The sequence below is a fragment of the Rosa chinensis genome, chromosome 5 (assembly GCF_002994745.2).
Source record: "Rosa chinensis cultivar Old Blush chromosome 5, RchiOBHm-V2, whole genome shotgun sequence".
NCBI classification, from domain to species: Eukaryota; Viridiplantae; Streptophyta; class Magnoliopsida; order Rosales; family Rosaceae; genus Rosa; species Rosa chinensis.
Genome location: NC_037092.1, coordinates 64551739 through 64695542, shown reverse-complemented (window position 1 = coordinate 64695542; position 143804 = coordinate 64551739). Strand labels below are relative to the sequence as shown.

The 143804-nt window shown below is 38.1% G+C and overlaps 9 protein-coding genes and 1 long non-coding RNA gene across 13 annotated transcripts; 7 read left to right on the top strand and 3 right to left on the bottom strand.

Annotated features, from left to right (window-relative positions):
* The first annotated feature begins 44104 nt into the window (after positions 1-44104).
* LOC112165044 (serine/threonine-protein kinase GRIK2) lies at positions 44105-50878 on the top strand. The gene is made up of 14 exons (XM_024301429.1): positions 44105-44583; positions 44875-44939; positions 45195-45402; positions 45616-46007; positions 46461-46535; positions 46646-46690; positions 47020-47094; positions 47541-47628; positions 48335-48459; positions 49109-49204; positions 49500-49566; positions 49965-50080; positions 50192-50270; positions 50371-50878. Exons 4-14 carry the CDS (start codon positions 45681-45683, stop codon positions 50541-50543), a joined length of 1266 nt encoding a protein of 421 aa, XP_024157197.1. The 5' UTR covers positions 44105-44583; positions 44875-44939; positions 45195-45402; positions 45616-45680; the 3' UTR covers positions 50544-50878.
* An 8337-nt stretch (positions 50879-59215) lies between these two features.
* LOC112164568 (F-box/kelch-repeat protein At5g60570) lies at positions 59216-61688 on the top strand. The gene is made up of 2 exons (XM_024300798.2): positions 59216-59404; positions 59683-61688. The coding sequence occupies exon 2, from the start codon at positions 60103-60105 to the stop codon at positions 61261-61263; it is 1161 nt and encodes a 386-aa protein (XP_024156566.1). The 5' UTR covers positions 59216-59404; positions 59683-60102; the 3' UTR covers positions 61264-61688.
* Positions 61689-75148: 13460 nt separating this feature from the next.
* On the top strand, positions 75149-77290 carry LOC121049043. Its single transcript, XM_040505470.1, has 2 exons — positions 75149-75322; positions 76230-77290. Exon 2 carries the CDS (start codon positions 76469-76471, stop codon positions 77051-77053), a length of 585 nt encoding a protein of 194 aa, XP_040361404.1. The 5' UTR covers positions 75149-75322; positions 76230-76468; the 3' UTR covers positions 77054-77290.
* A 7300-nt stretch (positions 77291-84590) lies between these two features.
* On the bottom strand, positions 84591-86753 carry LOC112201444. Of its 2 annotated transcripts, XR_002936753.2 has the most exons (4): positions 86294-86753; positions 86073-86179; positions 85009-85080; positions 84591-84899 (listed from the first exon to the last, which is right to left on the bottom strand). It is a non-coding gene; the product is annotated as an uncharacterized LOC112201444 (long non-coding RNA). The 2 variants fall into 2 exon arrangements; XR_002936752.2 differs by lacking the exon at positions 86294-86753 and having other exon boundaries at positions 86073-86192.
* Positions 86754-90191: 3438 nt separating this feature from the next.
* Positions 90192-92960, top strand: LOC112165914 (probable E3 ubiquitin-protein ligase LUL2). The gene is made up of 4 exons (XM_024302618.2): positions 90192-90373; positions 90457-91010; positions 91496-91991; positions 92501-92960. The coding sequence occupies exons 2-4, from the start codon at positions 90514-90516 to the stop codon at positions 92624-92626; spliced, it is 1119 nt and encodes a 372-aa protein (XP_024158386.1). The 5' UTR covers positions 90192-90373; positions 90457-90513; the 3' UTR covers positions 92627-92960.
* Positions 92961-95248: 2288 nt separating this feature from the next.
* Positions 95249-96523, bottom strand: LOC112163839. Its single transcript, XM_024300091.1, has 2 exons — positions 95941-96523; positions 95249-95832 (listed from the first exon to the last, which is right to left on the bottom strand). The coding sequence occupies exons 1-2, from the start codon at positions 96521-96523 to the stop codon at positions 95249-95251; spliced, it is 1167 nt and encodes a 388-aa protein (XP_024155859.1).
* A 329-nt stretch (positions 96524-96852) lies between these two features.
* LOC112166594 (zinc finger CCCH domain-containing protein 24) lies at positions 96853-102021 on the top strand. The gene is made up of 14 exons (XM_024303472.2): positions 96853-97443; positions 97541-97633; positions 98276-98542; positions 98661-98733; positions 98859-98991; positions 99063-99216; positions 99322-99402; positions 99562-99684; positions 99880-100053; positions 100141-100275; positions 100362-100457; positions 100708-101043; positions 101480-101523; positions 101610-102021. The coding sequence occupies exons 1-14, from the start codon at positions 96907-96909 to the stop codon at positions 101851-101853; spliced, it is 2490 nt and encodes an 829-aa protein (XP_024159240.1). The 5' UTR covers positions 96853-96906; the 3' UTR covers positions 101854-102021.
* A 431-nt stretch (positions 102022-102452) lies between these two features.
* Positions 102453-106679, top strand: LOC112164697 (G-type lectin S-receptor-like serine/threonine-protein kinase SD1-1). Of its 3 annotated transcripts, none has more exons than XM_024300989.2 (7): positions 102460-104163; positions 104528-104653; positions 104803-104924; positions 104993-105203; positions 105311-105548; positions 105658-105808; positions 106184-106679. In XM_024300989.2, exons 1-7 carry the CDS (start codon positions 102876-102878, stop codon positions 106490-106492), a joined length of 2445 nt encoding a protein of 814 aa, XP_024156757.1. In that variant the 5' UTR covers positions 102460-102875; the 3' UTR covers positions 106493-106679. The 3 variants fall into 3 exon arrangements, with proteins under 3 accessions (XP_024156759.1, XP_024156757.1, XP_024156760.1); XM_024300992.2 differs by having other exon boundaries at positions 104146-104163; positions 104538-104653; XM_024300991.2 differs by lacking the exon at positions 104528-104653 and having other exon boundaries at positions 102453-104163.
* Positions 106680-109853: 3174 nt separating this feature from the next.
* On the top strand, positions 109854-114512 carry LOC112164698. The gene is made up of 8 exons (XM_024300993.2): positions 109854-110450; positions 111833-112330; positions 112640-112805; positions 112990-113284; positions 113412-113484; positions 113570-113660; positions 113927-114006; positions 114113-114512. The coding sequence occupies exons 1-8, from the start codon at positions 110364-110366 to the stop codon at positions 114257-114259; spliced, it is 1437 nt and encodes a 478-aa protein (XP_024156761.1). The 5' UTR covers positions 109854-110363; the 3' UTR covers positions 114260-114512.
* Positions 114513-141614: 27102 nt separating this feature from the next.
* Positions 141615-142583, bottom strand: LOC112163838. Its single transcript, XM_024300090.1, has 3 exons — positions 142323-142583; positions 141883-142223; positions 141615-141798 (listed from the first exon to the last, which is right to left on the bottom strand). Exons 1-3 carry the CDS (start codon positions 142581-142583, stop codon positions 141615-141617), a joined length of 786 nt encoding a protein of 261 aa, XP_024155858.1.
* Between the last annotated feature and the right edge of the window lie 1221 nt (positions 142584-143804).

Genomic DNA, 143804 nt, shown 5'->3' with positions numbered 1-143804 from the left:
TCTCGGAAGCCAGAATACCTGTGTTTAAAAAAGTTTTCACCTCTAAACACACATCATGCTGAACAATAGCCCAGTGTTTCTGGAAAAAAGCAGGAGACATACCATCAAGCCCGGGTGATTTTGATGGATGCATCTGAAACAAAGCCTTCTTAATTTCCGCATCTGAATATGCAGCTAATAAAGAAGAGTTCATATCATTATCAACACATGGTTGAATCTGTTCAAGAACTACCTCCAAAGCTGCAGGATCAGAACCCTCTGAGCTAAAGGTATTTTCATAATAATCAACAAACACTGAGGCTACCTGAGCAGGATCAGTTTGCCATTGCCCTAACGAATCAGTGATACTAACCACCTTATTACGACTACGTCTGTTAGAAGCTTTCCTGTGGAAAAAAGCCGAATTACGGTCCCCCTCTTTCAACCATAATACTCTAGACCGTTGGCGCCAATAAGCTTCTTCCAACGATAGAAGTTCATTGTATCTAAATTGAAGAGCTTTTTGTTGTTCAAAGTCAGAAGGATCAAAAGGAAGTTTCATCAACATATCCATCTTAGATTGCAAGAGAAGCATCTAGGATTTTCTCTGCCGAAAAGTTCCCGCATCCCATTCCATCAGAAGTTTACCTGTTAAGCCAATTTTCAATCCAACCTACTTCAAAGGCTCACCAACAGAGGGAATGGACCACCCTTTCTGAATAACAGCGGCACATTCTTCATGTTGCATCCACATATTCTCGAACCTAAACCGCCTAGACCTAGGCACTCTAACCATCGGTGCAGCAGCTACCTCTACGACAATAGGATTATGATTTGACCTGTTAGGAGGCAACGTGACAACCCTAGAATACGGATAGAGTGCACGCCACTTCTGAGTGCAACAACCCTAGTCCAAACGTTCCTTCATATAACGATTCGCCCAGGTAAAGCGAGAACCCACGAAATCCATATCCTCTAGATTACAGTCAGCCAAAGCTTCCTGGAACATGGTCATCAGAACTGTTCTCCGCCGTGGACCTCCCGATTTGTCAGCTGCATATAAAATCTCATTGAAGTCGCCGACAATCAACCACAGCAAATTCACTTATGAAGCTAGAGTTCGTAACAAGTCCCATGTTAGAACCCTATTACCCTGAGCAACAAAGCCATACATGTCGGTGAACCTCCACCCTCCGACGAGGCCCGAAAACGCAACCACCGTATTAATATGGTGCGCTGAGTAAGTATGCAGACTAACTTTCAAATCAGACGACCAGAAGAGGGCTAAACCTCGTGAACCATTCTTTTTGGGATAACAGATGCATCCAGCAAAACCCATTTCGACTCTCAGATCCTCGAGGAGCCCTTGTCCAGCCGGAGTTTCCGAGATGAAGACTAGACTAGGGTTGACTTTACGAAGCATATAAACCAAAGCTCTCTGTGTTTCCTTGTTAACCAGGCAGCAACAATTCCAATTAAGTATCTTGAACTTCTGCATCGAAACAGATGCTGAAGCCGCTGGAAAAAAAACTGGATAGAAACGACAATGGAGGTGCAGTGCAGGCGCACTACGTTCTAGATGCAGTCAGTTGGGGAAAAAGACAGAAAGCAGAGGACGGTGCAGAAGCAGAAAGCGTCTAGAGAATCTGACAACAGGAAGTTGCCGGAATAGCGTTGTGACCATCAGAAGCAGAGCCGCAAATAAAGATGGGCAGAGGCCCGACCTAGGGTTTTCTGTTAGGATAGCTTTTGGAGCATCTAATATCGTGATATGAGAGTTGTTAGATTAACATTTTAGTAATATACTAAATATTTTACATTAAAAATTAACTTTAGTAGAGAACTTAAAATAAATTAAAATTTGTTTTAGGAAAACTGAAATTGGGAGAGAATTGAGTTGTGCTTTCATTGATAAAATGGGCCTCTTTATATAGAGACTATAAGTCTTACAAAGAAATTGAATCATACAGTGATTAGGATATCTCCTAAGATATCTGTAAGACTAACCCTATTACAACTTGGACAAGTCACTTAGAGTTTAGGCCAGACACATAAATTAGATCTCCTTAAACACTCCCCCTTGTGTCACCCAAATGTGGTGCTCCTCTCATTGCCTCGTCAAAAACATTGCCGAGTAACAAAAACTAAATTGGATAAAAATAACCTCAATCGAAGGAGAAAAAGAGTATAACACACCCTTCACGTTTCGAGACCATACATTTAGACATCTTACCCTAATGTCTGCACCTCCCCCTGATGACTACGATCATGGGAGTTCAGATAACTTCGGCAAACGATGCTACGTACCAACATGTTTCTCGAAAGTGGATTTAGGCAATGACTTAGTGAACAAGTCTGCCACATTGTCCTCAAATCGTACCTAATTCACTCTGATCTTGAGGAGAGTCTGTTGTTGCTGATTATACTTAGTGTTGTCGCCTTTGATGTAGTCTTGCTTCATTTATTCAATGCAAGCGGCATTATTCTCATAAATACTCGTAGGCTCATCTATGGTAGACTTCAAACTACAATTGCTTCGAACATGTGTAATTATGGATCCAATCCATATACATTCACGAACTACTTCATCAAGAGCAATAATCTCTGCATGGTTCGAATGTATAGCAACTAGGGTTTGTTTTGTAGACCTTTAAGATATCGCGGTCTTACCCATGGTGAACACATAACCAGTTTAGGAATGACCTTTGTGTGGGTCAGAGAGCTACCCAGCATCAGTAAAACCTTCCAAAACACCAATGACATTTTGGGATGGGGATAGAGGACGTAGGTTAGTGTTGGGTCTGAATCCATCATCTCTCTGTAGGGATAGAACAAGCCTATATCATTAGTCCAATGGTGTCGCGTTGGCGCAGAGTTATATCTAGCTAACAAATTCACTGCAAATGAGATGTATGGTCATGTGCATTAAGCTAAGTATAATAATGCGCCTATTGTACTTAAGTAGGCCATTTTTACCTCAAGCACATCTTCGTCATCATCTTTCGGATGAAGAGGACCCTTTTAGGATCAAGACTACAGACGATCATGAGCGTGCTTGAATGCTTGACATCATCAAAACACCTAAGCATCCATCAACACGGTGCCCAAGTTCCAAACTGAAACAAAATCATGTTCTCCCAAGATCCTTCATCTCAAACTCAGATTTCAAGTATTTAGCAGTTTCCCTTCACTCCTTAAGGGCTTCTAATGAAGATCATGTCACCAACATGAACCCCGATAGGATCCGAAACTTGTCATAGAAACGCACGGGCATAGTTTATCATTGACATATCCCTTCCCAATCAAGTAGTCACTTAGTCAGCTTTTCAACCTCATTGCAAACACGCTCCGTGGTCTAGAGCCACTTGACTTGGAAAAATGAAGTTCACTAAGAACCTTCATGTATATTCTGTATCTAGATCCCCATAAAGATATGTAGTGACCACATTCATAAACTGCATGTTCAGTTATTCGGAAACTACCAAACTGATAGAGTAGTAGAGTGCAATGACATCCATTACAAGAGAATATGTCTCCTCATAATCAATTCCAAGGCGATTGTGAGAAGCCTTGCGCCATAAGGCGTGACTACCATATCTTTTTCTCATCATGCTTTCTAATGAAGACCTATTAGGCAACATGTTTTATGTTAGGAGGTCTCGACATCACTGTCTCGAAAAATCTTCCTCTTCGTTAGAGAATCCAACTTAACCTGGATCACATCTTTCTGTTTAGACCAAATTTCTCTACGTTGGCATTCATCATTCATCAACAGAGCATGGTTCGATATCATCGGACTCAATAAACTCATGCACAATTAAATACTCGAATACATCATCAATCATGATGGAGTTTTTATCCCACATCTCATGTACACTAGTGTAATTTTCAGAGAGCTCTATATTCTCAAGAGTAGGTTCTGACGTTGAGACGTCCCCCAATGATAACCTTAATCCAGAACATTCTCATGAGATGAATTTTGAGTATCAATGATCAAAGGATTGAGTTGTGCCAAAGTATCATTCGAATCCACGAGCCTCCCACGTATCCTAGCTAGGGCCATAGCCTGTAACGCTAGAGTGCCACTCTCTATGGTGTTGGTGTCATGCCTACCTCTATGTAGGATGGCACTACGTCCTTTCATAGGGACGTCCATCCTTGCAGACATGTTTGCAACAGATATGTGTGATCTCTCCACTTTAGCGGGGAGATGAGACATAGTGGGGACATACTACGACAATTCATGTCGTTCCTATTAAACATCCGTGTTCTTATCTCCCCCTAACGACGAGAAGACTATCTCATTAAAATGACAATCCTCAAATATAGTGATAAAGAGATCGCTTAGCAAGGGTATTAAGTGGCGAACGATTGTTGGAGTCTCAAATCCAGCGTATTTGCCCATTCATCTGTGAGGACCCATCTTAGTGCATTGTGGAGATGCAATAGGCACATAAATGGCACACTCAAATATGCATAAGTACGAGATACTGGTACCCAGTTACTAGCTGCAATGTAGAGATAGATTGAGTGGCGGTGGGTCGTATACGAATTTGTATAGATGCATGCGGTATTGCATCACCCCAAGCGGATCTAGGGAGATTGGTGCGCATTATCAATGTCCGGGCTACCATCGCAGTCATTTTCGCGAGACCATTTGGGGGTGTACAGGGGAATTTGATGTCCAACATCAGTCCCAATGATATGCAATAGGCATCAAAAGTCTTCGATGTAAACTCTAGCATGGTCAAGTCAAATTGACTGAATGGGATGATTCGGGGAGTAAGCCCGTTGCCATACGATTTGTGCTAAGAGTGTAGTATAAGCAGCATTACAAGTGGACAATGGCACAACACGTGACCTGCAGCGTGTTTGCTTGTCAACCAACATCATGAAATATTTAAACGTTCGCAAGTTGGTTGAATCGGTCTATAAAATCCCCTTGGATTCTATGTAAGAACGGAATGAGTATTTTCATATCTTTTGCATAGGACTGTCTAAGTCCTAATTTCTATAAGGAACAGGCTTTGCAGGATAAGCGATGGGCCTTAGATGCAACCAACGAGGATTTTGGTTAGGTATGAGCATCTGAAATGTTATTGGAAGCAAAGTTGGTGATTGCAACATCACCTGGGGTGCCATCATCATGAGGGACTCCATCCATGGTATCATGGATATGGACTGCGCCAGCCCTAGGCTGGCGGTGGACGGTGACAATGCTAGAGGCAACGACGGCGGTCACACTTAGTCTAGGAATCAACCTTTGATTCCTGCTTCATTTCGCTCAAAAGAATGAATGTCCATGTGAAGTCTTTAGTATACAGATCATCATTTCTTGACTAAGATGACCTATCCTATCGTGGCAAAGCCAATATGAGTCTGAATCTGAGATATCTTCTCTCATAACTTTATTGGATTTAATAGCTAGAATAGTAGTGATATAAAATCCACTAGAGAGACACATAAGTTTCTCTAAGATGTGCCTTTGTTCGCAATCATTAGAGGTAGTGCAAAGGAACTCTTTTTCGTTCTCTATATGGGTTTTCACATGAAATCCATTGGCTCATAGGAGTGTAGAGAGTTTCTGCACAGTAATCAAGGTGCCATTTGGCAAGAGGAATTTGAGTCATTCCATGTCCTTGAACTAAGCCTGATGGCCCAACCATCTAGTCAAAGAGGAATATGCTTAGAATTAAAATAGAGTCATAATGAAAAGAACTCGAAATTTTATTCATAAGCCAACGGTGTACATCATTATTTCTTTGACCAAAAGAAAATCTAATCCAAAACTAGCTAATGCAAAACGATGGTAGTCGTTTGACTTATTTAAGTAACTCTAAAATAAATATGACCAGGTGAGTGCAGAGATGTTTGTGGAGCAAAGCTTGCTTAAGTACCACTTATCTCAAAACCTTCCTAGACATCATACTCACTTTAGATGAGTCTAATTGAAGAAAAACTAAACCAATAGCATTTAGTACAAAAGATATGGCAATTGCCTACTACATCTCTTAGAAAAATAAAAAGTTTATTCAAAATTGCCAGTCTCTTAATCTTGGCTTGATTTGAAGTCTTCAACCCTTAGTTCGAGATCATCTTCTTAATTTTCTTGTTCCACATAGCGAGCTTCTCTTGTTTCTCAATATGCTTTGTAGGCGGTGACAATATTTTCACGAGTTCTACAAATGTGTACCCAATGACCGGATGCTCCACATCGAGAACATACATTGGCGTGCTCAGACTCCCTTGATTAAGGCACTTTAAAAGCATTATTAGAATGGTTCTTAGTGTTGATGGTGCCACCAACATGGCCAGAGGCGTTACCTCCCTCTCTCTTTCCACGTTGACCTCTTCGGTTCCATGTTCGCCTATTTTGGCGGTTACCTTCCCAAGTAGAGCGATTATATGGACCAGAACGTCTAGAAGTATCCCTAGAATTAGGGTTTCGCTCTTGGCACCCTCCCATTGGGGCACGACTATAATTGAACTCCGAAACAGTCTATGTTCCCATGGGTCTCGAATTATAGTTCTTCATAAAGATGTTATCATGCTTTTCAGCAATATTCATGACTCCAATGAGCTCATGAAACCTTGTGATCCGTCTTGTAGTAACATTCAATAGCTCTTAACAACCATCAAAGCAGAGATAGGGAAGCTAGAGAGAGTCCTCTTACTCAACATCGCATCTGTGATATATTTTTCACAGAATTCCATCAAGGATTTAATATGAAGTTCTTCCGAGTTGTAGTCGAGAACCGACTTGAAATCACATAAACCGAGATTATGCCATCTCACTTCTAAGTCAGGAAGCAAGGAGTCACGGACATTGCCAAAGCATTCTTCGAGTGAGACCCACAGCCTCCTGGGGTCTTCTTCATTCATATACTCATACTGGAGCGAATCATCCATTTGACGAGTCATTAGGATGACGGCCTTCTCCTTATTTGCCTCCAAGGCTGCTCTATTTGCTTCCAAACCTTGACCTTGCTCAACAGTTAGCACATCATGACTAGGCTCAAGAATCATTTCCAGGATCCCTTGTCCTTAAGATGTTGGCGGACATCACGAACCCACTTGTGATATCCAAAGCCAGTTGTCTCCAATAGAGCAAAGTCCAGTTTGTTCAGTTTAATCATCCTAAAAATGAACAAGAAAGAGGGGTTAGTTTCGGAGCAAAAAGGCTACCACGAAAACAAAAGAAATTTCTGAGCTTAATCGCTCCCAAGAAATTAGGAATTTCTAAGTCTAGTCGCTCCCAAGAAATTCGATTCTAAGAGGTATTGGATTAGATCGAAACAATGATGTGTATGTGGTCGATCATATCTTCTCAACAAACTCTAAGTTTGGAGGTCTCAACAAACTCCAAACTTGGAGAAAACATGAACCCCCACAGTTCAGCTTAGGTCTCCCCACAAAAGAAGAAGGGAGGTTGAAAGTCCCCGAGAAAAGAAAATAATTGGAAGTACTGAAAACAGGAACTTTAATAAAAATTTACCTCTTTTTGCGATCGCCAGAAAATTGGCCTGAAAAGAGGTCGCCAGAGGTGGCCAGAAAAATAGTCGATGGTCGGAGGAGTCACCGGTGGTGTCTGATGCATGCTGGTAGCGATGCTTACCAAGGGGTCGGCGAGGCTGCTGTGCGAGGGCGCTAGTGCTGGCCTAGCTAACCTGTAGGCAGATGGCCCTGGGATGTGTGAGGGCGTGCGGGGCCTGTCGCTAGTGAGGCTAACTGAAGGGTTAGCGAGGGGTCTACAGTTAAGAATGTGTGCTAGCGAGGCTAACTGAGGGGTCGGCGATAGGTCTGCAGGCAAGGACACGTGCTAGCTACACTAACAAAGGGGTCTGCAGGCGAGGGCACACACTGGCGAGGCTAACTGAGGGGTCAGCGAGGGGCGCAGGGGAACGCGGGGAGGCAGGCACAGAGGGGTGTACTGGCGCAACTATCTAAATGAGGCTAACATGGCCGGTTCATGTTTTTCGATGACCGATTCTGGGCTTTTCTGGCCGGTTCTGGTGGTTCCTCCACCGGTTCTAGACTCTTGGGATACAGGGCTTTAAAGTATGTGGCGGAGGAAGCTAGGGTTTAAAGGTTATGATTTTAGGGTTTAGGTTTAAGACTTTGTGCTGATAACGTATTTTAGGAAAACTGAAATTTGGAGAGAATTGAGTTGTGCTTGCATTGTTGATAGGGCCCTCTTTACATAAAGGATTACAAGCAGAGAATATAAGTCTTACAAGAAAACTGAATTGTACAATGATTAGGACATCTTCTAAGATATATGTAAGACTAACCCTATTACAACTTTGACAAGTCACTTAGAGTTTGGGCCAGACATATAAATCAGATGTCCTTAAACAAAATTTAAGTTATTACTAAAGGGGGTAATTTAGAGCATCTCCCATAGTTTTAAGTAAATTTTGATCTTGTTTAATTTTGAATATGTATCTGGCCCAAACTCTAGTAACTTGTTTTAGTTGTAATATGGCAGATATCTACATGATTTCATTCAATATATGATTATGTTTCCTTGTGGAATTCATATTCTGTATCTTATAATCCTCTATATAAATTGGCCCCTATTATTAATGGAATACATATTCATTCTCTCCAATTTAGATTATCTTAAACATGTTATCAGCACAAATCACTAACTGTGAAACCAATAGCCAAACCCTGAAACCAAAACCAAAACCTTGAAACCCTAACAGCCTCCGTCGACCATACAACAGCCACTGACCCAGCAACCGCGAGCCAGTTGCCACAGCCTCAGAACCGGCCACCACAACAGTAAACTGGTCTCTACAAGCTGCGAACTACTCCCTGAAATCCACAGACCGGTTCAGATCTTTCCAGACCGCCCTCTGCAGCCACCATTAGCCATAACGCAACCACCAGCCCCAAGAGCAGCGATTGGCCTCAGAAGCCCAAGAACCGACCTCTGAACCAGTGAACTGGCCTTTGCAGCCAACGAACTGGCTGCAACATCACTGAACCGGCCAACCTCAAATAGCGCGACAACAGCCATTTTCTCGACCAAATTCCTGCAATTTTTTCCAGCACCCTATTTCAAGGTCATTTTTCATTAAAGTTCCTGCTCTCGTTTACTTTTCTGTACTTTGTTTTTATCCAAAGACTTGCAATCTCCATTCCCCTACCTCCTACTTCTTAAGCCAAACTATGGGGGTTCGTGTTATCGTTAAATCTCTAAACTTCAGTTTGTTAAGACTTTTACGATCGACCACTTACATCATTGTTTTGATCTTATCTAAGATATCTTGGAATTGAATTTCTTGGGAGCGATTACACTCAGAAATTCATATTGTTTTCGTGGTAGTTTTCGCTTCGAAACTAACCCTTTTTCTTGTTCTTTTTTAGGATGATAACCTGAATAAATTGGACTTCGCTCCATTGGAGACAACTGGCTCAGGATATCACAAGTATGGTGGGTTTGTGATGTCCGCCACCATCTCAAGACCCAAGGGATCCTAGCAATGATCTAAGAGCCTAGCACATATGTGCTCACCGTAGTTGCCACTGAAGCTTTGGATGCAAATAGGACCAAAGCTGTCATCTTCATGACTCTCATATGGATGAATCTCTTCAACTTGAGTATTTGAATGAACAAGACCTTAGAAGGCTATGGGTTTCACTCGAATAGCCCTTTGGGAAAGTCTGTGACTCCATACTTCCGGATCTGAAAGTAAGATAACATAACTTCCGCTTCTGTGATTTCAAGTCAGTTCTATACTATAATTTGAAAGCCCTTCTCATTAAATCCTTGATGGATTTCTGTGGTAAAAACAACATAGATGCGATATTGATTGAGAGGACTCTCTCTACCTTCATGTCTCTTCTTTGATGGTTGCTAAGAACTATCAGATTGAAGTGAATGCAAGACGGATTACAAGGTTTCATGAGCTCATTGGAACCATGTCTATTGCTCAAAAGAATGACAACATCCTTGTGAATAACTATAATTAGGGACTTATGGGAACACAAGCTATTCTGAAGTCCAATTATAATACCGCTCCTAATGGAGGGCGCTGCAAGCGAAACCTTAAATCTAGAGATACTTCTGAACATTCTGATCTATATAATAGCTCTGCACCGGAAGGTAAGCGCCTAAGTAGGCAAACATGAAACCGAGGAGGTCAACGTGGGAAGAGAGAGGGTGGCAATGCCACCACCCATGTTGGTGGCGCCACCAAAAATATCGGACGTCCTAATCACGCCTTAATCAAGGGGGCTTGAGCACAAAGATACTTGTCTTCGATGTGGAGTGTCCGAACATTAGGCAAAGGTGTATATCGCGTCCCAGAATGTTGCAAATTCATACAAGATGTAGGTGAAGCAAGGGAAGCACATTACATGGAGCAAGAAGATCAAGATGATGATTTTGAGTTAAGAGTTAAAGACTTCAAATCTGGCTAGGATGAATAGATCGCCGATTTTGTTTAAGTCTTTCATGTTTTCCAAGATTGATGTAATAAGGCAATTGCCAAATGTTTTAGTAGATGCCTTTGGTTTTAACTTTTGTTTGAATAGGCTCACCCAAAGTAGGCGTGATGTCTAGGAAAGTAGTTGAGATTAGTGGTACTTAAGAGAGATTTGCTCCACCGATATCTCTTCCCCTTTTCCTTATTATGTCTAATTTGAAGTTACAGAAAGAAGTTAAGTAACGACCATTGTCTTGTATTAGCTAGTTGTTTGGATTAGATTTTGATGATTCAGAAACTTTGATGTACTCGTTGGCTATATTAATAAAATGTTTAGTTTATTCATATCAACTTCATCTGAGCTTTTATTTGCGCCAATAGATTTCATGAGGAAACGTATTATGAGAACGGAACTGAGTTTCTTTGCATCACCTCTAATGATTGTGGGCAAATGCGCATCTTAAAGCAACTTAATGTGTCTCTCTAGTGGACTTTATGTCACCACTGTTTGAGCAATTGAATCCAATAAAGTCATAAGAGAAGATCTCTTGGATTCAGACACATATTGGTTTTGACAAGACAGGTTAGTTCATCCTGGTCATGATATGATGATCCGTCTATGTTCACACGGAGACCTTTTCTGTATAGCGAAACGAAGCAAGAATCAAAAAATGATTCATAGACCACATAGGACCTCCGTCACTGTACATGGATCTGCCTACAAGAGCCTAGTGTCGTCCCTAATAATGTCGCCAATGGTGGCGCCATTGTCTCCTATTTTGCTTCCAGCGCCACTTCTGGCTCCCCGACCCAACCAAAATCCTCATTGATTGCCTATAAGGCCCTCGCTCGTTCTGCAAAGCCTGTTCCTTAGGGAAATTAGGACTAAGACCGTCTTATGCAAACTATACCAAAGTTCTTATTCTGTTCTTACATAAAATCGAAGAGGATATCTGGGTACCAATTCAACCCTAACTAAATATACTACTCCTGAACTTTTCCCTATTATTTATAACTTCATATACTATTCCTCAATTTTTCCCTATTATTTATAAAGAGAGATATCTTCAATCTATTCCCACCGATAAAATTGTAATGATCTGAATTTTAGTATTAATTTCTTGTAATTTTCTGAAGATTAATAATGTCCTAGTTAGTACAAATTATTGTTTTAGTGCATTGTTCTTATGTTAATTGTGAAATAGAAATTATTTCGAACGAATAAATTGCTCGGAACTCTTCGTTCCAAGGATTGATTTTTTATACGTTACGATTTTGTGAAAACTTCCTTCACGAAAATCGTAGAGCGTGTCAATACGAATTCGTGAACATACAGCACGCGAAAATCGGAGTTTGTATAAAAAGTTATGATTAGCGGAAGTTATTTCTTTTTTTTTAAAGTTAGTATAAATAGAAAAAAAAATTATATATATATATATAAAAGATGCTAGATTGCCAAATCCGGAAACCCTGATTCTTTTCTCTCTCTCTTAGCCGCCGACTAGATCCAATTTCGTTTTCCAGCCACCAATCTGACTGTCACTAATCTCATTTGAACCGCCTCTTCCTAGATCTATAGTGGTGGTGCAAGGCGAATCGCCACCTGGATGACGCAACAAGGCAGAAAGAGTGGTGGCGGCGCTGTTTTGGATTTGTCGTGAGTTCTCCACTTTCCTGCCACCTCTGGCCGCACCACTGGTCAAGTTTTAGATCTCTTGAAAAGTACATCAATCCCTCCAAGTAGCTTGAACCGATTTACAGCGAGGCAGAAGAATCAAACAAAATCAGATTTTAGGTTTTTCCAAATTCTTGAACTTTCAAGTTAAATTCTGGCAAATCCTTTTGTTTCTGGACTTCATTGTAGTTATGAAAGTTGTTGGGCTTGTTGTTGTAAAGATTTTGGTATAGGTTTCATGATCAAATTTGGGGGTTGTCGACGGCGCGTCTGGCCACTTTTTATGCTTATGTTTTCTTTATTGTGTCCTACTCGTTGATACGAGCATGTTGATATATTATGGGGTCATGTTGTGATCATTTGAAGCATACGAGGTTTCCATCATTTCTGCGATCCGTGAGGATCCGACAGTTGGATCATCGTATAATTGTGAAAAATTGATCCTAGAAGTGATCCGGAGATGAGGTCTCGGAGGAAGTTTTGTCTCGATTGACAAAATGTTCAATTTTTAGTTCAAGTGCTCGGTTTGAACCGTAACCGCTTTCATTTTTAGTCCTGTACTAAGTTGAGACTTTATTTTGTTTAGGTACTTGACAGATAGTGTTCTGTACTTTATCTCGGTTGTGAGAGAAAACGTAGCAGGATTTAGAGATGAGTAAATCTCACGAGGTTCATATATGAACAGAGTTCCCTTTATTGTTTCGGTTTAATCGCTAAATTGTGAAATTGTTTTCTAGAAATAAAGATTTGTTTTAAGTTATATGAACTTGATCGTTTACAGTTCATATGTAAGTTGAAATGAGGTTTTATTATAAAAATGATTTTCTTGAGTTTTGCATAGGGCTGGGCCCGAAAATTAGTGAGATCGAGACCGAACCCGAAACTTTTGGTTCGGGCCGGTTCGGGCTTTTTCTAAAATGAAAACCGACAGAAACCGAACCCATTCGGGCTAGTTTGGTATTTTGGCTTTTCGGGCCCAAAAAGTCCAGTTCATCAGCTATTCAGCTTTGCCTATTTTGTGAGTTTTCCAAAGACAGTTCTGGACTTCTAGCAGATTTGCCACTCATTTTGGTACCTGGAAGACTGGAATGCATATCAAATTATAATGCTGTGAAATAAACTCATTAACATAACTGTAATCAATTTGCAATAATCAAGTTTAGCCACAGTTTATAGTTTACAACACAAACTCAAGAGTAAAGAATGCATTGTCCAACAGAAAACAATCCAACTTTTTCAATCATTTCAACTAAATGCTCAATGAACTGAAATTCAAATTACGAATGGTAGAACTACAATAGAAACATAAAGCTTTATTTGCAGTTTTGCACAAATAGTCAAACTGTCCAACTAAGAAATAACTTAAGCTGCACTGCAAAAATGAGATATCAGTATAGGACTTGCCTGCAAAAATGAGAACACAACTAAGAAATTCAGTAAGAGAAATTCAGATTCAGTTATAATCTAGCATCAAGTTAACACAAGAGATCGCAGAACCAACCAAACTTCAATGGAAAAAATAAATCTAGCACCAGTCGCCGACTCCAAAGTCCAAACCCGTCGTGAACGACGACTCGACGAGGTCCACCACTCCACCGCGTCTTGAAGAGCTTCGACTCCAACGGCGACCGCAAGATCTCAAGGCCTTCGGCTCCAACGTCCACGAGGACGAGCTCCAGCGCGTGATGGTTGACCTCGGGGGTCGACCTCGGAAATCTCTGAGATCGTCGGCGACAGCGAACTTCTGGAGGGAGATTTGAGGGAGAGTGGCGGATTTCACAGAAGGAGAATGGCGGAGTCGCGGAGGAGCGAAGGATTTGAGAGTTTGAGGCTTGAGGCTTTGGTTTCGAGAGAGAGGGACTGATGGAGGCTAAGAGACTGAGAGGCTGAGATCAGGTTCACTTTAGGCCATAGTGCCTTACTGCCTTATGGTTAGTCTCGTGTTTTAGGGTATTTTCATTTTTTAAAATATTTAATATATTAATATAACACCAAATCATAGATAGACAAGTGGCAACTCAGGGTATATACGGGTCTAGTTCGGGCTTTCGGTCTGTGCATATTTGAAGACCGAGACAGAACCGAGATAATATATTTGGGTCGGGCCCTAGACTGAACCGATATTTTCAAAATCAAAATCGAACCGATTCGGGCTTTTTGGCTCGGTTCGGGTTGGGTCTTCGGTTTTTCGGGTCCGGACGCCCACCCCTAGTTTTACGATTGTAGACTATAGTTTGTATTAGAAGCATTCCTGAGCGGATAACTACATAAATATATATATATATATATATATATATATATATACAGTCCGTCTCAGGTGCGGACAGTATGGATTTCCTGTTTCCGACCACTTTCCGGCCACATTTTTACATCTTAACAGTTCAGTTTTTAGGGCTTAGTGTATAGATCACCTCTGCAAAATTTCAGCCAATTTGGTGATCGTTAAGGTATCCAAAACTGCAATTTACCATTATAAATACGAACGGTTCCGGTTCGATAGATTAGGTCCGTTCGTGTGAAATGCAGTTTTGGATGCCTTAACGATCACCAAATTGGCTGAAATTTTTTAGAGGTGATCTATACACTAAAACCTGAAAACTGAACGGTTAAGATGTAAAAATGTGGCCGGAAAGTGGTCGAAAACAGGAAATCCGTACCCAATTTTCGGTACGGATGTCCGTACCTGAGAAAAATTATATATATATATATATATATATCTTAATGGTGTGGCATTGTGACAAGTATAATAATTGTGATTTTATTCATGTTATTATTTTAAAAAGGGTTAATGCTCATACACCCCAAATTTGGGAAAATACTTCTCATACACCCCAGTGTATTATTTTTGTTCCCTTTTACACAACTTTTTCTCACTTTCTTTCCTACCTACCAGTCTTTTCAAAATCCCTACCATTAGTACCCCTTTGTTGTTTTGGTCTGTTAGAGTCTGCATCTGCATATGTCTCTTTCATAAATTTATATATGTCGTTTTAGAAACGTGGTGGGCCCATCAGAGTTTGTTTCATTTGAATATATGTATGAAGCTGACAGTCATCCTCTAATTCGAAAGGTAAACGGTACAATTTACTATTCATAATTTCTATTGTAGACAGACTTGAGCTTGTTGCTATATGCAAACATACTACTAAAGAACTGCAGAAAGAGAGAGAAAAACTGAGAAAATTAAAAACCTATCGGGACAGCCTTGATAGAGAATCTCCCAATTACTGGGATATTATTTATAGACTTCAGACTAGAATCTATAAGATAGAAGAAGAGATAGAAAATCTCCTATATGTTCTGGAAGAGGAACAAAAACCTCTGAATTATTTGAGCATTGGTTAGATCCGCACCTCACTGGTATCAGAGCTTGTAAAAGGCTCAAAGGAGAACCCCTCCTTAATGGGGACAATGTCAGAATTGTTATTAGAGAAAATAAATTCTCTACTAAAAGCTTCTGATGAGAAATATCAGAAGATGTTACTAGAAATATCTAGATGTCAGTCGACACTAGAAACAATACCTGCTATAATCCACCAATTAGAAAGATTGGAAAACAAACTGGATTATATCAAAGATCTTCCAAAAACGGAAGAAGAAAGACTGACAAGTGTCAGTAGAAAAATCAAAGAACAGCAAAAAACGCTGGAATCTATACTGAAGGACAAGAAATTGCCTACAGTAAAAAGAAAACTAATGGGTTCAAACCATTAGAGAAACCAGACTCAAATCGTGTTCCTAACATGATTTTTCTGGAACCATCTACTAGTCGTTCTAGTATCCGGTATGAAAACCCGGAAAATACAGAAAAAAGAGAAATGAAGATGTTAAGCATCTTTGGAAAAAAGAAAGGAGTTCAACTCCTAAATTCTGAAGAATTTGAATACAATGAAATCGAGCATGAGGTAAAAAACTCCTCAATTCCAAAGCTAGATTTCAAACAGATCTACCGACGGGGAACATTTGACCTGATGGACAGCCATCATTTCAAAATACTTGAATTCACAACCCCCTCAACAACAGGAGAAACAGATCTCTTGATGATCACCCCTGCTGAAGTTGCCAGAGCACAAGCAAAGCAGTACCAATTTATGCACATTGGAGCAGTCCAAGTCGGCATAAAACTATTGGCAAGAGAAGGCATCAACTGTTCAGTCCTATGTGTCCTGCAAGACAACAGACTGACAGACTTCCAAGCTAGTCTGTTTGGGACTCTAGAAGCATCACTATGCAACCAGGTAGCATATTTCAACTGCTTCCCCAACTTTTCAACCAGCTTGAAAGATGCAGCCCACTGCCTCAGACTGAGAGTCAAGACAGACGGGATCTCAATGAAAGAAGAAATGCAAGAATTGGCAATAGTATACAGAGTATACTACAAACTGATGAGCACCACAGTGGAACCAAAGACAAGGATCTCCAACATCCCTGGTCTCACTACTGGATTCCTCACCAACCAAAAGAACCATTCACAGCAGATTCACAAGGTTGCTTGGAATGAAGTAACTTTTCCTCTTGAATGGAAACTGTCCGGTCCAAAAAAGCTGCCGGAAAGAGCAAAAGCAAAGATCTACGAGAGTAGACGCACTGGAGAAATCAGCCTCAACTTTGAAGATCACAGGAAAAGTGATGTCTGTCCTGAAAACATCAGGATAAACAGCAATCTTCTGAGAAGAAGCTACAGCACCAGAGAAGCCGGTGTCAGTGGTACAAAACCCACTATTGAAGAACCAATATCAGAAGAAGATCTGGAAGCTGATCTATGCAGACCAGTCCATATGCTCGGAGCTGAGAAGCTCTATGATCTTTACAAAGAAGCTGAGAATTGTGAAAGTCCTGAACGATTAGAAAAACTAATCGAGGAAATGAAAGAATTCAAATGCAGAAAGACAAGAAAAGTCTTTCCTTACCAAAATGTTGAAATGGAAGAAGGAGGAAGCTCCAGAACTTTCATGAAAAAAGAAACAAGGGAAATAAAACTCCCAGTTCAGAAAGCCCCCACGGGTAAAAAAGGAGAAAGAAATTCTCAAAGATTCGTCCCCGAGGACAATCTGCCAAGAGTTCCGATCACGAACTATGGCATCTGGCTGAATCTAGACAAGAGTCTAGACAAAAGAAAAACCATTGACCAATGGGTAGATAGCCTGATGATGGCTTCTGCACTGACCCTTGGAAAATTTGAAGCACCAGATTTGCAGGTGTACTATGAAACCACTCTCACCGGAGTAGCAAAAAAGTACTACCTATCATTCAAGGAAACTACCAGAGGAAGAGACTGGCTTGAAGAGATAAAAAATTCAAAGTCTCCGTATGATTTTGCAGTACCCCTGTACGATCAATTCTGTGGAGATCTCTCAAATCTGAGTGAGAAAGCCAAAGAAACGGCAAAGTCAAATATCTATGCTCTCAAGATCTGTGACATGAGATATTTCGAAGAATACCTGAATGAATTTCAGGAATATTACTGTACAATTGGTGAACTAGAGAATACTGATCTAGTTAATCTGTTGCACAGAAAGCTCCCTGAACCATGGAGAACAGCTGTGAGAGAAAGTATAGCTGAAAACCCAATTGAAAGATTTTCAGTTGGAGGAATTGCCGACAGAATCCGGCAACTACTGAAGGAGCAATGCAAAGCCAATCTTAGAGCTAAGATGGCTAAGAAGCAACTCAAAGGAGTTGAAAATTTCTGTTACGGAATACTGGATATGCCCACAAACTGGGGATGTCATGAATCCAAATTCCACAGAAAGAAGAAAAAAGAAAAATATTACTCGAAAAAATTCAAAAAGAGTAATCAGAGAAAGAATTGGAGATTCAAGAAAAGCTCCAATTACAAGAAGCAACAGGATGAAGATCCAAAAAAGAAATTCTTCAAGAAAAAGAAGAATACTCAGCAGCATAAACAACCTAGCAAGAAAGCTTGCAGATGTTGGTTGTGTAAAGCTGAAGGGCACTATGCCAATGAATGCCCGGAAAAGGGTAACAGATCTACTAAAGCTCTCTTTGAAGAATATGAGCAAATAGTAGAGGTAGCAAACATGAAAGGCTACGAAATAGCCTATTCTGATGATGAAGATGACGACAGGTCAGTCTATTCTGCCTGGTCTGAAGAAGAAGAAAGTTCATCAGAAGAGTCTGAGATAGATTCTGAAGTAGAGTACTTCGAATCCAGACAAATGAACGTTTTGAAAGTCAAAAACTGGGAAGAAAGCAAGACAGAATCCTTCATGTCTTCTTATCAGGTGAACCCTGGTTCATTCGTCTGTGACTACTGCTTATGTCACGAGAAGAATGGTCTCCCTATGTTCTGTGAAGAATCTAAAAAGACGTATCACAAAGAATGCTTCATAGCTGAAGCAAGAAGAAAAACCAAGAATGGTCTTGTCAGCCAATGGGTTGAGCAAGAATATGAAGAGTATTTCGCTGAGAAAAAAGCGAAAGAAGTGGAAACTCTGTTCCAGGAAACCATGGAACAAACAAAGAATGTTGCAACAACTGTAGTCCAAGAAACGACTATGGAACAACCATCTTCCTCAGAAATAAAGGAAGAAATCATCGGTGAAGAAACAATCGATGAAGATATTGAACTGGTTGAAATACCAGAAAATGTCCATCTCTTAGAAAGACAAGAGATAGCTGCGGATACTGGTACATGGGATCTACTTGGCCAACCTTCCGGCAAGTTTGATTACAAAGTCAGATATGATCCTCCCCCCTGGTTCAGTAATCCAGACAGCAAGAAGATAACTCCTACAGATTGGGATGATGATGACAAATCACCCACTCAGGAAAATGTTCCAGAAGAATGTAAACCGTTCATTCCAACGGAACAAGCTCAAGAAAATGAGCCTCACCAATCGAAAGCCGTCTCTACAAGTAGATACAGCAACTACATAGAGATCGGACTCAAGTTCCCTGATCACAGGAAATATCATCTACATGCTTTTGTAGATAATGGATCAGGCTTTACTGTTGCAAAGAGATTTGCAATTCCAGACGAACTCTGGAACGAAGACAAGAAAAAGTCAGCTACTGGTGTTACATTCGATGGAAGCCATCTCACCATGAAGAAAGTAGCAAAAAATGTTCATATCACCATTGGTGGAAGAACATTTATCATCCAGAATGTTTGGCAATCTGAAGGCCAAGGATCTGATTTCTTGTTGGGCAATGATTTTATTCTCCAACAACGATTCATTCAGGATGAAGAAGCGATAGGCTTCAGAAAAGGAGAACGGGTGTTCTGGGCTGACCGCCTCCCACATGCATTCAGTGTGACCGGTCCCGGTTTTACTACTCAGTATCAGAGATCGCAACAGAATAGTGGTGATCTTACCCCCTACAAACCCAAAATTCAACCCATACTCCAAATCAAACAACAAGAAGAACTGCTTGTTGAAGAATCTTCAGAAGAAGAAGAAGAAGCTAGTAAAGATGAAGAAGCTAGTTTCATCCACGAGCACAACCTCAAGCACTTTCAGAACAAGCTTGAGTCTCAACAAACTCCCACTCTTGACAAAATCAAGAAACTACTCGAGCAGAATGTGGACACAAATCCTCAGAAGTTTTGGGAAAAAGACCCAGTGGTCTGTGAATTGAGATTGCATGACATGAATGCTATCTGCCATGTCAAAGCCATTCCTCAGTACAAAGAGGAAGATCAAAAAGAATTCAGAAGTGATATTGAAGATCTCCTGAAGAAGAGATTAATTCAACCTTCCACTAGCCCTCATCATGCTCCAGCATTCTACGTGAGAAATCATGCAGAGAATCTAAGAGGAAAAGCTAGAATGGTTATTGACTATAGAGATGTCAATAAGAAGACTGTCAAAGACGGATATCAGATCGCTCAAGTCAGAGTCCTGATCAACCAGCTCAGAGGAGCTAAAGTCTTTTCGAAATTCGATGCAAAGTCGGGTTTCTGGCAGGTCAAGATGCATCCTGAGAGTGTACCTCTCACTGCATTTGGAACACCACAAGGTCATTACGAGTGGCTAGTAATGCCTTTTGGTCTCAAGCAAGCTCCCTCAATCTTTCAAAGAAAGATGGACAACATCTTCAAGCATGTAGCGGAGTTCTGCGTCGTCTACATAGATGACATCCTGGTCTTCTCCAAAAACAGAGAAGAACACATGAAGCACCTCCACGAGGTAGCAAAGCTGATAGTCCAGCATGGAATTATCCTAGGTGAGAAGAAAATCTTCTTTATCCTCGATGAAGTTGATTTCCTAGGAATAAACATCAAGAATGGAGTCATAAAGCTCCAACCTCACATCCTTGAAAAGATCTGGAAGTTCCCAGACAAAATTCCTGATGCTAAGAGTCTAGAGAGATTCCTTGGTGTCATAAATTATGGGAGAGATTTCATCCCTAGAATCTCAGGGTTAACAGCAATGTTATCTCCCAAGACGAGTTCCAAAAGGAAATGGAACTTCACAGAAGACGATGAAAAGATCGTGAAGCAGATAAAAAACCTCTGCAAGAACCTCCCTCCTCTTCAACAACCAGAAGAGAATGATGAAATTATCCTCCAGACAGATGCGAGTGATAATTACTGGTCCGGTGTTGTTCTGGCGAGAGCGCCTGGAACTAACATTGAAAAGATCTGCAAATTTTGTAGTGGCAAGTTCAGCCCTGCAGAACTGAATTATCCCACAGGGGAAAAAGAGATTTTAGCTGTCAAGAAAACAATTTTAAATTCTCCAGCTTATCTGGGAAAAACCTTTACTGTCCGCACCGATTGTGCTAGAGTAAAGAATTTTAAAAATTTTAAACTTGACAAAGCTGCTGATAGGGGAAGATTAGCCAACTGGCAATTGTTTCTTAACCAATATGATTATACTGTTGAATTAATTGCAGGAAACAAGAACTATCTTCCAGACGCATTGACCAGAGAACTGGCAATGTTCAGCCAAAAAGAAGACGACGAAGGTCGTAATCCCAGAAGCAGAAGGACTGGGAAAGAACAGGAATCTGAAGAAGATCCAAAAGAAACCAAGGAGAAAATCCTTAAAAGGTTTCTGCTAAGCTCAAAAGGCTTGGCCTCAACTGATCAATCCCAGGGTAAAGGATTGGCTAGCCCGTCTCAAACGGCAGACGGTAAAGGCACATCAAGACCGTTGACGGCTGCTGCTTTGCCAAAAAGCAGACCAACTCCTAGTGGAGTTATAAATGTTTTTAATTACGAATTAAGAACTTTTGATACTCCTGTGTTCAGAACTGGCAGGAGACTAGCGTATCACCAGAAGGCAATCCTGGACAATCTCTTATTTGCCTTTCAAGAAAGAAGCAGTGGATTAATGTTCCCAGCTCTGTTTGCATTAGCTGAAGAACTCTACGAGAATGGTAGACCACAAGGTGAAGAGCTTCATACACAGCAGAGTGCTGTAAGGAAAGAAAAACTATCCTTCCTTGAAAGTCCAGAAAGTGCTAGGGTCCCTATCATAGCACTCAATGAATCAGATTGGTATGAATTCCATAATCTGATAGGAAGGCACAATCCTGAAAACCTAGTTCCTCCAACCCTCTTTATTGTCTCAGGACCATATGTTGGAAGATACCTGGTAAATGTTCAGAGTGAACATCCTCAAGAACACAAGCTATGGCTTGTTGAAAATGGTTTTGTCCATAATTTATGGACTAAAACTAATGATGATCTGAGAGGCTTGCCGCCTATTATTGTCAACACGGTCAAGAACATCAGAAAAGACAACTGTATGCTTCGTCTGAAGTTCAGATCCACACCTCCTGAATGGATCCAGAAGACAGATGGTGAAGTTGAATATATTCCTCCATATCATTATGTGAGAATTATTCAAAGAAGATATCTTCAACCAGCCTGTGTAGCATACAACGGCCAACCGAATTCTAGCATTCCCTGGATGAAGGCCATGGCTCTTGACTACATCAAGAAGATCATCTCTGAAGACATCAACAACACGTTCCTGGCAGCAGGAGAAAAGACAATTATCACTGCTTACGATCATCCTGACGTAGTCAGCAGCGATATATTCCTATCTCTAACCAGAAAAGAGATAGACTCGACAATGGCATGCATGCGGTGGGTGGAAAAGCTTGAAAATGACAACCACTACAAGATGTATGTTGATACAGACGTCGAGGATAATGCAACAACAACCCGCATGGCCCAGACAGACAACAACTCCTTTGTCTTTGGCCACCATTCTGAAACGGACGAGAACATGTGAAGCCACAGGTGAAGAATCAGCACCAAAATAGCAACTGTATAACTTTAGACTTTTCTAAAGCTACTTTTGCTGTTTCCTTTTCAAAAAGAAAAGGTTAAGTGAAAAACATTTCACTTTTTCCTTTTGCTTTTCCCTGACCGACCTCCACTAGCAGGAGCACTACGAAAAGCAGAAGTCACGGAGTTGTCCTGTAGATTTTTGTATTTTGAATTCTAGTTTGAGTTCCGCTCCCTATATAAGGAGCTTCAGCTTCTCTTAGAAGGCATTCGAAAATTAGATCAGAAAAACCTCTCAAAAAAAAAAAAAAAAAAAAATATAGAATAGCAGTGTGCTTCCTTTCCTGTTTAGGTGTGAAGTAGTGGGCTTCCAATACAAGTAAGTAACTGTTCTCATTCTTATGGATAGCTAAACAGCTTTTGCTGTTTACCTGAGAATGAGGCTCTGATTGTTTAAAGTTTTATATGTATATTTGAATAAATAAATTCAGATGGATGTTCACCCACTTCTTTAATTTATAAAATGTTTATGTCATTATCTTTACATTTTGTACTCATATTTATCATGCACAGTTTACTATGTCAAAGTTTGAACATTCGAATGCATGCATCCCATGGAAAGCTAAAGTTCTAAAGCTTTACTGTTCAGCCAAAAGAATCAGTTTTAAAACAGAAAAATTAGGACAAGCAGCAGTGATTCCGCCCTGTGAGTAGCCGTTTAGACAGGAAGTCGTTAGGTGAAATGTGGCATGTTGAAGGCTAGTCTTGTTTTTGTTTTAATGTTTTTTATTGTTTCCTTTTGACTGAATAGAACGGTAGAAGAATCTAAGGTCAACATAGGATACAGAGGGCATTTGTTTGTTAAAACTATCCATGTTAGTCTTTGTCTGTTGTCAATAGTGAAATACCAAAGTGTTGGGCAATTGGGAAAAATACCAAGGATTTTTGGGTATGCGGGAATTACCCCTTTTAAAAATTTACTCTTTCCAGAATACAATGTATGATTATTGATTTATAATTGTGATTTTATTCATATATCTTATTGATTTATTTTAAAAACTTACATGATATAATACCTATGATTAAGGCCACCAATTTTTCATTGGTGAGTTTGCACTTTTGCAGGAACTCAAATCAGGAATCATCCCTAAAACGACAGCTACTTTTGTTAAAGAATATTATCGAAACCCATCTAGTCCACTTTTTCTGTTCTGTCAATGAAAGCATAGATGCTTCCGCAGCACTTATTTTCTGCCTATCCCATCAAACTGATACTGCACTTTAGCTATCAAGTGGAGTAAGATAAGATAGGACATGATATGATATTGCATTATTTTAAGACAGGTTGGATAGTTAGAGTATTGGGTGACCCTACTTAATTAACTTTTTGTTAAGTAAATGGGAGGAAAATTGTGACCCGTTCAAAGAACGAGAGGTAATGCCTGCATCATTGCAAAATAGACTTATTGCTCACCCCATCTGAATAGAGAGAGGTAATAATGTATATGCACGCACCATTTGCAAAATAGACTGAACTGCGTCTTCTTCAAACCGTCTAGAGAACCTAGCGTGTTGTATGGGACTTGTAGCTCCAGTGGGGTTGGATGATGAAAAGGCAGATCCGAAGTTGTTGTATTGACGAGAAAAACCTAGTTAAAAATCACCTTTGCCACCTTTCGGATTCTCTCTTGGGGTCTATGCTCTTCATGGCCATATAATCGAAATATCTTTGTTTCGGAGAAGTTATCTATACTATTATTAAAATAAGAGAGTTTGTCCGTCAAAACAGAAAAATTTTACCAAAATATCTCTCAAATATTAAAAAACATTTGAACTGAAATATTTGAGAAAAACAAAATGATCAATTCAGAAATAAAAGAAAAACAAAATAAATTTAACAAAAAAAATTAAAAATATTTTTTGTGCAGTAATTTTCTCCACATTCTGTGGGATAACTTCCCACGTAATTATCCACTCATAGGGTGTGTTTGGAATCTAGTTTAAATTAAAATAACAGAAGGTTACTATCACTCAAATGAGATTAAAAATATCTTTGGGCTTCTATGGTGGGCTGGAGTGTTTGCCTTAAGTCCATCTCTATATTTTTAGTTTTGTCTAATTATAATAAATTTTTTGTATTTAGGAAGCGAAGCACCAATATGCACTTTATATATCTCTAGTGCTTCTGGCGTAGTACTAAGAGAGAGTCTCTGCTACCTCTACATATTTGAATGTATAATGAGTATGTCTATTTCTATGTACTACTTGTGGGTACTACCACTATCTTCTTGTCCGTAGATGTCTTTAAATGACAGCGGAATGATATGTAACGGCCTATTTTGGCTTGTGATGAGATGAATACACTATTTCCTCTGTAGGCTTGATTAAAAAAATAAAATAAAATAAAAATAAAAATAACCTAGTTAAAGCAACTTATCATTACAAATATCTAATTCTAAGTACTATTTGGTTTAACGGTATAGTGTTTACTTTTTATGTACGAAGTGGTGTTAGCTTAGTGGTTAGAGCACCCACTACCGATGTACGAAGTCATGGGTTCGAGTCACCATGGGGGGCAGGAGTGAAACCATTTGATCCTCTTAATAAAAATAAATAAAAAATAAAAATATATGTAAAATGTCATGAGTTCAACTTACGAACTAATTGTTGTACATTCTAAATTATAAGATTATCAGTTGTTAAAGTTTCTACTAATATATACACACCCAAAATTTTCAAACTAGACTAAAATTCTTGTTCACCAAAAAAAAAAAAAAAACTTAAACTCAAAACTTTTTATCGCTTGCATTATGCTTATATATAATTTTAACATATATTTTAATTAATAATAATAATCATAAACCTAATATGAAAGCAGAATACAAAATCGCACTCACTACTAACTAGAAGCGCTGCATTAAGACTTGTGTTTTTAGACACCTCCCCATGCCTCTGGTTTTAACTAAAATACCAAGGTTTAAGTTAGAACAAAAAAAAACGTAAAACACATTAGTGACAAAAATACTATTACTAAAAAATTCATAATCTGCGTTCTACACTTCCTCTTTTTTTATTATAATATATCACTGTTGTTACGTCCCGAACCTAAATTTAACGGTTTACTTGTCATTTAGACGGTAAATGACAATTACTTTCACTTTTTACTCTGTTTCGATACTTTTAGTGGCCCTAAAAGTTGACTTTTTGTTCGGGTCCTATCAACTGTAGTTGAAATAAAAAGAGGAATCCAAATAATCAACATGGCATGAAAACATAACAAAAACACGTTTCCATGAGCTTTGAAAGTACAATCCTAAAATGTTACAACTTAATATTAGAGCACCCAGGTTAAAGATTAGTTTCAAAGAAAATGAAGTTGGTAGGTTATCTTAGAAGAAAATAAAAGGTCGGTATCTATATCTATATTATATTTAAGAGAACCCACTTTGTTAGCCAAAGTAAGTGTGATAATGCACAAATACCCTCACACCATAGATTATATTAAAGGGTTCTTTTTTATACATAGAAAAAATGTCAAAATTTTATTGAAATATGTTAGATTACAACGATATGATGCAAAACTGCATTAATAAAGAAAATAAACAGTACGAAAGGAAAAGATGTAAAATTGAGAATACAAAGAAAATTAAAGGAGCACAAGCAGGAGCGTCTAAACGTAGAGCTGACTTTACACTACAGATTGCAGCCGTGTAGTGAATTGAGTAGTTGGTGGTTTCATTACCCATGCAAATCCAATACACAAAATGAGAAAAGTCAATGCGGTGCAGAACAAAGGGCAATCTTCCACCTAAATCTCAAAGCCGGCCAAGGTTATCAAAATATGACTGTATTGGTAGACCATCTTTCACAAACAAATACCATAGACTTGGGTTTCGAATCCAATAGCAGTATCGCACAGAAGCCCTAAGACATTCTAGCAAATGACATATAGCCCAACAAAGATAGTGGGCTGTAGTCCAAGCCCAAACCCCACCCAGATCCCATCTCCAGATCCATTTGCAAAGCCCACCCGGATCTTAGATCTGGATCATTTTGGACAGTCGGTACTGAAATCGAAACTTCTGGCTCCATACCCAACCGCTGTCCCCATCAGACAAAGTACCAGCACCATTAGACATGACCCTCTCTTACGCTGACAGACCACCAAAATGCCTTCACTAATCGACATATCCTCTGATGACCATGATTGGCAAAGAGAAACACCACTGAAGGACATCGTTGATGTCTAGTCTCGGAATGAGATCTCCATCGTCAACTATCCTTAAAATTACAGACGACTGCCGCCGCCAAATGCACCACTACTGCCACTGTGAAGAGCGATGAGAGTAGCTAGGTATAGGCCGAAACCCATAAGTGACTTTATGAAGATGGAGCATGTACAAGAGCGATGAATTGGAGAGGCTGCCGATTCCCAAACCCTAGCAGAGCTCTCTCTCTCTCTCTCTCTCTCTCTCTCTCTCTCTCTCTCTCTCTCTCTCTCTCTCTCTCTCTCTTGCGTCAGACATGGTCGCGTACACCATCAGAGCCTCTTGCAAGTAGCCTTGCTCTAATGGCCTCGACACTACTGAAGGAGCCAATCACATATTTGTAGCGATTAGTACAACTAGCTCAACCCTGACGTGCAACACAAGCCATTCATGCTGGCCGAGGATGGTACAACCGTCCAAGCCCATGTACTCCACGCCCTGACTGCCAAGTCGAGCTCGACTTCGTTTGAGTTGAACTCAGCCACATTGAAGAGGTTGATTGTTAGCAGTGCCATGTCAGACATGCCTCAGACCTCTCTTTTTTCTTACGGTCACTGGCCTGGGAAATGGAAACTCGTCGGGGACATCTGTGGTGTAGTCGCAACCATCGACAGTCTCAAAATGATAAGATTAGTCGTCATTTTGGTCTATCGTTGACATAATCGAGGGCTGCTGAAAGCTAAATCGACCACTGGGGGAGATTTCTTGCTTCGATGGTATCTCAAGAATTGAAAAGGACTGTCCCATTGGAGATAGGTTGTGGTGGCAAAGGAGTTCGTCTTGAAAAGTGAGAAGGTGAAGGAGAAAGAATAGGATAATGACATGGGTTAATGAAACACCAACCTGTGCATACCCAAACGTTCTTCCTAGGGTTGTCCAAGGCAAATTGAAATTGACTAGGTATGTCCTTTCTCAGTATATGATTTGAGTATTCGCAATGAGAATCAGTATTGGCTTACATGGATATTGAATTGATGATGCAGATACAAAATCACTGATTGTGATTTAATAGATGTGTATTACAAGAACCAACACAACACCAAGACACCACAAGAAGCTGCAGCTAAGGCTATATCGATAGGTGATTGATTATATTCTACAAATTGTTCATAATGCGACTGAGCATTCAGATAATTTTCCCTTCTATCTCATATATCTTAATCATGACTAAACTATTTGCTACTGGTTTAAACTTAGCAAGGTTGGATCTAAACTGTGGATTATTCCTAGGGAAATATGCCGAATGAGCAATAAAATGAGGACTTTTAACTTAAGCAGCATAATTGTTACTAGAGTCATCTTCTTCTTCAGAAGTGGGTATAAAACCCTCAATAAAAAAAAATTATTGAGGGTCAATAAAATTTTATTGAGGATGAAGATGAGAAGAAACCAAATTTGGAGGTGATTTTGGGGCTTAGCTTATTGGTGATGTCGATATTCTTACATTGTTTCTACTTTGAGGTTACTAAATTATTATTTTTTAAAGAAGAATGACTCATTCGTATAAATAAATCAATTGCAACGGTCGAAATAGTACATCCATCACATAGACATAAACATAAGTGTACGCCTAAAATGGTAAACACACTACTTCATGGACAATCACTACTAGAATTTTTTCGTTTAACATCGGCCAGAAACCGATGTTAAAAAAAAAAATGTACCGATGTCTTAGTGAGTGATGTTAAAGATTGGGAAATCCCAGACATCGGTTTTTAGCCGATGTTAAAAATGACTCTAGACATCAGTTTCTTATAAGCTCCCAATGTATAAAATGACTCTAGACATCGTTTGATTTATAAAAAACTGATTTTGTTTCCTACTATGACATCGTGTTACATAAGAAACTGATTTATATGTCAGTATTAGACATATGTTTTATAGATAGAACTGATGTCCTTTGTCATTTATAACATCAGTTTGTTATTTCAAATTGTTATGTTTACGTTCTTTTTGCTTCAATTTCTATTTTAGAAGTGATTACTAAATCAATTTCTTCACTAGACAAGTATCACAATGAGAATACCAGTAGTAAGCAAAAGAAAATTCTAATTAATATTATTGATAAAAACAGTACAAAGAGTAGGGAGAAGGGGGCATATGGCCTAAACTTCTCCATATACAATAGCAAAAGAAAAGAACATGATTGAAGTCTCCTAAATAAACCATATGAAGACAAAACTAGAGGATCTTGTTGCCAAATAAGAGTCGAAAAGAGCAGCAAGCTTGTTGCCAAAGACACCTACAACCTTATTTTGCAGCAGTCCAATGGTGTCAGACACTGACTCCAACAGGTTGGAAGACAAGCTCTTGTAGCTTCTCCAATCCAATGAATCATACCTCTATTTAAGAACCAGAAAGAAAAAAGAAACCAAATCTGGAGCATGGGTTAGAAACAAATATCTATAGTATCACAAGCACTTTCCTTAAGGAAACTTGACCAAAATTTCACATATAGAAACTGCACTTTCAAATCTTCCCCTATTAATCAAATTATCATATACAACAACCAACAATTATCCCATCATATGCTAAACTCCAGCGTGCCCTCTGAGAAATCGATGCTAGAGACCATAAAAAGAAAAGAGTATAAGTTACTTTTTACCATGACATCTTAGGATAGTACGAAGTGAATAACCAGGCTGCAGATTAAGACATAAACAAAACTTTCGTACAACTCATTACATGTAAATTGAAATGATCAGAAAGATTACTTGCAAGAATATAGACCACCAAGAAAAAAATTAAAATGGTTAACCAACAGAGATAAGCTCATACTGGAAAGATTTCCGAAGATAAGGGTAAGAAACAAATAGTATTATGATTACTCAAGATCGAGAAATATAAATATTGATTACTCTAGACATGTTCAATAACAAAGCACAAGCTATGCACAATATGACAATATGATGGAAAAGATCAGAATATTACACTCACATTATCAGGATCCCAGACTGACAGTTTTGTTGAATGAAGATGTTGTAAGACGTGGCATGCTCGGACTGAACCGAACATCAGTCATCAAAGCTAAATGTTCTTCAAGTGTATATTTTGGCTTCAGAGTATCAGTGTACCATAATATAGCCTGCACCATATATCAACAAGCAGTCTTAATAAGCAAAAGCAACACTAGAAAGAAGAAGCAGCAACAAGGTTCAATTAACAATTGCTTTGCCAAAGAACAAATAGCTTTAATCATGTGAGGGCTTCTTAAAACGTGCTGCAAGTCATGGCCCTTCAAAATACATGATTGATTATATGTGCTACAAGATAAGCTTTCAAGCATATATAATTGATTATTAAGTAATAGTTTGCTTGGCATAATTCAAAGCATGAAAGGCATGTTATACTTTTTGACAACAATGATGGCAGGAGTCTTCAAATATATATTGCATGACTCTTCAGTGACCTTTATATATTGCATGACTCTTCAGTGACCAACATATAATCAAATATATGAAGAAAAGATAATAAGTGATACCAGATTGACATCACCTGCATTTACCAACTCATACCAAGATTATAGAACTTGATCTTCTTAACACCCAGCCAAAGGACTGAAGTTACTTGTAGTCCATAGGTTATTGCATCCCTCACAAATACATGTATACATATCCAAAGGAATGAAAATCAACAAACATTTACACACACACACAAAAACAACGATCGAACAATGATAATTTCCTTGTACCTATATAATAGAAGCAACTAACCAAGAATTCTAAATTCATTGCAATACCCAAAACCAACCAAATAGTAGCAAAGTGAAGCAATATCAGAACATTGATAAAGCATCTGCAATTATATGACAAACCAGCAGAGCCCAAATTTCATGCCTATAAGAAAATACCTTCATGGGGACATTCTCTAAAACGTGCAATTGATCTATCTTGTTAAGGTCCTGAAGCAATCCTCCACAAAGACATACACAGCTAATTAATATGTGCATAAATGTTTGCCAGTAAAGACATACATACATTTGTTACCATTATTATTACTATTATTTGTTAAAAGCAAATCATAAGTAAACCATGATAAGGAGAAGTAATCACTGAACAAAACAACTAAAGCAGTTGACTCTAATGCCAAAAGAATAGTAAATAACCAATTACTCCCAAGTAGACAATGCGGTCATATTCATATCCATTTAAACGAATGAGACAACACACATATTAGTCACCTTAATAAGCCTAGATTACATCGCTCAAACCATGAGCTTGACCACTTCACACAGAACCCTTATTGGTGATTTGCTTGTGCATTTCACCAAATGAGTTTATTCTCTCTATATCACTGATCAAGTAAAACCATATCCCTATTCACAAACACCATCTTTCATCAAAAATAAAAAGGCAAACGATACGGAATCACAGATAATTTGCATTAACAAAATTCACTTTGCATTAACAATAAAATGCAAGAAAGCAAATCTCACACAAGCAATGCCTAAAGCTTTTAGTCCACAATGAATTAAATCAGAGATGATTTCTAGCAAATCATAACTGAAAACCTCAACATAAAATTGAATCTAACAGTAAAATGAAGAAGCCCAAAACAAAAACCAAGCAAAAAGAGGTTGGGAACTGACCCAAGACGCAAACTTTCTGAGAACAGAGAAGAGAAAGCATCTGAGTTGAATCGAAATTCAACACGTACAATTCCGCTCGAACATACCAATACTCACTTGAATAACCACGCCAAATCTCCAAATCTATAATTCAAATTTCGATTGATTACCAAAAACCCTAAAATTGAAAACCCCCACCATTTCGATTTACCTTTTGAGAACCGACTGTGAATTAGTGATTTTCGCCAATGCCTGAGATTTCTTTGACAGAACGATGCCGATCGCCTTTGGGATGTTGTCTTGGTTCACAGAAGCAATCGATTTCCCCAATTCGAGAGAGAGATTGAGAGAAGGGTTCTATGCCTTCTTTCAGTCTTCCGAGATCCGAGAGAGAGAGAGAGAGAGAGAGAGAGAGAGAGAGAGAGAGAGAGAGAGAGCTTGCTCATGGAGGTGATGGTGCCGGCAAGGGGGCGGAGGCGGTCAATGAGAGAGATAGATAGTAGCGGGAGTCAGCGGGGGAGAAGGAAGCAGTGGTGGCCGTGTAAAGAGAGTGGGAGAGGAAGGAGGAGAGGGCTAGGGTTCGGGGAATAGCAAGAGAGAAAATGGGTTGCCAGTTTTCAATTGTGAAGCTAGAGATAAAGTGAGTTGGAAAAATAACAAGCCTGCGTTCCTGAAAATTTTTAACTGAATCTTTCCGCGTTTTTGAAAATTTTAGAATGAAAATATAGAGATCGGTCAACAGTAAAAATCGATTTCAGTAATATACATAGAAATCTATATTTGAGGAATCAATGTTAATGAAATTTTTTTACATCGCGTGAATTTCTCACCGATGTAATTGTCGTGATGTCTAAGGTAAAAATTCTAGTAGTGAATAAAGCTCAAAGTCTAAACTAACAAAAGAACCTTCGCCTTCAAAGGAACCTATAATATACTATGTACCTCTCGCAGAGCACGCAATTGTGGTACGAAAAATAAATAGTACATTTAAGAAGACTCAGAAAATCTTCAGCTAGGCTAGACTAGACAACTAAATATTAGGCTAGGCCACCACTAAACCAAGGTAGAGTGTAGGTTGGGTCAAGCCCATATACCCCATCTGTTAGACCCCAGAAATTTGTTATTGATTTTTTGGAATCTCCTGGAATTAATAAAGTGTTCATTGGTACGATTTCGTAGTTCGATGGTGGAGCGGAAATTATTTCAAACAATTATTTGCTCGAAATGCTTCAATTCAAGGGTTGACTTCTTATACGTTTGCATTCTGTAAAAACCTCCTTCATGAAAGTCGTAAAACGCGTCAATACGATTTCATACATATGCGGAACGTGAAAATCGGAGTTCGTATGAATAAGTTATCACATTCAGGAAAAATTTCCATTTTTGTTAAAAGGATGAAAAAAATCAGAAAATTGCAAAGAAGGCCACATTTCCATTTTTGGAAACTGGCCCTCTCTCTCTCCCCGATCGAAAATCTCCTTCTCCCTTTGCCGGTCGATCTCTCCCTCCTTCAGTGACGGTTGGACTCACCACAAGCCCATATTGTCTCACCTCCTCCTCCTACCTTAACTGGTGGTCACCTTTTCCCCTCTCGCGGCGGCTACATAGCAGCGCCAAGGAAACCCTATATCACCCTTTTTGCAAGTTAACGCCGTTTTCTCCCTCCTCCGACCACCATTTCTTGAGTTTTTGGCCACTCTAGAATCACCTAAGGACGCTGATCATGCTGCTAGGAGGATCAGACCTGGATCAAAGTGTAGCCGGAGAAATCAAGCTCGCAGAAAAATTGAAAATTTTCGATTTCGCCAACTTTCGGGGTAGGTTTTCGACCTTTTTTACTTTGAATCAGACCTTGTGCTAGTTATGAAAGTTGTTCACCATGATGAGATGAAGAGATGCATTTAGGTTTCACCACCTAACTCAGTGGTTTACGGCGGCAGCGCCGCCGTCCGTGGCAGTGGTTTTCGGCAATTTTTGTCCACCCGAGGGACAGTTTATGTCCCTCTTTTCAATCTACACATCAATGTACAATACATAATTTTTGGAAATTGTATCAGCAAGTTATAATTTTTAGGGTTTCTGATTAGTTTCAGTTTTCGATCCGTGAGGATCCTGTCGTCCGATCGACTTGTAGTTTTGATATTGATCATATAAGTATTCCAGAGGCCTCGGGTGGTCTCAGATGAAGTTTCACCTCAATTGGCATTACTTTCAAGATTTTAGGGCAAATGGGAGTTCGAAATATAATCGTTTTCGATTCGTGTACTAAGTTAAGATCATATTGTACTTAGGTGTTTGATAAAGCATATTCGATACCTTATCTGCTGTAAGAGAAGACGCAGCGGGAACTAGAGGTGAGTAAATCTCACGTGGTTCATTTACGAACGAAATTACTTATTATTCAGAATTATTTGATAATTGTAAATTGTTTTCGAAAATGAACATTTGTTTTAAATGATATGAACTCGATTGACTACGGTTCATAGGACTGCGATTCACAGGTATGAAAATAAGATTTTAATTATAAAAATGAAATTCTCAATTTTGGTGCATGTAAACTATAGTTGGTATTAGTAGGCATCCCTGAGTGAATGACTATGTGTGTGTATGTGTGTATGTATGTATGTATGTGTGTATATATATATATATATTTATATTTACGTGAAATATATATATCTGGATGGTGTGGCATTATGATATGTAGACTTTTGGTGAATTCATTCATATTTTGAATTGAACTTTTACTTATGCCGGAAATATATTTGATGATTTATATTGTGGAAAGAGTGATTTAGAGTTGTGATGTGACATTTGTGAGTTGTGTGGGATTTCTTTAAATGTCTTGTTCTGAGAGCCAAATGGTCCAAAATTCAAATGTTACAGTGGTAACCTAAGTTTTGTTCTGAGGGCCGAAAAGTCTGGAGTTTGAAGGTTACTGTGGTAACCCAGGTTTTGTTCTAAGGGCCGAAAGGTTTAAAGTCTGAAGGTTATTGTGGTAACTTGAGTGCAAAGATATCGAATACTTGAACCTTGGCCAAGGTGACAGGCAACGATTCAGTTAGAGCTCTAGTATGTTGCAAGCGTACCGTCATGATGGTAACTGTGTTACTGCATCATGAGTAAGTAATCTGTTGTAAGTGTACTGTCATGGTGGTAACTGTGTTACTGCATCATGAGTACGTAGTTTTGGAGAATGTTTCTGGTGTCCTTTCTTTAGTGTATACGTGAGATTTGGATTGCTACTAAAGTTGTGGTGTCTATATGATCATTTTGAGTTATCCTTGAACTCAAGAATTATTATTCATGTGAGTTGTGTCTATTGATTTGAGTTTACTCATACGAGCTTCACAAGCTTATCGGGTTTGTTTTTTGCAAGCTTGGTGCACTATTCATGGTGTAGCGGTTATTCCTGCAAGTCAGGACCACCATGGTTGAGTTCGAGGCGTAGTTGCAACAGTTTTAGGTTCATAACCTATTTTGTTATTATACCGCTATATGTAGTATGCTCCTAGCGAGCGTTTACATTTGTATTTCATTTCTTTCGAGTTTTGTAAATACTTGACGATGTAATATTTGACTCGAGTGTTTGAGTCTTTGTTGACATTATGTTTTTGGTTATGTTGTTGCTCAGATTAAATTGAAAAAGTTTCTATATATTTAAGGCAATTAGTTAAATTATCGTGTTTTGGATTCGAATTTCTTTATTCGAAATTCAGGGCGTGAAAGTTTGGTATTAGAGCGTAAGGTATATATTTGATGATAGTCAGTACTACTCGAGTGATGGCTCGTCTGCAGCAGATCGCCATCATATACTCTTCAGTATTGGTAGAGTCATTGGGTATGTGGGAGTGTTAGGTGTCATCTAGAACTTTAGGTCATCTTAGGAGCTTGTGTGCCCTCCTTGTGTTCGTGTCTTGGTTTACGTGGTCTTGTATTCAGCTTATACTTGTGTTTAAGTTTTATAGAAGTAGTAAACAAGTAATTGCTATGCTTCTCAGGTGATGGATCCTCCAAGAGGCAGAGCTAGAGGTCGAGGTAGGCCCCGAGGAGGGGGCAGAGCTAGGGGTAGAGGTAGGGTCCTTCCTGTCGAGGAGTTTTATGAGGATGACGTGGAGATACCGTACTTGGTGCCTGTTCCACCTGTCATTGATGTAGGCGAGTCCATCCGCTTAGCTAGACTGGCTAAGGAGGTTTCTAGGCTGGGAGCCAGTGGCGGACGCACATAGGGACAAGTGGGGGCAGCTGCCCCCAGTGATTTTTAGTTTTTGTTGAACCGGTCTCTATTTTGCCCCCACAATCAACATCCAAATACTTGATCTCCTCCTTCCTCCGATCTAATTGGCTTTGCATGCTGCCTTTTCTGGCATCCCTTGCTTAAGTGACCCCATGGTCGAGACTTAGTGTTTCTAGTGTCCTACAGGTTCAGGTAATGGGTTATGGTTGGATTGCTTATTTGGGATGGCGTGGTTTCCTTTTCAGCTTGCTTTCTTTCCTTGTGGGTGTCCTTATCATATCCACCTGTTGGTGGACATGATGAAGTTGGCCTATGAGGTTCAAGGGAGTGAGGTGAAAGGGTGCCTGGGGGCTGCGTTAGGTGCATATGTGAGGGGTTGCTGTCAGATTCTGATGAGCCTAGCCCCATTTAATTTCTTACTTCGATCTAATAAGTTTTTAACACGCGCATGCACATTTTGCATTGTGCATTGTGCATTGTGCATCAGGGGGTTAATAACAATTATGAAATGTTTCTCCCCAGAAAATCCTCTTGGTTATCTTTAATTTGGAGCTACAAGTGTCACCCATACGTGTATGGTCAGTGGGCAAGACTAGTCCTAATTACGAAATCTTAGAGAAAGAAAGGAAGATCTTAGCCGCTAAGAGTCGGATGCAAGAGGGAGTAACTAAAGAAGCAAAAGGTGAACATCATTCATAAAAAATAAAAATAATAAAATAAAAGCTTACTGATAGCCTGATACTAAGATCTTTTGGGTTGCTTGAGTTCTTAAATAGACCCAATTGAAAAATCAGAACTTCCATTTGCATCTTCCTTTCTCTGATCTACCCCTCCAGGTACGTTTTGCTATCATTTCAATACCACTTCTACAGTAAGAAAGATGTAAATTTTTCCAATAACTATTGCCCAAGACTCCAAATAATTCTGCCCCCATTGACAAATTTTTCTGCGTCCGCCACTGCTGGGAGCAACTCCATTTCAGGGAGGTATGGATCACATATTGGCCGATGGTTGGATCAAGAACATGGAGACGTACTTCGAGATGGTCATCTGTACTGAGATCGAGAAGCAGAAGATAGCTACGTATCTTCTCCAGGGTAAGGCACGAGTGTGGTGGAGCAATACACAGCGGGCTATAGATGTGTCCGCCTTGACATGGGAGGGTTTTGTGGAGCTCTTCTGGGACTACTATTTTCTGGCTGCAGTGAGGGATATAAATGTAATAATATAATAAGAGAAAAGCAACAACAAAAAATATTGAAAAGGAAGAAATCTTCCTTTGCTGGTAAATCACAAAACAAAAATTAAAATAAAAAAGATAAAAACAAAATTCACTTTCTCTACATAACTACCCACTATCTACATATAACTTTCTATGTTTTTGTTTTTTTCTTAAATTATTTTTATTATTTTTTCTTAATGGAAAATATTTCTTATACATATAGAGCATGTGGTTGCAGGCTATTATAAATACGGGTGTAAATGAGCCATGCCGAAACGAATAACAAGGTAATCAAGCTTGACTCAATTGCTTTTTATCCAGCTTGAGCTGGTCTTAAGCTTGAATAATTTTTTTTTATCAAGCTCAGCTCAACTCAAATATTTTTTTTAAGGTCATGCTCGACTCGATTATTGGTCAAGCTCTTTATGCTAAGTTCAGCTCATTTGACTCCGTGCTCTAGATGCTAAAATGAATATCTGACGAAGTAAAATAATCTCTATCTCTAAATTAATAAATTTAAATAAGAAGATATAAAAATAATAATAATCTAACTTTGATGTGATTGCTTGCTCTATCTTAATTATTGGTTAGAGTTAATTGTCGTACTCATCTAATTTAATTGTTGCCCATGTATTGACCTTTTTTGTTACATGCTATGATCAAGGGTGATTTTAGTTGGACCTTCAAATTTGATATTTTGAGCTCCATCGTTTTTCAAATGTTATTAGACTTTGTCAACTCATATAAACATACAAATAAAGACAAAGAGAGAAAAAAAAAACAAAAAACAAATACTCTTCTGATCTCCCCTATTAATATAAGTTACCTAAAACAATTAAGTAAAATTAATTAATTTCTATACATGGCCCCCTCATTTGATACAAAAATAAATTCAAAACAATTTCATTTGGAATTTCCTTAAACTAAATTCATTGAATATTTTGGTGTAGTTATTACTAATTAAGATCCAAATCTTTTTAATTAGATCTAATCAATATATATTATTTATTTGAGAACCAAAATTCTTTTTTAGAACCATTCATATTACAAAATACACACACACGCTTTTGGATTAACAAAAAAATCTTTATAATTGTCTATTTGTTCAGCCTCTCCCTTACAAAATTCTTCGCAAATGAACTGATAGGGATTAAAAAAAATGAATTATTAATAATTCAGATTTAATTGTTCAATGGTGTTTCGGTAAAATTAAGAAAATATAGGCTCATTGTGAGTATATGCAAGATGGACTCCATTTTGGTTTTTTTAATATAGTTTTGAATTGAAAACAACTAAATGCTCAAATGTAAACTACACTACTCTAAACTAAACTAGTGATCAAATGGATGAAAGTTAGGATTTAGATTTTCTACCACTAACCTTCTTTGCAAGTATTGATGCATTTCAATATGAATGATACTAAATTAATTAACGAATTTCTCTCATTGTATTCTTCTCGGGTATGACAAGAGACATGCTCCTTTTGTGATATCAAGCAAGCTTTCTCAAGAGTAGTACTTAACTACTTAAATTATGCATTTCAATCCGGTTAGGTATCTCTAGTGCATTACCCTAAGTGCATAAAGTTTGGAGATGAAAAAATCATGCAAACCAACCAAACTTATCTTTAAGTGATTATAATTCACTGCCCCTACATGCATACCTAGTGTGCTTTCGTGTTTTAACATTTAAAGGTTACCCAGCTCTAAACATTATACCATGACATGGAAAATACACATACTTAAAGTGGTAAAGTCTAAGTATATAGATTTAACTCTTGAACTAGCATGTAGGCATATTAAAGAAAATTGCATCACATCATATTATAACATTAGTCCATACAAAAATTGGCTAGGGCTTTCAACCTTAACCCCAACAAAGTAACTACTCACTCATAATCATACAAATTAGCATCAAATCTATAATATACCTCAAGGTAAATTAAGAGTTAATGGAAAGAATAGACTAGTTGAAACTTGACAAATTGATGGCTAGCTCCTCCTTGTCCTCCTTGATTACTCCTTGGATCCCTCCTTGATGGTGGAATGAATGGATTATGAACTTGTTGATGGTGATGATGAATGGAATGATGATGAAGATATGATGCTCCTTTGGCTAATTTTGAGTGGTAGTGATGGAGTTTATAGTGGTGGTGATAGAGTTTTTGGTGGTAGAAGACAGTAGTTGTGGTGGTGGTGGTGATGGAGAAGATGGAGTAGTAAGGGGAGTATGAGTTTGGATTTTGGGAGGTGGAAAAATGGAGGTTATGTGGTGGAGATGGAGAGAGAAAAGAGATGTAATGGGATGGTATGGGTGATGGTCTTCTTAAATGAGAGAAGAAAAGCTTAAATAGGGAAGAGAGAGGTGTAAAATGATTATGGAAAGCAAAGGGAGCAGCTACTTGTTGAATGGAGCAAAGAGGTGGAGTGTGAGAGTGGTAATATATCTCAAAACTAAGGGTTAATGGTATATGAGTGATGGTGTAGTTAGAGTAGGTAATGATGATTGAAAAATGGTGATTAAACCTAAAACATGACAAATTTTTAAGTGAGGAATGATGGTGGACTTTTGGGTAATATGAGGAGTTGAGATGGTGTGGAGAGGGAAAATTGATGGAGTTGATTTTGAACCAAAAGGTTTGGGATTTAATTATGATAGAATGATGATGAATGGATATAATAGAATAAGTACAATGTTACTCATCCTCCTTGCTCCTCCATGAGTATGGCCGGAAAATACATGGCACCACTATGAGTGGTGGTGCGCTGCCAAAAGTGTTGGAGCATGAAAATTTCGCCGGAATTTCACCTTTTTTCTCCTCTTATCAACATTTACTACAAAAAATGGAATTGGATAAATAAACACTAAATTGGACTTTAGAACAAGTAATTTTCATATTTTAGGTTTTATATATATATATATAAATTATGATCCAACATAAGCAACAATAAGTTCTGCGTTTAGTGCTATGTTATTAGTTTATGGTGGAAAAATGATTCTAGCTCTTTATTTTATTAGTTCCATAATTGTCTACTTTTTGTTACAAATGTGTATGATTGGTATAAAAATGTGAAAGTGCTTAGATAGTGTTGTTTCTACTCAAATATGAGTGGTTTTGGTAGAGACACTAAATGGCTAGCCGAGCTGAGTGTGCGGTCAATCTGGTGAGATAAACGACGCTCACTGGTCAAGTGTGCGGCCCATCTTCACTCATTCAATGTCTAAGTTAGTTATTGTATTGATGTTGATAGAGTGACATTAAGTAAGTGATGAATGGATACCATTTAAGGTTGATGTCTTATATAGAGATGCATAGGTTGCATAGGTTGTTCCTCTTTCTTGCTATCATATGGCTGCGGAGACCTTCTTGAGAAGGTGTTCATGCGAACACGTGAGGGCAAGTCCGAGGACATTGAGCTTTGGGATTGCTTCTGTCTGAAAGTGTTATTCCCAAAGTAACAAACTCTAGCAGGACTATATACCCTAAGCGGAACTATAACATTATGTTTGTTATTTATATTTGGCAATAAATTGTATGTACAAGTGTAACTTTTTTATGAGTAATTTCACAAACTATGACTAAACTGATGTTTTACGCTAAAAAGAATGGAATGAAATGATCAAATTGAATTTCAAGAGTAGATTAGATATTATGATCTGCGATTACACAAGAATTCTAGTATGCACTGAAGTTCACATGGACTTAACTTAAATTTGACGCGTGTCGCACAAGCGCACAATAAATTTTTACACACGTAGCAATCGCAATCATTGGAGTGTTCAAACAGTCCAATTATGTCTTTATCACGTTTAACAATCAGTTGACGTCCAACTTGGGTAAATTTATTAAACCAGGATGGAAACCCAGTACTTCTATTATTCTCTGTTCTTAGACACATTCGTTCAATTCTTTAGCAAAGGCAAAACCCATTAAAGCCAGATCGAAGAAGCACACATCCCATGCTTTCTTCTTTTGCTTGACAATAGCACCACAGATCATGCTTTTTGAATTCAAATTGAAGGAGACAGTTAATTGGGGAGGATTTGATTATAAGTTGATGAAAGGTAAAATGGAAACCCAGATGTTGTATAGAAAAAGAATGAAACCCATATGTTCATTTGCACGAACCATTTATTGAAATGAATGCATGATCAACCAGATGCAGTTGACAATTAATCGGACATGGTTTCAAATGGGTTCTTGATGATTGTACAAGCTTAGCTTGTGGCACCATCTATAGATCTGCTATCGGAATTGAAATATAAATGTATTGTATGCTATGTCAAGAATGTCTCTGCAAATGAATAGATGGCTGAGAAAGATTTGGATTTTTTTTTTTTCGGATGAATGAAAGAAAGATTATAAAGAAAAATCACTATACAACCTAAAGCATGAAGATCAAAGTTAAAAGCATTAGAAACAGAAAAGGAAGAGTATGTAGTTTACCCAATTTCTAGCTTTTTTTACCCAGACCAACTGGATGTCCCAAATTTGCTAGTGCATTAGCTACAAAAATTGCTTATCTCCAGATGTGTTTGAACTCAATATCTTGGAACTAATTTGCCATACATTTGATATCCTGAACAAGAAGTTTGATGTGCCATGGGGAGAGATATTGATTTTTAGATTTTGTATTTGTCTTTAAAATTTTAATATTAATGTTTGACCAATATTAAGACTAACCAATGGCCAACTAACGTAATTTAGGCACAGTTTAGCATATGCTATGCAGCCTATAATTTTATATACACGCATAAAAATTTACTTTGTGGTTAAACCCTAGCCGTTCCTTGTAGCCGCTCCCAAAACCCTAGCCTTCTTCTCACGGCATCTCAACCTTCCTCACTACAAGCATGTCAACCATCGAGGATGTTACGGCAAGGTTTGCTGCTTCGCTCACTCTTGTGGGTTCTGACGTTGTCGACATCTCTCACCTAAATGATGGAGGCAACAGATCATACACACAAGCCTTTCTTCTAGCCAAGCCTTTGACGAAGAAGAAACATGAAGTTGTGGACCTTCAACGCCACTTCCGGCGAATTTGGGTCCTTGATGGAGGCTTCAAAGTGCAAGTCAGCATGCAGGGCAGGTTTGTTTTCACCTTTGACCTAAAGAGAGATCAAAACAAAGTTATCAGGGGAGGACCATGATACTTTGGCTGATTTCCTGTACTGCTGCAACAATACAATGGGCTTGCGAATCCGATGGAGGTATCCATGAATCATCTCTTCTTCTGGGTAAAGATTTTAGGTATTCCACCTGCCTTAGAGAATAGGAAACTATTATGAAATGGCTTCGATTGCAGGCAAGTATCTGGATTTTGATCAGACGCTATTTGATCACAAATGCCTGATTAGGCTTCATGTAGCACATGCTATATCTCAAACCTTCTTTCTGAAACATACGCTTAAACTGATCCCTGGTGTGGAGAAGGAAATAACATATTTCTTTGAGAATTTGCATGGAAAGTGGAGGGACTGTAATCTGATTATTCATGAATAGGATGAATGCCCTCTTGGGGCTACGCATAAACAGTAGACTAACACTGAAGCACAGGTTGCAATTGGGACCTCTCTAGCATCTCACTTTCCAGGCCTCTCTGATCTTTGCTTTCAAAATGGGACCTTTCGGTTCCATGGAGTTCAGGCCCCCATATTGCCATCTATTACTCAGAATCTGTTTGGTGCTCCCTCTACACACAAACCTTGACGTCCAATTGTCATTAGGAATGAAGATGTAAGGCCTGAAGCATCAAATACTGTGCTAGCTTTACCTCTTACTGAAACAGACCAAGCTGCGGTCAAGAGAGGACGTCCATCCTCATCATTCACATCCCTTAAAAAGCTGAAAATTCTTTTTGGAGAAAGTAGCCAGGCTACAAGCCCATCTATGTTCCAAAAGAAGCTGAAGGTGCCGGAATTCCACACCAAATTCTCTACCAAGTCTCTTGGCCTGATTGAGGCTCTAAGAGGAATCTTGATTCCGAAGGCCTCTAGGGTCGAAAAACAAGAACCCCTCCAAGAGTAAGAAAGTGACTGATGAAGATGTGTTGAGTGTCATACGCCCTAGCAAACCTCCAAGCCCTAGTGTTAGGGGCAAGGAGAAAATTTAGTTTTTTATTTCCATTTGAACACTGCCTATTTACTGGTCATTGACAACATAGTTTATAGGCTTTCTTTGAATAAGTGAGTATGAGTACTGTCAAATGATTAGACTTAATCTATGTATCGCTGTGGTTTTCCCACAAACTCTTTATCTGCCCAAAGATGGTAGAGAGAGGATATGTAATGGTCGTTTCTGGTCCGAGTAATTTTGATATATCGACATGATATTTTTCAAAAAAAAAAAAAAAAAAAAGGCCAACTAACATTGGCTAACTATATATGAGTTTGCGTCGCTCATATAATCATATTCTAAATTTAATTAGTTATACATCGCTGTATAGAATACGCTCTTATGATTACAAGTCATATTTCCAATAAGAGAAATTTTAAATACACACTCCTAATTACTTAATACACATCCCTATTATTTTATATTTTAAATCAAATTTTATAGGTAGGTTAAATGTCCAAAATGGATATCTATATATTAGAAGAAGAAAAAAATTCAATCACACCTATATTCTTTTTTACGTCTCTTCTTCTAAACTCTGGACGTTGTAATACATCTTTCTTCTCCACACTTCATCATATCAATTTCGACCATTGACATGGATTCTTAAGACCTCGCTCAACAATCTTCAATTATGTCGTGTTTGGATGAAATAATTATAAAGTGTTGAGAAATTTTAAAACGATGAAATCTACCACTCCATCAATTAGAATTCCATAAATTGCAATTTTCATTGTTTGGTTGTATTTATTTAGAATTTGAAATGTGTAATAAATTAAGAAGATTTAAAAAAAATTAAACTATTGAAAACGAAAATGACCTTGTTTTGGAAACTAATAAAATAAGAAAAGCAAACTTTTGTAAGGAAATTCGAAATGATACATATTTTGATGGAAATTGAAGTGAAGAATTCGAACAATCAATTCATTCATTTCTTTCCATAGAGAAATTCATAATTTCCAAGTATAGAATGTCAAATGAGATTTAGAAGTTATGAACTGCTTATTTTCATTTTAAATATCATCTCTTTTTCCTTCATCCAAACACACTTTTGAGGTGTGTGTTCTTCATCTTGTTCATTATTCTCATGTTTAAAGATTTGAAGGGAACAGTAATAAATTTTTAAGGATTTCCCAATATTTAACATAAGTAATCAATATGGGCATTTACAAAACGTCAACCTAGTATGAATAGTAGCCTTAATATAGTCAAATAATATAATATTTCATGATTTTTTAGATTAAGGGTATTTTAGGTACTTTGGGTTGTGTATTTAGTAAAATATTAGAATGGTAAATTAAATGAGTGGTGTATTAAGTAATTAGGGGTGTGTATTTAAAATTTCTCTTCCATGCTAGCTATCATGATATATAGACAAATAATTTCAAAATCTCCCTAATGCATGGGTCACGTAGATTGGAAATTTACCAAAACAAGAATGGAGAATGACGTTTGTGGCACCCTCTTGTAACCTCACACCATGTTTAGGCAGTTGGACTCGAGTGTTGCTTTGTTCCCCCAACTTCCTCACCCATCACGCACCTAAAAGGACACAAAACTGTCAACAAGCCCACCCACCATTCTCCACTCTCTCCCTCCTTCCCTCCCTCCCTCCCTCCATTCGTCTCCTTCGATGCACGACAAGCAAAGCAACCATTTTTAGCCATCTTGCCGGACGCGACTTTCGCGTTGAATTCCCCGTTCTGCCCCTCCGGTACACGCACCCTCCTCAAATAACACCCAGCTCTGTTTTGATGCTCTCCTCCCCCAATTTGGCTCCTTCTCGTTTTCCCCAAATCCCTTGTCCTTCCCCACCCCCATTCGCTTAGATTCAATTCTGGCGATTGTGCCATCCTAGGGGTTCCGTCTCTCCTTCTCAGGTAGTTTCAATTCGTTCTCAATGTTGCTTTTTGGTTCTCATTTGGTTATAAATTAGGGTTTTTTTTTTATCTGAAGCACCTGGCTTTTTTTTTTTTTTTTAATTCGTTTTTCCTTGGAGTTTTCTTCTGGGTTTTGAAGCTTGATGCTTTTTTGGTTTCTGTAGTGGGAAAGATTGGGTTTTTGCTTCAGCAAAGCATCTGATTCTCTCTGAATTTTTGGGTGGTTCTGGTTTCTTTTTCTATTGGTTTTCTTCTGGGTTCTGAAGCTTGATGCTTGGTTGATTTGTGTAGTGGGAAAGATTGGATTTTTATTGGGCTTTTCCATCAACAAGGAGTCTGCATCTCTCTGAATACAGGTACATCGCATACAGATTATAATTGTATAAATTAAATGGAACAAAATCTTCATCTTTTGTTTTTTGCGTTTAAATTTCAAACTATATGGTTGGCATAGTTGCTTGATGGCGTCTGAAAGTTCCACAGGACCCTGTTTTTTTTTTATTTTTATGAATTTGATCTCTATTTTTTATACGTAGGGTGCTGGATTTGCTAATTTTAATATATTTGTTGTTAATTATTGAAGAATCTGTGCTTCTGTAAATGTAATCCAGGACAAGGTCAACTTATTGTTGGTTGGGGTGGTGTGGGTTAGAGCCTGCATTAGTGGATATATAAAAACTGGAGTCATCGCTATGCTGTGTTTGAATCGTGATGGTTTCAATATTGCGAGCTTTTTCTTTCATTTGGCTGAGTGGCATCCACTTGAATAGCAGAGCTGACTTGGGCCTGAAGCCCTCTCCCCTCCCTCTGTAAAATCAGGTTTGCATTCGCTGCCAGAATCGTAATTGTGAATGTTTAATCGAACATGAGGGATTTGGATTACATCTAGGGATTTTGCTTAATATAATCATGGAAAAACAATTCAGTGTTCAGACGTTATCTTTTCTCCAGTTTTATATGAATATTGTGCTAGTTAACATGACATTTCGGTCATGAATTTTGGTCTGGAATAATCGGTTTGTTGTTTTGCAGGTTTTGGAAAAAAAATTTGGTTTTGGTTGGGAGCTATAGTAACTACTTCACACATCAAGTTTCTAATGATCCATAAGAGTGTCTGTATTGCTAGAATGATGGGATGCTGCAGTTGCTTTGGTTTCTCCATTGCTAGAAAGCCCAAACCGAAAAGGAAGCCTAGTTATAGCTATAGTAATCACCCTTCACAGGAGCATTTGTTGGATGATGATTTAGAAGATGATGATGATTGTTCATATAATGATGATGCTACAAGTATGGGCAATGCCGAAGAAAGTGCGCAGCAAAGTCGTGCCAAACGTCCTGATGAGATACTAAGTTTCAGAGAACAGAATGGAATGATTTGCAGGCAGTACCCTGTGAAGGAAACCCACAAAGTTGTTCGCACAGAGGTAATTTAGTCTTGTCTTGATTTTTTTGAAGTGTGTAATTGTGTCACAACAAGCTTAAGGGTTTCTAATATTAGTATGGTGCTTAGTACTCTTTCAATAATGAATGATAAGATCAGTCCTTTTGGTAGAAACTATAGTAAATCAGTTGAAAGTGAAACAAAATTTTAACATATTATCTGGTCAGCTTGAAAATTGTAAGATCTGCCTACTTTTTGTATCTTCTGTTAATGATTATGTCTGGAATTTTGGTTTTACTTCTGAATGTTATACTAAAGGGTCAAGTATAGTCCTAAGCTGTTCATGCCATCAATTTGGTGAAAAACTGAAGTTGCTGTATTTTTATATGGGGGTGGGTGATGGGTTGCAAACCAACTAGACAGTTTTGGACTGCTCTGCAGTCCACTTTGAAAGCAATTTCTTAAACTACTTACAAGCTTTTGCATTCGCATTCAGGATGATGATGGGAATAAGATGGTCAATGAGTACGTTCGGGAGTGTAAGATTGGTTCTGGCAGTTATGGGAAAGTGGTAAGTTCTGTACTGATAGTGTTTGTTTGTTTCTGCTGCTTACTGTAAAGGTTTGTTTTGCTGCTTACTGTAAAGGTTTGTTTAGCCCTTTTGTGTTGTATGTGAAACAGGTTTTGTATCGAAGCCTTGTAGATGGAAAGCATTATGCACTAAAGGTACTGTTTGTTTTTCTTAAATTTCTAGCTTGGATGTTTTGTATGAAGGAAAGAACTATTAAGATAATGAGTAAGGAAATTCTGATGCATCAGCTTTGTTTACCTGGGACAAGTTATAGTGCTTCTTTATATGCAATTTTCCCTTCTTTTACTTTTAGTTACGGAAAATCACTTTTGGTTGATGATATAACTGGAGATCAGGTTTGCTATAATTTAAGGTTCCTGTTTTTCTTTTTTTAATATACTGAAAAGCGCTTTTGGTTGATGATAACTTTATCTGTAGATTAAGTTAAGGATCCTTTTTTATTAATGTATGCTGAATTTTGTAGGCGTTTCATAAATCTCATTTATTAAAACTCCGGGTTGCACCTTCGGAGACAGCTATGACAGATGTTCTTCGTGAGGTATGTGTTTTATGTCTTTTCATGTTCTTATTGGAGACCCTTGAACAGTATCTTGTAGTTGGTTCTTGTTTCTTTCTGTTGATTGTAATATCAGAGTATCAAGAAACATCAGGAGAATTGTATATCGTTGTTTTTATGCTGGGTCTGCATTGTATTTTATTTTATATTTTTGTTTTGGCATGCTCATATACCACTTTACTCTGGCTTATGCTTGTTATACTCTCTCTCTCTCTCTCTCTCTCTCTCTATCTATCTATCTATCTATCTATCTATCTATCTATTATCTATCTATCTATCTATATGTATATATCTATATATATATATATATATTTTTTTTTTTCCTTTCATTTTTACTTCCATCTGTGGTTACTTATTTACTTATTCATATCAAATTCTTTCACTTGAAGGGAGGAATGTTGATTATCTTATATTTTTGTACCTGACAGGTTCTTATTATGAAAATGTTGGAACATCCTAACATAGTTAATCTCATTGAGGTGATTGACGACCCAGACACAGACCATTTCTACATGGGTACTTATTGTCTATTTAGCCTCTTTTTTTCCTTTTTAGTGCTAATTACAGCTTAAACTTATTTTCTTGTTCATAAATGTGTTCTTTGCTTTAAACTCTTCCCAGGAAAAGAGGTTTTTACATCTTGTTCCCTAGTCTAGATGCTTATTAGGGAATGAATGTACTGTGTCTACAATTTTATGTTTCAACAAATGGCTCCCGACATCCTGTGGACTTCAAGGGAATGTCAAACTAGTGCCCAATAAAACACCCATACTAGTATAAAACTTAAAGATGATGTTTTTTTATCAAAAGTTTATGGAAACTTCTGCCAGAGCATAATTTCTCTCCTTACTATAATGTGATGGTAGTGTTATGAGGATGATTTTGATAGTTACATTTCTCAGTTTGATTATTTCGGTCTATTCCAATGATATTACTGGAATTTTTTAGAAAGCAATACTAAACCCAAGCAAACTAGGAACTAGGAACACAAATCATTAAATTAGATATTAAATTTGCCGTACTCAGTGAAATTGTAGAAGGATCACACTGAAAGATATATTAAACTCTTATTTTTGTACAGGAGAGAAGAAGAATTGACTAAAGATTGCAGACCAGTTTACTGAAAGTTTTTGATTTTTGCAGTGTTGAATGTTTTCAAGTAGAATCCTGGTCTCATGTCTGACTGCAAGTTTTATTTTATCTGTTCGTGTTGTTTTTTCAGTTCTTGAATATGTGGAAGGCAAATGGGTCTGTGAGGGTTCTGGTCCACCAGGGGGCCTAGGAGAATCTACTGCAAGAAAGTACCTGCGGGACATAGTTCGAGGGCTAATGTATCTCCATGATCATGTATGATTAAAGTCTGGTTTTATGCATATCTCTCTTTCTGGAATGAAATTTTCTTTTAAGTAGCTGTCTTCATTTTGCAAGAGTATTTCTCTTTCTTGTCATCAGCTGATTGCATGAACTTGTTACACATGGATTGAAATGATTTAGTTAAATATTCTATGGATAGCAAGTACCCTTACCATAAAATTAAAAGGCAATGTTCTGCATGTAATAAGACAACATTTGTATATATTGGCTAAAGAGATTGGTTATGCTTAATACTGTAATGTGTCTTTTATCTGCTTCGGTATGTTGCTTATATAACCAATACAAGCAAGCAACTTATTATAAATTGGTAATGCTGTAAAGAATTGAATTTGATGCCAGATTAAGGTGACTCTTTGTATCTGGTTGGAGCAGAGGTAGTTGGGTGCACTGTCCTATTTGATACAAAAGCTGTTTGTTTATTTAGTAAGAGCATGGAGAGTAAAGATTGATGTTTTTAAAATTTGGCCTTTTATGTTCTATGAATGCATGACATATCTCAGAAGAATTGTAGCTGTTTCCCTGTCTCTGTGTGTGTGTGTGCGTGTGCGCGCGCCTGTAATGTACAGTGATTGGTTTGTCATTGTTACTGTGGTGAATTTTCATGTGTTTCTTTTGAAAACAGAACATAGTACATGGTGATATCAAACCTGATAATCTGCTGGTTAGTAGTAATGGTACGGTGAAGATTGGGGATTTTAGCGTCAGCCAAGTTTTTGAGGTAATGGAACTGCTGACACTTGGAACACTCTGACATAGTAGGATATTTTTTCTTTTGTTTGTTTTGCTCCCCCTTTTTTTTTTTCAAATTTGCACTAGGAGTACTTGAGAACTGTTAAAGAGTTGAGCTTACTGTCAGGTAGTTTGACACTTTAACTGTCTATAGAGCATTCAGATCTTATATCTCTTTAGTTCTTTCTGATATTTTTTCAAACAATGTTTTTGGGTATTAATATTTCAAATAAGGCATATCTCTTGTAACAAAACATAAGGCATTGTATTGGTCTCATCTGCAGGATGATAATGACGAGCTGCGCCGATCTCCAGGGACTCCTGTTTTCACTGCACCTGAATGTTGTTTAGGTAGGAATTTCTTCTAAGATACAATAGTGCACCTGAATGTTGTAAATCTTTTATTTTAAGTAATATAACAGAACAGGAAAGTAGGGTCTTTCAGTGGCCTCTGGGCTTAGTTGCACATTCTCCCTTAACAACACAGGTTGACTAGATTCAAATCCATCTATCATGTGTATGAATAATTTACCTAGGAAAACTATACCCGACACAAACAGGCAAAACTGACATTCAAGTAAGTCAGCTATGACTTTTCTTAAGTTTACCTCCTTGAGACATCATTTCCAACCTGAAATGTCAGATTTCTGTACATCATGAAAACAACCCTGATTGAGCTGGATTTGAATTTAGTTCTGGTCATTGCCAACCCTGTTCTTATTCCACATATGTTTTCTGCTGATCAACAGGCCTAACCTATCATGGTAAAGCTGCTGACACATGGGCAGTGGGGGTTACTTTGTACTGTATGGTATTGGGACAATACCCATTCCTTGGAGATACTCTGCAGGATACATATGACAAGGTATGGAAATCTCAGTATTCCTTTAGGACATCACTACAAAATAACTATTGGTGTATGCTTCAAGCCCAGTGTTCTATGGTTTATCTTATTGGTTGTTTGATTGCTCTGCAGATTGTTAATAACCCTTTAGTACTTCCAGAGAATATGACCCCACAGTTGAAGAATTTACTCGAAGGGCTTCTGTGCAAAGGTTGGTAACATGTAATATGTTAAATGTTAAAAATTATGGATTGCTGATAGTGCCACCCTTTTCAAAGTATGTTGATGATTATAACATTTTCATTATGCAGACCCTGCAATGAGGATGACTTTGGAGGAAGTTGCAGATCATAGTTGGGTTGTTGGAAATGATGGGAGAATGCCTCATTATTTATGCTGGTGCAAGCGGCGTCGCAAGAGTCTGAGTATTAGAGAGGAATCTAATGGGACAAAAGATGACTGTAGCATAACCCATACTGACTAGACTTTTTAGGGAGTTGATTTATGTATAGCAAAAAAGTTAGGTTTTGTTGTTTGGTCTTTTCCTTCTCTTTGGACTTGCAATCTTATCTGCAGTGGTTAATCATGGCAAAAACTAGTCTTAGATCCTCTTTAAGTTTGCAGCCTACCTTGGCCGGAGAAGGAGGTTGAGGTTCTGGCTTTCCAATTTTGGTTTTAGAGTTGCCAAAATTGTTTATTTATTTGTTTGCTTTTGGAATTCTCGTTTGATTTGATGAAAAAATGTGTTCAACTTGCTTATCATCCGGCGTCTGACACATGGAATATGGCTTTTTGAATTATTGACAGAACCTTCTATTTTGTGTTTCTTTGGTTGGTGTGACGACACTAGATTTCATGAGCTCGAGCCTCGTATTGTGCAGTATCTTTATTCGTTCTATTCGTAACTGTACCCGAAAAGAATTCGTTCCCATTGGTCTAGTGGAAGAAGGTTAGGCTATAAGTGAAGCGGATGCTATAGGGCTTCTTCTGGTAATATGAGGTCTTTGGTTTGAACCCTAGTTTGTGAAAAACATCCCTTGGGGAGGGGCAATACTCAAGTTGCTCCCGACTCTACAGTGGTAGTTCACTCGGCCACCATTAAAAAAGCGCATTTTGCAATTTGAAACAATTTTAAGAATCTAGCTTTAATAAATTATGTGGATGTACGCAAAGAACAAGTTCTGATGCCATTCATATGAATGACCTCTTGCCTATCATCATCATTAATTTTTTTTTTCAACGAACCAACTTTTTAAATTCTGTTCCTTGTGTAGATTGGAGTTTCATTTTTTTTTTTTTTTTTACTAAACGTCGAGAGTTTAAGCTTGGCTTGCAATTCGCCATCTCTCCCATTAGTAAATGCCAATTTGTTCCCTTCCCCTTCAATCTAGCTATCCAATCTGCCATGATACTGGGAGTATCGATCTTCTTAATTACTGGTATTCACCACCAAGAGTTTGGTAGCTTTTAGTTTAATTTTTTATTGTAGATTCAGTAAAACGGCCGACATAGAAGAAATTGGTAGTCAATGATTTCAGGTATTCGCAATCAATGAAAGAGAACTGCCAGCGAAGTCTTGAGAACTATTGGCGGCGGACATTGTATCCGGCGATTGGAGTGCGAGGATGATCAAATACCTTGGCGATCGCATAAGGTTGAAGACGAATATGAAGGCATGTGGTTTTGGTATCGAAGTCTGATGGGATAAATATTTTCTGGCTGCAAGTTATCCAAGGCTCCAAACATACTGTATTTGAAAAATGAAATAATTATTTCAATTTAGTTCTTATATCAGCCAGACAAACGCACCCAGAAAGTGAGATGCAAGTGGTATCTAAAAAGGTGATTCACCTAACATTACTAAATAATCCAAAATTACCTAAAGTTAGTGTTTGGAAAACTTAAAGTAACTTAACTAAAGAAAATACCTAAAATTACGAAAACCAAATAGTATAATTTGCTTTAAATTTTGTACTGCAAGATCAAAGAAATCTCACAATTTTAAGATATTAGTGAATTTGTGGGTTTTATGCTATGGCAAGGATAAATAAGAGACACAAATGACAAAAAATCATATCATGTATATAACAATGATGGAGAAAAACAATGTTAATCTATCATTCGCCTGACCACGTGACGGATGTGAAAGTATTTATAATATTTTTATAGAGTAATAATGCATATGATTTGATTTTTTAAATAGAGTTTTAATTAGTGAATTGAACATGTTACGTGACAGATTGTCTTACTTGTAGTCATTTAATTGTTCTTAAAATAAAATTCCTACCCAAACTTTCTGCTTTCCGAAACCATTACCCTTTTGATTCTTGGTTTCTGCTTGGAATTTTCCCTCTCAACATAAAGTTGGATGTACTCTTTGACCAATAAGTCCATATTGTTATTAAAAGACTTAAGCAACAAGCTACATCCATAACATATTCTTCACGTCTCTGATTCTTCTCTTTCGGCGTGTGAAGTTGGAATAAAAATTAACCAACACGTGGATTTGGTTACAAAGATGATGAAGACGGTGATGAGGGTTTGAAGATTGGCCAATCTCAAAAACGACAAGAAGATTTGGGGTCTCTACAAATTTGCAAATGCAAGCCTGTCATTGACTCATTCTATTCTATATTTATAGGCTGAGGCTGTTCTCAACCAGCCCCAGAATATTATGAATTCAAAGTCATCATCTACTAGTTTCATTTCATGGCATGCTGATCGATTTAGGAGTAGGACTTTCCTTTCCTTTTTAGAAACTATAAAACAATATCCAACTGACTTTCGAAACCGACATATCATTTTCGTTTTTTTTCTCTCCATATTTGATAGATTCAATTGAATGCTTGGTTTTTCATTTATGGTTGTAGAAACATAAACAAGTATTCATGTTTAATCTGGACTACTTAAGAAGAATGTACATTATTGAGTTAAATTGATATATAGTATAAGGTCGGTATTTGCGTTTGACTATGGTCGTGAGTTCAGCTCCTTGCTAATTGTTGAGTCTCTGACCCATGGTCGATTTTGGCCATCTCGTTCGTTAAGTGGTCAGACAACCTGTATCTTGAAGGCTGCCATTATTTATTGTTATTTCTTGTGTTAGGATTGTTTGGTCGTGGGTGTTAGGATTGTTTGGTCATCGGTGTCGCTATTTTACCTACTCTTGTTAAGCATCTAGGTTTGCTCAAGATTGCGCTTTGTGTTGAAAATATTTACTCGGTGCACATCTTTTTGTTTGTTTGAGAAATAAATTTGTTCACACTTCTACTTATTTTATGTATTATATTGATAAAAATGTCATCTTCTGCCAAAAAAAGAAATCGATAATCTTAGAGTAATACTCTCGCTAGTTATCAATAAGAATGAACATTTGTGTTTAATAGTGCTCTCAACTATTAAAATTTTCGAATTCGAAATTGTTGCATTAGTTCAATCCAACAGTTTTCCACTCTAAAATTTCAATACTCCTCCTCTTGAATATAAATTTTGGAATTACTACTCTAAACTAAACCCAAAATGATAATCATCTTAAATGATAAAAACGAGTCAGCCATCGACCAAGAAAAGAACAAACATGGGTCGCCGGATGGAACTAGAGAGAGAAAAATGAGCTTTTTACAGCCTTTACTGGTCTGTGTGAGAGAGAGAGAAGTCGTTCTGGTAACTCCGATGTGGTGCAAGTATGGCAAAGATTGAGAGTGGGGTCCCACCTGAGAGTGAGTGAGGGATCAGAGTGGCAGATCCGAAGAAGAAGACGACGACGAGGACGACGAGAACGATTGGTTTGGTGTGGTTGGGGTTGCGGCTGTGCATCGGTGAATGCAGCAGCGGCCAACCAATAGTGTCAGTCAGACTCAGAGTGACGAGAAGATCAGAAGCCCATGGAAATTGGAAAACCCACTTGGATTTTCTGACACCCCCTCCTACCCTAACCAACCCTTTAGCGAACTTTAGCCCCCCGTCCATTCCTTTTACATATTAATATTCTCCATTTATGGATAATGTACCCCATTCTCTGCCCCATCCCCAAGGGCGGCGCTCATGTGCTTTTTTTTTTATCTCGGTAAATTTCTCTACTCAACCCATTTATCTTTTTATACTCCACAAAATCGTTTTACAAATTATCTCGCTAACACATGACATAATTGAAATTCTACAACTTCAAACTTATCTTGGTATGATTGTTGTCCTCGCCTTTTTGTCAGGGCACGATAGTCAATTATTTCCATAGTCTTCATTATGTTCTTGTTAGAATGAAACTATAAAAGAAAAGAAATTGAAATTATGTTGATAAAGTTTAATTTACTTTTTCTTTGTTGTGACAAGTTGCGCTTTTAATTCTGAGCTATCTTTTCTTTTCTTTTTTTGCCTAAATTTGGCTCATTATTAGTTTTGTCTTACTATACAACAAGTTGTTATTGAGTCAAAATTAAGATCTATCATTTAGCATGTTGATAAAGCTTACTCTATAATCACGTGAATTTGCTTATCAACAGTGTCACTTTCCACTAATTACAAGTCTCACTTTAATCATGAGATTTAAGTTTTGCTATCTGAAATTTATTTTGTCTTATTATATACTACTAGTTCTTGAGTTATCAATATCAATATCAAAACTAGTTGTTCTTGATTCGAATTTAAGATACCTCACTTCTAAATGTGTAGTGTTCACACTATTTAATTTATTTTCAAGAATTGAGATTAAAACACTTCAAAAACATTGTGTAAATCTCAACCCTTAACATTAAATTCAAGGGTGAGTAACCACAAAATTCTTAATCACCAGTGATCGTGTGTGAGCATTACTGGACAATTTTTAGGTTCACCCCTTGAGTGAATGGTGAATGAGTATATTCACCCTCTCTTGCGATTAACGCATAATAATTTTCTAATTTTCTAATCCAACTATTCATGTTGTATAACGTAATACAAAGATCAGTTATGTAAAAAATCAATTAAATTGAGGACCTTTTAGTTATTCATTTATATGAAATACATAGAAAGTTCATCATAATACTAGCAGTAAGTGTTGTTAGAACCATCAATTTGTTTGATTCAATTAGATAGTTAAACGATTTCTGATTCAATTGATTTTTTACAGAGGTGATCTTTAAAGGCTAATTTAAAATATAGACCGTCAGATTATAAATTTATCAAGTAAAAATATATTAATCGACAATAGAGGTGAATATGCTTAGTCCAATAATAGATTAAATCTTGAAGTGAACATTATGTTCACAGGTTTAATTGTCTATTTGTTGGTGAAAAATCCAAAGAAAACAAGGCGCACTTCTCCAAGAAAGAAAAACTATTGCAGTAACTTTCCCTTCTTAGAATCTGGTAGATGTGTTGAAAGTGTACTACACTCTGTGTTCTTGTACTAATCACGTGGAAACTCGTATAAATACCAGACAGACAAAAGAAATAAAGGCACGTTTACCATTTTCGACCAAAGTAAATGTCTTTTTTAACCTTTTAATGCCTTGTACTTGTATCTACGTGCTTGATTGGCTACTGCTGAGTCATTGTGCTTATTGTACACATTCATCCATCAAAATATTCAACATATCCCACTAAACGCCGCCACACTGACTTGCTGAAATATTTGACATTATATTTTCCCCACGTGATTTGACCATTCTTAATCAAACTTTTACCGTCTGATTGTTTGATTACCACTCTTATTTGACCATACTTTACCGGAATTTGAACATTATCTTGAAGCCGACAAAATCCAAAAGTAGATTTGTCTTGGTGATTGATGAATGGGGAAAGAGATACAGATAGAGGTAAATTTAAAGAAATTTTAAAGTTATATATTTATTAGAATTTATTAGAATTTTAATACAAGAAATTTTACAACGCTCCACAACAAAATTGAAGCTTTTGATATTATGATCATTAGATCTAATATTTTTATGTGTAAAGCACCTCCATGGGACCGGTGATAAACCATAAGTGCGACATATAAGTCCGTTTTGCTAACTTGATTATGTTGTTTTTGTAGACAATTTTTTCACAGAGTAAAAAATTTAATGATTTTGCATCGAAACATATTCAAACATGAATAATTTCAACAGTAATCCTAGCCATTTTTAGCACCATCCCAAATAATATTTGGGTGAGGCTATTGCCACCCTACTATTTTTTTTGTTCACCTTACTTGCTCATTACACCCTACATATTAATTTCAATTATTATATTTACCTATCTAACCCATTTCTCTTTCCAGATATATCCTTATATGACATATCAAATTAAAGAAATTTTTTTTTTACGAAAATCTCTCATTTAATTTATACCAAATAGAATATATTAAAGTTTCCTAATAAAATTATAATATGATTTACTTCCATTTTTAATTTTTTTTTCTTTCATTTTCAATATTCATCTATTTTAATCCATGTTAAAAGATTAGTAAGTTAACAACTATGAGCAATGAAGAAAAGTTTTTTTTTTTTGTGTGTGTGTGTTTTACATATGGTATTGCAAAGATGATGAAGTTCATACTAATAGTTTTTTGAATTGAACCACAAATTACAATGATGAGGCAACAAAAAGATTAAAAAAAATATTAATAAATTCAAATTTGGGTGGAGAAGATGAAAATTAATGTACCATTTATAACCACATGTACCATTTATAACTATACCCAAAAAAAAAAAAACTATTTTTTTTGTTAGTGCCCAATAACATTTAGTCTATTTCTTATAAATAAGATGTCATGAGTTCGACTCGCTGGCTGTATCATATATTCTTAATTGTTATGTGATAAAAATTCAATAAAAAAGAAGCATAGGAAAATAAAGTCAATAAAGGAACTAATTAAAACCTAAAAGTCTCATATTACTATTTAAATGACGTAGGAGGATAAGGTTAATCCGGATTCAATTTTATAATTTCTTTTCATCTTCAATCTCATTTTGGGTATAATTTTGAACGTATTTTTTTAATTAAAAGAGATTAAATTTTTTAACTAATTTATATAAGCTCATAGATTATAAAAAAATTTTCTATTGGAACCTCCAAATTTACTTACTTGACCTCCCATCAAATTTTCAAATACTAAATTTATTCCCTCACTCAAGTTTCCCAACACAAGGTATTGGTTTTCAAAAATTTATTTCTAATCAACAAGAATGGTTCTTTAAGATAGGGTGGTTCTAGTTAGACTTCCAAATTTGTTATTTGGACCTCTCATACTTAGTACACCTCTTATTTACTTTTGAGAATATTTGAAAAGCTAAGTAGACCTCCTTATTTTTACCAAAACACCCTTAAACATGAGATACAACAATCTATTACTCTACTTTTTATATCGATCTTCAACCACGAGAAGAAAAATAAATCAAAATCACATGATATTGCTCTCTTATGAGTAGGTCTCTCCTCCACCAAAATTAATCAAAGTTTAGTTTTCAATCTTGATATCCTTTGAATTTGCTAAAAGAAGGAAGTTGGAAGATCGAGTAATAACTATATCATAATATTCAGTGAATTTAGTTAAGGAAATTTCAAATCAGATTGTTTTGAATTTATTTTTGTATTAAATGATAGGCCATGTATAGACATTATTATTTTTACCTAATTATTTTAGGTAAATTATAAAACTATATAGGTAATATAAGGAAATTCTGGAAAAAAAAAATTTAATTGAATGTTTTATAACTTTTATTTGTGGGAGGTACGAAGAGTATTTTTTTTCTTTTCATTTTTCTCTCATTATCCTTATTTGTCTTTTCATATGACTTGACAAAGTCTATTAATAATTTAAAAAAATTGGAGGTTTAACTAGAACCACTCTTTAAGATATCTTTTGTTCTCCTCATCAATATGCGTTCAATATGTATGATGATAGAAATTTTTATGTCATACGACCTTAATCGTAGTTTTAATTCTTATTAAATATATATATATATATATAAATGCTTTAATGAGTATTTAGTAAAATTGGAAAATGAAAATAGATAAGAAAGATAATAAATAATGCAATATAATATTATTGAATTGGAAAGTGCAGTGAATATATATATATATATAATATTGTGGTACAATTTTTGTCCTTAATAGTCGTTTTATAGGAGATTATATATGTCATTTAATAATTCATAATAAAGTAAAGTCAAACGAGCAAATTTGAAAGTTCCAATAAAAACATTCAATCATAAAAATAAAGTTTTTCTATTGGAACCTCTAAATTTACTCACTTGACCTCTTTGCTTTTTACATCTCCTATCAAATTTTCAAATACTAAATTTACTCATTAAACCTCACTCAAGTTCCTGAAATAACCTCACTCATATAATTTGTAAATAAACTATTAATTACATATTCATTCCTTAATTAGATTACATAAATCTCTTATCCAATAAAAAAGAAACTCAAACACAAGGTATTGGGCTTTAAAAATTAATTTCTAATAAAAAAGAAAAAATTTTAAATTTTTTTTTTCTCTTGTAGATGTGCAAAAAAAAAAAATGAAGAGTAGTTTTTCTTAATGTTTAATTATTTTCTCTATTTTCTGTACGTCATGATTAATTATTTAATAGTTTTTAGATTTTTTTTTACTGCTAGCTCTTCTTTTTTTTGCAAATATAATGGATAAATTGGGATTTAGGTCATAATATGATTTCTTTTGTTATCCTGAACCAATATGCGTTCAACATATATGATGATAGGAATTTTTATGTCACATGATCTTGATTATAGTTTTAATTCTTATTAAATATATATAAAAGATTTAATGAGTATGTAGTGAAATTAGAAAATGAAAATAGATAAGGAAAATAATAAGAATGCGATATAATATTATTGAATTGGAAAGTCTAGAGAAATTAAATATAATTTTTTTTGGGTATAATTATTGTCCTTAATAGTCATTTTATAAGAGGTTATATATGTCATTTAATAATTCATAATAGAATGGAGGTCAATTGAGTAGATTTAGAGATCTCAATAGAAACACTCAACAAATATCGAATCAAAACATATGGAAAAAGTGAAAAGAAACAAAATTATTGCTGTTAAGGACAAGGGCAAGAAGACGAAACAAGAACAGTACCATCACTGCAAAGCTAAAAATATTTTTAATTTAATACTATTATTTAAAGTGAGCAATGAGTCAATAAAAGTTTGTAAGTTACATTCGACCCCAGCCCTTCCTTTCGCTCTTTCCTCACTTATATATCACACACTTGACTCCTCTCTCTCTCTCTTTCCTTCTCATCCTTTTCTCTCTATCCCTCGCCGGAATCCGGTAACATGCTCGGCGCCAAAATTTTCCGGCCTCATTATCCGGCCAACTGAACCATAAGATCCGATGCCGATTCTGCGCACTTTCCGGTAAGCATGCATTGCCGTTATTTCTGTCATCATTTTCTTCCAAGGCTGTTGCTTTTCTCAGATTCCGTTGGCCGGGATCGGAATATATATCTGATTGGGATCGTTGTTGTTTCAAACCGGCATTGGATTTGGATCGGACCTTATCTCTTTTGTATTCTATTTTTGTGTCTGTTGCTTGTTGATGTGGTTGTTGTGGTTCTGCGGGTTTCTCTTACCGTGTTTTTGTTTTTTTGATCTTGAATAATATTTATTTATTTATTTATTTTATGTATATGCAGGTAGTCCTTGTTGGATTGATGGAATTTGGCGGAGAAAATTTTGTCGAAGTTAATCGATCGTCAGGTGATATATAACCAGAATTCTGAACCGTATCAGCCAATTTTCCTTTTTATTGTCAAATTGATTGGGTGATGGCCATGAGATTTGTCTGATCGATATAGAAATTGAGCGTATTTGGTTTTGTCATAGTCGGAATTTTGTTGGAGTAAGAAGTATGCCATTCAATTTATACCATAAATTGTTTAATTGATGAAGACATTAACTGTGGAAATAGATTGGCTGCAATGATTGGAATTTTTATTTCAAGGTATTGGCAGCTGATTAAGTCAGGGATTAAGGCATAATAGGGCTTTTTGACATCTGTTTTTTGTCTGGGTTGTGTTTGGGGTATAATAATTAGTTTTGTTAACAGAAGAAACATGACTTCTCCTTTGGATAATCATACAATGGAAGAGAAGGAAGAGGGAGTAAATACTATTGCAAAGGTGAATTTGAAGGGTAGAATGAATGATGGTCGCCGAAGATACGGATCAAGTGATTCTTTTTTCCCTGGTCTGGTTGATGATGTAGCTCTGCATTGCCTTGCTTGGACTCCTAGATCAACTTATGCTTCACTGTCATGTACTAATAAAAGGTTTAATAAGTTAATTAGAAGTGAGTATTTGTATGGGTTGAGGAAGCAGGTGGGAATTGAGGAGCATTGGGTGTATCTGGTTTGCGATTTGAGAGGGTGGGAAGCGTATGATCCGATGAGAAAGAAGTGGATGACATTGCCTAAGGTGCCTTGTGATGAGTGTTTCAACCATGCAGACAAGGAGTCTTTGGCTGTGGGAACTCAGTTGTTGGTTTTTGGTCGTGAATTGCTGGATTTTGCAATTTGGAAATATAGTGTGATACATCATAGTTGGGTTAAATGTGAGGGAATGAGCAAGCCTCGCTGTTTGTTCGGGTCTGGCAGCCGTGGTTCTACTGCTATTGTTGCGGGCGGGAGTGATATAAATGGAAATGTTTTGAAGTCAGCAGAGTTATATGATTCTACATCTGGTAGGTGGAAAGTCTTACCTGATTTGCACACACCTCGTAGATTGTGCTCTGGTTTCTTCATGGACAACAAGTTCTATGTCATTGGAGGGATGTCAAGTCCCTTTGATTCACTGACTTGTGGCGAGGAGTATGATCTGGATACAGGGAAATGGAGGAAAATTGAGGGTATGTATCCATATGTCAATAGGGCAGCGCAGGCTCCTCCTCTTATCGCAGTAGTGGATAACCAACTATATGCAGTCGAGTATGAAACCAATATGGTTAAGAAGTATGACAAGGAGAAGAACACTTGGGATGTTATAGGAAGACTTCCAGTTAGGGCTGACTTTTCAAATGGCTGGGGCCTGGCTTTCAAGGCTTGTGGAAAGGAACTTCTTGTTGTGGGTGGCCAAAGAGGTCCAGAAGGCGAAAGTATTGTTCTGAACTCTTGGTGTCCAAAGTCAGGGGTTAAGAATGGTACCTTGGATTGGAAGGTGATTGGTCAAAAAGACAATGTGGGTGTGTTTGTGTACAACTGTGCAGTTATGGGTTGTTGAAGGTTCTTTTTAGATTAACAAGAAAGAAGGTTCTGGTTTCTGCAATCTGACCTGGCCCCTTCAGGGTACTTCCTGTGCATCTATCTGATTGACTAGAATTAATTGTTTGCTGGCTCAGAAGTTGGTTCGCTATTCTTAACTGCCCCGCATCTTGGGTGTTCCACACTTCCATGGACCATGATCCTGATTTGCTCTCGAAGAATCAAAATAGGGTCACATGGATAGTATGCTGCTCCCTATCTTATCTTTGAAGTTGTGTTTATCATCTATAGCTCATTTTTTTTCTTAATAAATTGGGAACTTTATTGTTTATTGATTTGTTTTTTAAATTTGTGCTTGATCCAGTGTTATATATGTCACAGATCTATTTCCAGTTATGTGGACCAAGATAAAGAAATGTTATCTTGATCCACCCTTTCGCCGTACTGAATACTTCCTTTATATGTTTGGTTTGAATGAATCCTGCTAGATATATGATATGTTTTGTTTTCAGATTCATTTTGGATTAAATATCAACAATCCGCTTGATGAGTCCAAATTATGTGTCCGGTTGTTTGCCTAGAGAAAATATCCATTTGTTTATAGTGTACTTGTACTTATATATACCTATATGTTTGCTCTAGATACTTCTAGCTTTACATCTTGCCTAAAATTCTGATGTGTACTGTGTCATTACTAGCAATGCGGGTCATATCTATGATTGTTCTGCATAGTTTAGGCCTGAAGATGAATCTAGTTTTAGGTACTGTACACTGTGGTCGAGGTTCATTTCCCTTCAAGGTTCTTATGTGGTTACACAGTTTTCATCTAGTTCTGACGTGTCTCTTTTGCGATCAAGATAAATTTCCCTTGAATTATATTTTCCTGGTCTGACATGTCTTTTTTGTGATTGCCTGCTGCTCTTTTGTTTTCCTTGATTGTAACATGTTTGATGTGTTTTGGAAAGCTAGATAGTTTGGAATGAATTTAGATATAGACGGTAATTGTCAGATGCGAACTATTAGGATTGGATTACTAGGTAGCAGCAAGGCCTGCAATACACTGACAGCAGTGCAGTAGAGTAGTAGTAATTCATTAATTATATTCTGCAGAAAGTTGATCACAAGCAGATGCTATGAAAGTGATGGCATGGGGCACCAAATGCATCTACCTGAATTTAAGCTACCTCTAAATGTTGTTACTCTGCTTAATTTGAAAGGGTTACCATACTGATTTTTCCCTTTTTCTTTAGGGTCTAGTGTTTAAATTGCCCCACCTTTAAGTTTGGTCTGTATGTTAACCGGATTAGCATGGTAGAAGGGACCAGCAAAATTATGGTCTAGCTGGAAAAATTAATTCATTGTCCGCAATTTTGAAAAATAATCTAGCCTCAACTATAGTTTAGTGATCAATAATCGTTTTATTCATGAGACCTTACAATTGTGTTTCTCATACAAAATCAGCTAAATCAGTAGACTGGTTGGCTATTCGATGTGGAGACAATTTTCGATTGTTATTTGTGAATTAGATAGATCAATTCTTCAAGCAGCCCTAGCTATATGCATCCTAGATCCGACTTGAATATCCATTGATACCCATAATTTTCAACAACCTTCAAAGAATAGCTGTGCAATACCACCGAAAAGACCATGCCCGGGGTACCGCCAGCAACTCGCCCCACATTCTCAGTATACAAACTAAGAGAAAGGCCCATGAATTTGAACCAAAACCTTCAAAGAGAGAAGGGTTACCTTAATAATGGGCAAGAGACTATCATCGACATAGACTCTCGTCGACACCAAGGATCGGCCATTACAGATATTGGTTTCTCTCTACACCTCCCTTCCTTCCTCTACTACGATCTGCACCATCAACGTCTTCATCCGAAGAGATTTTTCAAATGAATAGAGATCATTATCAACATCTTCATCCCAAGACAAAAGGATTCAGAAACCAACTCATCCCTTGCAATGCCGCTGCATTCGGGTTTGTGTATGCTATCGGGGTTTTCTTGGGTCGAAGTAAAAATTGGAACACCTCCCAAGACTTTCTTGTTGGTCGCAGATACAGGGAGCGACTTGACATGGGTATTTCGTGCTGATCGATCATTGTCCTTCAAACTTGTTTCATGCTCCCAATGTATGTGTGCGGCCAAGGGCTTGCACGCATGCATTCTTATAAAAACTGCCCAACCCCATCATCACCTTGCAGATACAATTACAACATCTATTTGTCTATTTTATTTCAATCGTTTTGGACCGGTTATATATCCATTGCCAATATTGTATTAAACATGAATGAGATCAGTCAAGCCATCAACTTGTTAACTGAGGATAGGTCTGAGTTTGCAGCTCTAGTTTTCGACCTGAAAGATCTACTGCATACTGTAGGGAAGGTTATAGTTTGTTTTGCTCCTCGACAGGCCAACGCGGTGGCTCACCGTCTAGCTAGTTATAGCTTTGAATTCAATGTTCATCTTGAATGGTTCACTAATGCTCCAGATTTTATACTGGATGCCCTTATATACGATTGTAATCGTATTTAGTTAATAAAATTGTTTCTCTCTTTAAAAAAAAAAAAAAAAAAAAAACATGTATGAGATCAGTTATAAGTTTGCTTGTTCCTCAAAATGGGTGTTATAGGTATTATAAATATTTATGAATTCAAAACAAAGAATTCTGGTAATACAAAAATCCTTAAAAATTGTACTTCGTTTGTATGAGAGAAGCAGCATGGATAACTGGAGTTTTTTTTTTCTTTTCTTTTTTCAGCTTAATTGTTTCAAGGGTAAAAATTGAATGAGGTCCAACTATTAATTTTGAAGGTATGAATAAAACCTCCCTACAAAATATACCATTATGGTGCTCAGAAAAACATCGCATCAGGAGAGTGATTATGCCAAGCATTGATCTAAATCCAAACATCAACCCCAGAAGAGTAGAGCTGCCACATATGGCTCATGACCGTCTTAGGGGCAAAGCGATCATGACAAGAACACAACATATATATGAGACAAACTGTAAAAAATCGCTTGATCCAATACTGTAAAATCCATCTTGATGTTAAACTTGTAGAGATTTATTTGATATAATCTAAAGCAAAGAGAGAGTTACAAAAAGTCATGTACTCACAAACCCTTGGTAAAGGAAAGAAAAGTAATTCATTTGTCTTTCTTATGGGAAGAAAAATGAAATTTTCCAAGAATTTTTCATTCCAATGTTTGATAACATTAGGTAAGTTATCAAGAAAGTTGTTACAAAGTTGTAATTAATCGAATAAAATAATGTGTTGTGAATAATAAATACAAGGAAATAATGTAACATCCCGTATCTTCACTTACACGTTTACTAGTCATTTGGACGATAAACGACAACAACTTTCACTTTTTACCCTAATTCGGTATTTTAGTGGCCCTAAAAGTTGACTTTTTGATTGGGCCAAAATTTGAGAAAACTTCCTTCATGAAAGTTGTAGAGGACGTTAAATCGAGCGCGTGCATATGTGGTGCGCTAAAATCGGAGTCCGTATGCGAAAGTTATAAGCGAAAGATTAAAGTTACTGTTTACGGTAACTTTCTATAAATAGCTGAGTTACTGTGGTAGATTTTCATTTTCGGAAATCTACCGAATTTTCTCTCTCCTCTTCCCCGATTTTCCTTCTGCTTTTGCCGTTTTCTTCCACCGGCGAATTCTTCCGTTTCCGGCCACCCCATGACGGAATCCGGGCATTTGCAAGCTCGCCTCCTCCTTCTTGTCATGCCTGGGGTGGTGTTTTGCGGTGGCTCGGCCAGAGGAGCTCGGATTTGAGCCAAGAAGTCCATTGTAGCCAAACGGAGGTTTCGTCGATTTCCGGCGATTCCGGCCACCAAACCATTGTCGAAGACGCGGTTTTTGCCAAGGATTGTTTTGCCCCTAGCCTTGAGCCACGATTTGCAGTGTAGAAGGAGAATCAAGGAGAACCCGATTCTAGGGTTCTTGGGTTCTTGGGTTTTCTGGGCTTGTGTTCAACGGCTAAATTGGAGCTCTTCGAGGTAAAATTGGGATGTGTTGTAGTTGAGAAAAATGATCAGTGTGTTGAGTAGGTGCTGTTGTCAAAATTTGGTGACCATTGGAGGTGGTGGCCACCGGCACGCGCCGCCACTGTGGGTGGCGCGTGGAGGCGTGTAGGGCAGTGCTTTGATTCCGGTTTTTAGCCCATTAAATCCTATAAATTGTGTGGAGCTTGTATGTGAGGTTTGGTAATTTTTGGAGAAGCTTGGAATTAATTATGATTTTTTGAAGTTTAGGGTTTCGATTATCGAATTACGAGAATCCGATCGTCGGATATCTCCCGGTTCTGCCTTGGAACCTTTAAATTAACGAATTAGTATTAATGGTATAATTTGGGCTGAATCTGAGGAGAATGGGAGATATAATTTATGAGGAATTCAATTTAGGAATCATATTAAATTGTTGAAGAATTATTCACGGAATATAATTGTGTACAGGACGACGTACCGAGCTATTGCTCGATGACGGAACTCGAATGCGTGACCGTCGGAAAAGTACTGTGAGTGGACTTTTGTTTTTAAGTAAATGATGCATGCATTTATTTCTTGATTATACTCTATTTATTTATCAATTTACTTTTTCGAGCATATGATTATTTTCGAAAATGGATTTGGATTTATGATTATTTGAAGATTTTATGGCGTGAGGGGTCACGCCATTGGAATGCTTATTTCCCTCCCATTTATTTTATTAATGAGATTTTTTAGAAAGATTTTCGAAATGGGATTTCGATGAAGTTAATGCTTATTTAGTTATCGACTTCGGTTTTGGCATTGGGAATGCCTTGTTGATGATTTTGGAAATTGATTTTGTTCCGGTTTATGAGTAATATTATTTCTCCTATTTATTTTGAACTTGAGATTATCTTGGAGTGTGGGACACGTTATTGGAAATTCCTTTTCGAGAGATGGGGAGGCTTTATGTACTTATGGATTTACCTGGTTTTCGGGTTTCTTTTGCCATAGTTTGGGTGACTTATCATTGCTAGCATTGATTTTCCGCCTTTGTGGCGCGGTGATGGGATCACCGTAGCCCTCTGCCTTTGTGGCGCAGGTTACTGACTTTGTGACAGTAATTCTGTAGCCCGGTATCCTATCGCTACACTTGGTGGCGTAAGGGTATATTACGGGAGTTATGGGAGTATTTTAGCCTGGGAGGCTATCACCCAAGCCTGGGAGGCTTGTATGGCTATCGCCTTCCCCTACTCACTTTACTACTTAAGCTAGCGGGGTTAGCTCGATTTTCGTTTAACCAGCGGGGCTGGTCTTATTTTCCTTGAGATAAGAGTTCCAACTCTTTCTTTTAAATCGTATGTGACTAGCGGGGCTAGTCGGTTTTCATGAGTGGAACTCCTATTGTTTTATTTTCGTTAATTCTTGCATGCATCGGGAATTTTTAAAGAAATAAATGTGGGAAAGTATAAAATCCTTTTTGGTTTAAAATTGTTTATTTTTGTCCACTCACGCTAACGTTTTCATGTACTTTCCCCTGGGCCCTTCTGTTTCAAATGCCCAGTTTGCAGGCGAATTGGTTGAGGTCGGGCGTACACGGAGTTGAGGCATAGTCAACAGCATGGCTTCCGCATTTGTCTTTGAATTAGGTTTCCTCTTATACCTTTCTGTTAGAATTGCTCTGATTACTTATGAGATTTATGCTATCCAAGTTGAGATGTGTGTTTTGTGAATTGGAGATTGATGTTGATTTGGGGAGCAGGGTGGCTCCAGGAGCATAAGGATGAATTGATTGAGAAGTGTAAATGTTTTCTACAGGTTTGGGTAGCCCATTTTAGGGGAAGTTCCGCCAAATTTTTGGTAGAATTTCTTCTAAGGTGGGCCCCGCAGGGTCACTTCGGATTTCAGGGTGAAATCCGGGGCGGGTCCTGTCAGTTGGTATCAGAGCATTAGGTTGTCAGATTCTGTAGACTCGTTTCTATTCTGTTACCTTATATGCTAGGTGTTGCCCAGTACCTCCCGAGTGATGGCCCGACTGCAGCGGTTCCCCATCGTGTACTCTTCGGTGCTGTGGTATTCATCAAGTGTGTAAGGTACATGTCTAATGGGCATTTCCTTCAAGTACTATGCCTCGTGTACGCCGACCTCATAAGAACTTCACGGTGTATCGGACTGTCTACATGTCTTATACTTGTCTGGTTGTGGTAGGGTAAGAGCACTCTACCTGGTTGTGTTGTGCTATGAAATGTGATTCGAGGAAATGTTGCGAGTAACTTTTCCTCGATGTCAACAGGTTATTGGAACATGGTTTAGGGTACGAGACCGGAGTGTGATTGTGTGTTTCATTTCTGGAAATGAGCAACTACGGTTTTGATCTATCTTTAAAGACTGTAATTGATTCGAAATCATGATTGATTGTAGAGCAGTATATAAAATATTATGGGAAGTTGAGGGGAGGTCCCTTGAGAATCTTAGTGCAAGAAACCGATTGTAGGGAATCTGGACTGGAATTTCTTCAATTAGACCATTTATGTGGGAATTATAACATATTACCTTTTGGTAGACAACGGAGGAAAATTGAATAAATATTCTGAGTTGTATAGCTAGATGCCATGTTTTCTAGTGACTGTGGTCACTGATGATGGTAAATAAGGAGTGGGGGTGATAACAGTAGATAGGAGATTATAAGTGGAACGAGTCATTTTGGGTTGTTGGCCTGACTGAAATAATTGATAGCTTTGTTTGGAATAAAAGAAGGTGAATTCTAGATACTTTGATTTATAATTGGTCAAATGTATGGGAAACGGATAAAGAGCGGGTTTTTGAAGTTAATATGTGGTAGAAGTTTGAGGAATCGAGGGAATGATTAAAGTTTTACTATAAAGTTATGACTTCGGTCCATATTTCTAACTAGTAGAATTAGAATAAACTTTTAGTATGTATTATCGTGCCAACAGGTGTCCTTTTAATTATATGTTTTTTTAGATGGTGGAATGTAATATCAGAGAATTTTTCTAAAGGTGACATCGCCAGATATTTGTAGTATTTCGAGTGGGATTAGTTTGTGATATGAAATATGATTCGAGTTTTGGATTAGTGAAGTCTTGGAGATTAATTGTGATAGGTTTTGGTGGAACTTTTGATCGACAGTTTGGTAGTGACTTTATAAACATTGTTAGTGGAGTAACTTTTATGGAAATAAGTTTTCTAGTTGGTTCCGGGAATCTTTGAAGTCGGGAAATATATGAAGTTAAAGAATTGACCAGTATGTTTAATTATATTGAATGAAGCATATTGAGGTTTGCCTTTTAAATGAAATAATTCAGCATATTGGACGATTAATTTGAGAAATTGGATTGTCATGCTGTAAGATCACTTTTAGATTCGAGTGTTGTCTTAATTGATACAACGGTTGGACGAGCGTCCTTCGTTTCTCTCCAGCAACTTGTTCGAGAAAGACTTGGTGAATGATGGTTAGTTGTGTTGGAAAAACTGTTTGTTGTTTGTGTTGGGTACTAGTATTAAATGTTTTGATTTGGGGAAAAATTGAATGAGTTCTTACTACACTGGTGTTAGTATATGTGGAAATAGGTAAGTCTGTTGAATTGTGCTTCTTACCTTGATTAACATTTCTATCCTGTGGTGACCCTTAATCGAGAATTTAGGAAGGGGATTTGTGTAATTGACATATGGTCACCAAAGCACGAGTATTAGCAGAATTGGGTGGACGGAAAATTTGAGGTTGGCATAAAAGTGTTTGCATATATCAAGATCGAACTATGAGCATAAATTGAGGGGGAATAAATCTTAAGTGCCAAAACATTCCTCGAGATTATGTTCCACCTTGAGCTAAGCAGTTTTATATTAGAAATATCAACTGAATTTGAAGACCTCTGTTTTTTTTTACTCACGAGAGCCTAAGTTTTTAAATTTCGTGGGATTGTGTTTCGTCTAGTGTTCTCTTGAAAAGGGTTTTTCCTTGTAGAATTGTGAAATTTCTGAATATTGTTTGGACCATTGGAAGGTCAAAGCAAAGTTTGATTATTAGAAAGGTGAATTTGCAGACTTCTAGCTTTCTATTCGAATGTAATGGGAATATAAAAAGTTTATGTAAAAAGGGGAAAAAGTGGTTCGTTCATGTTCCATAAGGTTTTATCCTTTTTGATCTTTTGGATTTGAAAAATTGGCAGTTTGAGAAATTATAGGTCTGCAGTAGTTGCATAACAATTGATTGAATTTGATAAGCTGCGGTCTACATCTAATTTGAAAAAGGAGTAATCGATGCGGAAGATTTTCAATCTTATTGTTTCTTATGAGATTCTTTTAAAGGAACTAAGATGAGGCTTGAGATATTTTGATGTAATAATTGTTCGCGTAGTATGGTCATTCAGAATATTGTTGAAGCTAAAGTGTTTTTTGAATAAGTACTGTTTTGAGAGTGGATCTCTAGCTACTTTATCCTCAACCAGTGAAGACAATGACGCTTTGGAATATCGACTTTGAGCCATGCAAGGAGAGTTGGCAATACTCAAGTACTGGCAAGTTCGACGTTGATTCTCGAAATATTATGCTAGGAAAATGCAAAGGAGAAAGAATTGACTACTGTGTTGGTAGTCTTGTACGGAAATTTAAACATGATCGGGTGTGTGGTACCCAAAGAATAACGCCTTGTGGCAGCCAAAGAAGCTATTTGAATAGGAACTTATCAGTTTAATCGAGGTTATCCTATGTTACTTTTGGCAACCGTGGGATATTTACGTAAATGACATTTGACCAGAAATCTAGGCACAAACAGACAAAAAGAAAGTGAGGTTTTGTGGTGGCTAAGGAAATTGGTTGTTTTAGATTTGTGGGGTTTCTACGAATATCTTATGGTATTTTATTAGCGGTTGGACTTTCCCACAAACCCCTATACGAATTGAGAACATATTAAATGTGGGTCAATGTATTTTCACGACGTTGTTAGTGAACAGGTTAGATCTTCCCTGTACGAGTTATTTGAGAATTCTATGAATGCTACTGTTCCAATCGAATGGTTTGTGATGTCGATACCTTACGTCGTTTGGGCTATTAGCGGACACGAATTTCTTGACGCCGAAATTCATGTACTTGTGAGATTATGTTGCTACGTTATTAGGCAAGACAAGTGCTTCGACTTGAGTGTTGTTAATTTGGGGATTATAAGCATGTTTTATTCTTGTTTGTGTTGTTGGGTTTGCCGGAGATTCTATTGGTTGTTAAAGTAGTTGATTTGAGGTTGTAAAAGAAAACTTAACTAAAGGAAGAGTCGACAAGTTTTGAGATTCCCGCAGCATCGAATGGGGTCTTCCTTCGATAAGTCTTTTGGGATTATGAAAGAAATTGTTCTTGCTTGTGCTTTATGTTGTTGCATCAATATCTCGTTCTCCTTGACGCGTTAGTCAATTTTCCGTTATGCAGTACTCAAAGTATGATTCATTCCAGTCACCGACATCGATCTAACCTTGAGTCTTGATTCTCAAAATTCTACCATGTGTTTCTGCACACATATTCGAACCATTTACAGGTTTCTTTGAACATAAGTTTTTTTTTCAATCCCGAATAGAGGTAAACCTTTCTTGTGGGATGGTTAAGTTCAGCGGAGTTGCTTTGGAATCGATTGAATTATTGCGACCGACAAGGTTTCAGTTTGCAAATTGTTCATTTCAAGTATTGAAATTCTTTTCTAGTTGATTAATTCTTGAACCGGATTTGGAGTATTAACTAGTGTTGGAAACATTGTAGTCCATTAAAGAATCTGGTATATACAGAGTTGGGAGCTTTCAACAATGTTGTATCTGTAATGATGTGGTTGTGAGGTTTTGTCACACAATTGGGTGGAAATATTCTATGTAGGGCTAGTGGAGATCAACAGAGTTTTTGTTGATTGCCGATTTGAAGTTACGAAAAGGAAAGCTTAATTTAAGGGAAGAGTGATAAGTTTCGAGATTGTGGTATTTTTGGCATTAAATGATGCCTTTTCTGTTCTAACAGGCATGAAATTTCGAGGGCGAAATTTTTTATAAGGAGGGGAGAATGTAACATCCCGTATCTTCACTTACCCGTTTACTAGTCATTTGGACGATAAACGACAACTACTTTCACTTTTTACCCTAATTCGGTATTTTAGTGGCCCTAAAAGTTGACTTTTTGATCGGGCCAAAATTTGAGAAAACTTCCTTCATGAAAGTTGTAGAGGACGTTAAATCGAGCGCGTGCATATGTGGTGCACTAAAATCGGAGTCCGTATGCGAAAGTTATAAGCGAAAGATTAAAATTACTGTTTACGGTAACTTTCTATAAATAGCTGAGTTACTGTGGTAGATTTCCATTTTCGGAAATCTACCGAATTTTCTCTCTCCTCTTCCCCGATTTTCCTTCCGCTTTTGCCGTTTTCTTCCACCGGCGAATTCTTCCGTTTCCGGCCACCCCATGACGGAATCCGGGCATTTGCAAGCTCGCCTCCTCCTTCTTGTCATGCCTGGGGTGGTGTTTTGCGGTGGCTCGGCCAGAGGAGCTCGGATTTGAGCCAAGAAGTCCATTGTAGCCAAACGGAGGTTTCGTCGATTTCCGGCGATTCCGGCCACCAAACCATTGTCGAAGACGTGGTTTTTGCCAAGGATTGTTTTGCCCCTAGCCTTGAGCCACGATTTGCAGTGTAGAAGGAGAATCAAGGAGAACCCGATTCTAGGGTTCTTGGGTTTTCTGGGCTTATGTTCAACGGCTAAATTGGAGCTCTTCGAGGTAAAATTGGGATGTGTTGTAGTTGAGAAAAATGATCAGTGTGTTGAGTAGGTGCTGTTGTCAAAATTTGGTGACCATTGGAGGTGGTGGCCACCGGCGTGTAGGGCAGTACTTTGATTCCGGTTTTTAGCCCATTAAATCCTATAAATTGTGTGGAGCTTGTATGTGAGGTTTGGTAATTTTTGGAGAAGCTTGGAATTAATTATAATTTTTTGAAGTTTAGGGTTTCGATTATCGAATTACGAGAATCCGACCGTCGGATATCTCCCGGTTCTGCCTTGGAACCTTTAAATTAACGAATTAGTATTAATGGTATAATTTGGGCTGAATCCGAGGAGAATGGGAGATATAATTTATGAGGAATTCAGTTTAGGAATCATATTAAATTGTTGAAGAATTATTCACGGAATATAATTGTGTACATGACGACGTACCGAGCTATTGCTTGATGACGGAACTCGAATGCGTGACCTTCGGAAAAGTACTGTGAGTGGACTTTTGTTTTTAAGTAAATGATGCATGCATTTATTTCTTGATTATACTCTATTTATTTATCAATTTACTTTTTCGAGCATATGGTTATTTTCGAAAATGGATTTGGATTTATGATTATTTGAAGATTTTATGGCGTGCGGGGTCACGCCATTGGAATGCTTATTTCCCTCCCATTTATTTTATTAATGAGATTTTTTAGAAAGGATTTCGAAATGAGATTTCGATGAAGTTAATGCTTATTTAGTTATCGACTTCGGTTTTGGCATTGGGAATGCCTTGTTGATGATTTTGGAAATTGATTTTGTTCTGGTTTACGAGTAATATTATTTCTCCTATTTATTTTGAACTTGAGATTATCTTGGCGTGTGGGACACGTCGTTGGAAATTCCTTTTCGAGAGATGGGGAAGCTTTATGTACTTATGGATTTACTTGGTTTTCGGGTTTCTTTTGCCATACTTTAGGTGACTTATCATTGCTAGCATTGATTTTCCGCCTTTGTGGCGCGGTGATGGGATCACCGTAGCCCTCTGCCTTTGTGGCGCAGGTTACTGACTTTGTGACAGTAATTCTGTAGCCCGGTATCCTATCGCTACACTTAGTGGCGTAAGGGTATATTACGGGAGTTATGGGAGTATTTTAGCCTGGGAGGCTATCACCCAAGCCTGGGAGGCTTGTATGGCTATCGCCTTCCCCTACTCACTTTACTACTTAAGCTAGCGGGGCTAACTTGATTTTCGTTTAACCAGCGGGGCTGGTCTTATTTTCCTTGAGATAAGAGTTCCAACTCTATCTTTTAAATCGTATGTGACTAGCGGGGCCAGTCGGTTTTCATGAGTGGAACTCCTATTGATTTATTTTCGTTAATCCTTGCATACATCGGGAATTTTTAAAGAAATAAATGTGGGAAAGTATAAAATCCTTTTTGGTTTAAAATTGTTTATTTTTGTCAACTCACGCTAACGTTTTCATGTACTTTCCCCTGGGCCCTTCTGTTTCAAATGCCCAGTTTGCAGGCGAATTGGTTGAGGTCGGGCGTACACGGAGTTGAGGCATAGTCAACAGCATGGCTTCCGCATTTGTCTTTGAATTAGGTTTCCTCTTATACCTTTCTGTTAGAATTGCTCTTATTACTTATGGGATTTATGCTATCCGAGTTGAGATGTGTGTTTTGTGAATTGGAGACTGATGTTGATTTGGGGAGCAGGGTGGCTCTAGGAGCATAAGGATGAGTTGATTGAGAAGTGTAAATGGTTTCTACAGGTTTGGGTAGCCCATTTTAGGGGAAGTTCCGCCAAATTTTTGGTAGAATTTCTTCTAAGGTGGGCCCCGCAGGGTCACTTCGGATTTCAGGGTGAAATCCGGGGCGGGTCCTGTCAAATAAAGGGGGGAAAGTGATTCCTTTGGTGTTTGGAAGGAATCACTTTTTTCCCTTATTTTCTCTTCCTTCAGGTAAGTATTTCATTTTCTTTTATATCCCAAACGCATGAAAAGAACAAGTTTTATTCCCTGATGCTTACTTTCTAAGAACCAAATGTGCCCTTAAAAGCCTTGGAAGAGAGAGATTTAGTTGCGATGTTAATTCCTATCTACACGTGTAAATAAAGAGATGATGCTTAGCTGCCCATTGACACGTGTCTCGTACGATTCTATACATGTCCATATAAAGGGTCCTTGATGCATAATTTAAGGATGGCCTTGGTGATTCTACTAAGACTTTTTTTTTTTGTAGTGATTTTACGAAATAGTAGGACTAACCTATTTCGATAGGTCAAAATGCTCTTGTTTCTCTCTCATGAAGCCACCGCCATAGCTTATCCTACACTTACATTCTTTGGATCAAATCGAGGATGCCCTTTTGTGGCACCAACACCCATCATCTCCATCTTTATTGGTGGGTTGGGTTATGTGTGTAAGAAGCATTTTGGACAAACTATTAGTTACCTTAAGTATTGATAATTACTGTGGCTATGCAGAGCAAGTTACTAAGAGATTACAATGTTATTTAACCCCTTGACTAAGTCTTGTATTCAACTGGAACTTGTACAAGATAAGGAATTTGAAATGCCTTAACAATAGGGCTGTTACAAGTAGTGTGGTTAAGAGATATAGTTGAAGTAGGACTCAACGTGCTGTTGATGGGGTAGCCGTTGAGATACTTTGATCAGTATAAAAGGAGGTCCATGCAGGAGCTATTGTGTGTGAGTTAAGTACTCTTCCCATTAAGAGTTCACAAAAGCATTCTGTAGAAGTCCTCTTCCAAGATATCAGTTCATATACCATCCATCTCTTTTGAAGGCTTGAAGCATGGCTTCTCACTGTTAGTATGACTAACCAAGATTTGAGCTTCTACATTGGTTATGATAATACCATGCTTTGTTGCTTAAGTCATGTGTTTATGAGTTTTGTGGCTTTGTATTATTACTTTCACTATTATTAAGTTTAACATGTTGTATCAGAGCGGAACCACAAAACCTTAAACCATCAATTTTGTTTCAAAGCTATATTGGAAAATTGCTTTCCTACAGAATCAAGCAAATGGGCCAAAGGACAGTTCCAGCCCAATTTTCTATGACCTGAAACAACAAGGGCTTAAAAACCAAATCCGTTTTCTGAAACCACAGAACATGACGTGTTTACAATGTCATTTTTCTCATCTTCTTCAGACCTGGGTTTTGGGTTCTTCAGAGAAATAGTTTCAATTAAGAAATTTTGGGGATTTTGGCTAAATTTCTTTGTCTAAGCTTCAAATCAAATTGGAAAAGCACCGTAGACATGAATTGCATCATGCTAACCTTTGTTTTGCAGCGCAGGAAAGCAATCTGGTATGTTTGTCTTTCAAAACTAAGATTACATATTCTTCTGCATAATCTATTGTAAGAACCCTAGAGCTCTCCTAGGGGGCATTTAAGATACTAGGTTGGTGCCCAGATGGAACTTACATTTATATTGTTTGATAATTATTCACTGATTGATGTGTACAATTGAATTGCTATCCTTTTGGTGAATTTTTTGTTCTCTTGCAATATGAGGTGTGTAATTGTACCATGTTCTTATAAAGATTGTGCTATTGATTTTGTGAAATTTCTGGCATGAAATTGTTATAACTATTCTCCCAGGTTAATAATTACTACATGTCAGGACTTTAGTCACAAAACTAGATTGATAAAATTTTCTAGCAGATAATCACTGTGGAATGAGAATGTCAGGAACATCAATCTAAAAGTTTTTTCAAAATCACACTAATATTTTGAAATATATATATATATTGCACACAACAACATATTTTGAGATATTAACTGATTATCAAGTTTGAAAAACTGGAACTTGCTTTTGCTACTTAAAACTGAGTTTGCATCTTCAACAGAAGCTTTTAAACAATCACATATTTAACTTGGCAAAAGGCACTTACATTGCAGCACAGGTCATCTAAAGCATAATTGATTTACTTCTTCTTGCGATACATGTGTTAAGTAAATTGATTTTAAACTTGATCTCTACTGCAATGGTTATGTGAAAAGGAAAAATGGAATAACATGTGCTTTGCAAACAGGTAGACTTGTTATTGGAAATGTATGCAGATTGATTGAAATGTATTCTATTTTTTCTTTCTTTTATTGAATGGAAGACATGGTTTTTTGAATGTTTTATGAAATTCATATTTAAACTGAATACATTTCATACATAAAAATTAAAGCATAAAACTTAGTGTGTTTTGTTTCATCTTTTCAGCGATGAACTTGACAACTCCCCTTAGCATTGAGTCAATCATTCCCCTTACTGGTAGCAATTATAAGAAATGGAAAGAAGATCTAGATCTCTACTTCATTCGGCAAAATGTAGATTGGTGTTTTAACTGTGCCTGAACATGTTCTCACTGATGAGAGTACAGATCAGCATAAGGATTATTACAGAGAATGGAGTAGGGAAAACAGGATTTGTAGGCTAACAACCTTGAAAACCATGAGTCCATGACTGATGCCATTAAGGGAGGAATCCGTCAAAAAGAGCTGGCCAGTGAACTTTTGCAAGTTGTTGCAGAAAGGTTCATAGTTAGTGATAAGGCTGAAGCTAGCATGCTACTAGACAAACTGATGACCATGAAATACAACATGTCCACCAACCTTAGAGAACACATAATGCAGATGATAAACATCTCTAGCCAACTAGCTGCTCTAGACATGGGACTAGATGATCAAGTGGTTGTTAATCTTGCACTGAAATCTTTGCCAGAACAGTTTGATAATCTACACACAACCTACATCACTCAAAAGGACAAATGGTCCTTGAATGAATTGAATGCTGTTTTGGTTCAAGAGGATGAGAGAATTAGAAAGAGCAACACTGCAACTGTGAACCTAGTAACCAAACCACAGTGGAAATCTGGAAAGGCAAAGGGAAAAGCTTCTACAACCACTGCGAGAACCTCTAAGAACCCCAAAAAGGCTGTGAACATGAAGAAAAGCTTCAAATGCTTTTTCTGTAAAAAGGAGGGCCATATGAAGAAAAATTGTGATGCTTATAAGAAGTGGGCAGCTAAGAAAGGTATGGATTAATTTAGTTAATGTTCAACCTCATACTTGGACTTTAGATACTGCCTCACCTGTGCATATTTCTAACTCTATGCAGGGGTTCATAAGGAGCAGGCAGCCAAGGAAAAATGAAGTGACCATTTGTGTGGGAAATGGGATGAAGGTGGCTGTGAAGGCTGTTGGTGATGTCAGATTAGATTTAGGTTCTGGTCATTATTTCATTCTAGAGAATGTCTATTATGTTCCCTCGATGAAGAGGAGTTTAGTTTCTGTTGCTTTGTTGGCTAGAAAACATTTCAGCTTTTTTGTTGATTTCAATGGAATAAAGATATCCCATGGTTCCCGAGTTATTGGATCTGGTTCTTTTGTGAATGATTATTGGCTTTTGAACTGCTCTTATCCTAAAGAAGTGATGATGATTGAAAGCACAGAAAACTTAAGTGGTAAAAAGAGAGTTTAATGAGAAATTAGCTTTTTTGTAGCACAAGAGGCTAGGCCATGCATCAAAAGATAGACTGAAATAGCTAGTTAAGCAAAATGTGTTGCCTGAGTTAGATTTCACAGATCTCACAGAGTGTATTGAATGCATTAAAGGGAAATTCGTTAACCACAAGAAGAAAACAACAGTAAGAAGCACTGGCCTGCTAGAGTTGATACACACTGATATTTGTAGTCCCTTCAATATAGAAATAGTGTGTACGAATAGATATGTCATCACTTTTATTGACGATTTTTCTAGGTTTTGCTATGTCTATCTCATATCAGACAAGTCAGAAGCCTTAGAAAAATTTAAGATCGATCTTTAAAGCAGAAGCTGAAAAAGAGTTGAATGTGGAGATTAAAGTGGTGAGGTCAGACAGGGGAGGAGAGTACTTTGGGAGATATACCGAAAGTGGAAAACACAAGGGACCTTTTGCATTGTTTTTAGAATAAAATGAAATTAAGGCACAATACACAACTCCTGGAACACCTGAGCAAAATGGTGTTGCTGAGAGGAGGAACATGACACTTTTAAACATGGTCAGAAGCATGATGTGCACTTCTGGCCTGCCTATTTTTCTATGGGGTGAGGCACTTAAGACCGCAAACTACTTGACCAATAGAATCCCAAGCAAGGCAGAAGATATGATTCCCTTTGAAGCTTGGAAAAACAGAAAACCTAGTGTTGGTCACACACATGTATGGGGCTGCAAGGCTGAAGCAAGGCCCTATAATCCTAAAGAGAGCAAGCTCGATTCCAAAACAGTTTCAGGGTTCTTTATAGGGTATCTAGAACACTCAAGAGACTACAGCTTTTACTGTCCTTCATACTCCACTCGAATCATTGAGACCAACAAAGCCGTTTTTCTTGATGAAATTGAGTATTCACATAGTTTTGAGGAATTAGAGCTTGTTCTAGAAGAGGAACCAGAAGCCACATTAACTGAAACTGAAATTTCAACTCACTTAGGACCACTTCAGATACCTGAACTACAAACAGCTGCAGCAACGACAGCTCCCATTGTTCAAAATGACCATTTTGAGCATGAACAAAACATTGAACATATAGTGCAACAAGAATTACAAGCTGAACCAGAAACTCAAGTTCAGAATGAGGCACAAGTTATTGTTGAACCACAACCTTTAAGAAGGTCACAAAGAGAGAGAAAATCAGCTCTTGCAACACTTGCAACTGATTTTCAGGTTTATCTTCAAGAGGCTGATTATGACATTGGAGAAGTCACAGACCCCACCTCTTTTAGACAAGCTATAGATAGTGAACAGAGTGAACAATGGAAGAAAGCAATGGTTGCTGAGCTAGAGTCAATGGAAGCTAACCAAGTTTGGACACTAGTTGAGCCCTTAAAAGCACACAAACCCATTGGCTGCAAATGGGTGTTCAAAACTAAACTTTGTGCAGATGGAAGTATTGAAAGGTATAAGGCCAGGTTAGTGGCCAAAGGCTTTACAAGCAAGAAGGGGTGGACTTTAATGAAACATTCTCACCAGTGTTAATGAAGGACTCTTTTAGGGTGATCATGGCACTTGTAGCTCATTTTGACATGGAGCTGCATCAAATGGACATCAAGACTGCTTTTTTAAATGGTGAGTTGCAAGAAGAAATTTATATGAAGCAACCAGAGGGTTTCGTTAAGGCTGGAAATGAGCATATGGTTTTCAAGCTAAACAGATCCATCTATGGCTTAAAACAAGCTTCAAGGCAATGGTACTTGAAGTTTGATTTTGTGATTAGTGATTTTGGTTTTGTTGAAAACTAGGTTGATGAATGTGTCTATATGAAATCAGAAGGTAAACATTTTATTTTCTGGTTTTATATGTAGATGATATATTGTTAGCTAACACAGACATGAACTTGTTGAAGAAAACAAAGTCTTTCTGTCTAAAAAGTTTGACATGAAAGACTTAGGTGAAGCTTCATTTGTGTTAGGAATTGAGATCAAAAGAGATAGAAATAGAAAGGTCTTGGGGTTGTGTCAACAAAATTACATCAACAAAGTGTTGAAACGTTTTGACATGTCAAGCTGTTTTGGGGGCTCAGTACCTATGTCTAAGGGTGACAAGCTGAACAAGGATCAATGTCCTAAAACTGAAACTGAGAAAGAAAGCATGAAGAACAAGCCTTATGCTCATTTGGTTGGTAGTTTGATGTACGCCCAAGTGTGCACAAGACCTGACTTGGCATATGCAGTTGGCATTTTGTTGAGGTTTCAGTCAAATCCAGGCTGTGAGCACTGGATTGGGGGGAAGAAAGTGCTCAGGTACCTTCAAAAGACCAAAGGTCATATACTGGTCTATAGAAGAGTCAAGGAATTGGAGGTGATTGGCTATGCAGACTTTGATTTTGCAAGTAACTATCCACATTTAGGAAAGTCTACTTCAGGTTATGTGTTATGCTTGCTGGAGGAGCTATAGCGTGGAGAAGTGTTAAACAGACACTTACAGCAACTTCAACTATGCAAGCCAAGTTTATAGCAATATATGAGGGTGTATGTGAAGGCTTATGTTTGGGAAATTTTCTGGTGCAAACAAACACAGTGGATAGCATTGTTTCAAGGCAATTGAAAATTTACTGTGACAATTCAGCAGCTGTTTATTTTACTAGAAATAATAAGAGGTCAACTAACTCCAAGCATATTGACCTCAAATACTACAGTGTTAGGGAGAGAGTTAAGCATAGAGAGATTGAAATGTGAAGATTAACACTTTATCTCAACTGGCTGACCCTTTCACCAAAGCTTTGACAGTGGCAGCTTTTACCTAACACATTACTGAGTTGGGGATTTTGTCTAGTTTGTATGATTGATTCCAGTGGGATCAGTATAAGTTTTAGTGGGAGTTGTGTCATTGCTGAACTTGAACTTTGTGTTCCCAATTTGTTTATTTGAATTGTACGCTTGAATGTTGAGTTATTTTCTTTTCTCAGTTTTAAAGTTAATAAATTTGATGTCTTATTCATTTTTGCTACAGCATATTGCTTTGTTTTGAGCTCATAATTATAAGTTGTTTTATGTGAAACGATGTGATTGAAATTGCATTTGATTGTTTTTGAATTCAGAAGATATTGTTCAGTTCAAGAATGAATGAACACATACAGAGGCTTTCAAGTTGAAAGTTGTGTTGAGGCTCAGCATACAGGGCCATAAGGAGGACCATTTGTACACAAATAGAAGTAAGTCCAGTTCAGATATGTGTGTACTTGCAGATTCACATTACTGTGGTGATACATTATTTGATGTTTGCTTTGTAAGTGATGATTAAACAAACTGCATTTTCATAATGTGGTTATGTTTTTCATTCTGCATTGTAGTTGTTAAATTAATGTGTTACTGTTTATCAAATTAAAAGATTACATTACAATCTCATGTGCACTAAGGATAGTAGCTATGTTTGAACTATCATGGTTTGTTGTCAAGTAACTAATTGTTGTCCAAGTGGGAGAATGTGAGAAGCATTTTGGACAAACTATTAGTTACCTTAAGTATTGATAATTACTGTGGCTATGCAGAGCAAGTTACTAAGAGATTACGATATTATTTAACCCCTTGACTAAGTCTTGTATTCAACTGGAACGTGTACAAGATAAGGAATTTGAAATGCCTTAACAATAGGGCTGTTACAAGTAGTGTGGTTAAGAGATATAGTTGAAGTAGGACTCAACGTGCTGTTGATGGGGTAGCCGTTGAGATACTTTGATCAGTATAAAAGGAGGTCCGTGTAGGAGCTATTGTGTGTGAGTTAAGTACTCTTCCCATTAAGAGTTCACAAAAGCATTCTGTAGAAGTCCTGTTCCAAGATATCAGTTCATATACTATCTATCTCTTTTGAAGGCTTGAAGCATGGCTTCTCAAGGTTAGTACGACTAACCAAGATTTGAGCTTATACATTGGTTATGATAATACCATGCTCTGTTGCTTGAGTCATGTGTTCATGAGTTTTGTGGCATTGTATTATTACTTTCAGTATTATTAAGTTCAATAATGTGTTGTTACGATTTATGCCTCTGTTTTCCAGCTGGTCGGTGATAGAGGTAAGTTTTGAGCATGTGTAAGAGATACTGAAAACATGTCAGGTTATTAGCATGGCTGTAAGACTCAAGGATGGGACCAAGATCACTCATGGTCGAGTTTCTATGGTTCTTCTCCTGAGGGTTGGATTACAATGATTGCTCATTGTCTTGATGACTAATTCTGCATACACAATCACCGCTGTGCTTAGAGATCGGTGGCTATCCTGCTGCATAATGAATAATAATGGTTTTACCTGCTATGACGATGGTCATGTTGTTCAACAACACATAGCTTTTTTTATGCGTCTGCTTAAGGCTGCAGTTATTGCGGTGGTGTGTAGTTTCTTCGATGGTGGCAGTGGCTACAAGGTTGGCTGCAACTAGGGTTTGTTGCCTTTATGGGTGATAGGACCATTTTATGCGATGTTTTCTTTGTTGGTTTACTCTAGCTTATCTTTTTATTTACTGTTGTATTTATTAGGTATTTCGGAGCAAATATGAGAAAATGAGATAAAAAGAAGAAAAGACGCGTGAATAAGGCAAATCTACAAGCCCTAACCTGAGAAGAAATCCCTGATAGACTGAGGAAAGCCCAATTGATGAAAGCAACGCATTTAATATATGGGAGCCCTTCTAATAAGGGCTACTAAAATTAGGAGTAGTTGAGGAATTTTGTGTTAGATCCACTTTTCGATCACATTTATGAAAATCAACCGTTAGATGTTTAGATATTTATGTGTACATCATTTATGCAAATTTTCAACCATATTAAAAATCGTTAAGACATTCATACTCTTAATTTATCAGTTATGAACATGAATAGTTCATGTTTGACAAATTTGGTTCGTCCATTGATTTGATCTAGTTCGGTACCTTAATAACTAGCAATTTGGAAGAAAATTTTTCAGAAGTGATCCACTCATACATACACAAAAATCTGACGATTAATTTACCATAATGTAATCGAAAAGTGAGTCTCCCAAACCGTTGATTAGAAAGTCCTCAACTAATTCTCATTTTAGTGGTCCTCATTAGAAGGGCTCCCCATTAATATATATAGTTGAGATCTACTTTTCTCTAATAGTCTCTTAGGTGAGCAAGCAGTGGTGTTCACATGGTTAGTAACTGACTTAAATGAATCATGCTCAGTCACCATTGAATGTAAATCCAACAATTGAAAACAAAACAATTCAACTCTTTTGACAAATTAAATTCTAACTAGAACTTTGCTCGATATAAATGAATTATCTTCACCATTGGATTTACATCCAAAGATAGTTGAACTTAATTTTTTTGGTCAATTACTGACCAGATGAACGTACTTGGGTGAACAAGATTGCTTATTAGGACATGATTTTGGAATTAAAAAATTGTCTCTGGACCACAAAATGAAGTATGCAACATTGCAACTATAAATTGAATTTGAACTTGAAATCCTATTCACGATAGTGTAAAGAAATACAATTTTTTTAATAGAAATTTATATCATTAGAATCAATAGCATATAAACTACCAATGGATAGAGTCTACCTACACTTATAAAAAGATAGCCAGCAAGATGGCGACCTGGAGACCGTGTTTAGCTCCATTTTTGTTGTAGCTGGTCAACAGTCTCTTTTCTGCGTGGGCGTGCCAGCACCGTTCGGGTGCAGTCGTCGAGAGTGTCCCTTGACTTGACTTCTTTCGAGCGATCGTGGACAAGGAGAGCACCAACCTCCTCGCGGGATTCTTTGTGACTCGTGGTGAGGACTTTTGCTAAGCTTCTTTAAGATCACACAATCGATACTCGACGTTGTATATCGAGCAAAACGAAAATCACTGAGAAGTGGGGAGAACTTGCTAAAGCGTGACTTTAGCTTGGTTGGTTTGCGAGGGCGTTACCCTTGCTTGGTTGGTTCTGTAACCATTGTGGTTGCTGTACTACAGTCAGCTCTTGAAGAGACCAGGACCGAAGCACGTTGACAGAGGGTTTGGTGACACTGACAGTCGGCTCCTGAGGAGACTAGGACTAGAGTGTGATCACCGGTAAGAGAAAGAGCGGGATTCTCTGGAGAGACTTGAGTAGTCGTAAAGATTAGTTGATGAATTGTGTGTTTTGTTACTTTGTCGTAGCCTCTATATATAGGCTACCAGGCCATAGTGGTTGGCATTAAACAAATTATGATGGGTTTTCCATTTAAGCACTAATGGAACCATGATAGGTTTTCTAATTAGGCACTAATGGATTTGTTAGGTTTTTCAATTAAGCACTAATGGAATCATGATATGTTTTCTAATTAAGCACTAAATGGAATCATGATAGGTTTTCCAATTAAGCACTAAATGGAATCATGATAGGTTTTTCAATTAAACACTAATGGAATCATGATAGGTTTTCCCTATTGGCCACCATGAAATGTAGTTAAATGCTTCCCTACGTGCATGCCATATTCCTTAATTGAATGGAGTATGAATATTCGCATGGGCGTGCCTTTTCTTGTAGTTTGCATAATCTTCCATAATTCTGCATGTAGGCTTTATTTAGCCTCGATCTAAATAATATATTTCGAACTTGTCGACAATATATAGCTTGAGCCACTGACATTGGCTCAATTTCTTCAAGACACGCCTTGTCAGGTCAAAATGATCATTTTGGTTCAAACAGACCTGATTACCACAACAACGCCTCTCCAAGGAACCCTACACCCATGACACTTAGGGAGTAAGTGCTTTGGGCCTATAATTCCTCAAAAAGACAAGGCCTTTGGGTTAGAGAACAAGAAATCTATAAGCCCGAAATTCTTGGGCTTGTATAGTGGGCTTGGCTCGTAATCACAAGATTACGAACTAGGCGAGGAAGAGGAAAGGAAGGTGGTGTTGTGTTGAGTTTTAGAACCTACGTCATTTTTTAGTTCTTAGCCCAAGTTTGCATTAGGTTCATTGAATGGAAATGTATGTGAGTTTTCTAGGTCTAGCCCACTAGGACCTAAACTCAAATGAAGGTTCTAACCCTAGGGTTCTACTTTGGTGGTAAGCAATCACACACATCATCAACCATACATAACGTTACAAAAATTTAACGAGATCGAACAAGCCAAATAAAAATAAACTTAAAAAAAAAACAAATTGTGGCCTCCAAGGATTATCCTCTGTACCCAAGGTTCGACAACAACAGCTTGCAAAACAAACTAAATTAGGGGTTAGGCTCCTACATCCAGTCATTGCCCATGCCCGCCCCCATATCTAAGTTTAAAAAACATGAGTTATCGCTTTGATAAAAAGTAATAGATAAAAACCGGTTTGCGATTCCACGTGATCGTCACCACGTAATTACAATCCCACGGCAATTGATCTTCTTCCACAACTTCCATCATAACCGTCCATCTAGCCATTTCAAGTGTAAAACAGATAATTTTCAAAACCATGCAAGAGGCCTCATATAAAACATAGTATATGCAAGAAAAACATAGATAGAGTTAAAGGCATCCCCTACCTAGAACTCGAGCTTTCTCTTGCAGCACTTGGCCTCAATGCAACCTTGTAGTAACCACCACTTCACAAGATCCTACCAAGATATCAAGCCTAGACCAAATAAGTGACATAAATCATGAATAACAAGGCTAGCTATTCACTCTCAATACTCTGTGAAGAAAACCTCTCCTTTAACCTAATTTACTAACTAATAACCAAACAATTTGGGCACTAAGAGAGAGTTGGTTTTTCAGAAAAAAGCGGCAAAAGCACCTTTAGAAGACAAGTTGTCAAAAGCTGGAAACAGAATTTAAAAAGGAACTGTCAAGGGTCAAGGAAAAGTGTTCAAAATACTTAAGGTAAATTCTTGGGAAAATTTTGGAAAGAAGATGGTTTAACAACCAACTCAGTAAGATTGAAATGGTTATATTCTAAGTGAAGCCATGTGAAGGTAAAGGTTTTAAAGGCTAAAGTAAAACGATGTGCAGATTCTTTCCAGAAATATCAGCTTCTGACCAACTATTTCAAAATTGCATAACTAATTCTAAAAAAATTATTTTGGGGTGATTCAAATTCTAGAAGGTTTATATTTGTGTCTACTATATGTCTCTAGAAGAAATAAATCCCAAATTCTTAGTGGTTTAGCGCTAGTTTTGAAATGAATGAAGCTGGGTCAGATTATACTGAAAACTAAAAACTGCAGAAAGTAATTCTTTTATTCAAAGCTCTTTTGGTACCCAAAATGGCTGGTTAAGTGGACTCTAAGACACCTAAAGAAAGTATCTAAAGCTCCTAAAGACTTAAACTTTCAGTCATCCTTTAATACTAAAAGGTGGATGTCTTGTAGCTCAATAACATGATGGAAGACATGGTGTTTGGACAACAGTAACACAAATAAACTCTTAGATCAAGCATGATTTTAATGTTCAAGATAACCATGGTCTAGCATAAATCCAACACATCAGAAAGAATGAAAGGTTCTAAGTAAAGCAACAAAGTTCCAACAGCAATAGTGACAAGCTGTAATCTGCAAGAGTTTGTAACAACCATAAATACACAGAGTGTTAAGGAAATGATGATACTCACCAAAGACTAACCAAAAAGGTGAGTTTTTCTTGAGGGCTTCAACAGGAAAGGGAGATGAGAGAGTTGATTGGATTGTGCCCAGTTGCTGGCCAAGAAATTCGCTCAATCTCGAACATGTAGAGTGAAACAGAAACTTCTCAATATGTAGGAGAGTTGTTTTGAACGTATTGAGCCTAAAAATTGAGGAAATAAATAGGAACTTGATTGTTTAAGAATCTTACCAATTGTTGGTATCAGTCTCAAGCAAGATGTGGGGGATTCGGGTAGAGCAAGAGAGGGAATTCAAGCAGAAATCCGGAATAGGCTCGCTTCCGAACAGCTTCTTCTTCGAGGGGTGTATAGGTCTCAAATCGACTCCGATGGAGCTGAAATTTGGAGACTAAATAGCAGAGACATAGGGGAACAACTTTGATGAAGAAAGTTTTTTTATCGGAGGTTCCTAACTAGGAGTTTCTGGGCATGAAAACACACTGATATGCCCAGGAAAGAGAGAAAGGGTGAGAAGAGGAGGGTGGACGATGACCTCTGGTTTGGATTCTCCCTTTTGAATGTTTGGAGTGATGTTCTTGGAGGAGTTTCCATCTGTATGTTGGTAACATGGAACAGAGTTGTTGATCGAGGTTTCCTTTCCCTTTACCCAATTTGACGGAAAAGCTGGGCTTTGCGTGTGAGATAGATGACTCAGCTTGGGAAACTGAAGGGATTGAATCAGATAAATTTGGGGTAAAAATAATAGGTTGTAAAAACCAAAATGACGGGAAAATAAAAGTAAAATAAGTAAATACAAGAAAACTCAAATTAAAGTGTTGGCAAGACCAAATAAGGATTGGGCCTCACCAAACTTGTATTTAGATAGAAAAATGGCAAAGTAAGTTTTGTCAGAATTTTGCTGGAGTTTGAAAAACATAAGGAGTAAATAAATTGCACTTTTGAAAGTCGGTGAGATGGTTGACGAGTAAGCTTCGAGTAAAACGAGTAGAAATTTTGCCAATTGTTAAGAAATAAGGTAAAATAAGAAAATCGTAAACGCACGCACAAGTAGATTTCAAAATTATACAAGGATGCTATTATCAGCTACAAGAACCTTTCTGGATCAAGGGAGATGCTCAGGTCAAAGGTCAATTAACTTATTGGGCTAGGTTCACTAGCATACTCGTTTGTTGGGTGTCCAAAGTAGATTATGGACCCTAACCTTAAGCTATTTTTGGGCCTAAGGCCTGAGCCCAAACTATTTCCAAAAGTCTTTGGCTAACCAAAGGTCGCAAAAAATTATCCCGTCCAAAAGTGACGTTCAGAATTTCACGGGGTCTACAAAGAAAATCCGGAAATCCTAATCTATGCTAAGCAAACTCATTACAAGTTGATGATAAGCTCGCTTTATAAACAAAGAAACTCCATGTCTTTTAGGGCAAAATCATTCACTAGCATCTCATTAGCTAATCACGCAATTGTGGTACCAACAGAAAACCACTTCATAGCCAACAAATAGGAGCACCTCTTTATCCATAAGCCGCTTGAAATACACCAATCACATCCAAGATAATTACCAACTCTCAAAAAAGTCATAATCTAGATATATTAACATTTGAAGACCACAGTTGACCCTAAAACGTGCCCAAGTAGGTCTGAAGTTCTTAGCCTGGGCCTGCGCTCAATTCACTAAGTAATAAGTGAGGGCGGTAAAACACCCTTTTTGATAGCCTATGAACTAGGCCCAACTAGTCCAAACTCATAACAGACCTAGAAACCCAGGCCCAATTCTAAGCCCAGGAAATCGCTCTGAGCACCACCACGGCCACTGCATGTTCCGGCAGCCATCTTCTCCAGAAGGCCATATATGTGCCACCTCCCTTCGACATCCAATCAAACCGGTCTACACCGCAACACGCAATAGATCAAACCAGTAACAACTGATCAGTCCAGGATTTGCAAGTATCCCGGCCTGCCTTACCCCTATGTATGCCTGAAAGAAACTCTCCCTCCCCTCCGACGCTACTGCTCGCTTCAAACAGCAAAGCACTACTGTCAATCTGTTTGCTGCGCCGATCTCCTGTACAATGTTGATCACCAAGCCACAGATCGCACTCGGTCTCGCAATCTCCACTAATCGACGCACTAGATGCCCACGCCCTCAATTAGGTGCCTCACCGGTACTAACAAGCTTGGGAAGACCCCGCCGTAGTACTTTACTCAGAAACCCTAGAAACAAGCGCTGCTTTTAGATGCCATGACTAGTAATTTCCCATGAAAGTTTAATAATAAAGTTTAATCTCGACAATATAGTTTTTTTTACCCCTAAAATTTAATAAATTCATTACTATCGAACTTATTTCGAAGCTTATTACCAAAGATCCCATTTATGAAATAATAACTCCTTTGACAAATTAGGTTCATTACTATTTATTTACCAAAGATCCCATTTATTACCAAGAACTTTGCTCGATATAGATGAATTTTATTAGAGTTCCTTGTGCCCTATTCGGTTACCCTATTGTAAAGGCCTCGGGCCCTTTGTAAGAGTTTTCTTGTTACAAAAACAAACAAAACAAAAAAAAAAAAAATGAAAAAATTGTCCAAACAACAGTTGAACTTTGCTTGACTATTAACTTTTGTACCTATGTTTTTTCAAATATCAAAATGGTACCTAACTATTTGACCCCGACCCAATTTTCATACCTAGGAACAGTAAAAATGTTAACCCGTTAATTTTCGAGGGGTAAAACCGATACTACATGTATTCTAAATTTTTGCAACTGTGATTAGCAGAAGAAGACGCCGATGAAGTTCGTTCCACCCTCACCGTTGCCCTCACCATGACCTTGGCCTCCATGGGGAACAACGCCCCCAAGAGATTTGCTATGCTTGGTTGTGCTTAAATATTGGAAGACTTAGGATTAGGTTTTAGAGAGAACAATATGTTTGGGCTTTAGATTTCATACCATCAAGATAGTCAGGTCTCACACTGGAGGAGCGCGCGCGCGCGTGCGTCACCATCAACACTGCAATGCAAAAACTTCATCAGCAGACCAATTATCAAAGCAAAAACTCCAAAACCAGTCCATACAATTACAAATTTATTAGCCACCATGTTCAAAATGATTCCTCAAAAAAGAATTTTAGATTACCTGCACCCAAGTCATTTTTGGACGCCGACCAGACAACGACCTAAAAAAGAGGCGAGAAGCCATCGTCGATCTGCGAAGAAGAAGAGATCCAATTCGATCTGCGCGAGTTCCATCCCAGAGAGGAGTAGAGATGCACATAGTTGTTCAAATGCTTCTCTTCGTTGGACATCCATGCAAACACCACCACTATCCCTTTGGTTCCATCACTCTTCCTATCTTTTCTTCCCCAATAATACCTATCCCCAAATCCCCGCATCTCCTCCTCCTTGTCAACCAACAAAGAAAGAATGATCTTTATACACAATCCTTGAAAATTGAGCTTCAGCAAAACTTGACTTATTCAATACGTGAATAAGAGATACTCAAAAAGATTGAAGCTTAAGGCTTCTTGGTTAATCTCCTAAGTAAAATTTGAAGGCTTTGTATATAGGGAATGGCCCACCTGAAGCCTTTTTGGAGTTTCTGCAATTCTTCTTCTTCTTCTGATTTTTTGATTTTTCTCTCTCCTTACAGTTTGCCACAAAAAGTGTGACATATTCATTGTAGCTGGCTGGTTTTAGTTTTTTCCCTCTCGGTCCACAAGTCAAACCCTCCCGATCTCTGGAACCTATCGGCCAACACCTTCGGCGGTGGCGTTGTTTTGGGCGTCATGGCCGTTAATGGGTTTGGAGGATTGGTGCTGATGTGGATTTCAGCCAAGACCAGGATAGAAGGGAAGAGAAAAAAAAAAACTAAAAGGATGAAAATACCCCTCGAAAGTTAACGGAGTTAATGTTTTTACTGTTCTTAAGTATGAAAATTGAGTCGGACTTAAATAATCATGTATTATTTTAATATTTGAAAAAACATAGGTACGAAAGTTAATAATCAATAAAATTTAGGTGTTTTTTGGATGATTAAAAAAAATAGCGGTGCACATTTCGGATTCATCCAGAAAGAAATAATGACGTGGTGATCGGATATGGGCGTAGAGAAGAAGAAAGAGGTTTAAACGCTTTTTATTCCTAAAGGGTGGTGGTGGTCGTCTCGGTTGGTTTGGGTCGGTGGATCACCCAATAACCCAAATTTCCAGATTCAATTTACTCAAAATTGGCAGACCCCATTGTCTCTCTGGCTCCACAAATGCAACCCACCCCTTACCCTTTCTGGGTTTTTCTCCTAAACCAAGTTCATACTGTGAGTAATTTTCATTGCTTCTTTCTGGGTTTTGCTGATTGTATTGAATCGTTTGATGAATTTGTTTCATGGTGTTTCGACAGGTTTGATAATTTTGCCAAACTGAAAAGATTCCGGCTTTTAAACTGAATTTCTCGAGAATGGGAATCGGAAGCAGTAGCGCCGGTCGCCGGAGGCACCGGCCGCCTCCGCCTCCGGCTCATCCACAACCTCAAAATGGTGGCAGATATGGTTACGCTGGTGCCTCACCACCTTACCCGCCCCAATATCCAAACGAACCAATCCCCAATCCAGGCCAGTACCACCAATACCCACATCAATTTCCCAACGGACCGAATCCCAATCAAGCCCATTTCTACCAGTACTCTGCATTCTATCCACCGCCGCCGATACCGGGCGCGTACCACCGCGGCGGGGCTTTCATGGGCCCTCCTCCGCCGGGCAATTGGGTTCCGGGGCAGTACCCTTATGGTGCTCCTCCACCCCTTCCGGGTGCTCCCTTTGTTGAGCATCAGAAGACGGTTACTATCAAGAATGATGTGAATATCAAGAAGGACTCTTTGAGGGTTGAGCCGGATGAGGAGAATCCCGGCAAGTTTGTTGTTGCCTTCACTTTTGATGCCGCCGCACCCGGAAGGTAGACTTGCTTGAATGTGTTTATTTATCTGTAGGAGGTTTTGTTGATATGTTTGATCATCGAGTAGTGGTGTTTTGACTCGGTGTTTTTGGATATTGAACTGCATTGGAGATTTTGAATTGAATGTTCTGTGTATTGGTGAGATGTGGGGGTCATGTTAGGCAGTACATATATGCCCTCTTGAATGAATCTGAGTTTACTTGAGCAAGTCAACTTCCTAAAACATATTAGTAGTCTAAAGGCAAAGTGTGGGTAAAAGTTCTTGGTGACATGGAGCTGAGTGAATCTGTATATCTTGAAGAGAATCGGAATGTTTGTTTTATAGAGATAAAAATGATCAACCGAAAGCTTCTTGTGCCTTACTATGTTGGATACTTGGATAGCAGATTCTTAAACATTTATTTCAGTGTCAGATACATTCATATGATGTTTTTTCTATCAGGATTCCTTTTTGCTTATATATATTCCCTGCTTTGGTGCTACAGCATTACCGTCATGTTTTTTACGAAAGAAGATGCCGACTTTAACTTGATAGCAACAAAGGAAAGCTTGCTTAAACCTGTTAAAGTGCCGTTTGACAAAGGTCTTGGTCAAAAGTTTAGACAACCTTCTGGAACTGGGATCGACTTTTCAATGTTTGAGGAGATAGGGTTGACAAAAGAGGGTGACATAGAAGTTTATCCTCTTGTGGTGAAGGCTGAAGCACATCTCGTGAGTGAAGGTGAACGTGAATCAGAGGGAAATTCCACCGGGAACTCTCAGATCACACAGGCAGTGTTTGAAAAGAAGGAGAATGGTGAGTACAAAGTGCGGGTAGTGAAACAGATACTATGGGTGGATAATATGAGGTATGAGCTGCAGGAGATTTATGGTATTGGGAATGCAGTTGAAGGTGATCAAAATGATAATGAAGCTGGAAAAGACTGTATAATTTGCTTGTCAGAACCTCGAGATACAACTGTGCTCCCTTGCCGGCACATGGTACGTGGGGAATTTACTTCTTCCCTTCTCTTCTATTTGTAGTTTGGATGAAGATACTGCCCTTATTTCTTTCACTCTTTCAATTCAAACAACTCTTTGATAAATTGAAGAGTACTTGTGAAAAAAAAAAAAAAAAATCACTTGAGTCGGAGCTTAAGGGCTTCAAGGCAGGGTGTTTCTTAAATATAACAATATAGATATGAAGCCAGACTCGCAACATAACTTTATTTCTGTCTCATTCCCTTCCACACCTCGCTTATTGCTGTAAATTTTCATTTGTTCACTGTAGACATTGTTGTTCCTCGTAGAAATCAATGAGTGTTGCATATGAGCAAATCCAGTTTCTTAATCAGTCCCTGGGGGTTACCTTCATCTGGCTTTTATGGTCTTTGGTTGATTGATTTTATGAGGCTGTATTCTGAAATTAATTTTGGTCTGCCTTACTATTATTATTATTTTTTTAATTCTGTCTAATGTTACTTACTGTCTTTTTTTTTTGGTGACTGTAGTGCATGTGCAGTGGTTGTGCCAAGGTTCTGAGGTTCCAGACAAATAGATGCCCCGTCTGTAGGCAACCAGTTGAACGGCTCTTGGAAATCAAGGTGACCAATGGAGCTGATGGTGCTTTAGGTTAGCATGCTATCAACTAAGTCTTGTAAAATCCATTTAGAAAACGAAAAATACGAAAACATACAACACTGAACTTTCTTACAAGGGGTGGTCCTACATAGATTGCACAATACTATGGTTCATACCTCGTGTCAGAGAGTTTGTTATACTGTATTTTTCAGAAACGAATAAAATGGTGAAAAATAATTATATTCTCTTTGGTTTTCAGAACTCCCTTGTTTTCCTTGTAATAGCTTCACAAACTGTAGTTAGATTTACTTGTTTCGGCATGCTTGACAGAGTTGGCAGATTCCTTAATATTGATAGTTTGGATGAAAACTTTAGGGAACACATGTTATTCACTTGCAAGTTTCTGTAATGTTTGCACAGTTTTTGCTCTTGTTGACCTACTGTATGTAAATTTGGCTTTGTTGTTAAATTTCCTGCACACTTATTTAACAAGTACGTACGTCCAATTACTATTGTGCGTAGAATGATTTAAACTCACAAATTTGATAAGAAGAAGAAACAATTGACCAGAACTTAAAAAGAGACACTATTGCTATGTAATGCAAAATAATAGAAGTTATAGGTTAATTGTTTTATTCTAGCCCCTCCACCAGTATGACCAAAGTTGAGTACAGGAAATCACCCAAACCAGAGGTTAGCAATTTTGTGTTCCGAATGTATGAATTGGGGTAGGGGCAGTGTGCAAATGGTAAGACTTCTTCGACCGTATACCTGGGGACAATAGTCTCTGGAGTACTCCGTCTGGAATATCTAAATATCCTGTACAACACATTGTTGTTTGGCAAATAGCTGAGGTCATGCAATAATACACAGACATTCAATTGTAAGTCAAATCTATGGTGATTTCGAGCACTTGGAATGTTTTGTTAATTTTCTGTAGCACCTTCCATTATCCTTTCTTAGCGTTGTGTTTTTTGTCTTATTTTTGGTTCAAAATCAACTCAAACTATGCTTCTTCGATTCTTATTTTATTAGGTACATATCTTCTACCAAACTTTTACAAATTTTTTCTTTCTTTGAAATAACAGCCGAGTAATAGGATAAAAAATGATGCGGGGGATGTTTATTTGTTTGATATTTTGTTTCTTCCGTTTACTAGCAATTTTATTTTATATATATAAATATTAGAAGCCAAATGACACTAGATCGTAAAAACGCATCATATGCAGTATATCGTAGTTGAATCGTAGATGGACATCTCAAAATTTGTGCACCCAATTAAGTTAGAAGGGAAAAACTGCATAATTATAAAAATGAAAAACGATGAAGTTGCAAATTACAAAAAAATGCAACCAAGTGGCACTAATTCGTAATTAAAAAGTAACATATTAGACTATTTAGTAGCCAATTTATAGGAAGACATCTCAAAATTCATGCACCTGATCATGTCAAAAGAGAAAAAATTAGTGTGTTGACGTTATTTTGCTTAACCACTGGACGACACTTGTACGTCTTGTACGTTATTTTGCTAATTTTTTCATTGGTAAAACGAGTAATTCATTAAGGATAATTTTGACGTTTTATGTTCAAACAATCCCATTTTTGAATGCGAGGGTTTTAAAAGAAAAGTCTAGGTGAGCCTAGAATGTTTTTTTTCTTAAACTATTAAACCAACTTTCTTATTATTTTGTCGAACAAAACAAATTCGAAGGTACGTTGTACTGTTAGGGGGTCATATTCATTTGATAAAGAAAATGATTTTCCGCCTTACAAAGGCAGACAAGACGTACAAGTGCATAAGTTGGCATGAAGCCATATTTGGTACAACAAATAATGGTAGAGAATTATTGAGTGCAAAAGGCAAACTAAACCTACGAAAGCAAAAAAGCTAAAAGCCATGAAATAGAAATATAAGAAACAAACTGATTGCCGGTATAAAGGAAAAAAAAAAAAATATGCACTGCCAAACATGAAATAGAATCTAAAGTGGTTGAGATTAATTCCTTCTCCACCAGTATGAGGGCGGAAAAATTTTGTTGATCAATCACTGTGGAAGTTTAGGAACTGGTGTAGGCCATAATGGTACTGGAACAAAAGGGAAGGCGCCTATCAAATTCCAATGGTAACCATCATGATCATGATCATCTGGAGCAGTGGCGGATCCAGAAAAGTTTCTTAGGTAAGGCAAGATTCAAGGCAAACAAGAAAAACTCAGCCTAGGTAAGGCAAGATTCATCTGATTTTGTCCTTTTCTGCTATGTTTTAATTAGCTTCATTCAGCCAACATATATAAATCAAGGTAAACAAGAAAAACTCAGTCTAGGGAAGTGCCCAAGTTGGCCTATATGTGGCTCCGCCCCTGATCTGGAGAACCAGTCATAAACGCCAGAATAAGTGAAAGAGTAATAGCTGGTTGACAAAAATGAGGATATTGCAAATGTAATTAGGATTGTGCATGCACTTATGCCTCAAAGGTTCAAAATGTATTTCCTTGCCAAAGCCACATGAAACATATTTCCCGAAGTCCACAAATCATTATTCCCAAGTACTAGCTGTTCTTTTAAGTTGCTATCCAAATGAAGTATGTGCGGACAACTATGTAACTACTATGATTCGTCATCCCAACCCCAAACCATTTTACGTACGCACAACATCAACACCAAAAAGATCAGATGATTCTATTCCTTTTGTGGTGGAAGTTTAGGAACTGGTGTCGGCCACGAGGGGAAAACAAATGGGAAGACACCGTTAATTACAAGCAGTTTAGTTATCTTCAATTCTGATGTCCGGATGTTGCAAATGACAATCTGTCCATCCAGTTTCAAATACAAGACATCATCATTATTTGGGTCCAAAGCTAGCAACTTAGAGCTCATCCAGTTCAGATCAATCTTTGGATCTTGCCAAACTATTTGTTCCAAGGAAACCTTGTATGTTAAACACCACTTGGAATTTCCTTGGTTGACTAACTGCTCTTCTTGTACTTCTTTCAATTCCCAAACATGGAGTATACATTGTTTTCTATATAACTGGCATAACTGGCATAGTCGAAGACATGATCCTCCATGGCTCACATCTAGCTGGTCCAATAAATCTATGCATGGTTCCAAATGCTCGTTAAATCCAATGCAATAACCATATTTATGTTCAATAATATCGCCACTACTTCTAGGACCGGTAGTTTCTTTAGGGTTAAATGGATCTATCCCGATAAGAAAGCCATCAGGACCCGACCAATACAACACTCCATTGAAAGCTATGCCTGCACGATTCAACATTTGAAAACGAAGCCCTAGTTGGCATGATACTAGACGATTCGACACTTGAAAACGAAATACTTGGCATGATACTAGATAGTCTCTCCACTCACCGGTCTTGAAAGAAAATATGTCCACCTTGAATTGGAAGGCTGCAGTATCATATCCGAAATAAGGAATTTGGACAACTTCGTATCCAGTGATGTTACTATTACCACCAGTAGTTTGTTCCTTTTTATGATCGCTGTCGCAATTAATGAATCCCACAGATACACCAGGGGTGCATGGAGGTGCGATTGGAAGAGAAACAAATTGTCTGGTGTAAGGATTGCAGATAAAGTAATTACGTCGAATACAAATCGGGGTTTTACAGCACAGAACCAAGTCATTACATGTTGCTACCACAATTGGCTCTAAATTGGATTGATGATCATTAGGTTGGAAACTTGGCCTAAATGACCCGAGTGTTTTGAGCCCTGAAAGCTCATTCATGGTAAAACGATCTTTCTGTGTTGCAGAGAACAGTAGGGTTCGTTCATCAGGTCCTTGTAGACATTGAAATCGGCTAACAAAATAGGGGTCCGAGTCGGAGATGAGAGTAAGCCAATGCTTGGACAGACATTTGCATCGAACGACGTATTTGCAAGGAAGTCGACAAAGGATTTCAACCTTAACAAGGTCCGGCAGATCATCCATTTTGAATTCTGATCTTTTCCGGTGAATACTAACCGGGGCTGGGATGAGAGGATGGCTGCGCAGAAACTAGGGTAAAGAATATATATGCAGTGCTTATGAACACTTCTGTTGGCCCAATAACAGAAAAAACATTATGATGTGGGCCAGATAATGTGACAGTGTTGTCAACTGACCCGATCTTTGACTACGTGTTCATATCAGTGGCCCAAAAGGACAAAAGATTATTGTGTGGGCCTGGATCCTGATCCATCATAAATAAATGAATCCGGGTCGGGATCCGAGTTCCTTTTTAATTCGAATACGCACGCTTAAAGTACGCGGGGTCATGCGCAAACTCGATACCTAAACTCGAACTGTGAGAACTAGTACTGTACTTTTTCACAATGGCTTCAACTGACCACCCCTCTGTAACTGAAATCCAAAACCCTCAATCTCCAATCAACGGTCACGATTCCACCGATCAACCGCAGGACCCGGAAACCCAGCCGCCGCAAGACGACGCCGTTTCGGGAGACAAGCGGAAGCGGGACGAGGAAGGCGGCGATAAGAAGCCGGACGCCGCCGGGCAACACCCTATGTGGAAGACGAGCCTCTGCTCCTTCTTCCGCCGCCAGGACGCGTCCTGTAGCCACGGCAGCGGGTGCCGCTATGCCCACAGTGAAGCGGAGCTCCGGCCCCGACCCGATAACACTTGGGACCCGACCTCGGAGCGGGTCAAGAAGGCGGCGAAGAAGTCGGGGGAGGAGGAGGAATGCGCGGGCATTGATGAGGTCATGATGACGGAGGCGCTGGATTATGATGAGGACGGTGAGGGAGAAGGCGGGGATGGGCTCGGGTCGGATCTTGCTCTGAGTAAATGCCTGGTCCATTTGCCCAGGAACTGGAAGTCCGATAAATTGAAGGACTTCCTTAGTGACCAGGCATGTACTTTTTTTTTTTTTTTACTTGCTCGTTTTTACATTTTAGATTATGAAATTTTAACTGTGGAAGTTGGTATTTGATGATACTGAATGGCAGGGTATTCAATATAAATCGGCGAAGAAGAAGAAAGGCATGGCACTGGGTTTTATGAGTTTTGAAAGTGCAGAACAACTAGAAACGGCGGTCAAGGTACAAACATATAATATGATATGATATGCCAAAAGATAAATATATTTATTTGTTATAATTTGAACTTGTACTAGAAGCTTTGTTTAACGATTAGTAGTAATTAGTGTTTAGGAAATGGATGGAGTTTTCTTAAATTTTCGGAACATATGAAGTTTTATTTTAATGGAAACATAAGTACAGTGTTGAAACTTGAAAAAGAAAAGAAACAAATAGCAAGAAATAAGAGAGAGAGAGAGAGAGAGAGAGAGAGAGAGAGAGAGAGAGAGAGAGAGAGAGAGAGAGAGAAATATGTTGAAATTCTGTAGTTTTGTTACATCAATTGTACTTTCGTTGAGTATAAAAGAGTTGTGAAAAACTTTGAATGTGTACTTCCTTACTATTAAGAAAAGATTTCTTTTAGCCTTGCCGAAAAAAGAAAAGAAAAGATATTTTAGATACTCTTGCTGTAAATTCCAAAGAAGTAATATTTATTATAAGGTAAATATTGGTGTATATTTTGAATATGTTGTGTGAAATAATAAATTTCATTTATGAAGATTGTAGACCGAGGAAATTGATAGAATGGTCTTATGTTATGTATGTCTGATAGTCACTGGCAACCAATCGACAATTTACTGTCATTTGAAAATCTCTGTGTGACAGGCATTGGATGGAATATCAATTGGAAACAACAATATAAAGGTAGCAGATGTTCTTCCCCGATCATTTGAAAAGAAAACTAAATCAGCATTGGGTTTACCATTGATTGGGGAGAATGCAGAAGACTCTTTGGTTGCAAATGGGGTTGAGGATGGTGATGAGACGAAGGGACGAAGTGCCCGTGCTGTAGTGACTCCCCTTGCTCATTTGCCTTATACTGATCAGTTGGAGCAAAAAAAGAGATCTGTTATGCAGATTCTCAAAAAACTTGTTAGTGGCGCTTTTTTGTGTTCTCTGTTGCAATGTTGCTATTCTTACTACCATCTTTGTCCTTATACATATACGCATGGGAAGCCGACTTCTGAACTGTTGCAACTTTTATTTTCAGACCCAAAGTGCTCGCAAAGCTTGTCCTAATGGTGTTCCACTTCCAGAATGGATTTTAAAGTCTAGGGAAATAGGTGATGTTCATTCACTTGTACAGATATTTGATTCTTTATCTTATAATTTTGAGATGATACTGAAACAAACCTGCAATGCTATCATATATTCACCATTCTGTTCATGATTTAAATATTGATTATAGGTGGTCTTCCCTGCATTTTAGAGGGTATACTAGCATCCCCAGTTGTACGTGGATATCGTAACAAGTGCGAGTTTTCGGTTGGGCATTCTCTACAGGGCAAAGTAACTGTGGGGTTTACACTTGGAAACTTTAGGTACTTGAATTTTTATTGAAATATTTGGTGGTTCATCTTGGCTTTATTTTTACTGAATAAACTCTTTACAGGGAGGGTGTTACAGCAATTGAAGAACCTTTAGACTGCCCAAATGTATCTCCAATTTCTTGCAAATATGCTTCTATCTTTCAGGAATTTTTGCAACAATCAAGTTTACCAGTTTGGAGCAGATTTAAGAATACTGGTTTCTGGCGTCAATTGACGGTAAGTGTATTTCTGTAAGATAAGTATCATAACTGCTTCCGTCCAAGTAGAGAAATTTTGTCCTTTCAATCATTGAACATGTCGTGTAATGATTTGTCTTCTAAGGTTCGAGAAGGGAGATCAGGCATGGTCTCTGATGCTGAAAATTGTGAGCCAAACATTTCAGAGGTCATGCTTATGGTTCAGGTTAGTATATTTACAAGTGTCTTTTCTTTATTTTGCCCCTTCCCGTATCTTAGAGGTAGTGAATTTAGTTGACAATTGGAGAAAAAATATGATTGAAACATTGACAAATCCTATAACTAAACCAACGTTAATGTTCTCACCCTCATCTCCTATTTATAGGTTTCAACTGCGGGATTTGATGATTCACTTATAACCACTGAGTTTGAGAGGCTAGCACAAGCTTTTTCTGCAGGTGCCACTGCAAATTCTCCATCTTTACCTCTAACAGTTTTAGTAATTCAGGTACTAAATCCGTTGTAGTTTAGTTTGTTATATACTTATTTGTAACTAAAGTTAGTAACAATGTCACAGATGAAATTATGCTCAATGTTAGGTTGGGTCACTTAGCCTGCTTCACTAAAATATGTTGGTCCCTTGACCTTATGAATGGTCTCTTCAATTATAAGCATGATCTCTGTCTGATCTCGCCTTTTTCAGGATCACCAAGGAATATCAAACGTAGCACCAGCTGATGCTCCATTACGCTCATTATGTATTTCTAAAGCCGAGAATGGTTCTGAAATCCAGGCCACCAACAATGTGGCGGAACCAAAAATCCATGACTATATAAACAATCTTCGCTTCTGTATATCACCGACAGCATTTTTCCAGGTGGCGTCAGGTTGCTGGATTCTTCATTCTCAGCACAAAAGATTTATCTTGCAATAGTAATTATTCCTATATTCAATTATATTGCAGGTTAATACCCTCGCTGCTGAGAAGTTATACTCGCTCGCAGGGGATTGGGCTCAGTTGGGTCCTGAAACCTTGCTATTTGACGTATGTTGTGGGACTGGAACAATTGGGCTGACTTTAGCACACCGTGTTGGTATGGTAATAGTCAAGATCCCAGCCTTCCCCAATCTTGCTTTTAGTTTTCCTCTAATCGTTAACCTTGCTTTCCCTGTAATTTTTTGCAGGTTGTTGGCATTGAAATGAATGCTTCTGCAGTGTTAGATGCTCAGAGGAATGCTGAAATTAATGGCATAAAGAACTGTAGATTTGTGTGTTCAAAGGTGAGAATGAGGGTTGTCATTCATATCTATATATTTATTTATTTATTTATTTATTTATGTAATACAAGATATAGCAAGCCCTTGGATCAATGAACAAATACAATGTAACTTATTTTGGTGCTATCAAGATAAGAAATTCATTCTTTTTTTGGTTTCCCCCAATCAACTCAGTAACTTATTTTTGTTGAAGAATTTGTAATTTCTCTGAATAATGATGTGATGCGCTTTGCTAACCTCCATCATGCAACAGGCAGAGAATGTGATGCGGTCTTTATTGGAAGAGTACCTTACTGCACCTGAGAAACAAGACAGTGATGCCATTGAAGGTAGTGACAAAGCAATAGTTACTGATGACGAGAAAATAGTTGTCACTGATGAAGAAAAAGTAGTAAAGGTTGAAAAACCCAACCCTCAAGAGAGTTTCAGCCATGAGGCTGAAAATGGTAAAAGTGCATGTGAAGGTTTAGATAATAGCAAGCAGGACCTTCAGAAAAGTTGCACTTCTCAAAATAGGAAAAGTCCGATTCAGTGTTTCAAGAATGTGGTAGCTATTGTTGATCCTCCACGCAATGGACTGCATCCCACAGTAAGTAACATTATCTCAATTCCATTTTACATATCTACGCAATTTTTGCCCCCAATTGTTTTTGTCTCGCATTCATTTCGGTAAAATGTAGCTTGGGAAATGTCAAATGCTTCCCATTAGGTTCGTCACATTTTCTTGGTTGGTGATCTATGTTTCTTTATTTGAGAGAAAATGTAATTATAACAAATGCATGTGGATTTAAAGTAAGATTGCCTCTCTTGGAAGGACAACAGAAATAAAGAGGGAAGGAAATCAGATACTCATTGTCCATTATCAAATTATCAATGATATCCTGATTGGGTCAACGATTCTGGCAGCATCATGTGCACATAATGATGTCAATGCATTTAATGGCTTTTGTATTTTGATTCCAATATATATTCTGGATCTAGTTTGAAAGGTGATGTTGAACCTGATTTTATTCATTGGTATGCAGGTGATCAAAGCTCTGAGAACTCATCCTGGACTACGGAGGCTTGTGTTAGTTCTCACACTTTTACCCTTCAGTTATAAGTCTTTTGTTCATTTATTTGTTGGAATCTAACTTTTATTCTTATTTGGTGTAGCTACATCTCCTGCAATCCTGAAAGCCTAGTGGCAAATGCCATCGAGCTTTGCACACCTTCCCCTGATGAAATTGAAAAGAACAAGAACAACCGAGCATGGAGAAAAATGAGCAGTGCCGGTCTGGCACGGCACAGGGCAAAGTCTATGCCCGCTTCAGAGCCTTTTCAACCTGTAAAAGCAATGGCGGTTGACATTTTTCCACATACTGTACACTGCGAATTGGTAATGCTGCTTGAGAGGTAGATGGACTCAAGGGAATCTAGGAAATGTTGTAACATGCTTGTAGCTGGAGTCCACTGATCCAAGTGAAGTCAGCCAGATAATTTATTTAGTTTTACCAACAAAATTTTTGGCAGTAAATTAAATCTAGCATTTACAATTATTATTACTAGTTTTAAAAGAGATTTACCATTTTTGCATTTCAATTCTTGAGCATAAGTTGTTCTTATCCCAATTCCCAAATGCCCTTCTGTGTTTTCTGACTAAAGTGGTAATTCTTTCTTTAAATTGTCTTGTCACCAACAATAATACTACATAAAATAGTGTTTTTATTTAAACTATTAAAAATAATAAATACACAAGTAAGGTGATGCATAAAAATGCAAACTCCCAATACTGTTGGGTGATTCTTTTTCTCCGTTTTTAGAAAGGGGCTTTAGAGTCAATGGTGATAGATTTGCAGACTTGACTTTATTATTATTATTTTTTGATGACATATGCAGACTTGATACAAGGTGGGAAATGACTGCCGTGTCAAATTATACTATTTATTAAAGCTGAGTGAAAGAGGTGGAAAAGTCTATTTTGCCCTTACTGTTGGGGAAGAATATCAAGCTGGTGGAAAAGTCGATTTTGTCCTTGCTTAGTCTGTTAGGCTGTTCTTCTTGGATTTGTTTCTTAAGCATCAATCATCAATGTTCATGCATTTCGTTCAGACAGCTGTTGTCACAATTTAATAGTGCTTGTCGGCTTTGTTTGGTGAATGGCAGCGATGTGATTACAAAAAGGAGGTGCAAGTCCGTCTTTTTCCCCCTTATGAACAGCAGGAACAGTGGAGTCATCTTTAGTATATTAGTAATATATATATATATATATATATATATTTTTTTTTTTTTGGGTGAATAAATCTGATAGTAGTTCCTTGGTTGCTGACCCCGGCACTCTCAATGTACCCTAAAGTATATGCTAGTTGACCGTGGAGAATCGCAGCTGCAAATTCGGACTAAAAGGTTCCAAGTTCCAACGTCCATTGACAAAGAATAGAGATGAAGGGCCTCATCTTCATCTTCATCTCTCTATTCCTATTTTCAGCCTTGAATTTCTCCATTGCAGCTGATACCATATCTCCATCACAATCCATCACCGGCTCGAACACCCTGGTTTCTTCCAACCAGAGATTTGTACTAGGACTCTTCTCCCCACCCAATTCTAGAGCATGGTACTTAGGACTATGGTACAAGAAATTTCCAGAGGTTGTTGTATGGATTGCAAACAGAGAAAACCCACTTCCGGGTTCAAATGGAGCCTTGACATTATCAGAAAAAGGCACCCTCATCCTTTCAGACCAAATGAACAAGACAATTTGGTTCTCAAATTCTTCCAGAGTAGCCGAAAACCCAATTGCGCAGCTTTTGGTGACGGGAAATCTTGTTGTCAGAGACCAGGCGTCTCCAACAGCAGCAGCAGAGTCCGAAAGCTATGTTTTTCAAAGCTTTGATTTCCCATCAAACACGCTTTTACCAGATATGAAGGTGGGGTGGGACTTCAGAACTGGCCAAAACCATTTCTTGACTAGTTGGAAAAATGCTAGCGATCCCTCCCCTGGAGAATATACCTATAGGATTGAAAACCTTGAGTTGCCTCAGCTTGTTGTCGCTCAAGGATCAAAGAAAGTGTTCAGGACAGGGCCCTGGAATGGTCTTCGATTTACAGGTACTCCTGTTTCGGTTGTTACAGCAGCATCATTTTTGGTACCAATCTTTGTCTACAATACCAAGGAGTTGTACTACTCATATGAGGTTGCTGATGATTCTATTCTGACAAGAGTGACGCTGACTGAGTCGGGTTTGGCTCAGCGGCTAGTGATGAATGAAGGGAGCAGTGAATGGGCTGTTATGTACACTCTGCAGAACAATCAGTGTGATGATTATGGTCAGTGTGGGCCAAATGGCATCTGCAAGATTTACAAATCACCCATTTGTGAATGCTTGCAGGGGTTTGTTCCCAAATCTCCAAAGGAATGGGAGTTTCTTAACTGGACAACCGGGTGCACGAGGAGGACAGCACTGCATTGTGAGAGAGGGGAAGGATTTGTGAAAGTTAATAATGTGAAACTGCCGGACTTGTTGGATTTTCTGGTCAACAAAACCATGCTCCGCGGAGAGGAATGTGAGGCAGAGTGTTTGAGGAACTGCTCCTGTATGGCTTATGCCAATTCGAACATAACCAGTGGAGGCAAAGGATGTCTTATGTGGTTTGGCAAGCTGATTGATATGCGGGAGATCGTTGAAGATAGTGACCAGATATATATTCGGATGCCAGCTTCCGAACTAGGTAAGCGACATAATTTCTCTAATAGTGTTAATTGGTTCCTGATTTATTGAATGCTCTTTAATCTTTAACATTCAGCAATCAGCACGTTAGGAACAGCTAGCTAGGTTCTGTCAATCCTGTCTCATCAAGCACATAGCTTCATTATTGCTGACAAATTGTTTGTTGCAAGGTTCAAAATTAATAGGTCAGGAAAAAAAAAAGTGTATGTGACTATGTTCATGCTTCAATTTAGGCATGCCTAAATGCTTGAAGAGCTGCCGATATGGAAATAAAAAAAGTGGTAGCATACCAGATGAAAGTGTAAAATCACACTATGTACATCTGTGATTCAATTTCTAATATTCTGTATTACATGATCTACAAGGTGATACCAGCCAGAAACATAAAAGAGTATTGCTCGTCTCGGTCATATCATCAGCAGGTTTTGTGCTTCTTTTTCTGGGTTTCTCATGCTGCTATATTTATGTGAAGAAGAGGGAAAAGAAAATGGGTAAGCTTGCATATTTCCCTTGCTAGATAAGCTAAAGGAAGCACTATATGACACTGACAAAGAGGCCTGTTTCTATATGTACTTCTCATTGTTGTTAAAATAAGTATGTACGATGAAAACTTGAAATTTGAAAATTACTCTTTTTACAGGCTCAAGAACTAGTGAGGACTTGGAGTTGCCACTGTTTGATTATGGTAGAATTGCAACCGCCACCAATGAATTCTCCGGGACAAACAAACTGGGAGAGGGAGGTTTTGGTCCAGTTTACAAGGTAACATGGTAATAGTAGATCTTGATTGTCTAAGAAATTTCAGCTAATTTATTTGTACTAATTTTCAGGCCAAATTATCACAAGAAGAGTTTGTAGCAGTAAAGAGACTCTCAAAAGATTCTGGGCAAGGTCTTGAAGAGTTTAAGAACGAAGTTACAATGATGGCTAATCTTCAACACTGGAATCTTGTTAAACTTCTGGGCTGCTGCATTGAAGGAGAAGAAAGGATGCTAATCTATGAGTACATGCCCAACAAAAGCTTGGACTGCTTTATTTTCGGTCTAAGATTCTACCCTCTAATCTTTATGCATCTAAGAAAGTATACTCTGATTATATCACAGAGGAGGAAAACTGAACAAGATTCATGTCATGCATGACAAGTGCAGATGAAAACAACAAGTTGTTGCTGAAGTGGCAAAAGCGATTTGACATAATAGTAGGAATTGCTAGAGGACTTCTCTACCTACACCAAGACTCCAGGCTAAGAATCATTCATAGGGACCTTAAGAGTAGCAACATCTTACTCGATGATGAGCTGAACCCCAAAATTTCTGACTTTGGTATAGCAAGAATTTTCGGACGCAATCAGAATGAAGCTAAAACAAAACGAGTAATTGGCACATAGTGAGTTGTTATTATACTAGCAGTAGCATAGATAATGAATCATGTTCCTTTCCAATTATGATCACCAAAACTCCAAAAGTACTTAAATTGTGTTGTTGTCAACATGCAGCGGATATATGTCCCCGGAGTATGCAATTGATGGAAAATTTTCAGTGAAATCTGATGTCTTCAGCTTTGGAGTGCTTTTGTTAGAGATAGTAAGCGGCAGAAAGAACAGAGGGTTTCATCATCCTGATCACCATCACAATCTTTTGGGACATGTAAGTATCAATTATTTGGGGTAAAAACTTTCAGCATTTGGGGTATCTAATGAGCTGTAAACGTGCATATGGAACCCCAAATAGCACGTCCTAGGACCCTATTGGAGATGCTCCAAGAGACTCAAATGGAGGCACAAGTGAGGAACAATGCATTCAAAAGTTGGATTTGCCACAATTCTTGAAATCAATGATTTTTTATTTTTATTTTTTATTTTAGTGTAGACATTGTTACTCATTGTGCCTCATTTTAACTTCCACAAGGTGAATATCTGTCTAACCATTACATGTTTATGGTTTCTTGTCACTTGTAAAGCTCTAGTAATTTTGCATGTTTTAATGACTAATTATGGTCATATTGGTTTGCTATTTCTCCAGGCATGGTTATTGTGGAAACAAAACAAGGGTTTGGAGCTAATGGATGTATGCCTGGAGGACTCATATGTTGAGTTTGAATTGCTAAGGTGCATTCAAGTGGGTCTGTTGTGTGTTCAAAAGCTGCCTGAAGACAGACCAGTAATGTCATCGGTGGTTCTTATGTTAAGCAATGAGGGAGCAACTTTACCTCAGCCAAAGGAGCCTGGATTCTTTATAGAAAGAGGTTCCTTGGACTTTGATAGCTTAAGAGACCCAGGAAAAAGCAACACAGGAAACACAATTACCATTACCACAGTGCAAGCTAGATAAACAACCACCATATACAAATAGAGCTCTAGAAATTGTAAAAGGTTTATTATATATGGCCGGGATTAGTGCTATAAAATTGAACACCATTTGGTAAATAGAGATTTACTAGCATCCACTTGAATTTATATGGCTTTGGAGTTTGGTTCCTTACTCAAATGATATCATGATATGCAATTAATTGTGGTTAGTTCCAATCTAATGGTGGCTATACTTGTGGTTATAAGCAGTTCATGAGTTCATTCTGCTTTTCTTTGTGGTTACTCTTTTGCTTTCTCTTCTTTTAAATTCATGATCTGACAGGTAGCCATTTCTGATGTAAACTCTCTTTGTGTGATAACATGCACACTTTATCCACAATAATTTAGCAAATAATTACAGGTAATATGATGGGGTCTGTTCAAATGATTTCTATCAGGCCAGGAATTAAGTTTGGGTTATATAATGGAAGTGTGTATTGGGGGCTGTCTTTTTCTTCTTTATTATCATTATTCTTTTCTCTTCAAGCAGCCATTGGAGACTTACAAGGCACACATGGCACTCTCTGGGTTTCATTTTCCGACATTTTCATGATCTCTGTATACTCAAATAATTCTTTTCTATCCCCAGTCCCCACTGCGAGTTCTGATGATCCTCTTTATCGTGACAACAACAACTATCCCACTTCCTTGGGCACAAAGTCATCCACTCTCATATGATATAAGATTAGAAGCACTACCATGAGAGGTGTCAACAGTGCTTAATGTGGATTAAAAGGTATTATGTTGAAGGAAGTCGACATCATGTATGCCTCTTCAAACTAGGATTTAGTTTTAGAGTTGTAATAGGAGAAGGTTTTAGATTTCCTAATTATGTTTAGATTCTATTACCTTTTGTATACTCTGTAAATCCCCATATATAAGGCTCCTATTATCAATAATACTACTACAAATCAATTTTCTCTGCAAATCATATTTTCCTTAAACACCTTTATGTCGCTTAATTTCATTAATCAGAAGGGTTTTCAGTGCAACACATGCAAGTTAGGAAAAATTGTTGGGTGTAACAGAAGTAAATGCTTTTCTCAATATATTCTCTCTCGGTCTAGTCACATGTTCACACTTATAACTACTTTTTTTGTTTGTTGGTAGTGAGCCTACCGTGCCGAGCACAAACAGATAATAAATGGATCTATATTTTCTTTGATAACTCTTATCCCAATTCTATTAGTGTGATAGAAATTTTCAACTATAACCCGGAACTCTCACTTTAAATGCACTATTTATTTAGGCAGCAGAAAACTACCCCTTCATATCCTAACAAAATTTAGGCAGATTTAGGTTGCAGGATCCATATCTTCTTAGCAAAAATCTATACCTATTTCTTCCCAACTGTTATTATTGAATCCGTCTGCTTCAAGTCATATTAGGCAAACAGAGAATTTGACTGTAGTCTCAAGTCTCTTTGACAGCATGACACTTTAACAGCAGGGTGTTGGCAAGTTGTATGGAAAAGGCTAAAAAGCTGGGGCTTCTAATCAAACTTTTAGTAATTGATTATGAGTGCCTTACAACCTAGTAAAGAATTTACTGTGCAGCCAAGATTGGTCTTGAAAAAGCATTCAATAAATATGTAGAGACGTGTTAAAGAATCCTAAACTTGAGGTCCCTCCCTGGTCCAATATCTAGACTCACTTTGGGCAACGGAAGGGATAGAACTGAAGCTACCGAAACTTCGATCGTAACAGCAATAATTAAGTACAAAGCAAAGCTACTTGAACAATTATGGCTTTTGATGGAGAGTACAAAGCTGCTTGTAATTTTTTGGTTGGATACTACTGTAAATAACTATTGTTGTCTACTTCGTATTTGAGATATGACAATAATAAACATCACTATAGAAACACCACAACTATCTTATCATTTATGGAAAAACTTATGGCTTGATCATCTAATTAGATGGAAAGACAATGACAAACAAGTGCATACCAACATCATAAACTAAAAACGCTTTACGAATAATGAGATCCACGACAGCGGAATCAATTAAAGTGAGTTCGGAGGCAATTCTCGCTCTCGTCTCTTTAATACTAGACCATTGAGGATTCATATCCCTAAGATTGAAAGCTCAGGTTTTTGACGCCCTGTTTCGATCACCTGTCTAGCTATCTCGCATGTAAAATATAACATGCCAAACAAACGATCCTAAAATATAAGGGTAATCGACCTACTTTGGAATATGGACAAGATTATGTATTGAAAAAGCGCAAGAATAAGAGGGTTTATTCCATTCCCATTTCTCAGTTGTTGGGTCCTCAAGAATAGATATGAGATAATGTAAACAAGGATCGACATCTCAAAAAGCAAGGAGGGTTTTAGTAATAGCAGTAGTAGCTAGGCCAATTTAGTGCCTTCATCACATTCGCAGCAGGTGATGTGATCTTTTTTTATTCTGGTGAGTCATCGTACTCCACTGTCCCTGCCGCCGGGTACACAATTACACAATCACTGGGCCCCCATTTTTCTTATTTCATGATTTTCATTAATCTTTTCACGATAAAGAGAAATTCATGCTTTTAAAATTTAGATTCTCTAATATATTGTTATTTGCACTAATCCAATTAAAACACTAATTTCTTAGAGGGCGGACATGATGTCTGGATTTCAAATAATAATAAACATGCATGTGTGATGACCAATAATAATAGTCTTCACTAATCTTATGTAATTAAAGATGGATCAATTAAAAAAAAGTATCGTGACGACATGATCAATAAGTAGAAGCAATGTCCCATTACGCTAGCCTAATCACTATGCTAATGATCGAAAATAGAACTAAGGACATGTTATTTCATCCAGTCAGAAAAATGTTGTGTACATTCAATACATGCATACGATTCACCACCTTCATAGGACAGACAAAACATGATGAGTGAATGAATCGACATTATCATTATCACTGCACTATGCACTCAACTGCCTTCCTAGGGGGATTTACATTCATTATCACTATATGATTTATTGACTTGATCATTTCTATCCATATTTTGTGCTTCAAAATTTGAGTTTTTTGTTCATATCTTTAAAACTTTATCAGTAAATTCCTATGAGTAAAATTCATCAACTTAAAATAGTTAATTGAGCAGATGTGAAGTATTTTTGAAGAAAAAGTTTGTACAACAAGAACTTTAATTTGAGTTTGGACCAAATCTGGTCACGAAATCAAAGTATATAAACAAAAGTGACGGGAAAAAAAGAAAGAAAGAAACTTACGGAAACGGAAAGTGCAAATTGGAGGGATGGTTGACCTGGCTTTAATGGTTTGATGCGTTCCGGTAACAAGTACAACCTTAACAGGTTGCAGTTATTGTTTTGTCCTAACCTTAAACTGCACCATGATAACTCAAATTCTCGCGAGAAACCCAAATGACAAATCCAGGAAGGAACATATGCTAATACTTGATTAGGGATCGATGGCGTCATATGGTCTTAGCTCCTAGGAGGAGCCAGAAGTGCGTTGTTTACTGTAATTAAGCTAAAGAGATTGACCACAGTCCAGGCGCACTATGAGAATGAATTAGTGAGTGATTGTGTTGTTGGAGTGGTGTGGCAGTGAGCAGTAGGCTCTCACAGTCAGTCAGTCCCTACCACCTTTTGCCATAAATGAATTGAAGCAGCTGCAGTTGCAAGCATCTTCCTTTCACTTCAACCCCCTTTATTTACTACTCTTCCCTCGTTCCCATATCTCTCCCATTCCCATCACTCTCTCTCTCTGCTTTTTCTCTTTGGGACTTCTTTTTATGTTTGGGGTGGATGGTTTGAGTTGCTCCCTTGAGAGTTTTCTGTTCTGGGATTTGATTGTTTTGGGTTGATATTGGTGTAAGTTGTGTGAGGGAATGGCAACTGAGGAAAAGCATGTGGGTGATGGGAATGATGAGAATGCAAGCCAAGGGACAATTGTTGCTTCTCCAGTTGTTCAAAAGGTACCGTCCTTGTGCTTCTCTGTAATTGTTTTCCTTTCTTTTAATTCGATTATTGTGTGTTTCATTCTGTTCCTGGTTCTATGTCTATTTTTTCACACCCACAAGGAAAAAAGCTTATATGTTCTGTTTGAAAGTATTGATTCTTAAGTTTCTCTGATTAATGAATGCTGAGCTCTGGGGTTCGATACTTCTATTTGATTCTTGTTTCTTTTATGCTTCTGGGTTTTGGGTCTTTGACTACTGCTGCATATGTAAGCTCACTTCCATTTCATGATTCTCATGCAATCATTCTCCGTTGGGATCATTGGCTTTGATGTATGAGAATTATGGTTTTTTTCAATCTTTTATAAATCTTGGACAAAACTACAAAAATATACTGTAACTAATGACTAATCAAATTGACAGATGTGTAATGTTTAATTTGTCAGCAGATCAAAGTGTATAACTATTTTTCTTTCTCTTTTCCCCACACACTGCAACATTTAAGTTTCTTGTTTTCAACAAAATCAGGGATGAAGTAGTACTTCTCTTTATGATTTCCGAAAGTGCTATGTCTACTCATTCTTAGGTTTATAGGCCTTGTATGATCTACCTATGGAAAAATGCCCGAGGCAGACATGATTTATTAATTTGGTGAACACAATCATATGCACTCAGAATAGTTACATGAGATCAATAGCCAGTATTGGACTTAGTTTTACATCCGCATTCAAGAGTTTGACTGAAATATGAAAATTCATTCCATATGGATGAATTTAATTGCCATGGAAGTTTGCAGGATAAGCCTCCAACTCCATAGTATAATCTCGTAGTGCAACAATGCAAAAGAAATTCCTAAGTATCTGAATTACAACTCAGGAATCTGTGTATATATATATATGAATATATATGTGTGTGTGTGTGTGTGTGTGTGTGTGAATTACAACTAAAACTATGCCGGAGACCTGTCTTGTAATGCAGAATATAGTTGATCAAGTACACACCAAATAGAAAAACGTGTTGTCCGTTATGTCTCATGGATTTACAGGGTTTCCTTTTCCCCTCATTCTAGTAAATCTATGCCTAAAATGAAATATTTACATGAAAAATGTGTGGAAAATGGTTTGGACTAGTGGATACCACTTCTAGTTTTAAAGCCAGCTCTGTAAGTGCACTTTGGTTTGAGTGGGAAATTTGTACCCGGTTCCACCATGTTGGAGAATGGCATGGTTTAGGCTACTTTTCTCTTGCTAAGCTGCTTTTTTAGATTTATAACCAGATTAATTGCTGAAAACTTGAAAGAAAAAAACATGTTTGGCTGTCAACTAAATGAAACTGTAGATTGCAATACCTAAACCAATTTTACATCCTATTCAATTCATGCTATATCCTTGTGTTTTTAGGTTGAAGACTCAGTAGGAATAACTGAAGAAACACCTCAAGTTCATCCATGGAAGCGACAAAATCTCCACCTTGAGATACCCTCAAGAACAGAAGAAGACGGAGCTCAGGATTTTGTTGCAATAAAGATGCCTCCAACACCAAGTCTCACCCCTAGGAAAGTAAATTTTAATCTTACTCCAGGTTCAAGTGATGCAAGAATTAGTGGATCTCCAGGCTCCTCTTCATCCAAAGGAAAATCTTGTAAAAGATCTCTTTTTCCGAAACTAAGCTTCAAGAATCGAAGTTCTTCAGATGTCGAGAAGGCTGCTAACCTAAATTCAGAAGGATCACCTGCAGGACCAGCGCGAGAAAAGCCTTCCATATCAAGGTCATTGTCCCTTACAAAGCTGTTCACTCCGCGGATGAAGAGAACATCATCTCTACCTGTAACTCCTCTTGCACATTCACGCCTAGAATCTACACATGGTGGAAGTGTTGGCAGCTCTCTAAATTCAGCAGTAGGTTCCTTGCATTATTTCTCCAGATTATCTAGTAACACTCAGTTGATCAACCCGTCGCCATGTGATTGTTAACACTACTTGAGAACTTCAGTAGACTACTCATTTATGTATAATTTTATGCATGGCATATACTAACCAGTCTTCTGGTTTTGATAGTGAATAATACCTTTGAAGTATATTAACCTCATATGGTAACCCAGGATCTTCCTTCAAATTCTTTGTCAAGTGTGACCGTCTTAGCCATGCTCATCTATACAAATAGGTGTTATTTTGTTTTGAGAGGATATTTTTTCTTTATTTTTTCAGACAAAAGGAGCCCATCGACAGATAGCTCGCTCCCTTTCAGTTCCGATCAACCCTAAAGAAAAGGTTACCTTAAGGAGGATGGATTCTTTTTTCCGTGTAATTCCTTCCACTCCCCGAATGAAGGAAGGGGATGTAATATCGACTACTTCCCCAACAGCGGATGCTGGTAACTTTCTTCTCTTAGTTCTTTCATGAATTCTTATACCGATCATTATTTACTATTAATAGCTTCTCTAAATGTTGACTTTGTTGGGTAAGAAGTTTCCTATGCCCTGTTTTTGATTCTTACACTATGTATGTCCAAAATCTGCTACTTTAGAGTAACAGCAGTCTTACTGTTCTGATGTCAGGAAAAGATGATGACAATGGTGAAGACATATCTGAAGAAGAGGCTGTCTGCAGAATTTGTCTAGTTGAACTGTGTGAAGGGGGTGAGACCCTCAAAATGGAATGCAGTTGCAAAGGTGAACTTGCTCTGGCCCATCAGGAATGCGCTATAAAATGGTTTAGTATCAAAGGTAACAAGACCTGTGATGTATGCAAGCAAGAGGTTCTAAACCTGCCTGTCACTCTATTACGAATACAAAGTGTCCGAACTCGAAATGCTGGAAGTAGATTTCAGCAGGAAGATGCTAATGGATACAGGCAAGTGTTCAATAGGCACTAGAAGTTTGTAGCTGGGAAATTGTATCCCTGTTCTCCTATGATATATGCTTGTTTACTTATCTCGGAGACAATTACCTTGTAATATTTTCAGTTCATATATTTTCAGGGTTTGGCAGGAAGTGCCTGTGCTTGTCATTGTTAGCATGCTTGCCTACTTCTGTTTTCTTGAGCAGCTACTGGTAAGATTAGAAATCTAAAGTCTAAACTACAGAACAGTCAATCTTATTGTATTTTTTCCTTGGTGATATATATGTTCATCTACAGGTTGAGAAAATGGGTACCGGTGCAATTGCCATCTCTCTTCCATTTTCATGTGTACTGGGACTCCTCACATCAATGACCTCATCAACAATGGGTAGGGTGTTATCTTTATGAAGCTTTCTAGTTGTTGCAAAGATAAATAGTGGGAACATATTAATATCATGACTGATGATCATCAATAACCACAACTTGATGGAAGCATTTTTAGAATTGATAGGTTGCCATTGGAATATATAGCGTGCATTTGGCCAGATAAATGTTTTTCCATCCTTGTCCGTGATTTTTTGTCCTATTTTTCTGTTAAGATCAAAGATACTACTCCTAGATATCAACACTAACTTTCGGATCTTTTGTGTTTAGTCAAAAGAAGATTTGTGTGGGTCTATGCGTCGGTTCAGTTTGCTCTGGTGGTTCTATTTGCACATATATTTTACTCATTGGTAAGAGGCTTTCGTCAACAATTCATCTTTCATTTGTTTTTCATGTTAGTTTTATTACATATAGAAAACAATGTAAATGCATGCTTCCATTATATTGTGGCCTCAGGTCCGGGTGCAAGCAGTTCTTTGCATTCTCCTGGCAACATTTGCCGGGCTGGGTGTTGCGATGAGTGGGAGTTCCATCATTATCGAGGTCTTAAGATGGAGAAGAAGATGGCAGACTAGCTCCGAGCAAAGCCATAGCCAATCCTAAAATGTTGACTGCATCTACTGAATCTCCAGGCACTTTGAATGATGCCCATCTGTGCCTGATATCATATTATTAATAGTTGGGATGAGATTTTTGATGGTTTTGTAATATATTCAGGAATTTTGTATGTTTCCCCACTCTTAATACGAGACTTGATATTGTATAGGCTTTCAAATATTGTACCATCTACCAAGCAACATTATGTAAAACAAAAAATTCTTTTCCAAGTAATCCACTGGGGTGCCGTTGTGTCTTCTATCAGTGAAAACCCAGAAGAACTATGCTTTCACATTCAACCCCTTAAAACCATTCTGCTCTCCTTCTAATCTCAAAGCCTCAAGTACAAAAACGTGTAGGAGAGCAACAAGAAGGTGGCTCAAGGGCTGCTTGTGTACAAAGTCATTGCCAAGCTTTATGCCAAAGATTACGATAACAAGTTAACGACTTGGTGAAGTGGAATGAGACTGTCTTGTGTTTCTACTCCTGTTACAAGATGAATATCTATCTGCATCTATACTTGAATATGATATCAATACTAATATAGAGGGATTTTCCAGAGAGAAGGCGATCAGAACGAAGAAGATGAATAAATCTGATTTATTTTTAAGTAAAAATAATACAACGTAATGGAGCTAAGTCGGTGGTTGTGAAAACAACAGATGGACGCATATTATTGGTGAGACGGAATACAGACATACTAATTGGAGATAGGTGATCTCCTCTCATATACGTCGAGGTTTCTGTATGTACTATGTAGACATAATAACTTTAATGAGAATAAAATACGTTAAATGAATTAGTTAATCCTTGAAGTTACCAATTAAACTTAGTTGGCCCGTAGATCAAATGGTACACGTAACTCATGCATTACTGTTGAATACACTTCAAGAGTGGCATATGCAAATACGAGAATATTCAAATGAATTGTGACTTGGAGATGTCAATTTATTACTACTGATAGAGTTATTATAAGGGGTTGTGCCCGTTTGCCCAAAAATTCATGGTATTTTGCCCATTCAATCCATCATCCTTGTATTTTGCCCATTTACACAACTTTTAGGTGAAAAGACTCATAAGGGTAGTCCTTTCTAAGTAGTGCCTAGTGTATCCTATGCTGACTTTTTGGGTCCAAAACTCATTTTTTCTTAGAAAATCCTGTTCTAACTTCTGAAAAAAACAAGACTAGCCTTCAACATGCCCAAGTTTTTCACCTAACGGCCTCCTGCCTAACGGTTGATTTAACAGGCGGAATCACTGCTGCTTGTTTCTATCCTAAGCTGTGGCAAGTTTTTTCTAAAAAACCAGGAATTCTGAACTTAAAGAAAGTATAAGATACTGGCTGAACATGATTAAAGATAAGAACATAACAGAAAACTTGACTTGCTAACTTAAAAACTAATGAAGTGGGTGAACACACTGAAATTATTTATATAAACATAATTACAAAGCTAAAATTTCAGAGCCTCATTCTCAGGTAAACAGCTAAGAAGCTGTTTAGCTCTCCATAAGAATGATTACAGTACTTACTTGAAATGAAAGCACACTTCTTCACACAGGCAGGAAGGAAAATCACTCTGCTACTAGAACTAATCTGAACTGATCTCGAAATTTTCGAATGCCTTCTAAAGGAAGCTAAAGCTCCTTATATAGGGAGCGGAACTCAAATTACAATTCAAAACAACAAAATGAACAGAACGACTCCGTGATTTCCTGCTTTCCTTAGTGCTCCTGCTGGTGGAGGTCGGCCGGGGAAAAGCAGATTCTTTTAGGTGAAATGTTTTTCACCTGCTTTTTGAAAAGCAAAAGTCACTTTTGGGAAGAGTCCAAAAGAACTTTCGGTGTTTTCTACACCTGCTGCTTCACATGTTCTCGTCGGTTTCTGAGTTGTGACCGAGGACAAACGAGTCGTTGTCTGCCTGGGCCATCCTTGCTGTTGTTGTATTGTCTTCGACATCTGTATCAACATACATCTTGTAATGGTTGTCTGTTTCAAGCTTTTCCACCCATCGTAAGCATGCCAGTGTCGAATCTATCTCCTTTCTGGTAAGAGATAGGAATAAGTCACTGCTGACTACGTCAGGATGATCGTAAGCAGTGATGATAATTTTCTCTCCTGCTGCCAGGAAGGTATTGTAGGTATCTTCAGAGATGATCTTTTTGATATATTCTAGAGTCATGGCCTTCATCCATGGGATGCTTGAGTTTGGTTGGCCATTGTACCCTACACAGGCTGGTTGAAGATATTTCCTTTGAATAATTCTTACATAATGATAAGGAGGAATATATTCAATTTCACCGTTTGCCTTCTGGATCCATTCTGGAGGAGTGGATCTGAACTTCAGTCGAATCATACAGTCCTTCTTTCTTACATTTTTGACTGTGTTGACAATGATAGGCGGCAAACCTTTTAGATCATCATTTGTTTTAGTCCACAGATTATGGACAAAACCATTTTCAACAAGCCAAAGCTTGTGTTCTTGAGGATGTTCACTCTGAACATTAACCAGGTATCTTCCAACATAAGGACCTGAAACAATAAAGAGAGTTGGAGGAACTAGGTCTTCTGGATTATGTCTTCCTATCAGACTATGGAATTCATGCCAGTCTGATTCATTGAGTGCCATGATAGGAACCCTAGCACTTTCTGGACTTTCAAGGAAGAGAAATTTTTCTTTTCTTACAGCACTCTGCTGTATATGACTTTCTTCAAATTGTGGTCTGGCATTCTCATATAGTTCTTCAGCTAGTGCAAAGAGTGCCGGGAACATTAGACCACTGCTTCTTTCTTGAAAGGAAAATAAGAGATTATCTAGGATTGCCTTCTGGTGATAAGCAAGTCTCCTGCCAGTTCTGAACACAGGAGTATCAAAAGTTCTTAATTCATAATTAAAAACATTTATGACTCCAGTTGGAGTTGGTCTGCTTTTTGGCAAAGCAGCAGCCATCAACGGTCTTGATGAGCCTTTACCGTCTGCCGTTTGAGACGGGCTAGCCAATCCTTTACCCTGGGATTGATCAGTTGAGGCTAATCCTTTAGGACTTAGCAGAAACCTTTTAAGAACCTTTTCTTTGGTTTCCATAGGGTCTTCTTGAGGTTCATGTTCTTTCCCAGTTCTTCTGCTTCTGGGATTACGACCTTCGTCGTCTTCTCTTTGGTTGAACATTGCCATTTCCCTGGTCAATGTGTCTGGAAGATAATTCTTGTTACCTGCAATTAATTCAACATTATAATCATATTGGTTAAGAAATAATTGCCAGTTTGCTAATCTCCCTCTATCAGCAGCTTTATCAAGTTTGAAATTTTTGAAATTCTTTACTCTGGCACAATCGGTGCGGACAGTAAAGGGTTTTCCAAGAAAAGCTGGAGAATTTAAAATTGTTTTCTTGACAGCCAAAATTTCTTTTTCCCCTGTGGGATAATTCAGTTCTGCAGGGCTGAATTTGCCACTACAAAATTTGCAGATCTTTTCAATGTTAGTTCCAGGCGTTTTTGCCAGAACCACACCAGACCAATAATTATCGCTCGCATCTGTCTGGAGAATAATTTCATCATTTTCTTCTGGTTGTTGAAGAGGAGGGAGGTTTTTGCAGAGATTTTTTATCTGCTTCACTATCTTTTCATCATCTTCTGTGAAGTTCCATTTTCTTTTGGAACTTGTCTTAGGAGATAACATTGCTGTTAACCCCGAGATTTTGGGAATGAAATCTCTCCCATAGTTTATGACACCAAGGAATCTCTCTAGACTCTTAGCATCAGGAATTCTATCTGGAAATTTCCAGATCTTCTCAAGGATATGGGGTTGGAGTTTTATGACTCCATTCTTGATGTTAATTCCTAGGAAATCAACTTCATCGAGGATAAAGAAGATTTTCTTTTTTCCTAGGATAATCCCATGCTGAACTATCAGCTTTACTACCTCATGGAGGTGTCTCATGTGTTCTTCTCTGTTTTTGGAGAAGACCAGGATGTCATCTATGTAGACGACACAGAACTCCGCTACATGCTTGAAGATGTTGTCCATCTTTCTTTGGAAGATCGAGGGAGCTTGCTTTAGACCAAAGGGCATTACTAACCATTCGTAATGGCCTTGTGGTGTTCCAAATGCAGTGAGAGGAATGCTCTCAGGATGCATCTTGACCTGCCAGAAACCCGACTTTGCATCGAATTTTGAAAAGACTTTAGCTCCTCTGAGCTGGTTAATCAATACTCTTACTTGAGCAATTTGATAACCGTCTTTGACAGTCTTCTTATTGACGTCTCTGTAGTCAATAACCATTCTAGCTTTTCCTCTTAGGTTTTCTGCATGATTTCTCACGTAGAATGCTGGAGCATGATGAGGGCTAGTGGAAGGTTGAATCAATCTCTTTTTCAGGAGATCTTCAATATCTTTTCTGAATTCCTTCTGATCTTCCTCTTTGTAGTGAGGAATGGCTTTGACATGACAGATGGCATTCATGTCATGTAATCTTAATTCACAGACCACTGGGTCTTTTTCCCAAAACTTCTGAGGGTCTACATCGATATTCTGTTCGAGTAGTTTCTTGATTCCTTCGAGAGTGGGAATTTTCTGAGACTCAAGCTTATTCTGAAAGTGCTTGAGGTTGTGCTCATGGATGAAACTAGCTTCTTCTTCTTCTTCACTAGTTTCCTCTTCTTCAGAAGATTCTTCAACAAGTAATTCTTCTTGTTGCTTGATTTGGAGTATGGGTTCGAATTTTGGTTTGTAGGGGGTAAGACCACCACTATTCTGTTGCGATCTCTGATACTGAGTAGTAAAACCGGGACCAACCACAGTTCTGGCTTGTGGGAGGCGGTCTACCCAGAACACCCGTTCTCCTTTCCTGAAGCCGATTGCTTCTTCATCCTGAATGAATCGTTGTTAGAGAATAAAGTCATTTCCCAACAAGAAATCAGATCCTTGGCCTTCAGATTGCCAAACATTCTGGATGATAAATGTTCCTCCACCAATGGTGATATGAACATTTTTTGCTACTTTTTTCATGGTGAGATGGCTTCCATCAAAAGTAACACCAGTAGCTGACTTTTTCTTGTCTTCTTTCCAGAGTTCATCTGGAATTGCAAACCTCTTTGCAACAGTAAATCTCGATCCATTATCTACAAAGGCATGTAGATGATATTTTCTATGATCCGGGAATTTTAGCCCGATCTCTATGTAGTTGCTGTATCTACTGGTAGAGACGACCTTCGATTGATGAAGCTCATTTTCTTGAGCTTGTTCCGTTGGAATGAATGGTTTACATTCTTCTGAAACATGTTCCTGAGTGGGAGATTTATCTACATCATCATTCCAATCTGTAGGAATTATTTCTTTGATGTCTGGATTACTGAGCCATAACGGAGGGTCATATCTGACTTTATAGTCAAACTTGCCAGAAGGTTGGCCAAGTAGATCCCATGTTTCAGTATCCTCTTGTCTTTCTAAGAGATGAACAGTTTCTGGTGGTTTCACCAGTTCTACCTTTTTTGGTATTTCAACCAGTTCAACGTCTTCATCGACTTCTTCTTCATTGATGATTTCTTCCTTTTTCGAGGAAGAAGGAGGAGAAGGTTCTATAATTTTTTGGAACAGAGTTTCTACCTCTTTTTCTTCTTCGTTCTCTTTTTGTTCAGAGAAGTATTCTTCATATTCTTGTTCAACCAATTGGCTGACAAGGCCATTCTTGGTTTTTCTTCTTGCTTCAGCTATGAAGCATTCTTTGTGATAAGTCTTCTTAGACTCTTCACAGAAAATAGGGAGACCATTCTTTTCATGACATAAGCAATAGTCACAAACGAATGTACCAGGGTTCACCTGATAAGAAGACATTAATGCTTCTGTCTTGCTTTCTTCCCAATTTTTGATTTTCAAAACATTCATTTGTCTGGATTCGAAGTACTCTACTTCATAATCTATCTCAGACTCTTCTGATGATTCTTCTTCTTCAGACCAGGCAGAGTAGACCGACCTGTCATCATCTTCATCATCAGAATAGGCTATTTCGTAGCCTTTCATATTTGCTATTTCTACTATTTGCTCATATTCTTCAAAGAGAGCTTTAGTAGATCTTTTACTCTTTTCAGGGCATTCGTTGGCATAGTGCCCTTCAGCTTTACATAACCAACATCTGCAAGCTTTCTTGCTTGGTTGTTTATGCTGATGAGTATTCTTCTTTTTCTTGAAGAATTTCTTTTTAGGATCTTCATCCTTTTGTTTCTTGTAATTGGAACTCCTCTTGAATTTCCAATCCCTTTTTTGATTACTCTTTTTGAATTTTTTAGAGTAATATTTTTCTTTCTTTTTTCTGTGGAATTTGGATTCATGACATCCCCAGTTCGTGGGCATATCTAATATTCCATAACAGAAATTGTCAACTCCTTTGAGTTGTTTCTTGGCCATCTTAGCTCTAAGATTGGCTTTGCATTGCTCTTTCAGTAATTGTCGGATTCTGTCGGCAATTCCTCCAACTGAAAATCTTTCAATTGGTTTTTCAGCTATGCTTTCTCTCACAGCTGTTCTCCATGGTTCAGGGAGTTTTCTGTGCAACAGATTAACTAGATCAGTATTCTCTAGTTCACCAATTGTACAGTAATATTCCTGAAACTCATTCAGGTATTCTTTGAAATATCTCATGTCACAGATTTTGAGAGCATAGATATTCGACTTTGCCGTTTCTTTGGCTTTCTCACTCAGATTTGAAAGATCTCCACAGAACTGATCATACAGTGGTACTGCAAAATCGTACGGAGACTTTGAATTTTTGATTTCTTCAAGCCAGTCTCTTCCTCTGGCAGTTTCTTTGAAAGATAGGTAGTACTTTTTTGCTACTCCTGTGAGAGTAGTTTCATAGTACACCTGCAAATCTGGTGCTTCGAATTTGCCAAGGGTAAGTGCAGAGGCCATCATCAGGCTATCTACCCATTGGTCAATGGTTTTTCTTTTGTCTAGACTCTTGTCTAGATTTAACCAGATACCGTAGTTCGTGATAGGGACTCTAGGCAGATTATCCTCTGGGACAAATCTTTGGGAATTTCTTTCCCCTTTTTTACCCGTGGGGGCTTTTTGTAATGGGAGTTTTACTTTTCCTTTTTCTCTGCTAATGAAGGTTCTGGAGCTTTCTCCTTCTTCCATTTCAATATCTTGATAAGGAAAGACTTTTCTCGTCTTTCTGATTTTGAATTCTTTCATATCCTCGATTAGTTTTTCTAATCGTTCAGGATTTTCACAATTCTCAGCTTCTTCATAGAGATCATAGAGCTTCTCAGCTCTGAGCATGTGGACTGGTCTGCATAGATCAGCTTCCAGATCTTCTTCTGATATTGGCTCTTCAATAGTGGGTTTTGTACCACTAACACTAGCTTCTCTGGTGCTGTAGCTTCTTCTCAGAAGACTGCTGTTTATCCTGAGGTTCTCAGGACAGACATCACTTTTCCTGTGATTGTCAAAGTTGAGGCTGATTTCTCCAGTTCTTCTACTCTCGTAGATTTTTGCTTTTGCTCTTTCCGGTTGCTTTTTTGGACCTGATAATTTCCATTCAATAGGAAATGTTACTTCATTCCAAGTAACTTTGTGGATCTGCTGTGAATGGTTCTTCTGATTGGTGAGGAATCCAGTAGTAAGACCTGGGATGTTTGTTATCCTTGTCTTAGGGGCTACTGTGGTACTCATGAATTTATAGTATATCCTGTATACTATTGCGAGTTCTTGCATGTCTTCTTTCATGGATATACCATCTGTCTTGACTCTCAGTCTGAGGCAGTGGGCTGCATCTTTCAAGCTGGTGGTGAAGTTGGGGAAGCAGTTGAAATATGCCACTTGGTCGCATAAGGATGCTTCGAGTGTTCCCAACAGACTAGCTTGGAAGTCTGTTAACCTGTTGTCCTGTAGAACACATAGGACCGAACAGTTTATTCCTTCACGAGCAAGCAGATTTATGCCTACTTGGACCGCTCCAATATGCATAAATTGATACTTCTTTGCTTGAGCTCTGGCTACTTCTGCTGGAGTGATTAGTAGAAGATCAGTCTCTCCACCTGCTGTAGCGGGAGTTGTAATTTCTAGTAGTTTAAAATAATGGCTATCCATTAAATCAAACTTTCCTCTTTTGTAGATCTGTTTGAAATCTAACTTTGGGATTGAAGAATTTTTTACTTCTTGTTCGATTTCGTTGAATTCGAACTCTTCAGCATTTAGGAGTTGTACTCCTTTCTTCTTTCCAAAGATGCTTAACATCTTCATTTCTCTTTTTTTCCGGGTTTTCATACCGGATACTAGTCTGGCTAGTAGATGGTTCCAGAAAAATCATGTTTGGAACACGATTTATGTCTGGTTTTTCTAATGGTTTGAATCCATTAGTTTTCTTTTTTACTGTAGGCACTTTCTTGTCCTTCAGTATATTTTTCATAGAATCCAGCGTTTTTTGCTGTTCAATGATTTTTTTACTGACAACTGTCAGCTTTTCTTCTTCCGTTTTTGGAAGTTCCTTGATATAATCCAGTTTGTTTTCCAATCTTTCCAATTGGTGGATTATAGCAGGTAATTTTTCTAGAATTGACTGACATCTAGATACCTCTAATAACAGCTTCTGATGTTTCTCATCAGAAGATTTTAGTAGAGAATTTATTTTTTCTAATAACAATTCTGACATTGTCCCCATTAAGGAGGGGTTCTCCTTGAGCTGTTTTACAAGCTCTGATACCAGTGATGTGCGGATCTAACCGATGCTCAAATAATCAAGAGGTTTTTGTTCTTCTTCCAGAACATCTAAGAGATTATCTATCTCCTCTTCTATTTGATAGATTCTAGTCTGTAGTCTATAGATAATATCCCAGTAATTGGGAGAATCTCTACTAAGATTATCTCTATAAGTTTTTAATTTTCTCAATTTCTCTCTCTCTTTTTGCAGTTCCTTAGTAGTAATTTTGCAGATAGCAATCAACTCAAGTCTATCAACAATCGAAATTATGAATATTAAGATTTAACTGTTTACCTTCGAATAGAGGATGCAATTTAGCTGCAATTATATCTAGACAAATAATTTTGAGATGGGCCCACCACGTTTCATCAAAGGAAAATAAAAAGAAGCACAAGAATAGTAAAAGCAAGAGAGAGGGGTATTAATGGGATAAACATTAAGTGAAAGGAATAGTTGGGAGAAAAAGAGAAAACTTTTGGGTGATTGGGGTTGAAAATAAGTTGGTGGAGTGTATGGGGTTGTATTTGGTATTCTATGGGTAAGTGGTCATTATCCCTTATTATAACGCACAGCTGCGGGTATCCCCGAGCTTTCAGATGTTTAGTGCTTGCAGGGCCGGCCTGAGATTTTTTTTTTTTTTTGGGAAGAAATAGAATCCATTAATAACCAAAACAATTACAAAGCATTGGAATAACCGGTTGTGGCATCAACACCACGACACATATTCCTACCAAGATTCATAGTTATGGGTCCGTCACTAATAGTAACATCCATGAACTGAAAAGGTCCAACCCCTAACCAATTTTTGCGCCTATCACCCTAGGCTACAAAGAAAGATAACCAATCCCGAGTGTCACGATACGACCTCGTCACCAACAGCCAGACGAACCACTCTACCCTCTTCCACACCGTGTCCATAAACCGCCAGACCACGTGCAAGGGAAATCCACCTTTCCGTTGATAACCAAACAGCATCGAAATTCTAACATATTGTTCCCAGGAGTAACACCATATAGATGGCTCCACAACACGACCAAAGCCTCCAAACCCTAGCTCAATTGAGTAGGGATGTTTTATTTGACCTAACCAAAAACCTGAAACTAAAACCCTAATAAAAAACTGACCAAACACAGCGGCCCGGCCCAACCTCCACTTCCCGCAAGGAACCATCACCGCCCTCCTCCAAACTTGCTGCCAGCGCTCTCCATCGTCACCACACCACTGCCTTGCACCACCACGTTGCAGCAACGCATTCCTACGCCACCGCATCGCCGCACCACAAAGCCGGCCACCCCCAAACCTAGTCGATGTCCGAGATTGAAGCCCAGAAAGGGGCGAACCGTCTCCGAGCTCATCCCTGCCCTGGGATCGAAGACCCAGCCATCGCCGTACACCCTGAACCATCCGTGACGCCAAGAACTGTCGCCGGCAATCACCCCTTCGCTGTTCCTTGTCAGATCTCACCCATGACCCAAGAGGAGGAGATCTCACCCGATCTGCCCCGTCCGGCGTCAAACCACCTTCCACCATCCGTGAACCAAGCCTCCGCCAGAGATCCATGTCGCTAGCCTGGGAAAACTTCCTCTCTAGGACCGGAACGCAGCCGCAGGGAGCCGGCTGCGTTCGGCCGGAGAGGTCGCACCCGAAGACGGTCTCTCTCTCTCTCTCTCTCTCCTTTTTCTCTGCGCATGAGGCGCGTTCTGTTCTCCTCTCTATATTCTATGATTCTGGCCCTAGGCGAATAAAAAAAATAGGGCTCATGAGGTTGTGATCTATGTTTTACTTCTTTTCTCTTCTACCCCCATAATCATATTCTATAATAAGAGTCAGTTAGTATAGCAACTGAAAAGATACATTGTAGTGAAATCAAAATTGAAATTTTGATAAAGGTAGAGAATTCAACAAAATGATAAACACCTTCATCTTTTAGGAACTATATATTAACCATAAAAATAATCAAATAATTAATTTGTGATATATAAAACAATCTATTCCCAAAAAATAACTAGCATGTCATTTGAATGAAACTCCAGATATGTGTTGCGTTGTACACCACTCACAGTAAAACTTTGGTGTTGTTCATCAGTTCATAATATCAGGTGAATTGAAAAAGAAATCCATATTAATCTAAATCATCAAAGAGAAACCAAAACTTAAAATTTACCCAATAAATATCTATTTCACTTAGATAGTAACTGATCGAGAATTCAATAGTTCCATCTTGCCAATTGCCAAGGCTTCTATAAATTTAGAATAGATGAATAATAGAACATGAACAGATCAAACGAAGTATTGATGCTGACAAAAAAAAAAAAAAAAAAAAAATCTTCAACAAGCTTAAAGAAAATGAAAAATTGAAAATAAGTCCTCCAATCTTCATAGGCTTTCCAATTCCATAATTGAAAACAATCTGTGAAAGCCAGATTACTTGCAAGCAAAGGCGAGCTATTGTTTTTTTTTTTTTTTTTTCTCCTTTAATTTTCTACATCCTTCTTTATGTCTGTAAAAAAAAATTGAGGCCCATGATTATCGGGGGCCATAGGCACAAGTAGGCCTGGGCATTTTAGCCCGAAAGCCCGAAAACCTGGACTGGACCGATCCGGACCGTCAGGTTCGGGTCGGGCTTTGAGGAAAAAATACACAAAAATATAAAGCCCGGACCGTTTTAGTTTTAACGGGCCGATCCCGGGCCCTGATATTTATAAGTTTGAAAGCCCGAAAAGCCCGATTCATTAGTTTTCCTATTATTTTTTTATATATTTTTTCCGGCAGTACTACCCTAGACCTAAAGAAAAAAGTCAAACACCTCTTTATCACTCTCTCCCTTTTTTTTATTATTTCTCTTTCTTCTCTCCTCCTGCCTCTTTCTTCGTCTTCTCTCACTCTCTCCTTATTTCTCTTTCTTCTCTCCTCCTGCCTCTTTCTTCGTCTTCTCTCTCTTTCTTCTTCTTTTCTCTCTTCTGCAACTCATGGCCGCCATATAATTATGGTAATTGATACTACTTCTTCTTCCCCATAAGTGTATGGCTAATTGAAATAACTTCTCTTTGTCATCTTCTTCTTCTCTCTCTTTTTCTTCTTCTTTCTTCTTCTTCTCTTTCTTTAGCCTCTTCCTTTCCCTCTTCTGCAACTCATGGCCGCCTTAATTATATAATTAATGGACCCCATTTCTCATAGATTCAATGGCTTCTGGGTTGGATTAGTGGAAGATTGAATTTTTTGTATAGTTTTTGGTAGATGATTTCGAAAGCAGCTGACAGTTGGTGACTTGGTGTGCTAAAGTCGTTCAGATCTAGCATGTCGTCGGCATCTTGGCAGGTGAGTTGCTGAACCAAAGTCCTAAATTCGGAGGCGCTCGTTGTAACCTTCAACGGGTTTGATATGTGAAGTATTGTGAACCACCTTCATTGGCCACTTCTTCGATTTGCCGCCGAAGCTTCTCATCTTTGCTCTCTCTCTGGCTACCGAAAAGCCCGAAAAGCCTGAAGGACCGGCCCGTTTATTAACGGTCCGGGCCTTGTCGGTCTTTGAAAATGAAAAACATATTTTGAGCCCGACCCGAGAATTTCAGTCCCGGTCCCGGTCCCTGTAAAATCCATGCCGGGCTGGGACCGTGCCCAGGCCTAGGCACAAGCCTATTTGGCCTATGGCCAGGGCTGGCACTGAGTGCTTGCATTGCTGGCAAAAAGTCTCAAATCCTGAAATCATCAAGGGATACTAGACAAAGGAGGTACTATAATAACATATTCTTTGCAATGTTTATAGCAATGTGCTTTTACTAGATGGTTTGATACATAATCATAGTCCGATCTCGAGCCCCATCCTCCTCTATTTGGTTTCGATTAATTTTAATTTTCGGCACAATTCAAGTGAAGCATGACCCCCTTATTGGCCCTGCACGATCATGACACTGTATATTGTGGGTTTGGGCTGTGGTCCGAGTTGGGCTTAATGTTTGAGTATATGAACCGGCCCGAGTCCGATAAGAAACAAGCCAGTCCGCCATGGCCCGAAGCTCAATTAAGTGGGTCAAGCATTTAATGCAAATATCAATCAAATTAAATTTGATTGATATCAAGCATCAGATAAAATCATTATTAATTGACATATTCCTTAAACAAACATAATTAAATCAGTAGATTAAAACTGATTGATTTAGTTACACAATTAAGGAATATTTTAATTGATATAATGACAAATTCCGTAAAAACATAATTAAGTCAATTAATTAAAACTGATTGATTTAATTACATAACTAAGGAAGAAAATTAATGTCGTGTCATCAATATATGCATCTAAATTGAGGGAGATGCCAACATTATAAATATATCTTCTCAAATCAAGAGAAGAAATTGAAGACAGACAGAAGAAATCACTCCAAATCGCAGAAGTCTCTCAAACTCGTGAAAAACCATCAAGCTGCCAAATAGCAAGTTCCTTCACCTCACCGATTTCAGACAAACAAGGACACTTAAAAGGTCAAAAGTTCTCAAATCCGTGAAGAATCATCAACCTACCAAATAGCCCATTATTTCATCGACTTCAGACAAACAGAGGAAATCACCTACAAGCTAAGAAGTCATCAAACTCGTGGAAAATCAACAAGTACCAAACATACGTGCCAATTCATCTACTACAAAGTCGAAGAACGCTCACCACATGACACAACTTGTGGTCAAATCTGATCAAGATCAAGCCTTTACATCCCTTGATCAATTGTTGTCTTCAAATTTCCAACACAACGAGAAGTTCAAACTACAATCGTTTGATTTAAGATCAAGTACTCGTCACCTTGGATCAAGCCTCGGAGATTGAATCACAGGAAATTGTTGTAAATGAATACTCACAGAAATTGTAACCCTCAAATTCATAAATAAAATATAGGGTTTTTGTCCGTTTACCCTAATTCTAGGGTTATTTATCCCACTCACCTCATTAAGTTTTTTTAATTCCCCATTACCCATAAAGACTCTAATAAGGTCTTCTCTAATACCCAATCAAGCTTTTTTTGTTTATTTTTGAGACTATTTTACCCTTACCCCTTTGTTTCAGAGAGAGAAAGTCATAGGAGACTTCACCGGAGTCCCATCACCGGTCACAGGATTCCGGCTAACGATCGCCGGATTCCAGACTTCTCTGAAAACCTCGCCGGAGGTTGTCGGAGATCTCATAGGTCGCCAAAAAGGTTTATTGCCTCCCAATAGAGGGGTAATTAACCTCTATTGCCCCTAGTAGACCTTTATTGGGGGCAATAGAGGTTTATGAAATCTCGCCGAAGTCCCCAAAGAGGTGTTGGAGATCTCATATGGGGACGGAGAGGTTTATTGCCCCTCAATAGACCTTTCAGTCCCCGAAATGAGAACTAATCTCCCTAAGATTAGACAAATAAAGCTTTGATTAGGAAAGAAAAAAAGGAGATTACATCAATTCAAAATATTTAATAGACCTCTATTGCCCCCCAAAACAACTTTTTTTTTTCCTTTCTTTCTCGGATTTTTGCCCACAGTTTACAAAAAAAAAGAAATTGGTTTGGGCACCTAGAAAATGCTCTGGGCACTTAGTCTTCTTCTTCTCCTTTCTTCCACAGTTGCAGATCGGAACTCTAACTTCTTTGTCGTTTTCAGGCGAGGCTTTGCATCAAGGTCTGAGTTCGCCGGAGGTAGCTTTGACTGTAGCTTCTTTGCCTTCTTCATGGAGTTCAACCCGTGACTTGAACGACGACGACGCCGCCGATCTTCCTAATCTTGGCATCCATCTACGGGTTGCAATCAGAGCTATTGGACTGCGATTCGAGGAGCCTCCAATTCATTGGAATCCGTCTGAGAGCCTCGGACATGGAGGGGGCCGGAACCGAAATCGGGTTCTCAATCGGGGTAGGGCTTGTTGGATCCTCCAAGGAAGGATCCGGTAAGAGAGAGAGAGAGAGAGAGAGAGAGAGAGAGAGAGAGAGAGAGAGAGAGAGAGAGAGAGAGAGAGAGAGAGAGAGAGAGAGAGAGAGAGAGAGAGAGAGAGATTGATGTTGAGTGGCAGTGGTTGTAATTCTTTAATTGGGTTGAGGGCAAAATGGTCATTTGACATTAAATTGTGTATGTGGGAACAAAAATCTATTGCTGGGATAAGTGAGATAATTTTTGTTTATTTTGGTGTTTTGGGTAAATGACCCTAAAATATATTATTTTTTGCACGTGTCAAATTCTCTTATTCATTTTAAAATAGCAAATTATTGATAAAATAATCAATGACATATAAGACCACTTTAAAAAATTTATTGTTCTCTAGGCCACCTAATACTTTTTTCCACATATGGCCTCCAAAATATAAGACATACCAGTATTTACAAAAATGCTACTGCATTATTAATTTTCATTATTTATAAAAATATCACTCCGTCCAAATTAACAGTTATTGCCATTAATTAAAGAGAAATTTAATATACACCCCTCTAACTACTTAACATCCCAACTATTTTACATTTTAAATCATAATTTATAGGTAGGTTAAATGATTAAAATAAACATTTATTTATTTGAAGAAAAATATTTGAAACATGCATTTGGTCTCTTCTTCTATATCTTAATGCTGCGAAACATCTTTTCTTCTTTACACTTCACCTCAATTTCAACCTTTGCCATGAATTCTCAAAATGTCAATCAACGACCTTCAATTGAGATATGTGTTCTTCATGTTGTTTCTCATTCTCACGTTGTTGTATTGTAGTTGGAACATTGAGATATAAATGAATTTTATAAATATAATATACAGACATTTAGAGAAGTTGTTTGTAATAAAATAGAAGATTTCTTAGTTCAATGCTCATTTTTTATCTTGATTATCATTAGTTAGTCCATTTCTTAATACAGTACATACATGAGAAATTTTTCTATCCTCCGGTCAAGCCATGTCATCAGTCTAACATGGTTTGACGTCCCACTAGAAATCTGACACATATTCATAGGGAGTTAAGTGGAATCCCAATTTTTAACGCTGTTAACTTCTTGAATCCTAGCTTTCTTCTCAATCTTCTTCTTCTCCTCTCCGGCTCTCCCACACCATTGCATGATCTCTATCTCAATTTTCTATTTCATGATTTCATCTGCTCATTATCTAAAGCAATACACCAGATAAACCAATTTAAGTGCAAATATTTGTCTTATAACTCTACAAACTTTAATTATTAAATTCTTATGAAGATCAATTTTGAGATTCTCCTATGTAGGAATTAATTGAGAGTTGTTTTGGATTCCCCAATACCTAGAGATTTCAACTTACCAAAACTCCTCTTTAATTGTGATGTTCTTATGTAGATCTTTCAAGATCATATGAGTTCGATTGGGCTTTTGATAGATGATTATGGCCAGATTTGTTTTCAATGTGATGTGAAATCACCATAAAGATGAACAAAATTAAAGAAGAAGAAAAAAATAGAATACTACAGAAGAGACAAATGGATTAAAAGGGAGGTAGATCGTTTGTTGAATATGAGTTGAGAGAGAGAGAGAGAGAGAGAGTCTAAGATTTGAGAAGAACGTATGAGAGAAATCTGAGTTTGAAGAGAGAGAAACCCAAAGTAATCTTCGATTGACAAGAAGTTATTTTTCATGAAAGTAACGACGTGATGACATAGATTAATACGGGACACATGTCAGAAATGTAGTGGGGCATCAAACTAATGAAATTGTTTGACGGGAGGATAGAAAAATTTCTCATACATACATATGTATTGAATGAGTTCTTTATAAAGGTCAAAATTTACATATTAGGCAAAGTGATCATAGATAAGCCATCATAGTTTGTTAATATTTGGATTTTAATTCCTAAAATAATCTTTAAATGGGGTATGCGTAAAGAAAATGTTTCGTGATTATATCAAATAATTAATACTACTATAATCAAAATACTAGGATAATGAATGGGAGATTAAGGGTATGTTAGAGGGACATTGTTAAAAAACGCGTTTTGAGAAAAAAAAAAAAAAAGCTCTCCTTCTCTCTGCCTCTCCTCCAGAGGCGGCTAACCCTAGATCTAAGGTTTCGATCATCAGTCACTTTGGCTTACACAGAGTTTCTTCCTCGTGTTGCCTGTTCGATGTTCTCCTTGAGTTCATGGCTCTCCTATGTTCAACCTCCAATTGTTGCACCCGAATTTCATCAATTTGTCCTGGGATTCATCCATTACGGACTTTGCTCGTGCAGCACTCCGATCCCGTGGTGGTGCTGGGTGGTTGCGCTGTGGCTTGGATCCAAACCAGCCATGGGATCCGGATTCACAGAGGGGAGGCTACGAGCCGGGTGGCTTCCTGCAACGTTTTTGACTCAAGCGTCGTGTTACTTCAATGGTCTTCTAAATCAACTTCTTCATCAGAGTTTGTTTTGAAGGCATCGGGTTGCAATCAAGATTGCTTGGTTTGGAGGCTGGTTACTGCATGGTGGTGCAACTGCTGTGTCCTTTAGATGGTGGTGCATCGCACATGGATCATGGCGGCAACGCGATGCACCTGGATCACGGCTGCAGTGCGATGCACGCCGATCACAGCAGCGGCAAAACGCAGGCGGATCATGACGGCAACAAGCTGGTAGTCCGGGGCAGTGATCTGGGTGTTCAGATCAATTCCATTTGGGTCCAAACATGGGTCTGGTTCTTATTCTTGCTGGGTCTAGTGTGGGCTGTGGCCTTAGGGTTTCCATACCTTGGGCTCTTTTGATTAGGCTTGCTTTGGATAGTGATGTGGACGTCGTGGGCTCGGGTAGAATTGGAAGGGGAGTCTGCTACTCCTCTTCCGAAAAGTACCTATATTGTTTTAGGTCGCAAACATCATAATCTCTGAAGGTTTTTTGTTCTTGCTTCGGAGGTTATTGATCTTTGTTTGGAATAATCGTGCTTGAATTGCCTAAAAGGTGGGTGTACTGGGGGTATATTAGATTCTTATTCTTGTTCTTGTTTTAGAATAGGAGTCTCAGGGTACTTTGAGAATCTATTCTTTCTGTCGACCCCATAGGGGTGTTTCGTTTTTGTACTGCTTGCTGAATCTATATAATGGGCTGACCTCTTTTGATAAAAAAAAGGGTATTTTAGATACTTTGATTTATATATTTAGTAAAATATTAGAATGAGAAATTAAATGTGTATTGAGTAGGGTGCGTATTAAGGTTTTTTTTTTTTTTTTTTTGTGGGGGGGGGGGGGGGGGGGGGGTGGTGCATTTAATACTTCTCTTAATTTAAAAGCTATTGCGGACAAATAGAAAAGCTGCTGTCAAAGGGGTAAAGCTATGGTACGTTAAAATTTCTCAGACATATCCTATTTCATATAAAATACCACTTTCAGGTAGGACTCACGTAGTAACTAAAAAAAAGTCCCCATTAAGGTAAATAATGTCATCGTTAGCGTAAAATAGGTAACTTGAAAAAAGTCCCTCGTTAGAGCATCTCCAACAGAATACTTATTTCAAAAAAAATTTGAAATTTAACTAGTTTTAGGCTAAATTTGATCTCCAGCAGACTAGCTAAACAAAAGCTAAATTTAGCTTTAAGTAAAAGACCTAGCTATATTTAGCTAGAGAGGAGAGAGAATTTAACTAAAAGTTAAATTTAACTTGAGATTTAGGTATTTGCTGGAGCATAACTCAATATTCAACTAGCTATATTCCAATTTTAGCTATCAAGATAGCAATCACTGTTGGAGATGCTCTTAGAGTAAATTAGATTCTCATTTGAGTAAAAATTGGTAATTGTAGTAAGTTTTCATTTGAGTAATTAAGTCCTAAAAGTGGTAATTGTATGTATGTCATATGTTAACATATAGTAGAATTTCCCCTGTCAAAGAACCAAAAAGCAAGTGTCTACGAACTAAAAACCTACTATCATTCTTCAGAAAAGTTACTATCATTTGTCAGAAAAGTCACTACTACCTTTTGAAAACTGAAAAATTATTGTCATTCTCTAAAAGAGCTAATGTCATTCACGATAATCTTTTGAAAAGTTATTAGCATATTTCAAATAGATAATGTTAACAAACCAAAACACTACTGTTAATAAAAAAGCTACTATCAATGAACGAAAAAACTAATACTGGAGAGCCGAAAAGCTATTGTTAACCAAAAAGCTACTCTTGTGAATTGAAAAACTACTACTAGAGAACCAAAAAACTACTGACTTTTTCTTGTACCAACCCTGACCCGGTCAGGTATCCGCTATATGGTGCAGTAGAGCAACGAAGATGTGTTCCTCTCGATCTCTATCTCAGAAGTATTGTTTTAATTTTTTTATTTAACTTTTTTTTTATATAGAGTGGCCTTTTGAGGGAAAAACATATGGTGACTTGAAATGACACTTACAGATAATTTGTTAGGATTTCCAAAGCACACAACTAAATAAACTCTCAATTCATTGCCAGTGAATTGTGATTTGTTGGTTATTTAAACTAACGGACATGGTAGAAGTCAAGCTTCACTTTGTTTGTTTGTTTGTTTGTTTTTTTGAATCAATCCATCAATGATTGTATTACTAAAAGCTCAAGTTAGAATAACCATTACATACCCCTCTGCTACCATTCAGAGATAGACAAGAGGTTGTGGAGGTAACACATGGTACATAGTATTAGACCATTCATTAGACATCCGGTGCTCACTTATTAAAGCAAGTTTATTAACTACGATACACTAGGACATAGTAATAAGCATAGTTCAAAATAAAAACTATATATTCTCCTTGCCCTTTAGGCTAGGGCTTGGAGGTTTCTCTGAGTATAGAACACTTGAGTCATCTTCTGCTAGAACCCTCTTTTGATTTGGATAGGTTCTTGTTCTTCAAACCTAAGGGCTGAGGATTCCTTTTCCAGACTGAAGAGGTCTGGCCCAAAAAGAAGTAGGCCCAAAAGCAACCCAAAGCCTTGACGACCCCTTTGATCTGGACACCCACGTTAGGGCACCCTGTTGCATTTGTCCGTCGTCGACCTCCATAGAAGTCATATGCAACGTACATAGCTACCAGCTAGGCTTGGGCACTGGCCGAGCCCGTTATGTATTTCACTGGGCTTGGAACCAAGCATGAACAGTTCGGGTTGGGCCCATATTAAGTTTTCACCATTCAGGGACCGGGAAGGCCCGGACAGTTTACAAATGGGTCGGTCCTTCTAGCTTTTCGGGCCCAAATATGAATTTCTGGAAAAATACATTCTTTCAGGCTTTTTCAATTTTCCTTCTAATCATGGAGAACTTTGATAACAAACTATCAATCAAACAAAGTATCAAACAACAAACCAGAAGAAAGAAGTTAAATAACCATGATTGTTACACCCCACATCCGATTTACCCCTTTTACTGAGTTACACGAATTACTGTATGTTTTACCATTCGCGGTTATAGTTTTATCTTTTAGGGGGGTGGCTAGAAGTTGACTTTTTATGGGTTAACAATTTGAGAAAATTTCCTTCATGAAAGTTGTAGAGGACGTTAAACCGAGCGCGTGCATATGTGGTACGTAAAAATTGGAGTTCGTATGTGAAAGTTATAGCTTAAAGTGTGGAAGTTACTGTTCATGGTAATAAAAATATATATATGGAAAGTTACCACTGTAGGTTTCCATTTTCGGAAACCCACGGTAACTCTCCCTCTCTTCTCCCCCGACTCCTTCCTCTTCGGGCCGAGTTTGTTCTCCTTCGATTTCTTCCTCCTCCGGCCGACCCACGACGAAATCAGGCTATCCCCAAGCTCGTCTCCTCCCCCTTGACACATCTGTGGTGGTATTTTGTGAAGATTTCGCCGGAGGAGCTCGATTTTGAGCCGGGAAGGTAACTGTAGCAGTTCGTGATTTTTGCCGATTTCCGGCAATTCCGGCCATCTCCGATCACCAAACCGGCGTCGAAGGTCGGGTTTTTGCTGGAGATCATTTCCCCTAAGGTCTTGCATTCCAATTTGCAGTGTGGAGGTCGAATCGATCAAACCCGATCCTAGGGTTCTTGAATTTTTCTGGAATTTTTTCACCGACTAAATTGGAGCTCTTCCAGGTAAAATTGGAACTTGTTGTAGTTGAGAAAGAGATTGGGTCTGTTGAGTAGGTGGTGCAGCCAAAATTTGGTGGCCATTGGTGGTGGTTGCCGGTGGCGCGTAGAGCTGAGTTTTAATTACTGTTTTGGCTCCATAAATCCTATAATGATTGTAGAATTTTATACATGAAGTTTGGTGGAAATTGGAGGAATTACGAATTGAGTATAAATGGTTAGTTATTGATTTACGTGAATTCGATCGCCGAATTTCTTTCGAATTCACTTTAGAACTTATATATCGATGAATGAATATTGTTGGAGTATTATGGATGGATTCGATGTGAATTAAGGAGTTGATTTTGAAGGGGGACGTTATGAATTTCAATTTCTAATTATCGTAAAGTTAATTTCCGTCCTGTAAATATATTTTTACGAGTGCTATTTGTACAGGACGAGAGGAGTCTTCGTACGAGGAAAGTACCGAGCGACGTCAGGATTGATCATATACTGTGAGTGGACTTTTATTTTTCAAAGAATGATGCATGCATTTAACTAATTGGTTCCGAGGTTATAATTTGATTATTTGAAGATTTTATGGCGTGCGGGGTCACGTCATTGGATTATGCTTATCTTCTCTTATTTATTTATTTCCGATGTGATTTCCGGATTTATACTATTTATATTATATTTATATTCGTCGATTTGAGATTTTTATGAGATTTCGATGGAGTTAGTCTTTATATTTATTTATATCCTATTTATTTTTGAACTTGAGATTATCTTGGCGTGTGGGACACGTCGTTGGAAATTTATTTACGAGAGTTGGGGAAGTTTTATGGATTTATGAGGTTTTCGGATTTTCTTTTGCCATACTTTGGGTGACTTATCATTGCTACCTTTGATCTTCCACCTTTGTGGCGAGGTGATGGGATCACCGAAGCCCTCCGCCTTTGTGGCGCTGGTTACTGTCTCTGTGACAATAATTCTGAAGCCCAGTATCCTATCGCTACACATAGTGGCGTAAGGGTATATTACGGGAGTAATGGGAGTACTTTAGCCTGGGAGGCTCACTCGTATGGCTATCGTCTTCCCCTACTCATTATACTATTTTCGACTAGCGGGGCTAGTCCGATTTATTTTAGCCAGCGGGGCTGGTTTTATTTCCCTGAGTATCAGAGTTTCAACCTTTTCTTTTATTCGTTTGTGACTAGCGGGGCTAGTCGGCTTTCATGAGCGGAACTCCTCTTATTTTATTTTTGTTAATCATTACATGCATCGGGAATTTTTTAAAGAAATAAATGTGGGAAAGTATAAAATCCATTTGGTTAAAATTGTTTATTTTTGTCCACTCACGCTAACGTTTTTATGTACTTTCCCCTGGGCCCTTCGGTTTCAAATGCCCAGTTTTCAGTGTTGCTGCTCGGCGTTCAGGAGTGAGCCATAGTGACCGCATCCGCTTCCGTCATCATATTTTGTAGGTTACTTGTTTAGCCTATTGTACTCTATGTTAATTTACGTTCCTAGATTGCTCTGATTACTATGGGATTTGTGACCCAGACTTGTATGGAATTATATTTGAGGTCTACGACCTAACTTTGTGAATTGTAATATCTTAAATCTTGGAGTTTCTTAGACTTGAAGTACTTGATACATTGTTATTATTTTTGGGCTTGAGTTGGTTGAATGATGGGAGCAGGGTGGCTCCAGGAGTTTGTGGTTGGATTATTAGAAGTGAAATTTGTTTTCCACAGGTTTTTGGGTTGTCCATTTTTAAGGGAGGTTATGCCGAAATTTTGGTAAACCTTCTTTAAAAGTGGGTCCCGCAGGGCCACTTCGGATTCCAGGGTGGAAATTCGGGGCGGGTCCTGTCAATGATGGCTAAATGTCATGGAATCACAATTACATTTAACACAAATGTAATTGACATATAACAAATCACAATACAATCACATCTCTAATGTTCCATGTTTCCAACTTCCAATGTCAGAACCAAACTGTCCAAACTTCAAAGTCCAATACATAACAAATCCATTTGTTCCAAGTAACCAAACTTAACAACCAAACAATCCAAACTTAACAACCAACCAAACAGTCCAGACTTAACAAATAACAAGCTCAACTCCAAACTGCAGTTGATCTCCAAAGTGGCAACCAACCAAACAGTCCAAACTTAACAAATAACAAGTTCAACTCCAAACTGCAGTTGATCTCTAAAGTGGAAAATGTTCCAAGTTCCAACCAAACCAAATGAAAATACTCAAAATAGTATATGAATAGCTTGGGAAGTAAAAGAAACCGGCAAATGAGCAAGGGAAACAGCAACTCCATCTTCAAAACCAAAGAAACCAGCAAGTGAGGAAGGGAACTAGCAACTCCAACTTCAAAACCAACATAGCAGTAGGTAGCAACTAGTACCACATTGAAGCTAATTTCTGATTTTTTGAACTGCAAATCACACATCGAGTCAACAGATTAACACTCACACCAAATCAATCAGTAACCAAAATACCAAATCAATCAGTAACAAAAGAACTCGAATACCAAATCACACCTTTAGAAGTAGACTTTGCAGATTTTGACGGTTTTGGAGGCTTTGTAGCAGTACTAGTAGATGGTGCCTGAGTTGAGGTTTTGACTGTTTTGTCTTGATAATCTGCAAGTTAAAAGAAGTACAAAAGTTACCAACTCCAATTTGTGCAGATAATGAACATCAAGAAACATCAAGAATTGAATAATTAAAAACTGACCTTTCTCAATGTCTTCATAGAGTAGCACATCCTCGATGGTTGGAACATACTCTAGACCCATTATTCCCGGACTCTTAAGCCAATTTTGCAAGCAGATAAGGGCTTCAACACTCCTAGGAGTTAAGGAACTCCTGTGTGGATCAATTACTCGCTTGCCCGTGCTAAAGCATGACTCGGAAGCTACTATGGAGACTTGAATGGCTAGCACATCTTTTGCCACAGCTTGCAAGTTGGGATATTTTGATCCATTGTGCTTCCACCAAGTTAAAATTTCAAAGGTTTCCCCCACTTTAGGCCTCTCGAAGGGATCAATAATGTATCGATCAACTTCACACTCCACTACAATTTCATCACTGTTCTCAAGTTCTTTCGCCCAATTATCCATCATTTTGGCCATCTTGCCACTAGCACTTCTCCTTTTGGTTTGAGGCTGAATTCATTGAAGCTGCATATATATCAGTCAAGGCTACTAGCAAATCTTTGACCTTTGCTTCCCTCTCTTTAGCTTCACCATCATCCATGCCCAACTTAGTCTTGCAAATATGAGTGCAATTTCGAAGTTTATACCTAGGATCAAGAACTAAGGCAACCAAAAGCTGATTGACATCATCGATGTTGCCAAAATATTTTTCAAACTTATTCTTCATCCTCACCGCCATCTGACCCATCAACAATGCTGTTTCATTCTCGTAAGCCATTCCAGGCCGCCACAGTCCATCAATCTCACCCTCTATTGCCACAATGTCATGGAAAGCTGAATGGGCAGTAGGCTTATCCTCAATGTAACATCGTAGAAAACTCGTAAAAACTGGTAGAAAATGGCAGCCCTTTCCCAATCGTCATCATTAGGTGGTCTAACCCTCTTCCTACGAGTTTTGACTTCACTTCCTCCACCACTTCTAAATCTTCATCTATCACATCTTCTTCATCGAAATATCCATTATATTGATGCACATTCTCTTCACCTAACTGAACAAAGGCCTTTTTCAATGCAATTGCTGTGTCTAACATTATAAATGTGGAGTTCCACCTAGTCGGAACATCAAGAATGCAAACTTTGTTGGAATCCAAAATTTCCTTCTCAACTCACAACTTGAATTCATCGAGTCTAGAAGAAGAAGACGTCACATACCTCACTGCATTTCTAATTGAATCAACCGACTTATCCATAATAGACAAGCCAGATCTAACTACGAGGTTCAAAATGTGAGCCAAGCACCTCACATGTAGATGCTTCCCTCCCAAAACCGGGGGACTTGTCCAATTCAACATCTTCTTCCGAACATACTCCACTGCATGTTTGTTGGCAGCATCATTATCAACCGAAATGGTCAATACTTTATCTATCTTCCACTTCACCAAGCACGTTTCTAAAATCTTCCCAATGGTGACACCCGAATGATTGGGAATGCAGCAAAAGTTCAGTCTCCTTTTGTGCAAATTCCAACCTCCATCGATAAAATGCGCTGTCACCACCATGTAATTGACATTCTGTATTGATGTCCATGTATCGGTGGTTAGACACACTTTGAGTTTTTACAACTCAGCCCTAAGCTCCTCTTTTTTGGCATCATACATCGCTAAGAATTTTTTCACAATGACCCTTCTGCTAGAGATTTCCCACCGAGGAATGGAAACCGAACAAAAGTACTTAAATCTCTCCTTTTCTACTTGACTAAAAGGTAATTCGTCCATAACTATCATCACAACATCAGCCTCTGTACAGGCTTCTTGACTCCATTGTCTCATCACTACAGAATTGGTACTCCCATCACTAGTCTATACCTTCTGTCCTTCCTCCAAATCTAATCTACCAGGATATTTTTTGCACACATTCTCTATATGACTTCTAAGAGTTGAAGTACCATTAAAAGATGAATTAGCTTTGAACACAGTATCACAATACTTACATCTCGCTTTGCTGCAATGTCCGACTACATCCTCCTTCCTATCTTGTTTCGAACTCATAAGTGGTTCGTCAAACTTCTTAAAATGCTCTCAAACATTAGACCGGCGACTGCTACTTCGAGTCCGACTCTAATCCTCCCTCTTTCTCTTCTCTGTCTCGGCCTGGCTTGAAGCCGCCTCACCGCCATCAGTCTTCGCACCGCCACTAGTTTCCGTACCGCCCTCAGTGGATGGATTCGCCAGTACCAATTCATTCCCAAAAGTGGCCATTTCGAACAAGAACGAACAAGATATTGGATTATCGGACGTGAAAGGCTGAAGAAGGCTATACACGAAATGATCGAAGCTTGATTTTAGAAATAGTCTGGGATTGGAAAATGGAAATTTGAAATTGGGGATTTTACTTCTCGTTTTAGGGTTCGAAGAAAAGAGAGGCAGAGAGTGAGAGATATGTGCTAGCTGCTAAACGAGTCATGTAGATAAGTGGGGGCTGTGATCACATGTGGTCAACTTCATGGTATACTCAAGTAAATGACCTATCACAGAGGGACATATGGCAGTAATGGGACGAATGGCTTATACGGGTTGTAATCCGGGCTTTTATGCATTAGAGATACCAGTCCCGGGACTAGCCCGTTTTATTCATAAAAGGTCCGAGCCTTAAATTTTCGTCTTTTTTTTTTTTTTTCAAACCCCGGCCCCAACCGGTTTTCCAGGTTTAGGGTCAAAACGCCCAGGCCTACTACCAGCCACTGTAGTGCTGACAAGAGAGCATCTGATGCCATAGGAGTCAATCTAGAGGCCGGGGCTATGATGGGCGGTAGCTAGGCAGTTGTATCAACCCAGTTAGGATTGAGCACGACAGCTCTTCTAGGCCAGTCTATAGGTTGCTCCGCCGTTGGAAACACCGAGAGCATCGCTGCAAAACATGCATTACGTCTTCATGCAACACCGCGTCAATTCTAACCAAAAGAATCTGGGCTGCATTCGTTGCCACTACCACTTGCCATATTAGCCACTGTAGCCAATCTTTTCCAAACACTAATTAATGTGGTCTTCACTGTGCTATTCTTTGTCAATTGGAACAGACAAATCAATGTTAGCCAGAAAAGAATTCACATGGTCAATGACTGGTAGCCTAAGTCCAGATCGAGCAGGATCGCCCAAATCAACAAACCAATTCTATGCATTGTCGTACACGACAATAGCAATTAGAGCACGAAGACCATAGAAGTTGTGGACCTCCTTAGAGCAACCAAAAAGAGAGATTAGATAACGACGTCCTGGTATTGAAAAGTGGCCAAGGCAGCCACTATAGAGCTTGTCGCCGCCACAAGTCGACAACGTTGGAGCACTGCTAGGGAGAGAAAATAGTTTTCAATAGTTTTTTTATTCAATGAAGTCAAACAACACTTTTTTTTTGAAGAAAGGAGAAACTTTATTACTCAATAAGATTTACATCGTACATAAGGGCATCTAGGATAAAATCTGGAGCATGAAGAAACCAATCACAATGGACATTGGACTCATAACTATAGTTGGCTAATCTACGGGCAATAATATTGGCCTATCTAGGGACAAAACAGATTGTAATCTCCCTATTTGCGGCAAGGAGGTTATGTAGATCTGTGATCAAAGAGCTCAAAGAAGAGAGATATGCAACTGCTGAGTTTATAGCCTGAACCGCAAGCAAACAGTCACTCTCCACAATGACATTTGTGATCTGCATGGCAGACAGTAGCTCGAGTTCATTCCTCAACGCAAGTAACTTGATGTGTAATGGGGAACTAACAAACTCCATTCTATGAGAGAAGCCAGCAATGTACTGACCCAGGAAGTTCCTAAGCACGCCCCCCATACCACCTTACTGAGTTGAAGGCAATAAAGCATCATCTACATTGAACTTCACCCTCCCATCTTCTGGAGGACACTAGTTCTTGGGAGGTCTCGACTGGTCCTACTGGGAATTAGCAGTAGAATGATTTGCCTGTAAGTATGCATCATACCATGCCATGGCCATGGCAATCATTTAAGCATTGGGTCGAATGCGGTCCCTCCATAGAACATCATTCCTATATTTCCATATACTCCAAAGAAGAACAAGCAACTGATCAAAGGATTCAAGGGCCAAGGAGGTAGCCCGATCCAACATCCAATCTTTCCACCTGAGTGTAGACCTAGGAATGGAAAATGGAGGAGCACCCACAATCTCCCTGGCAAAAGAACATTCACAGAATAAATGTTCTAAATTATCCACACCTCTAGAACAGACTACACATTGCAATGGACCTGTGTACCCTTTGGACTTTAGGGCTGCACGACTACGTAAAAGATTATGCACCGCTCTCCACCTAAAGATAGCCACTTTACTAGGAACTTCAGCCCTCCATAGGGCTTTCCAGATAGGACTGTAAGGATTCCCAGGAGAAGACGAAGCAAAGATATTGCCAACAAAGAAGTCACATGCTATTCTATAAGCACTCTTGACAGAGAAGTAACCCCGTTTCTCAAACTGGATAGCCACTTTACTAGGAACTTTAGCCCTCCATAGGGCTTTCCAGATAGGACTGTAAGGATCCCCAGAAGAAGACGAAGCAAAGATATTGCCAATAGAGAAGTCACATGCTATTCTAGTATTCTATAAGCACTCTTGACAGAGAAGTAACCCTGTTTCTCAAACTTCCAAGACACCCTATCATGACCGAAATGAGAACTTAATTAAAGGGATGGAAAACACTTGAGCAGCTACATGAGGCTCGAAACAAGCATGCACAGTTGCATGATCCCAAGTTAATGAATCACCATGAATTAAATCAGAGACACGCTCAAAGATAGTATCATCCGTTCGAGAAATGGAATGATGAGATACATTTGGAATCCACTCATTATTCCCAATGTCCATGGACTGCCCATTGCCAATTCTCCATACAAGTCCTGCCTGTAACACAGGCCTAGCCTCCAATAAACTCCTCCACGAGTAGGAGGGCCGCTCACCCATGTCCGCCGTAAGAAAGGAGCCAAAAGGATAGTATACTGCTTTAAATACTTGGGCTACAAGTCAGTCAGGCTTGGAAAACAACCTCCATCCCTGCTTAGAAAGCATTGCCAGATTATGAGCATGGAGCTGTTTAAAACCTAATCCCCCTTTATCCTTTGGTAAACACATTCTTTCCGAAGACCTCCAGTGAATTCTTTTTTTCTCGTCAGTACTACCCCAAAAAAATTGACAACAAAGTTGCTGTAACTCATCACACATAGATTTAGGGAGCACATAACAATTCATAACATAATTAGGTAAAGTTTAGGCCACCGCCTTAATTAACAATTCCATCCTTGTTGGCCTCATTGGTTGTGTAATACAAATGGCTTGTAATAGATTTTGGTGGATTTTCTACTAAATTAAGGAGCAATGATGAATCACAAAATCATGTTGTTGTAGTGGTTGTTGAGAATTTTGATAAAGTTATTTCAATTATTATTGTTGTCATCGGTCTCCAAATGATAAGCAAAGGCTGGTGGAAATATGTTTTAAAACGCTAAGGCATAAGTCGAGGCGTTTTCGGGAGAGCTTAAGTATGGCGTTCGGCGTTGGCCTTGAGGCGTAAGGCGTAAGCCTTACGTATAAATGAGCTAATAGATGTAATTATTACTCTTATATATATCACATTAAGAGTAACTAAAAGAACATTATTAATTGTCATTCACTCATACTAAGTAATAAATAAAATGCTATAACCATATGATTCAACAAATTCACTCAAAAAGGATTGAAGGAAGAGAGTTTCAACTAAATATATCAAAAAGGAAGAGTTGGAGCAAAAAAATCAATTTTACCTCTGATATTCAGATCAAATGAGTGCCACATGTCTCTATTCAACATAAATTTGATGAAATTTTAAAGGAAGAATCTAAATGGCCTAATTTTAAAGTTTGGGTATCTAAATAAGGGTTAATTACACATAAATGCATATTTTAATGTTTTTTTTACCACAAGGCCACCAACTGTTTTTTTCCCTCATAAGGCCACCAACTGTTTTTTTTCCCTCATAAGGCCACTAAATTAAAACATGTATTAAATTTTGGATATAAAAAATCAACATATTTACATAACTGCCACTAGAGTAAAAAGTCAACAATCATCCTCTCTCTCTTCTTCGGCGAGGTCTCTGGCCAACTCCTGCGGGTCTCCGACCAACCTCCGGCGACCACAAAAGCTACT

What these genes read in the sequence shown, in the direction of transcription:
- LOC112164698 (XM_024300993.2), top strand. Translation starts at nt 110,364, where the DNA reads ATGGCAACTGAGGAAAAGCATGTGGGTGATGGGAATGATGAGAATGCA. An exon ending in CTTCTCCAGTTGTTCAAAAG is followed by an intron (nt 110,451 to 111,832) that starts GTACCGTCCTTG and finishes TTGTGTTTTTAG; the next exon opens with GTTGAAGACTCAGTAGGAAT. An exon ending in TTCCCCAACAGCGGATGCTG is followed by an intron (nt 112,806 to 112,989) that starts GTAACTTTCTTC and finishes TTCTGATGTCAG; the next exon opens with GAAAAGATGATGACAATGGT.
- LOC121049043 (XM_040505470.1), top strand. Translation starts at nt 76,469, where the DNA reads ATGACTGATGCCATTAAGGGAGGAATCCGTCAAAAAGAGCTGGCCAGT.
- LOC112165914 (XM_024302618.2), top strand. Translation starts at nt 90,514, where the DNA reads ATGGGAATCGGAAGCAGTAGCGCCGGTCGCCGGAGGCACCGGCCGCCT. An exon ending in GATGCCGCCGCACCCGGAAG is followed by an intron (nt 91,011 to 91,495) that starts GTAGACTTGCTT and finishes TTGGTGCTACAG; the next exon opens with CATTACCGTCATGTTTTTTA. An exon ending in TGCTCCCTTGCCGGCACATG is followed by an intron (nt 91,992 to 92,500) that starts GTACGTGGGGAA and finishes TGGTGACTGTAG; the next exon opens with TGCATGTGCAGTGGTTGTGC.
- LOC112166594 (XM_024303472.2), top strand. Translation starts at nt 96,907, where the DNA reads ATGGCTTCAACTGACCACCCCTCTGTAACTGAAATCCAAAACCCTCAA. An exon ending in TAACAGTTTTAGTAATTCAG is followed by an intron (nt 99,685 to 99,879) that starts GTACTAAATCCG and finishes CGCCTTTTTCAG; the next exon opens with GATCACCAAGGAATATCAAA. An exon ending in GTAGATTTGTGTGTTCAAAG is followed by an intron (nt 100,458 to 100,707) that starts GTGAGAATGAGG and finishes ATCATGCAACAG; the next exon opens with GCAGAGAATGTGATGCGGTC.
- LOC112164568 (XM_024300798.2), top strand. Translation starts at nt 60,103, where the DNA reads ATGACTTCTCCTTTGGATAATCATACAATGGAAGAGAAGGAAGAGGGA.
- LOC112163839 (XM_024300091.1), bottom strand. Translation starts at nt 96,523, where the DNA reads ATGGATGATCTGCCGGACCTTGTTAAGGTTGAAATCCTTTGTCGACTT. An exon ending in CATATTTTCTTTCAAGACCG is followed by an intron (nt 95,833 to 95,940) that starts GTGAGTGGAGAG and finishes TGAATCGTGCAG; the next exon opens with GCATAGCTTTCAATGGAGTG.
- LOC112164697 (XM_024300989.2), top strand. Translation starts at nt 102,876, where the DNA reads ATGAAGGGCCTCATCTTCATCTTCATCTCTCTATTCCTATTTTCAGCC. An exon ending in GATGCCAGCTTCCGAACTAG is followed by an intron (nt 104,164 to 104,527) that starts GTAAGCGACATA and finishes ATGATCTACAAG; the next exon opens with GTGATACCAGCCAGAAACAT. An exon ending in AAACGAGTAATTGGCACATA is followed by an intron (nt 105,549 to 105,657) that starts GTGAGTTGTTAT and finishes GTCAACATGCAG; the next exon opens with CGGATATATGTCCCCGGAGT.
- LOC112163838 (XM_024300090.1), bottom strand. Translation starts at nt 142,583, where the DNA reads ATGGGTGAGCGGCCCTCCTACTCGTGGAGGAGTTTATTGGAGGCTAGG. An exon ending in AGCCTCATGTAGCTGCTCAA is followed by an intron (nt 142,224 to 142,322) that starts GTGTTTTCCATC and finishes GAGTGCTTATAG; the next exon opens with AATACTAGAATAGCATGTGA. An exon ending in GCAGCCCTAAAGTCCAAAGG is followed by an intron (nt 141,799 to 141,882) that starts GTACACAGGTCC and finishes TTCTTTTGCCAG; the next exon opens with GGAGATTGTGGGTGCTCCTC.
- LOC112165044 (XM_024301429.1), top strand. Translation starts at nt 45,681, where the DNA reads ATGATCCATAAGAGTGTCTGTATTGCTAGAATGATGGGATGCTGCAGT. An exon ending in ACAAAGTTGTTCGCACAGAG is followed by an intron (nt 46,008 to 46,460) that starts GTAATTTAGTCT and finishes ATTCGCATTCAG; the next exon opens with GATGATGATGGGAATAAGAT. An exon ending in GCGTCAGCCAAGTTTTTGAG is followed by an intron (nt 49,205 to 49,499) that starts GTAATGGAACTG and finishes TCTCATCTGCAG; the next exon opens with GATGATAATGACGAGCTGCG.